Here is a 111,539-nt window from a genome sequence, read left to right as displayed (position 1 = left end):
CAGAAAATTTAAGGAAAAGTGAGGACGCAAATTGTGATTGGAGACAAATTTGACTATAAGAGCCAAATGACGTCACATTGTAGGCTCTACAGAGCCAAATGACGTCACATTGTAGGCTCTACAGAGACCAATGACGTCACATTGTAGGCTCTACAGAGCCAAATGACGTCACATTGTAGGCTCTACAGACGTCCTAAAGTCGCCTCTTCGGTGCTGCTGAAAATTTCTGACGAGCCGAAATCATTTGGGCACTACAGCGCCGAAACAGCAATAAAATAGGAGTATGAATCGGCCCTAACTGACCGCTCGTTACAGGCCTGAGTCGTGGTTGGGTGCGTTGTGGCCTACAAACTGTAGTGGCCGCTTCACTTGTTTCACAACAAGCAGAAAATAAAATAAAATGCACGTGCTCATGTACAGTACTCACGAGTCCAGGGATAGCCACTCTCCAGCAGGGCAGTGTGTCCCAATGGAACTGTGACGTGTCCTGAAGCAAATAAATCAGCTATAAGCAACAAGTCCATAATGTACTACATCATGAATACAAAGCCATGCAATGTTGTGAAAGTGCTAATTGCTATAGTGACAATATGCATACACATTAACTGTTACACTCCAACATTAAGTTACAGCACAGAAACATTACACAGGCATATATTTACCTTGTGCAGATCAATTAAGTTCACAACAAACTGGATAACATGGTCGTCAACCAAGGTTACAAACTTATTTTCTCTTCACACAGGATCAACTGAACAAACTGTGACTTCTTCTCCCTCTGCCTGTCTCTGTTAGAATGACCGATCAGAGGCTTTTAATTGGGCTGATTTAGAACACCTGTCCCCTAGCTGGCTCTGAGAACCCACCTCCACCTGAGACTGGACTCTTGATTGGCTGTCAATTAAGCATGAACAAATTAAAAAAAGAAAAGAAAACAAGATTGACACAAACTTCTTCTAACAAAATAGGTTGTGCTATAGCCAGGATGAGCTTCAGTTCATAATGCTAAATGTTTTATAAATCAACCGGATTATCACACGACAGACTGCACGCAACATGACGAAAACAGTTGCACTGAGCCATCTCGTTAAACCCAGCTGGCTGCCATGAATAACCTAATCATTAGGTTAAAAGAAATTGAAAATGAAATTCATTTTTTGTTTTACTGCCCATTATATGAAGAATTAAGACATATATTATTTTGTAAAATGACAACCATCTGTGCTGACTTTTTCTGGTTGGAGGACTATGAAAAACTGGAATTTTGTTTTAGGAAAGGTATTTTTGCTTTGGCAGACTTTTTATAACCTGACGCTGCCAGATCCAAAAAGCTTGCTACACAAATTTGTTTCACAGCTTATTTGGATCTGGGATCGCGGAAGCAAATTCGATGACGGGGCTGTTCCTTTTTTTCAAGATACATGGTAGATGATTGGATGGGAGCGTCTGTCTATCACCGTGTGGGCGTGCAAACACAACCAATCATATTAACGTGTCTATATACTGTCACATCCGCATCCCGCCTTTAGCTCACGCTGATTGGTTCGGTACGAAGCAGATCTGACTCAGGGCTCAACTCCGTCAGAGATCCCAGATGAGTGTTGTGTTGGGGAATATGTTTCCGCAATACCGCCCTCATCTGTCAGCGTCAGGTTAGACTTTTTATGCAGGGCGTGGGAAATAAGGCAGAATGTTTTGTTTGTGTAAAAAAAATGGAATATCAACAAAACAAATCTGTTTATTGTACACAATGCAATATTGAAGCAATGTTATGGTGTGTCCTGTAAGTCCATGTGGGCTGGGCGCCTTTGGTGCATGACACAAAAATAAAGAAATCTATCTATCTATCTATCTATCTATCTATCTATCTATCTATCTATCTATCTATCTATATCATTAGGCCTAATCAACGTCATATAGTCACCAACCGATCCATATCATTCTGTAGTGTATATGATGAGCACGCAATGTTACAGTCCACTGCAGGCTATTTGATTTACAAAATGATTAGTATTAATATTATAACCGCCGTCCCTCGGTGCGGCAGCGGCGCTCCTCGTTATATGTGCCCCATTTAAAATAACAGATCTCAAAGCTGTCGAGGTGCGTGGATTGTTTTGTAAACTTTGTAGGCTATGTTTGTTCTTTTGGACATAGCTTCACTTCAGAGGAAACTAAGGGGAGCTACTCCACCACCACTGGAAATGGAATCCATTAGAATGATATGGAAATGGTACATTGATTGATTGATTGAATACTTTATTGAAAATATATTTCAAAAGGATAAATTCACAAGAAAGCCGTTAGGCTTGTTTCCATTGTGGTCCTCTTGGGGAAAGGGGAAGGGGAGCAACAGACAATAAACGGTACAATACAGACAAAAACAGGAGGCAAAAAACAAACAAAACAAAAACACAAGAAACAGGAAGAAATGCATATAAACTGACCAATAAAACTGGATTTCTTTTCTTTTTTCCCCTTACTTTTTTTCTTTTTTCATTTATGCCATTTATCTATTCTACACTATATTTACACTATGTTTTAACAGTCTAACGTGAGCTACATAAACCCTTTATTTCGGCGATAAGTCCATTGAACTCCGTTCTCACTCTCACAGTCACAGACACACACTGAACCACTGACGGCGCGTGCTGCTGCGCTGGCCATGCATGCATCTTTTTGTCGGGCTTTATCGGGCTTCGGGCCTAACATTATGGTCATTTTTAGGGTCGGGCCGAGCTTCGGGCTGACCCAGTTAGGGCCGGGCCGGGCCGGGCCGCGCTTCAAATGTCGGGCCCGATGAGAACTCTAATTGCAAGGTTTCAACTCAAAGCACTGTGAATTAGTTTCACATTTTAATAACATGGCTTCTTTTAGACCACATGCATTCAGGTGCTTTTAGAATAATGTTTAAATGTTCTAAGTAGGGGAGTGCTATCAATCAGATTTCTGTTTAATTCATGGCTCTATAGTTGATTGACTTTGAGATGTTTCCTCAATGTGGACGTGGTGCAACTGGTGCAAGTTGCAACGACCTTTGCAGGAAACCATGGCATCGCATTTATTGCACTCTGCGATGAATGAATGAGTGAGTGAGTGGGGCGGATACCACTGTTCTGTGATGAGTGAGTGAGTGTGGCGGATACCACTGTTCTGTTCTGTGATGAGTGAGTGAGTGGGGCGGATACCACTGTTCTGTTCTGTGATGAGTGAGTGAGTGAGTGTGGCGGATACCACTGTTCTGTTCTGTGATGAATGAGTGAGTGAGTGTGGCGGATACACCACTGTTCTGTTCTGTGATGAATGAGTGAGTGAGTGGGGCGGATACCACTGTTCTGTTCTGTGATGAGTGAGTGAGTGAGTGGGGCGGATACCACTGTTCTGTTCTGTGATGAGTGAGTGAGTGAGTGGGGCGGATACCACTGTTCTGTTCTGTGCATTCAGCGAGCGGTCACCGTTGCAGAGCGAGTGTGGTTAGAGAGGGAAATGACTGAGCACGCAAAGTGCAATAAATGCGATGCCATGGTTTCCTGCAAAGGTCGTTGCAACTTGCACCACGTCCACATTGAGGAAACATCTCAAAGTCAATCAACTATAGAGCCATTAATTAAATCAAATTCAATTTGTCTGCACTTATTTTAACAACTTATAAGCAGCTCAACTGCTTTTGATTTGTCTCTAAATTAATCGCCCAACTGTTGAGAGCCCAGCCTTTAGCTGCATATATACCTCCATATATTGATTACTTTATAAACAGTTTGCAGAAAAAAGCACAGGAACTTAATTAGCCTACAGTTCAATACAAGGTCTGCTAAGAGGATTTTATAACCCAAGAAAGCACTATTTGTTTCCATTAGGGTAACAGGGGTCCTTCATATTAAATTAATCTGAACATTAAAGACAACATTTGTCACCACAACAATATCATTATTGCAATGTGTACTGTATATTTTATATATTTTCATTTCAACATTTCATGGACTGTTGTAGGTGATTTAAAAGAAATTGAAAATGAAATTCATCTTTTGTTTTACTGCCCATTATATGAAGAATTAAGACATGTATTATTTTGTAAAATGACAACCATCTGTGCTGACTTTTTCTGGTTGGAGGACGATGAAAAACTGGAATTTTGTTTTAGGAAAGGTACTTTTGCTTTGGCAGACTTTTTATGCAGGGCGTGGGAAATAAGGCAGAATGTTTTGTTTGTGTAAAAAGAAAAAAAGAAAAAAAAAAGGGAATATCAACAAAACATATCTGTTTATTGTACACAATGCAATATTGAATGCAATGATATGGTGTGTCCTGTAAGTCCATGTGGGCTGGGCGCCTTTGGTGCATGACACAGAAATAAATAAATCTATCTATCTATCTATCTATGTAGCTCTCAGTCTTTTCTCTTTTGCCAGTGTGAACCTTTCCTCTTTGGTCTATCCAAGCTTCTACTGTCTTAAATGTCCTGCAAGTGACATCCAGTTCGTTGTTCTAATTCTGTCCTTTTACTTTTAAAGCCATATCTGTCATTTCAAACATGCATCTTGATTTGTAGATACTTTCATACCTTATTATCACGTGACGTGTTCATGTCATTTAAAGCTTCTGAAAACATCCATACAGAGATTCCACTATGTTGTGTGTTTCATACAACATCCTGGTTCTGAGCAGCCAATCAAATGAAGTGCAGGATGAAGCTGCTGAGCCAATCAGACGAGCTGACAGGAACTCACACAATGACAATAGAGTCACCAGCAGCCAGTCACAGTGAAGCACACAGCAGTGACAGCAGTGAACCAAAGAAGGACAAGGATGGGATACTTTGTAGCGTTTCTTCTAATCTGCTCCTGTAAGTATTCACAGCAATAGAGTTGCATCTGTATGATTCCATATACACTACATGTATTAAAATGTAAGAGGATAGTTTTTAATGTATACTGAATATTTATGAGAGTTATAACTCACTTGTCTCGTACACATTTGTTATATGAAACTCGAGTTTGCAGAACAATACATTGTCCAAAATAACATTATCTCAAACCCCATACTGTAAATGTTTTTAACGTATGTCTTTGCATTGATGCTTGTGTTTCAGGTGTGGCTCAACAAGCGAATATCTCTCAGCCACTTCCAACTCTAGCAGTGCAGCTGGGCCAGGAAGTTACCCTTCAATGTCACATTGAAGTCTCGTATGGTACACATCATGTATGGTTCAAATTGACAGCAGCGAATACTTTAACTACACAATGTGTAATATGGAAATACAAACTACATCATCCTTGTGACGAAGAGGGTCGTGTTGTTGTAGAGAGAGACGACAAAGATAAACCAGCTCATCTTAAAATAAAGAATACGAAAGCAGAGGACACTGGAACGTACTACTGTGGAGTAATGGACACATCAGGTTCCCTTCGGATTGGACCAGGAACCTTCCTAGAGATAAAAGGCATGTTTTTTCTCTGTAGTGTAATTTAGGTTATTAATGTAATTCTATCAGAATAGAACAGTTAGTAATGATGATTATACCTTTCAAAGGAGAGGAGCTGCTGGGAGAGACCTCTGTGGGAGATACCTCTGGAATTGGATCAACACTGAATGGCCAAGGTAAATAAATGTACATACTTTACGGTGAATTGTGTTTAGGTAATAGTTTCTATAGGTTGTTTACAGAAGTAAGATGTGTAATGTTTGCAGCTGGAGTGTCAGTGGAAATGACGGTTGTTGTTTTTTTTATCTGAACTGGTGAACGTGCACCAGTAATGACTCATTTCAGGAGTGCACTGTTGTTTTTGGCTTTCTATTTTAGTTTTAGTCATAGCCTCTTGAATAGTTTTCACTTAGTTTTAGTCACATTTTAGTCACCCTGGAATGTTCTAGTGTTTAGTCTAGTTTTAGTTGACTAAATGTCATACGATTTTAGTCGACTAAATCTACAGTTGATTTAGTCGACTAAAATGTGTTTTGACAGGCCTTGATGTCGTTGTAATGACATATTTTACACTGAAAATAGCAGATTTTCAGCATGCAACCCAGCATAAAACTGGACCTCTTGTCCACTAGTCCCTTCCTAACATTTTAGCCGATCTACAAGCTCACAATGTGTCGTGTTGCGACGCATTGTAGGGCTTGTAGATCGGATATTTTCAAAAGATTTGAACTTGTGAAATAGGACATTCTGCAACATGGCTACTTGATGCCGATACTTTTGTACTTTTTACTTGTAACAGAGTAGTTCTACAATTTCAGTATTGGTACTTTTACTTAAGTAAAACAATTGAGTACTGTTTCCACCACTGCTGGTGAACGTGCACCAATGATGACTCATTTCAGAACGTGAACGTCCACATCTCCTCAATCCAACTACCGTCATTGTGTTGGTGGTTTTAATTGTCTCCCTGGGGATGTCCACTCTGCTGAGTCTGCTCCTTGGATGGATGCTCTACTGGTCATGGAGAAAAGATCACAGAGGTATGGATACACATGGTCATAAAGATCACAGAGGTATGAATACTCTACTGAATGTGTCCAGCTGGATATACCTTGATGAATACAGCCTGATAATCTTTATGTGTATTTGGTTTTTATAGGACAATCCCGTGGCTCCCCAGTGTCTCCTACAAACACAGTGGTAAGTTGTAATAATTCTTATCTAGTATTATTTTACCTTAATATCTTCCAAAGTTTTCCCCCCGGCCACAAAGTCCACACTGGGGTGTTGTTGCTCTGATCATGATTATCTTCTTCGTTTGTTTGTTTGTAGTATGCTGCTGTGAATCGCACCAACGTGGCTGTGTACAGTACAGGAGTTAGAGTTAGACAATAACATCACTGCTACTGTATGAAATTTACAATGTAATCATTTATCAGACGCTCTTAAAGGACCACTTCACCACTTTTCAACCTATCTTCATATAATAAGTACTCACTAATAATCATTTTTTTTCTACTCTGTCTGCGTCTCATATGAGGGCTGTGGGCAGTTCAGAAACCGTCCTCCAGTGACATCATCGATGGGGAATACAAGCTAATAGAAACTACAGGCTTTCTAGTTCTGAAAAGTTGCAATGTGAAAATGGAAGCCATCGTTCTCACGATAATGAAAATAAAAGAAAAAGTAAAAGAAAATGTTTAAAAAAATATCTGCCTAATGATGATTCTAAACTGCCCACAGCCCTCCTATGAGACACAGACTGAGTAGAAAAAAATCGTGCCATTTTATCATGATTATTAGTGCGGACCTATTATATGAAGATAGGTTGAAAAGTGGTGAAGTGGTCCTTTAATCCAGAGCGATTTACAATAAGCAAGAACATAAAAGCATGGCAATACATCACATACAATACATACATACAATACATCACATACAAAACATACATACCATACAATACATCACATACAATACATACATACAATACATCACATATGAAGTAGTTATCAATGAAACATGCAGAACGTACCTGTGGAATAATGAAACTGTACATGTTTACTTTAAAGTACTATCATGATGTCTACATGAAATGCTAAAAACTAAGTCTGTGTAAAATGCTCTCTAATAAGGGATGCAAGGGTTAATGTGTGAGGCTGCGGTGGTCGCAGTAACGCCCGGCAGGATGATTGAACACAGAGACCAAGTCCAGGTGTTTATTTTTTTTCTATAATATATTTTTTATCCCACAATTTTGTAACCCATTTTTCACCCCTGTGCCAATCATCTACTGTGATCCTGGGCTCTACACACCCTCCGCCAACCTGGGGAGAGCAACGGACTTAACTCATGCTCCCTTCATGCCTGAGTGTCCAAGTTGCTCCTTTACACCTGACAGGGGGGAGTTTCCCTGGTTGGACGTAGCGTGTGGAAGGAACACGTTATTCCAACCAGTTCCTTTCCCCTCCATCAGGCGCCCCGGCTGACCAGGGGGAGGCAGTTTAGAGACCAGGATTACTGCATGTTTTTGTGAGGGTACCTACCCTAGGGGACACGGGGATAACATGCAAACTCCACACAGAAAGGCCCAGGCCCAGGTGTTTATTTCAACCACCACCTCATGCATTATCCCACTAATTACACGGCTACTTAAACAAAACAAAGTATTTCCTTTTGGCAATGAAAGTATTCCATAAGCGTTGCTGATGATGATGATGATGATGAGACCAAATGCATAAAACAATCTGCTAATTGAATAAAGCCTGTTTGTACTTTGCTTAAAAACCACGTCTCTGCCTTGCTTCTTATCTGTACAACCAACCCCGTGGGCAGTTATCGTTATGATCAGGTGGTTTACTGTACGTTAGTTCACTATATAGATTTTCCCCCAAAACTATTTCCTAGGGCCTAATCCAGGGATATTCAATTGGCGGCCCGCGGGCCACATGTGGCCCGCGGAGCGCCTCCTTGTGGCCCCTGGAAGAATTTTGGAGGGAAAAAAAAAAAAAAAAAAAAAAAAAAAACATTTTTTTTTTTTTTTTTTTGAGAATAATAATAGGGCTAATAAAAGTTACAGTTATGTGTGTGCGATATTAATTGTGAGATTACCATAATGACAGTAATCATTAAAGGACCACTTTTCAACCTATCTTCATAATAGGTCCTCACTAATAATCATGATAAAATGACACGTTTTTTTCTACTCGGTCTGTGTCACATAGGAGGGCTGTGGGCAGTTCAGAAACCCACAGTGACATCAATGGAGAATCCAAGCTAATAGAAACTGCAGGCTTTCTAGTCCTGAAAAGTTGCGAAAATGGAAGCCATCATTCTCACAATAATAAACCCTGTTAGGGTCCATTTGGTTCCATTTGTACACTCTCAGAGTTACAAACCCATAAGGGTCCTTTTGATTCCAAACCATTTCCCTGGGGACCCCCTGGAACTGCCTCAAGGACCGTGGGGGTCCCCGAACCCCACTTTGGAATCACTGCTCTATGTAATGTTTGTGTGTGTGTGTGTGTCCGTCCAGCTGATGGTCGTTAATGTCAAAGCAATGCTGTTTATGCACTGTCAAATAGGTCTAGGCCTAAATCTATTCTAAGGTGGCATATACCTGTATAGACATATTACCCTGCTCATTACTGTGCGGAAATATACATAAATCTTCGTGTTTGAGCACAAAAAGCATTTTGAGAACCCACAAATTTCCGCGCTTCGCGCGCACACTGTGCGGCCCCCCACACACAATCATTCTACAGTTGTGGCCCCCGGCCTAATCTAATTGAATACCCCAATCCCTTCAGAGTCATTGTTGGCTATTCTAATTCATACCGCCATGCTACAATATATATATATATGTTTAATAAATGGCTACAAAAAACTATTGATTTCCAGGTTCTTTTGGTGGCTGGGTATAACGGGTGGGGGTGGGGGGGGGGCCCTTTATCTGATATCATTGATTTTGAGATCAGATATTCAATTATTTAACTATAGTTATAATCATTGTACTGAAGCATTCATTCAAGCTTGTTTACGTAAATGCATTCATAACTAGTGATTGTTTTACAAGCAGTGGAGGTTTTAAAATGTTCTTTACACCGTGCTGTCTCCAACACTTAGATGTGGTTCTGTGTGCAGTGAAGCACACAGCGCTGTCAGGCTGACCACATTGACACATTGTTAAACAAGGAAACTAAATGTCTCTCTACAAATGCCCAAACCACACGCTTATGCTATGCCCCGTGGAGCATGCACATGGCACGCACACACACACACACACACACACACACACACACACACACACACACACACACACACGCACACGCACACACACATAACACGGTAGAGTGTAGCTATAGTCAGTACAGCACAGCCAGCGTGACCACACCCCCTGCAGAATGTGTGATGAGTAGGCAGCTCGTCTAGGCCTGCGTGTGTGTGTGTGTGTGTGTGTGTGTGTGTGTGTGTGTGTGTGTGTGTGTGTGTGTGTGTGTGTGTCAGTGCACGCAGCACGCACGTATGAGGCTATGAGCTGTACAGCCTATAGAGCAAGGGGTGCCCACACTCTTTTGACTAGAGAACTACTTTTAAAATGGCTGCTCAACATGTTCTACGTCTACATGTTCTATGTTTAATTATACCTTCTTTAGGGCCATGTCATGTGGTCTTCTTTGTGATCTACTGGTAGGTAGATCTACCTTTTGGACACCTCTGGCCTACAGATAATTAACTACCTAGCATAGACAGGGGTATTTATCAACACCAAAAACAATGAATGTTTCTCAATGCAGAACGAAATAGAAAATGAAACAAAAAGGATTCAGAATGTGAATAATTGCAGAATGGTAAACAACAGATCACCTACAGTTATGGGCCCCACTCGCACGCACACACACACACACACACACACACACACACACACACACACACACACACACACACACACACACACACACACACACACACACACACACACACACACACACACACACACACCTGACTTTGCAACTTAAATGTTCTTTAGTGACCCCAAGGGCCGATTCATACTCCTATTTTAGAGCCGAATAGAGCCGGTTCGGCGCTGTAGAGCCTACAGTGTGACGTAATTTGGCTAGTACATATATATATATATATATATATATACATATATATATATATATATATAAGCACGCACCTTTCACTTGTTGAGTATTTGACCAGGACTCAGAAGTAGGCCTATCTATCCTTTGACTCAAAGCACTGGGGCTGTGCAGGTATCACTTGACATGCCCCTCAAACAATATAATCTAAATATAAAGAAACTGACACTTGATTTAAGGTGACTTCATTGATTGACACAAAAAGGACCTGTCAGCTCAAACCCATGCACAATGCAAAAGAGTGTTAGCATTTTAAAGTCTGTATACAAAAGAATCACACTCGTGTGAAGTGAGCGGCACTCTTATCATCGTACATCATCATGCAACTCTCATACTGCATGGCCAATCAGAATGCCTGTTGCCTGTGATTGGTTAGCTGATTTGCTCGTTTACATATGACGTACATTTTCCCTTCAATGTCAATGGCGTTTCATTTATGTCATATTTAGCGGAATTCTGACGTAATTTCTCCTTTCATTGTCAAATATTGAGACGTTTGGGGACAAGATCTAGCGGACATTTGACCTGCATGAGACAAATCTTGAGACGTGTGGGGACAAAAGCTGTTTTTAGAATGGCTACCAGAATGGCTACCTTAAAAAAACCCTCGATTTCCCATTCCCAGTGCGTTTTCCTATAAGCACCGCCAGCGTCGCACTTCCAAATTGAAAGTATAGCTCCCAAGTGAAAAAAAAAGGGTGAGTGCAGTGGGCACCCTTTATGGGTTAAATTATCATGTGACGCTGACTCTGACGTCACGCGTTGATGACACTGTGTGACATCATGCGCCGATAATGGATCCGTGTATAAGAACGGAGGTCGGCGTTCACACGGCGTTCTCGACGTGTGTAGCAAATGGACTCTGCCTGTATGCACGTCCTCATGACCCAGGAGCAGCTGCGATGTGCCATATGCCTGGACGTGTTCACCGAGCCGGTCACCATCCCGTGTGGACACAACTACTGCAAGACCTGCATCACGCACAACTGGGACACCACGCAGGAGCACAGCTGTCCGTACTGCAAGAAGGCGTTCGCTCGGAGGCCGCTCACCTGTGTCAACACTTTCATCTCCGAGATGGCCGCTCAGTTCAGGAAGTCGCAGCGGCCGCCAGCCACACCGGACGAGGTCTCCTGCGACGTCTGCGTGGACTTCAAGGCCAAGGCCGTGAAGTCCTGCCTGGTGTGCATGTGCTCCTATTGTGAGACTCACTTGGAGCCTCATGAGAGAGTCGCGGCGCTAAGACGACACAAACTAATTGACGCAGCAACGGACCTCATGGAAAACCTGTGTAAGGAACACGAAAGACATCTGGAGCTATTCTGTCAGACCCACCGCGCGTGTGTCTGTCGGTTATGCGCAGAGTCAGATTGCAGAACACACCAGACCATGTCTCTGGAGGAAGGGCTTAAGGCAATTAAGGCTGAAGTTCATAAGATGATCCAGGACAGACAAACAAGGATCCAGGAGACCAAACACTCCATAGCGCTCAACGAGAAAGACAAGGACAAAGGCATAGTGGACAGTGTGCAGTTCTTCACCACTCTGAGCCCAGCGCAGCTGGTGAAGATGGAGCATCTTCTCCGTCAAGAGGTGAGGAAGCTGCACAGCGCCGAGCTGACGAGGATGAAGAAATATGCGATCGCTGTCACCCTGGACATCGATACGGCAAATCCCTATCTCTGCCTTTACGACGATGGAAAACAAGTGAATGCTGGAATGCTGGAGAATGATCTCCCAAAAAGCAAAGAGAGATTCTCTTTGAGTCACGGCATCTTGGGAAAACAAAGCATCTCTTCTGGAAGGATTTACTACGAGGTGCAGGTTACCGGGAAGACTGACTGGGACTTGGGAGTGGCCAGAGAGTCCATCAAGATGACGGGAAGAATTAAACTGTGCCCCGATAATGGTTTCTGGGCTATATGGTTGAGGAGTGGAAAGCAGTACAAGGCTCTGGACACGTGTGGCGTCAACCTCACCGTAGAACACAAGCTACAGAAAGTGGGAGTGTTTGTGGATTATGAGGAGGGTCTGGTCTCCTTTTATGATGTGGAGGCCGGAGTTGATCTCTACACTTTCACTGGCTGCACCTTCACAGAGAAACTCTACCCATACTTCAACACGGGTATCAACAACGATAGAAACTCTGCTTCTCTGATTATCTCTCCTGTAGTGGCCAGCAAGAGAGACTTGGACAACGAGATAGCGGAAAAATGTGCGCAGGCCATCACTGATCTCACAAGCTGTCTTGAAAAGCACGAAATGACAAAGAACCAGGAACAGGGCTTACTCAAAGAGCTGGAGAAGCAAGTCGCTGAGCTAGAGAGGAGAAGCTCTGTGCTGACGTCGTCCTCGCGGACTGAAGACATCCAGATCCTCACGTCAGCCCAGGGCTGGGCCATGGCCGATCCGGCAACGCAGTCTCATCACGGGGGCACTGTGGGCGTACGTGCTCCCCAGCTGAAGAAGATACTGGATCAGGAGATCGAGAAAAGCAGGCTAAAGCTCAGCCGGTCAAAGAGATAAGATCAACCTTTATAGAATCAATAAGGTTATATTTGTCCCGTTCTCCATTGGTTCTCCGACTATTTTGCCCGGGTTCAATGCAAAGATACAGTCTACCATTAATTGTCAATGGAAGCCAGTGACATGGCGATGCAAAGATGCATCCGTCTGTAGCTGCGGCAAAAGCTACAAAGCTTAGTCTCAACTTCAGCTACAGCGATGCAAAGATACAAACATTCTGTGTAGCTTTGTATCTTTTGCATCATTCAGTGTGAACGCAGCATTTCGTGTCGAGGACCCGCCATGTTGATCTGTATTTAGTCGCAATGGTATACATAGGGTTTATACAGATTGTACAGTGCCTTTACAATCACTGGCAATACGCACAACAAACATATGCCACAGTGTCTAACATTGAATATTATCACATTCATAACTCACATAATGTAATAATATATTCCATAAAATAATTATTCTTATAAAAAATATATTAAAGTAGGCAAATTGAGTTAGGCTATACTCTTTATAATATTTCAATACACAATTACAAAAATCACACCTGTGTGAAGTGAGGAGCGCTCTTATCATCGTACAACATCATACATCATCTCATTCCGGCCAATCATAATTTGCGTCCTCACCTGAGTCTTCAGTGTTTGTGTTACGCAATGTTTGTGTTTACAAACATTCAAAATTGTCCATTCATTCTCAATTGCATTTAATGTTTGTGTTTACAAACATTCTCAATTGCATTTAATGTTTGTGTTTACAAACATTCAAACATTCTCAATTGCATTTAATGCTTGTGTAGGACAAAGTTTGTGTTAGCAGATACACCAAAAGCTGGACATAGGAGGGGCCATTGCCCCTCAAAAGAAAAAATCATACTTGTGTGAAGTGACGGGCACTCTTATCATTATACATCATCACATTCCGTGCTCAGCCAATCAAATCATCACATTCCATCCTACGGACACACAAAGCTGTGCATGGGGCTAGCACCCCTCAAAAACATTGCAATCCCCATATAAAGAGCAATACCACAATAATAGCAATACCATGTAGGCAAAATCTGTGAAAAATGTGGGAATTGTTAACAAAAGGAATTCCTAAAAAAAAAAATCTGAAATCAGTAATCAGCCAATCTCCCAAATAGTGCTCTGTACTGTACTGTGATTATTTTTGGAAGAAATCTTTGAGAATTATTGACCCCCAGGGGTTCCGGCGAGCCTTCCTGCGTCCGAAACGGCAGCGCTGTGCCGCCGCCATTGTTGAGGGGCGACTCAATGAAAATCACGAAACCATTTTTGATGAATTGAACAATGTGGACCCTGTTGTAAACAAGTGTAAGGCTTAATTGGGTGGTCCACTCACAGTTAACAGTCTTTGTATTGAGTTTGTGCTTGAAATGTACTGTAATTCTGCAAACTGTTAATAAAGATTTCAATCAATCAATCAATCAATTAATTGTTTGGGTGAAAATCACCCAATGCTAGTTATAGTTAGTTCTAGTGCATACATGGGGAACTGGCGGCTAGAGATGTCCCAAAACTGTATCGGTATCGGGAAAAGTATCGGTGAATATGCCAGTGTAACCACAGATCCGACACAGGGGTAAGGAAGGGGTTGACACTATGGCATGGTAAATAAAATGTTGGGACATGTGGAGTTTGCTTTGGAGCTGCCTCAAACTGCAAGTTGAGTGAGGAGTCTGCTATAAACACAACACCAGATATATAGCTAGATTGCTGTAAACACATGAGATCACGACACGAGATCACGAGATCACGACACTGGTATTCGGTATCGGCTAAGAAATTGTAGTATCGGGATCGGATCAGAAGCGAACATCCCTAATTTAGGCTGTTACAATTCCAAACATGTCCAATGTATACATTTGTATTTAGTTAATGAAGTCATAGTCATAGTGAAACAAACTGAACTAAATGCATTTGAAATTAAATAAAAAGCTTACTGTAATGTTGCCCGAATGGCCAAGCTAGGCTCCAAGAACAGTCAGAAATTGTAGTTAAGGGCTTTTATTTTCCCCAAACTCCTCCACCAAAAGTCCAGACAATTGTGCAGTGCAATAATTCTCAATAGCAAACTATATTACAGGCAACAAAATAAAGAAAGGACGAAAAGTAATAAATAAATAATTGTGCCCTGTAGCTCTCCCTCACGGATGTTATCTGTGTCAAAGCCCACATCCAACTAACTTGTCTGTCCCTGCAGCCTTCCTTACCGCCGGTAATATAAATAGGACTGTCTGGATCCAACCACAGGAAACAATCAATTAGAAACCCTTCTTCTCCATAAATACTTCCATAAATAACGACTTGCATAAAAGTAACCTATACATCCCTCTATAATGGGTTACAATTAAACAAGTATAAATCAGCATGCAACTTAATGACAATTACTCAAAGCATAAGAATTACCACCCCTCACCTGCACATAAGCACTTGGCCCATCCCTAATCAAGGGAATTTCCACCAGCAGTGGAGCTAGGAGAGACAATTAAGTAACAAATCAGTGAACACTGATCACAAAGACATTAAATTACCACGATTGTATTGTATAAGATTACACACGAACGCACGCACACATGCAGTGAGACATGCATCATTAGACAAAATGTTCTCATTAGCTTCAGACAAAACCGATTTGCCTAATAAGCCCATAAATACACGCATGCAAATGCACATACGCACACACACACACACACATGCACACACACACACGCACATGCACACGCACAATCGCACATGCACGCACACACACGCACGCACGCTGAACAATGTGACTTAGCTATATGCAATTAGGAGCGGGAGGCTCATCGTCATAATTTACTGTAGGCCGACATCACAGCGTGTGTTATTGTTACTGCCCCCTGTCGCTATGCTAGTAATCATCATTACTTTCACTGTGGTGGTTGGCGTATAGCATCATTAGCGTTTCTCAGCGCGGTGGGTGAGGAGTGGTTTGCGCTGTGGCTCATAACATCATCACTGTGTCTGTGGGCCAAAAGCTATCGTCATGGAAAGTTGGCCTACATTTACTCAGATAGGCCAATACTCTAATCAACGTGGGTCTCAAGTCAAGGACCGGGCCCAAATGTAGGCCTATATGTGTGTCGCCGTGGAGGCCTACCCCCAAACTGTTTAGTGGCAGGGACCCCCAGAGGAGAGGATTTGTGTAAAACATAGTTTTTTTACTTTATATTGTCGATGTAGTCTTTGGATCAGCTATTTTAGGATAGCCAACATTAAATGTGACACTATACTGCTTTTGCTGGCGACCCCCTGAACCCCCCCCAAGTACCCCTGGGTGTCCTCGCCCGGACCCCACACTGAGAACCAATGACTTAAATACATGTTTTGCAGTACATTAACTTTATTTGATTTATTTTGATTTCAATTCTTATGACAATTACAATTTAGGCATTTCGTAGATTGACACTCTTAATCCTGAGTGATTTACAGTAGGCTACAAGCAAGAACAAAACATAGGTATTTCATCAAATCCATAAAAATAGTCATCATGAACAGTGGAATATCTATATCATTAAACTATGAGGACAATGTGATGTGAATGCCCAGTAGGACAACTCCGTGATTGACTGAGTCTTGACAAGTACACTGCAGCATTCTTGTCTTTCTAATCTGAAATTGTATCATATTGTATCTAGTTATAGATTATTGTTCAAATAAACCGTACATTTTCTGTCAAACTGTGATCTTTCTATAGACTATAACGTGTACATAATTACATTCAAATAACCCCAAACAAAATATGGTATACCGGTAGTTCAAATTACATAGCATGCTGAATATGGATGCATTGCTGCCACCTGCTGGACGTTTTAACCAGAGTTTGAGCAATTACTTGTCAACTGTTGTAACAATTGCAGAAATGTCTTAACTAAAGTTGATCAAATATATACTTTTCAAAGACATTGCAGATTCATAATTTGGATGAATTGCAGTTTTGTCTAGCTTGTGTAGCTGACACAACAACCGGTTTCACCCACTTCTTTACAACCTGGTTATAAATTGGTTGAGCCAGGTTGCGTCTGCTTCCATCTATTTATGAACATAATCATGAGTGATCTCATAACACAATTTAGCTATACAAGTATTATTGCACCTTTTATAACGAAGCACTGAAAGCAGAACTGGGCCAAATGACCAAAAACAGGCCATCATAGGTGATAAAGACTGCAAATCCTGTAGGATAACATGTTTGCAGGAGCTGTCTTACAACTCGACTAGTGTGTTGGTATAGTGTAACAGTGCAGGGCATTCACTGATCGTTATCAGTGAATGCCCATGCGTCAGGGTTTCACGTTGTGACTCATTGTGGTTCACTGGCACAACGAGTAAAATACATTTCACTCAAATCTTTGCTGCGGCCACATAAATACATAATTGTGCGGTGCTGGACAAAGTTTGAGCTGACAACTGTTATAAAAGGCATTTGTAGAACGGGCCTTAGGTCTTAACCCATTCTGACCGGGAACCCGTTTTGGTGTTTAGCATCATGTCATGCTTTAGCTATTGAAAAATAGCAGATCTACAAGCTCATAGCGCGCCACCGAGTGGCGCGCTACGAGCTTGTAGGTCTGCTATTTTTGAAAAATCGAAGAACGACTGACATTTTTTAGAATCTGATCTCAGGTCAGAATGGGTTAATCAGACCAGTGTGTTGGCCAGTGGAAACCTCGTATGAATCTGATCTCAGGTCAGAATGGGTTAATGGTGGCGTGTGAATTGAGTGCATCTATTATACATGCATGTGACGTGTGTCACATGACAACATGACTTGTGTTAATAAACTGGTGAAACATTATGTTCAACCTCCTGGCCATGGCCCGGGGTGCGGGACACGATAGCACTGTCAAACAAGTTTATTTTTATGTTATTCATTTAACCTTTATTTAACCAGTAAACACCCCGTCGAGACTAAAGTCTCCTTTACAGGTGTGAACTGCATGACCAAGAGAAGAGGCAAAACAGGTTCGACACAGCTCTGCCAGTAACAACAGATAACAGGATAACATTTATATACAGAGTAGACAAAATCCATAAATCCATATACAATTTTAACCGTTTTGAGGTATAGTTCAGAATTTTGGCTACAGAAAGACTAATTTTCAAGATAGAAAGATTATCTTGACTTGGGCTCAAATTGAGGCTTAGGTTTTCTATATAGAAGTGAGGCTCAAGAATCCACCACTCCTGAATGAAGTTCTGGTGCTGGGAGTCTGGTGCAACGCACAGGTTCCTCGCTATACTCCTGGTGAGAGCAGGAGTGGACCTGGTGAGACGTAGGAGGGGCCCGGACAGGAGGCAACCCACCCTCCACATACCAGAATTGTACCTCTCAGTCCTGGCATAGTAGTTCCGGAGTGGTTCCAACAGATTGTGCAGCCCTGTCTTTCCCTATAGTGGTTCTGATCGAGGGTAGCTACTGGGACGTATAAGTCGGGACTCGATCACCCCGGCTGGGTCACCCGAGTGAGGGGTATGATGTTCGAGAGACCCGAAACCCGATGACCTTGGGATACATCACTGAGGATACGTCCCAGTTGCATCCAGGCGATGTATTTTCGCTCTGAGGCAGTGATATTCACTATAGTGTGCTGGGAAATAACCATCTTTGTTGTCAAGCGGACAGCGTGTGTTTGTGTTTCTGGGGATAATGTAGGTCATATTTGAAAATATAATGATAGCAAGCCCTATAATCATATTAATCTATTTACCCCTATGTGTGTCAGGATACTCCATGACCAATTTCAGACTATACCATGTCTATTTATGTCATTTTAGTGAATTCATATTTGCCTTTACACAATTTCGCCAGAGCCAATTAGAAAACACTGATTAGTATATTTCTGTGGGGTGCATGATACCCCCCTCCAGTGACTGTACTAAAAGGGATTGCATGACTTGTGAGCTCACGGTGACGACTGACGAGAAATTGAGTTTGGGACAATATTGGCGAATTTAACAAGAGTCATGACAATACATTACAATACAAAACAAGACAAACAAACAAACACTAACAACAAAGTTATTAACCCATTTTGACCTGAGATCAGATTCATACGAGGTTTCCACTGGACACACACTGGTCTGATTAACCCATTCTGACCTGAGATCAGATTCTAAAAATGTCAGTCGTTCTTCGATTCTTCAAAAATAGCAGACCTACAAGCTCATAGCGCGCCACTCGGTGGCGCGCTATGAGCTTGTAGGTCTGCTATTTTTAAATAGCTAAAGCATAACATGATGCCAACACCAAAACGGGTTCCCGATCAGAATGGGTTAATACAACATCAGAGCCAGGGGGGATTAGATTACTAACAGAAAATATTAAAGAGTGAACACAAAGCAACAGTTCTCTGCAGCTTTCTTATTTAGATTATATGTCTATGCTCGCCACCATTAAGACCTGAGACCGATTCTACAAATGTCTTTCATAACAGTTTTCTAAAAAAAACCTTTGTTTCTATTTCTGCTCAAACTTTGTCCAGCACTCCACACTTATATTTGTATTTATTTGGCCGCAGCAAAGATTTGAGTTTAATGTGTTATTTATATTTGTACATATTTCAAATTTGCACACATTTTCACGATAGAAAAATAAGAATAGCAGACCTACAAGTTCATAACGCGACACAACGTGACATACTATGAGCTTGTGTATCTACCACCAAAGTATAAAATGACACAAGATGTGCTTTTCCCGTATTTGCAGAAAGTGGTGGTGGGAAAATGTACTTGAGATGAAGTGCAAACGCTGCAGGGGGCTGAGTTAACACAAATATTGAGTTTGATATACTGTTTGAGCTCAAACAGTGTTATATCATTTAATGTAAACATTATTCCTGTTTTTACAGTATTTATTTATCACAATGAGTATAGCCTACACTATATAAAGAGCGTATTTGAAGCAGTAGGAATACATCAGTTGATCAGCTTTGATCTGACAAGATGACCAACCTCCGACTCCTGTGTGTCCTCAGCGGTGAGTATAATAGACTCTTCAAACTCTTCAAAACATACAGCAGGACCGGGCTACATTTTAACCCTTTGTTTTATACTTAAGCTTAGATAGTTTTGTCCTCAAATGTTGACATTCTGGTTGTTCCTTAGTAGGTCGTGCCTATACTGATCGATGACTATAGCTCAGTGGCCTTGTGGTTAGAGTGTCCGCCCTGAGACTGGGAGGTCGGGGTTCGATCCCCGGCCGGGTCATACCAAAGACTCTAAAAATGGGACCCAGTGCCTCCCTGCTTGACACTCAGCATCAAGGGTTGGATTGGGGGTCCCTGTGACATATTATAGTGTGATGTCCAGTGGGTGTACTTGTAAATCAAGCTGCCTCACGCTACAGAAACAGGAGATAGGCTCCTGCCCTATGGGCCCCAAGGCTCGGCAAGGCTACTTACTACTACATAATGATCGACGTAAGCAACGCAATTTGACGTGTAATCTGTGTTATTGTTTTGACACATTGTCGTGTCGTGTGTGTTTCAGTGCTGGCTGCTGTGTGCTGGGAGGCTAACAGCCAGTGTGAGTAAACCATCTCTCTTCAACTAGTTAATACGGGACATATAATGCTCTGCATCGCTTGCATTTAAATTACCTTAGAAACCAAGAAAACAAGCTGAAATGACGTGTATATTCAATTAGTAAACAAGTTGAAACTATATTCACTTCTAAATAATATGAAAAGTAAATTATTATATTGATTATATTGAAAATAAAAATAAATAAAAGGATGTGTGTGTGTGTGTGTGTGTGTGTGTGTGTGTGTGTGTGTGTGTGTGTGTGTGTGTGTGCGTGCGTGCGTGCGTGCGTGTGTGTGCGTGTGTGTGTGTGTGTGTGTGTGTGTGTGTGTGTGTGGGGCATGGGCATGCTTGCTCATCCAATAGACATGAAAACAACAACGTGCAGAAGCCCTGGTGCTGGTAACGTGCATCGCCTGACGTGTGGTAAGATGGAACTTTCTACTGCCATGTCAGCTTGAACTAGAGAGAGAGAGAGAGAGAGAGAGAGAGAGAGAGAGAGAGAGAGAGAGAGACCACCACCTTTTTCTGCAGAAAAAGGTGGTGTAAACATTATATATTTATATTGCATAATAAATTATATTATGCAACATATGGTGCATGATCAAAATCATTATGCATTACTATGTATTTTGGTTCACTTGCTATTTGGTGCGGATTGCATTAATTCTCAGTTTTTTTTGTTGGCATAATCTCATTTATTTGTTTGATCCGAAACATAATTGGAATGAGCCTTATTCACACATGCCCAGACGAAGTGCACAGTTTCCAACAATACCCGCCAGCATGCAGGATGTGTTTTAATCACAGTGAAACGTATAACTATAACTATAAGGTCTGTCTATATGTCACAAACAGCATACCAGCTGCTATACCTCATGCACCTTATTTCTAAACCGTGTGTACATAGATGTTTGTATGGTAAATTGTGCATTTGTATAGCAATGGTGCATTTATATACTGTATATTGTGCATTACATTCACCCACCCACACACACACACACGCCAGAGGAAACCATGCAAGGCACCAACCTGCACATCGGGAGCAATAGGGGTTTAGAGTCTTTCTCAAGTAATTTGACACTAACTATAGTAGCCTGGGCACCATTTCATTTCGGTATATGATCCCGCCTGGAGCCGGATGATATGCTTACGTCATGCTGTAGGCAATGGTTTGCCTACAACAAACAGGAAGCTGTTTGTTGCTTCCTGTTTGAATAAAAGCAATAAAAGCTCTCGTAAGCGAGAGCTTTTATTGAGAGGGAAAAGGAAGTTGTCGCCGCCTGTTCATCCTGTCTGGCGACTACAAAACAATACTACAACATGACGTAACCACATCATCCGGCCCCGGCTCGGATCATACGGACTTTTGAAACAGAGACCAGGCTTTCCTCCGAGGCGGTGGAAAGCCTGGTGAGGCGAGGTTACTAACTATGGGGGAGCCCGGGCTCGAACCGGGAACCTTTACTTGTGGTTTCCATCCGGCCACTCCACCCCGGATCCACCACCGCCCCCCTGTATGGATGTGCATGTGTAAATAGGCAATGTAGATACGCCTTGTTGTCTTCTCTTGACCCTTGACCCCCCCCCCCCTCCATTGCTAACCTGTGATATGACTGTGAGGCTGATTCCTCTCTTCAGAACAAGGGAAGGTCCTCATTATACTGATTCCTCTCTTCAGAACAAGGGAAGGTCCTCATTATACGCGGCATTTTCTACGGACGTAGACGCGGAGACTCTAGAACCTGCAGCAATACCTGGAGAAGCTCCAACAGCGAGGCCAAGACACGCTGTACCACCAAGGCTCTGGCGAGGTTGATAAGGACTACGTAAGAAACCACGCACGCACGCACGCATGTGCACGCACATGCACGCACGTAAGGACTGTATCTGTCAGGGGCCATCGCCACGTTGGCTTGTGGTGGACATTTTTGCCACATTCCATTTTTGCCACGGACGTACAAAATGAGAGCCCTGAATGACCATAACAGGTCTGTAACTCTGAGGGTGTTTAAATGGAACCAATTGGTTCCATTTGAAGACTCTCAGAGTTAAGGGGAGACTTTCTATGCAATTAAAACATTTGAGAATGAGAACCACTATAGTACTATAGCTGGACTCCTAATATTCCATATGTCGTAGAAAATATTTGTCATACATATTCTGAAGAAAGCCTGGAGACTGACATTCAATAAGTGGGTGATATGATCAAAATAAGAACATTATTGTGTGTAAAAAAAAAAAAGAGCTTGTAGACATCTGCTATTTTCAATAGATTTTGTACACAGTGTGAACTTGTGAAATGTGACATTCTGCAATATGAGTACTTTTACTTTTAGTACTTTAAATACATTTTGACGCCGATACTTTTGTACTTTTACTCAAATACATTTTCAATTCCGTACTTTTACTTGTAACGAAGCAGTTCTAAATTTTGGTGCTTTAGCTATTGAAAAATAGCAGATCTACAAGCTCATAGCGCATTTTAGAGCACATTGCCAAAAGGGCAGGGGGGTACTCTAGCACCCCCTAGTGTGTATCTGTGCACGCCACTGACCCCTGGTCTCTGTGCTTGTCTCCCAGGTGTATGTGGAACAGAGGCTGTGCGGTGCCCGTGAGCAAGTTGGCCGCCTTGAGCACATTGGGATGTAGGATGGTGGGTAGTAACTACTACGTGCAGACCCGTTACAGCTGCCTCAAGCTACGTAAGTGCAGGCCACGCACGCACGCGCCAACATACGTAATATAAGGACACAATCATACACACACACACACACACACACACACACACACACACACACACACACACACACACACACACTACACTTTATTTTATTCCTTATTATATTCAATATTTTTTTTTGCTTTGTTCCACTTTTGCTTTGACAATGTAAACGTATGTTTTCTCATGCTAATAAAGCTCTACACGCGCACGCCGCACGCACGCACGCATGTGCGTGCGTGTGTGTGAGAGAGAGAGAGAGAGAGAGAGAGAGAGAGAGAGAGAGAGATATAGAGTGAGAGGGAGAGAGGGAGAGGGAGAGGGAGAGAGAGCTCTCAATTCGTTGCTGTTTTTAATTTTCAGGGAATCCAACTTCACGAGGAATTAGAAAAAGAAGAGCCAGATATACGGTGTCAAGGATGAATTGTCGTAAGTAAAATGTCTCCCGTTCCTTGGAACCTTTCAGATAATAACACATTCATAGATGTGGTCATCTGGACATAGCAGTGAATAAAATATGTTTGGAGTCAGTTAACACAGGCTGATGTTTCTCTGCAGCTAAGAAAACTAGCGTGATCGTACACTTCAAGAAGGGGCAATCATACATGTATAGGTAAGTTTTTTTTAAAGGTTTCATGACATTCATTTTCATTTATTTCTATTTTTCTTTTAGGTTTTATGACCTCAATTACACCCAAAGACCCTACACTTTGAACATTTTTTCAGTGGATTGTCTGTGGGGTTTTTTTGGGGTTTGGAAGCCTTTTGACAGTGAAAACAGTGACATCTGCTGGCAAATCCCATTGATATAATGGGATGGGATTTGCAGGCTGTGACATCACAAACAGCAGGAAAATCAGAGCACTTGTTTGAGCCAGAAAACCCCAGACTACAGAAAAACTACTGAATGTTAAAAGTTCAGCTTTTTGGGGTGCAATTGAGCTCAGAAAACCTAAAAGAAATGTAGAACTTACACAATTAAATTACAAACTTGTTTTTTGTTATGTCACATTCCCGTTAAGACAACGGATGGGTTGTAAGCCCAATAAACCACGCCACTGGGTCAGGATGCAACAATACGGTTTTAGCGCTTGTCGCAGCGGGGTGATTGCGACTGCACTAAGCCATTACTATGTAACCCAGGCAGGTCTGTGTGTGTGTGTGTGTGTGTGTGTGTGTGGGTCCCTCCACCCGCCACCAGAGGGCGCAGCTTTATCACACACAAAAAACCTCACACACATGCGCAAACACACACACACACACACACACACACACACACACACACACACACACACAAAACTTAAAAATAAAAAGGTCTATAATTTATTCTAATGGTTGTTATTGCAATTTACGAGCTGCGTTCGCTTCCCGTGTCCGCGCGTTATTATGTATTTTTGCACGTCGGCACGCGTCGACGGAAGTCCACCCAAGTGATTCAATTGGTTCAATTCAACAGTTGCTTGCAACTACTTGCATCTACATGCGTCTGCATGTGCCAATCACAACCGTTTGGTTGCAAGGGGTTGCTTGGCAACCCATTGGTGTGGTTTGGGCTGTATACGTCATACAGTGGTTAGCGGTAAAAAGTAAACAAGTACATTTGCTTACAAGTACTGTAACATGTTGAGGTACTTTCACTTTACTGGAGAATGTCCAATACTTTTACTTCTACTCGTTTCATGTTTTCTTTGTGTTTTTATCATCTTTTTGACCTAGATTTAACAAAATCAACGGCCAACGAAGGGCGCCTGAAAGCCAAGGGCCCCTGGGGGCCACGGCCTCACCGGCCCAATGGTTAATTTGGATTAATTAATTAATTAATCTGCAATTATTTGAAAATTTTAGTTAGGCCTATAATTACTTACATTGACCACTTCAGCCCTGTACATATTTGGGTCATTTGAAAATAGATAGCTGTGATAAATAGATCATAGCTTACAAACATCGCCAAAAAAACAAAAAAAACATCGCAATTATCCAAAGGATGTTTATACATTTGAAAACTTGTGAAATGGGATAATGCATAAAGAGTACTTTTACTTTCTCTTGGCTACATGCCAAAGCGTCCTTGAGCAAGTCATGGAACAACGTCTCACAATGTTGTTGTGAGCTTGTAGATTGGCTATTTTCACAAAATCAGTGTCAAACAAAATGTTACGTCTCAACTCCTGACAGCTGCAGTGGTCGCTACACACACACTGCGCCGGGTACACCATGCACGCATATAAATACGTATACGTTTTGTCGTTTCACTTACAGGTCATGCCAAAGGAAACAGCAGTGTAGAGTATTCCTGCGTGGCCACCATGTCAGGCCTGCCCGATACGTATGTATGCCTCCAACCAAACGTGAGCATTCCTTCGATATTATTTTATCTACATAATGTCTACCTATAGCGCCATACATGAGCATTCACCTGACATTCTCTTGTACCTAAAACCACACATGAGCAGCATGATATTCATCTTATTTCATTTTCCATCACTTCCGAAGTTCCGAGGCATCTGATGTGTTATTTTTCACACAATCCAGTATGAAGATACAGGTATATGTGAGGAAACCTCAGAAAACCAAACAGACAGTCCATCGGGAGCTAGATGCTCTCTCAGCCCTATATAGCACGTTCCCTCAACTGTATGTGCCCCATCTTGCACACCGCCTGCCATGCTATGTCGAAGTAGATCAGCTTATAGTATAGTTGAACTATTTTTAAAATGTTTTCTTCTCCTTTTCCTTTCGGCATTTCCCTTCTCGGGTCACCAAACTCACCACAGCGTGTTTTCTGCCTCCATCTCACCCTGTCCTCTGCCTCCTCTTCTCTCACACCAAATAACTCCATGTTCTCTTTAACTACATCTTCTCTTTGGTGTGAGAGAAGAGGAGGCAGAGGACAGGGTGAGATGGAGGCAGAAAACACACTTCTACCGTTATGCTCACTATCCCTCCTCTCCAAAACATCTGACATGCACTCTGATGTACTCATTCCTGATCCTATCCTATCCATCTTAATTGTTACTCACAGAGAGAGCCACAACATGTTAGTCTCTGCCTCCACCCGTTTCGACTGTTATCAATCGACAAGACTTAGGATCAGCACGATTGTTTTCGACGAGTATATGGGCATGCTCTGCCGATTGATACAATGAAAACCCGGAAAACGACAGGATTAAGGTTGGCGAACATGCGTTAATATTAGGAACACGCTGCGACATGCAGTAGGTCGGGTCCGATCGGCTAGATAAGATCGGCGTAATAAGTAACCTACTGGTAATTATCGGTTGATTTTCGGTAGAAACGGCTCATACCTCCAGCTCTGCTAGCTCCTGTCTTTTCCTCAGTGCAACTGTCTTTAAACCTATATATTTAGCTTGTCTCTACATCTTCACCTTCCCTTGTATTCTTGCCGATACTTTCCTATCACACATCACACCTGACACTTTTCACACACTCACATTGAATGCATACAATAAATGTACTGCTAGACTGACGGATGTGTTCCTAAATAGTATTGCACTTTAACCTCAAATTAACCTCCACCTTGTTGTCATTCTATTCAGATGTTGCCGTGGCGTGTGAGGGAAAATCTCTTAAGCTATCCTGCAGCGCATGTAAGATACAACATTCATTCAGACAAAACATGTTCAGAAAGAAATCCTCCCCCAAAAGCATTTTTTGTTTTCATGAATACGAAACCAATTGAATGATTATTTTCAGTAATGTCATGAAGATAATAAAATGCAATAAACTAGAAAACAAATGAGTAGTGGAAAATATCCGACGCTCGTACCATGGATTCAGACTAGACTATATATTACATTGTACTTACTATATAGTACATTACCAGTAAGACGCGCAAACGCGGGAAGCGAACGCAGCTCGGACATATTTGGGTTTTTTTAAGATTTATTTTTAAGTTAAGTTTTTAACTTAGCCATAACCATATAAGGAGTCCCCGAAGCAGCTATACGTCCAAATATGGAGTGTGTTGCATCAATCCAATCCAATCCAATCCACTTTATTTATATAGCACGTTTCAAAACTCAGAGTTTACAAAGTGCTGTACAGGAGAAAATAAAAACAAATGCACTACAGCTACCACACAGAAAAACAACAGCGAGAAAACAAAGTACAAACAGTGAAAACAAATGAGACAATATACATTATATACAACATATACAAGGACCGAAGGAACTCAAGCGGGGTTAAAAGCCAAGGTATAGAGGTGGGTCTTTAGGCGAGATTTAAAAGTCTCGATGGAGGGGGCCGATTTGACGTGGGAGGGGAGTGCAATCACAAACAAATCACTCAGCTCCATATATGGGCACAAAGGGGACACACACACACACAGACAGACAGACAGACAGACAGACAGACAGACAGACAGACAGACAGACAGACAGACAGACAGACAGACAGACAGACAGACAGACAGACAGACAGGATCTGCTAGGTCTCATAGTAAGTGCTCACTGTGTTCGCAATCAACAACATGCAGAACTAATCCCATCACCGGCTCTCTTTACTTCTCAGCGAACATGACGGTCAAGGTTCTGTACGTGTTCTATGGGATATCCAGACGTCACCGTCAATGCACTCGGAGCCGGAGTCGGAGGAGGACATGCGGAACAAACAAGAGGAGAGCCAGATACGCCGCGAGAAGACAGTAAGATGCCGCGTATAGAGCGTCGCATGAGTCCCTCTCCCTTTCAGAACGTGGCAGAGGAAATTAATCCCAATACATTTTTCCCCATAGGCATTTCAAAACGTATTGATTTAAAGACCTTTTGAGCGTCGTACGAAGCCAACTCTTGTCGTGACAAATCATGACAACACACACAATATTTTAGACCAAACAAATAAGGCCCGAATAATTGTGTGTGTTGTCATGATTTGTCACGCCAAGAGTTGGCTTCGTACGACGCTTAAAAGGTCTTTAAATAAATAAGTGTTGAAATGCCTATGGGAAAAATGCATTGGGATTCATTTCCTGGGCCACTCGTTGTTCTGAAAGGGGGAGGGACTGCGACGCTCTATACAGTGCAATACTCTCTCTCTCTCTCTCTCTCTCTCTCTCTCTCTCTCTAAAAAAAAGACAAAAGACACGGTGCCCACTGCTTACATGGCTTCCACATTAGCAACATTATAATGTAATGGATTGTAATGGAAGGGTGTGTGTGTGTGTGTGTGTGTGTGTGTGTGTGTGTGTGTGTGTGTGCGTACCCGCGTGGACGGCAGGTGTGCGGGGAAACGCATGTGTGTGTTGAAGGCTGCCAACGGTGTCTTTAAGAACACCTGTCCCAGAGTGAAAGGGAATCCCCGGGTCTTATATGTGAAGTTCAAGTGTGTGTAGGCAGCAAGGTCTACACACACCTTGTGCAGGTATGTACGCACGCACACACACACACACACACACACACACACACACACACACACACACACACACACACACACACACACACACACACACACACACACACACACACACACACACACACACACACACACACACACACACACACACACTCAAACGATGTGTTTTCTTTGCAGAGGACAACGGACTGGAGAGGCGTGTCTCATCCAGCCATTCAGCACCATGTGGCCTCTAGCTGTTTCACTTCCACACCACTGTAACAGAACATTTCATTGTATCGTCTGGCACTACTGTGCCTTAAAATGTGAAAATAATCCTCAGAGAGTCGTCAGGTCATGTCTCATGTCTTGTCTGGAAAATGTAGACACACAGGGCTCTATTTACACATCCATGCTAAACCCCTTATCCCTAAACTATATACTTTTCCTTTTTTCACTATTTTGAAAAACATTTTTGAATAGTCATAATAGCCGATCTGCATCGACACGTTGTGAGCTTGTAGATTCAGATTGGCTATTTTAACTATTACATTTTTTTTTCTTCTTCAAAATAGTAGTATAGTTTAGGGATAAGGGGTTTAGAGGGGGTTAGTCTTCGTGACTCAGATGTCAAGCCGTGAGAGATGAGCTGATTTGCACTGGAAACGGAGCAAAAGATTGACTCAACGACCGAGTTGTCCATAATTGTCCCTTTTAAGCACTCTTTTAAGTCCCACTAGTGCCAGACTGAAATGAACACTCTGAAATGGATAGTATACGGTATTTGCAGTGTGGAAAATAAAAATAATGTTGGTGAAAACCACATATGTCTTTTCTTTGTCGTATGTCATTTCAACACACCCTTCAGGCTTCATGTGGATCACCACACATCGGACAAAACAGGAAAGGGCGCACAGTGCACACCAGTGTTAACCCATTCTGACCTGAGATCAGATTCATACGAGGTTTCCACCGGACACACATGACGGGTCTGATGAACCCATTCTGACCTGAGATCAGATTCTAAAAAATGTTTCGTTCTTCGATTTTTCAAAAATAGCAGACCTACAAGCTCATAGCGCGCCACTCGGTGGCGCGCTATGAGCTTACGGCACTCCATCTTTAACCCATTCCGACCGGCAACCCATTTTGGTGTTAGCATCATGTTATGCTTCATTGAAAAATAGAAGATCTACAAGCTCATAGCGAGTGGCGCGCTACGAGAAAGATGGCGACTTCCATTGCAAGGACTGACAGGCTTCATTTTACGTTCATGTTAGACCCGGGGAACGCTTTGTCCATATTTTATACAGTCTATGGTTTAAAGTAGTTTACAACCGTTTCCCAACATTCCACTGTCCAGCTTTCCCCTGCTGTTCTCTGGGATAGAAGCCTTATTTATATTCTGCAGCAAGACGGTGTCGCACGCCTAAAATTGCAGATCCACAAGCTCACAGCGGGGCATGGATGAGACGCGTTGTGAGCTTGTACATCTGCTATGTATTTATAACGTTAATAATACATGCAGGCCAGGGTCTTCAATGTTTTTCAGGTCAAGCCAAGGACCACTTAGCTGAGAGTGAGAGATCAAGCAGGGACCCCCACTATACATAGGCAATTATATTATAAAACTGTTGCAGATTAAACTAGAGATAGACTTGTTTGACAGCACTACAAGTGTGACCTGTAATTTTTGTTTTGTTTATTTGTTTATTTTCTATTTATATGTTGGTAACATTAATTGATGAACGATAGGCTATTACATTTTAATCTCTTGAAACCTCTATACTCAAAACCTCAAATTGACCTTTGAGATATAATAATTATACTATAGCCTATGATTATTAGTAATCTAACAATTCCACAATAACCAGCAGAGAGCAGACCCTTTGTTTACTTACAGAATTCTATAAGTTGGGTTGTTTGAGATGCAGAGCTATAATACTAACCTACAGTAAAACAATAAATTGCTTTGAATTTAAATGTAATGCATTTTTACATGTTTTGGGAAATGAATAGAGCTTTAATATACCGGTAAATCCTTTCTATTGTGATGAATCGCCATCAAATCGTATTGGTAGAGGGGTGAATCGCATCGTATCGCATTGATTTGAACTAAATGGTTATCGCATCGCATCGGGAAGAGGGAGAATCGTATCGCATCGTATCGCCAGAGGATTCCATGTATCTCTATTCTCTAATGTATCGTATCGCTGGCAGTGCATCGAGATGCGTATCGAATCGTGAGATGAGACGAGATTCACATGCCTAGTACATACCCTCCCCAGATGTAGGCGATATCTTCAATCAGGACGGCAGTGTAGCCAAAGCATTTTCCTCTCCCAGGTGTCACTCGGGGCAACTTCCTCCATCGCAGAGACACTGTGTCGAAGACGTACACATCGATCGGACCCATTTTCCGTGCACTAGAACCAGGACCTATACGAATGAGTACACCTCACACCTCACAGCTATGGCAACGTGTTCACCATCCTCCTTCAATGTTTCCCTCACCACAACTGTCCAGCGCAACATTTTGACTGTACAGCAACAACAACGAAAAACTACCAATAATGAGCACTCTTGCCTGAAACAGAATGGAGTGGCCCGAGACAGCACTTATATCAGAGGCCAGTCTATGACATCAGTCCTCTATGATGTCACTGCTGTGACATAAACACTAATAAACTATTTGTATAGCAAATGTATTCCAAGTAATCTGGTCATAGAAGCAGAATGCTGCTTCACCATGTTTTTTATAAGGCATTGCAGGCACATCAAGCAGGTCAGGGGTGGAGTGGACCCGGGTTTGGGACATCATAGGCAAGCATTAATATAGGAAGGTGCCAGACCATTGTAGAATAAAAATCGCACCCGTGTGAAGTGAGGGGCGCTAATCATCATCGTACATCATCATACATCATCATCAAGAATGGTGGTCCCTTATTGGCCAAGCGTTCCCACCGACATCTGATTGGTTAGCCGATTTGCTCGTCTACATATGGCGTATATTTTCCCTTCAATGTCGACGTTTTAATGTTTAATTTAGTCATATTTAGCTGAATTCTGGTGTCATTTCTCCGTTCATTGTCAATGGCACACCTTGAGACGTGTGAGGACAAAAGGTCTATATAGAGGAGGGGCTATAGCGCCCCTTTAAAATCACACTTGTGTGAAGTGAGGGGCGCTCTTATAATCATACATCATCAGACAGCACATTCCGTGCTCAGCCAATCAAATCATGTTGTGGAACAAACTGCTGCAAAAGCTGGACATAGGAGGGGCTAGTGCCACTATAAGAAAAAAATAAAAATAATAATAACATTGTTCAGTTTGTGACATATACAAACATGTGCACCAATGGTTCCACAGTCTAGAAGAGAACCAGTCCATTATGAGGTTCAGGTCCATGTGTATATGTTCCTAAATATATATACAAAATACAACATATAAATACAATGAAAAACATTGTCCTCCGAGCACTCTCAGTCTTAAGACAACAGACAAAAACGAAAACAACTACAGCACAAATGACAAGCAAATATAAGAAAAGGCACAGCATGCATGAAAGTATGACTATTACTGACTCAGATGCCCTACACATGAACCTGTACATGATGTTACGTAGCACGGCAGTGCAGGTGGGTACCATGACACAATCGGTCATGGCTTCCAATTCCCACCTGATGTTGTGTGGGAGTTCTGACTGCTCCAGATCATACTCAATAACTGCCAGCTTGCATAACGTCTTTAGACTAGGGCTCATGTCTAAGATGTACAGGCTATCACATTTCATATTATCCTCTTTAAAGAGGATAAGATCTCCCACAATGCAGCAGAAGCCAGAACACATGGTTGGCCATGGGCAATTCCCCTTGGGCTTAACCTCTTTCCAGGTGAAGGTCTTTAGATTGAATTTCCACAGATCATTTGAGTCCCTGTATCCTGAGCCCATGCCATGGCCCCCAAATATGTACAGCTCTCCTTTGTAGGCAAACGCTGAATGACCTGAGCGTCTTTTTGGACGAAGCTGTGCAGAAGGCGTTCTCAGCCAGTGGTCGGTCTCTGTGTCAAACACTCTGACGTTGTTGATCCTGCAGCCCCCAAATACAAAGATCTTTGTCCCGATGATGGTGGCAGAATGCTGTGATGAAACCGGTACTCGAGTGCCTCCGGTGTTAATCAAAGTCCAGACCGTCGCAGTGGTGTCCAACTTGTAGGTGTCATTACCACGTGATGACTGTCCTCCATGGATGTACATGGCCTTCTCCAGGACACAGGCTGAGTGTCCGGTCCTACCTTTTGGTACAGTCCCAGACACCTTGGGTTTGAACCATCTGTGGGTGTCCACGTCAAATGCATGAAGCCCTAAGTATCTTCCACCTACATACCCACCTACATACCCTCCCCAGATGTAGGCGATATCTTCTATCAGGACGGCAGTGTAGCCAAAGTACACATTGGGAACCTCGAGGGGGCATTTTCCTCTCCCAGGTGTCACTTGGGGCAACTTCCTCCATTGCAGAGACACTGTGTCGAAGACGTACACATCGATTGGACCCCTTTCACGTGCACTAGCACCAGGACCAACGAATGAGTACACCTCACACCCCACAGCTATGGCAACGTGTTGACCATCCTCCTTCAATGTTTCCCTCACCACAACTGTCCAGCGCAACATTTTGACTGTACAGCAACAACAACGACAAACTACCAATAATGAGCACTCTTGCCTTAAACAGAATCGAGTGGCCCGAGACAGCACTTATATCAGAGGCCAGTCTATGACATCAGTCCTCTATGATGTCACTGCTGTGACATAAACACTAATAAACTATTTGTATAGCAAATTCATTCCAAGCCATCAGGCCATAGAAGCAGAATTCTGCTTCACCATGTTTTTTATAAGCCATTGCAGGCACATCAAGCAGGTCAGCGGTGGAGAGGACCCGAGTCTGGGACATATCCAAGCCTTAGAGATATGTCTCTTCATAATGAATAGAGAGGCAAAATGGACATAGTGGCCAAATTTGGTATTGCAGTGTGGGCCCAAACACATGAACGCTCATGATGACATGTGGCCACTGTGAACGCACGTGTACTAAGAAGGTGCCAGACCATTGTAGAATAGAAATCACACCTGTGTGAAGTGAGGGGCGCTAATTATTATCGTACATCATCATACATCATCATCAAGAATGGTGGTCCCTTATTGGCCAAGAGTTCCCACCGACATCTGATTGGTTAGCCGATTTGCTCGACTACATATGACATTATTGTCCCTTCATTGTCAATGGTATTTAATGTATTGATGTTTAATTTACGTCATATTTGGCGGAAATTTGACCTAATTTCTCCTTTCATTGTCAATGGCAGAAAAAAGCTACTACGCCACTGTGCTGTTGTCATGGTCTGTCACTCCACAGACCATGTCTCCTCCCTGGCCACTCCCTCATTCCATTCCCTCACACTGCACACCTGTCTCCAACTCTCATCAGCCCTGCAGTGCTTCCCATTACACACCTGTGAACCCTTTGCCATTATCCTGCTACCTATAAATACTGGACTCTTTGCACACACAAACTGTCAGTACATACTTCCCTGTTCCAGTGTTCTGCCTTGGACTCCTCATGTGTGTTTTTGGGCTTCTAAGAGGTATTTGTGTTTTGCATAGCTTATAACTTTTGGACTTCTGGTTTATGCATTATGCTATTGAAAGTATTTTTCATTTTTTACTCCTTGCATTTCCCTATTTTTGTTGTAAACTATTTTCTGCCTTAATAAATAAGTTAATTTGATACATTTTCTGCTTTTGTCTCTGCAATTGGGTTCTGCATTCCTGGTACCGTAACAGAATGTACTGACCATAAATGAACCCAGCAGAGATAAAACTTTTTCATAGAAAAGTTGCAGAATTTGAAAATGTGGTTTCCCATCTCTTGGCCTCCCCACCTAAACTGCTTGCTGAACTCCAAGTGGAGATATCAGTACAGCAGCAGTGGTTCAAGGAGAGACCATGGGTAAGCCATTTTGTACCCCACCTGGATGTGGTCCTTGGGAGGCTCAAGAACTTTGAAAATGCCTCAATTCCCTATGCGTCCCAACCAGTTCCCTGCTCTCTCAGGCTTGGAGTGGTGAGTCTAGAATTAGCTAGCCCTGATAAGTTTGCTAGCCAGCAGAAGACTCAGTATATGGACTTGCGTGCCTATTTTTGCAGTAAGGCCCAAATTCAAAAAAAAAAAAAAAAACTTCACGCCCCAGATCCTCATCTGGGCACACGCCTGGCTCTGGGAGGTCCCCGTAGGGGCAACATCTCCCGGGATCGCCCAGCAACCAAGCCCACAAGGCCAGCCATCTCCAGTCTGCTGTCAGCCCCTACCCAGAGACCATCAGTGTCTGCAGCACCCCCTGCAGGCCTGCCTCCCATGTTGGCCGTTCCGCCTCCAGTGTCTGCAGATCTACCTGTGGTCCATTCTGCAGCATCCTCCGTATCTCCTGGGTGTGCAGCATCCTCCGTATCTCCTGGTTGTGCAGCATCCTCCGTATCTCCTGGGTGTGCAGCATCCTCCGTATCTCCTGGGTGTGCAGCATCCTCCGTATCTCCTGGGTGTGCAGCATCCTCCGTATCTCCTGGGTGTGCAGCATCCTCCGTATCTCCTGGGTGTGCAGCATCCTCCGTATCTCCTGGGTGTGCAGCATCCTCTATGTCTCCTCGGTGTGCAACTCCGCCTGCAGCCCCGCCTCCTGGGCCTGCAGCTCCGCCTGCAGCCCCACCTCCTGAGCCTGCGCCTCTGCCTACAGCACCTCCGGCTTCACCTGAGCCTGCAGCACCTCCGGCCTCAGCTCTGCCTGCAGCATCTCCGGCTTCGCCTGAGCCTGCAGCACCTCCGGCCTCAGCTCTGCCTGCAGCACCTCCGGCTTCGCCTGAGCCTGCAGCACCTCCGGCCTCAGCTCTGCCTGCAGCACCTCCGGCTTCGCCTGAGCCTGCAGCACCTCCGGCCTCAGCTCTGCCTGCAGCACCTCCGGCTTCGCCTGAGCCTGCAGCACCTCCGGCCTCAGCTCTGCCTGCAGCACCTCCGGCTTCGCCTGAGCCTGCAGCACCTCCGGCCTCAGCTCTGCCTGCAGCACCTCCGGCTTCGCCTGAGCCTGCAGCACCTCCGGCCTCGCCTGAGCCTGCGGCATCTCTGGCCCTGCCTCCGCCTGCGGCTTCCCTGGCGTCTCCTTCGGTGTCTTCGGTCTCGTCTCAGCCTCCGGGGCGACCGCCCGACGACTTCGTATCTGCCTCGTCACGGCCTCCGGGGCGACCGCCTGATGTCTCCGCCTTCGCCCTGTCTCGGCCTCCCGGCCGTCCACCTGACGACGCATCCTTCGTCTCGTCTCGTCCGCCCGACGACAACTTCACCGCCTCGTCTCGGCCTCCAGGTCGTCCACCCGACGACAACTTCACCGCCTCGTCTCGGCCTCCAGGTCGTCCGCCTGACGACAACTTCACCGCCTCGTCTCGGCCTCCCGGTCGTCCACCCGACGACAACTTTACCGCCTCGTCTCGGCCTCCAGGTCGTCCGCCCGACGACAACTTCACCGCCTCGTCTCGGCCTCCAGGTCGTCCACCCGACGACAACTTCACCGCCTCGTCTCGGCCTCCAGGTCGTCCACCCGACGACAACTTCACCGCCTTGTCTCGGCCTCCCGGTCGTCCGCCTGATGACTCCTCATCTGTCTCGTCCCAGCCCCCAGGCCGTCCGCCTGACCCCTCGTCCCAGCATCCTGGCCGCCCACCTGACATCATCTGCTCAGCATCAGTTCCCTTCCCCCAGACCCCCTCCTCCACCCACCCTGCTTTGTGTTCCGGGCCAGCATGGTGGGACGTCTGGAAGCCGTCCCTTAAGGGGGAGGTACTGTCATGGTCTGTCACTCCACAGACCATGTCTCCTCCCTGGCCACTCCCTCATTCCATTCCCTCACACTGCACACCTGTCTCCAACTCTCATCAGCCCTGCAGTGCTTCCCATTACACACCTGTGAACCCTTTGCCATTATCCTGCTACCTATAAATACTGGACTCTTTGCACACACAAACTGTCAGTACATACTTCCCTGTTCCAGTGTTCTGCCTTGGACTCCTCGTGTGTTTTTGGGCTTCTAAGAGGTATTTGTGTTTTGCATAGCTTATAACTTTTGGACTTCTGGTTTATGCATTATGCTATTGAAAGTATTTTTCATTTTTTAGCATTTTGTTCCTGAAGTTTTGCATTTTTTGGAATTCCTAGTTTACTCCTTGCATTTCCCTATTTTTGTTGTAAACTATTTTCTGCCTTAATAAATAAGTTAATTTGATACATTTTCTGCTTTTGTCTCTGCAATTGGGTTCTGCATTCCTGGTACCGTAACAGCTGTGGAACAGCCTGCCAAGGGATCTACGCTTCTCTGAAACACATCACCTTCTCTGAAACACATCACCTTCTCTGAAACACATCACCCACTTCTTTAAATGTGTAAACCAGTGAAGTCAAGAAGTTGATTCTGACGTTGTCTCATGATTTCTTTGATCTCATCCAACAGTCTGTCCTTGTTATTTATCACATTCTCCTTGGATTTTTGCTTCAGAGCCTTGATCTTTTTGGGATCGTACGCTAGATCGAATGTCTTGTAATTCTCTCTCCACTCCTCAATATCCTCTGCACAGTTGACCTTGTTGAATAGGGGCATGTGGATCACTGTCGGTTTTTTGCGGTCTCCTTTATATGCATAAAAGTCATTCGGCTCTGATCGGTCTTCAGAAGTTATTGTGGGATGTATTTTAGGGAAAGGTACTATTTCCTTCTCCTTCTCCTTCGCCATTTTTTCAGCTTGTTCAACCGTCATCATGGGGTCCCCCTCACTGAAGTCCAGAGAAATTACGAGGTCAACCTTTCTGTCTTCTCTCAGCACGGAAAAATACGGGGAATTTAATAGCAGGCCAGCGTCAATGTAGTCCCGTGTTTCTGTCGTCAGGAGGCTGGGGACTACTTGATCTACACTGGTGTTATCTTCCTTACTCCTGCCGTGAAGGAAGTTGTATGTGGTTCCCCACTTCCAGGTCGTCAAGCACGACACGGTGCTCGCCAATATCTTGGCCCAGGTCCACAAATCGACACGAACAACGTCGCTCTCACCACTCTCGCGGTCCTTCTCGTACCAGTCGGAAAAACGTTCGCAGAAGACCAGCGTGTAATGCTCGAGTTCCGCCTTGGTAGACTTTGGATCTAAAATCACACGCTTTCTACTCTGGTCCAGTTTGCCCGCAAGCAACTCGTTCATTCTTTGGACATGAGGAGAATAATCTTTGCCTTCCGAGGCCAGGCTGTTAATGTCGACGAGCGTCTCTAGGGCTAGATGCCAACTGGGACGTGATTGGCCGGAAAGAAACTGTTGAATTACTTCTTTTATCTTTCTCCACACTATCTGGCGGTCGGCCGTAGCACTTCCACACATGCCTTGCACGTACAGCATGTCCATCTCTGGCATTTGCTTTACAATTGAACCATTATTAAACATACTCCCAAACGCTTTCTGCTGAGCAGGGGGCCCGAAGAGTGAGTAGCGCGCCTCATGCGCTGTCAGTTCAAACCAGGGGCCCATCTTTGAGTCACTTCCTTCTAGCTGCTGCATGCAATTCTTGTCGATGACCGTATATATGGGATATGGGACCCTGCCGTTCACCTCCGTCTGCTTTGAAAGAAGAGTTGAGTCCAGGTCTTTTATCCACGTGGCAACAACAATCGCAGACCAGAAATGTGTCAAATTGTAGTGGTCTGTTTGTTTATAATATTCCTTCAGTCTTTCTCCACATTCGGCCCAGGACAGTTTTTCGCCACCAAGCCTGTCAATGATCACTTCCGTCACAGCCGCCTGGTCGGCGCACCAATCACGACCATTTTGGTACAACGATGCCATGCACCATGTGGAGCCAGATACACCGCTCAGATATGAGATAGAGTCAAGGAGATTTATTTCCCCAAATCCTTCCAGTGCTCCCAAAAGGGCTATCATGGCGCGTTTCCCACCTCCTGAACATATAAGACCTATTCTTGGGACAAATTCATGGCACTCAATGCCTTTCGCTGCCAAACAGTCTTTAACTATTTTAAGCCGTTTATCCACATACATTCTCTCGTCCTTGTTCATAGAAGGGCTGATATCCAGACCACCGGGTTCTCCTGGGACAAACGTATCTTCTTCTCCTAGACCACCGGCTTGTCCTGGGTAAAAGGCCTCTTCTTCGCCCAGACCAGAGCTCAAAATGCAGTTCTCCATTATGTGGGCTTGAATTATGTGGATTGATTGATTGATTGATTGCTTGATTGCTTGCTTGCTTGCTTGCTTGATTGATTGATTGATTGATTGACTGACTGACTGACTGACTGACTGACTGACTGACTATATATTGAGAATCGTGAAGCTGCCAGCAGTAGCGTGACATATGACTCCATATTTGGTATAGTGGTGGAAAAAGTACTCAATACAATCAATGTTATTATATCAACTAAAGAGCTATGACGAAAAATGTTTGTCGACTAACTTTTTTGAGGGGCGCTAGCAACTCCTATATTCCGCTATTAGTGTATAGAATTCCGTCCTACACAAACAATACATTTATTTTCACAATGAATGGATAATTTTACGTCATTGTGTCTGGGAAAATTTGGCTTAGTGTCTATTTTCGTCCTATACACAAACTTTTAAATTCCCATTGACAATGAATGGAGCATTTTATGTCAGCGTCTGTTTCACTTCATGTACGATGATAAGAGCGCCCCTCACTTCACACGGGTGTGGGTTTTTTTTACTGAAGAAAACTATTTGAAAACTAAGCTATGGTGATTAAAACTATGACTAAATATACTGATAATTCCGTCAACATTAAAAACTACACTTTAATGTTAAAGGAGAATTCCATGCTAGAAGGCTTTCTTACCTTTAATTAAAGTTGTTACGTCCCCACCAAAGAGGTCCAGGTGTATTTTTGTGCTAAAACTCCTTATTGGCTATTTCCCCTACCATAAGCCCTAAATGAATTGCATTGAATTTAATGGGGCTATGGGGTGTTGTGCTAATTCGCTTATTTCCATCGAAATTAGTAGTAAAGTGTGCCGCTTGGGATATTATTAACATTATGAAGAGAGGATATATTAAAAAAAACTACAAATAAAGGTAAGAAAGCCTTCTAGCATGGAATTCTCCTTTAAGGAGGGACTTGTGGAGAAGAAGTCATTGGAAGTCATGTTATGCTTGGGTGCATGTGTACGGGTGATACTCTCCAAAATAGAGGCACTAAGGCATTACGACGCCATTAGCGCCCGCCAAAAGCTTTAGTTAACAAAATCAACTGTAGATTTAGCTGATTAAAATCTCACAATATTTAGACCAAACTTTAAACTTCACATTAGTGAAGTTTAAAAGGAACCCTATATGGCTAATAACACAAATATGCCTTGAAACATTATACTTGCCCTCTACAACTAAAATAAAACAATAAAAACACCTAGCAGAAGTGCCCCTCTAGGGCCACAGCGAGGTCTCCACCAGGCCAGGTCAGGTTGTGGCCTCCCGGTGGCGCTATAATAGGCCAATGTGAAAAGGGTGCCATTTGTTCTTACACCACTGATGGAAATTAGATGATTTTCTAAGCATGTGTTTAGCAAAAAATCCACCTGTTGGTGGCGCTATAACAGGCCAATTTGAAAAGGGTGGGATATATTCCTCAGCCTGAAAGTCTGTGAAAGATTTCACGTAAATTGCACGCTGCGTTCATGATTTGAGGCTTGTTGTGTCAACAGGCCCAATCCTGCAAACTTTGTTAGCCAATTAGGATAGAATATGAAATATCGGACAGATCTGTCTTGAACACATGACTATAGAGATAGTGTGTAACGATTTGCGGGAATTCTGGTCAGAATCTGGAGGAGTAATATCCAAAACCCTAACCCAAACATGTGTTTTTTTTAAAGTCATCCAGGGAGTGTGTGTGCAAAATGTAGCATCGACCGGGTTAACAGGGCCGGAGATTAGCTGTTCACAGACGGACGGACGGACAGACGGACGGACGGCAAAACATACTCTCTCACCATGCCTTCGGCCTGGCGGAGACAATAATGTATTTATTTCATAAATAGAGAAACTTTCACTCAATAGGAACTGCTCCTGTCGCAAGTTGATGATGCCATTGTGTCCATATATATATGTAACATGTGTCCAGCCCTATGGAATAATGCACGGGCTAGACCACACATTGACACATTGCACCTTTGACGGGAGCAGTTCCCATTGTCTTTTTATGAAAGAAATACAATATTTAAGGTGTTTTCATTTTTTTAATTTTAGTTATAGAGGGCAAGTATAATGTTTTAAGGCATATTTTAGTCTTATTTATTAGCCATGCAGGGTTCATTTTAAAGTCTTCTGTCAATTACCATGATATGCATTTTAATAAATTATGTTTGCATTGAAATTTTAAATGTATTATTTTAAAAGGGTATGGTAATGCTATGCTACTGGTTCTAATCTAAACGGGTCTGTATAGTGCATATTTATTATTAAAGTCTCTCTCTCTCTCTCTCTCTCTCTCTCGTATAGAATACGTAATGCATACAGTAGGTCGCGGTAATGTACCACTAGGTTTGCCAACCGCCTTTAAACACCAGAGAAGAAGAAGAACAAGAAGACGCTATTCTAATATTTGCTAGACACTGCCGAGCTGAATATAACAACAACAACGGTGACCGTTTAACATTTCTAGAGTAGACAGCCACAGAGACATGGCGGACCAGCAGCAGGCTCCCGTACAGGGGGGGCAGGCAGCTCCCCTCACGGCCGCCCAGAGGCAGCTTCACCGCCGCAGAGAGGAGATAATTTACTGGAAGCAGAACATGGAAAAGGTCCGCAGACGCAACCTTTGGACCGGACTGGCCATCGGAGCGTTTGTGGTCGGAATCTGTATCCTTTTATACATGTAATAACAACAATGGATTGATAGGTGTGATTGCACGACAATGTGTCCCATATAAACAGTATGTGCTCATTTTAAGGACGTTGGCGTGTCTACTTTTATATTAGTGGTGTTGCTGACTGTGAATGTCAAACCGTCATGTTACTCATGTACAACTATGCATGTACACAGCATGTCAATTCGTTCTGCAGTTTGCTGATCCGGTTTGGCTCCAGAGCGGTAACGGAAACGATACGTGCATATTAAGTGTGAGCCTCGAATTACCGGATGCAGTAAGGCGGGTTCAGGACCGGATCACACGGGTTAAGTCGAAATAGAAACCAGAGGTTATGATGAAATGGAATGTTGTGATCTGTCTCTGTCTGTGGATCTCATGGAATAGTGGAGTGAACCAGCAGTTAATTACTGATTTGGGCTGCTAAATAATTAGAATGCAACTTTGTATGTGATGTGTATGGAATATCAGACACATTAACAACCTTATAAACAAAACATGCCACGGATATGTTATGGATTGTGTATAATTAGGAAATTAAACAAATTTAACCAATAAGTAGAATAAGTAGCCTACCTTTTAAAACTTAGATAAAGGTAATTGGAGTTGTTAAATACTCCCTCATGTTTCCTCTTTCTTTATTTGTGTCTGCCATGTTATGTAGTGGTCAACAGTAGTGGACTGTCGAGTTGCACCAGTCCAGAGGAGGGCGCTATTGTACTGTTTATAAGTTAGTGGGATCATGGATGTATTGTGTATGAAAGTGGTTAGATAGGCTACTAGTGTAGGCTATACGGTGCTGCGTTGCTACTTGGCTATCGTGTCATGACTCTTTAGTCGACTGGTTAACGTACGTGCCATTGGAATTGGGAACCCGGGTTCGCCTCCCGGCCGAGGCTACATTGGTGGCAGGCTGTGTTTGGGTAACCTCTACAAGTATGTTCCCAGGCGGCACAGACCTTAACCTGGGTAGTCGACAGCCCAAACAGTCTCACTCCCTGGGGCGGAGGTCTCCCCAGTCAGTCGAGCCTGGCTCCTGGCTGGTGCGCGTGGACGCGCTTCCAGTTGGGGGGGGGACGACTGTAGGCTATACGGTGCTGCGTTGCTACTTGGCTATCGTGTCATGACTCTTTAGTCGACTGGTTAACGTACGTGCCATTGGAATGGGGAACCCGGGTTCGCCTCCCGGGCGAGGCTACACTAGTACTCCTTGGTCTAAATATTACTCCGCTACAAGTGAAAGTGTACTTGAGTTAAAGCAGTGGAGCCCTTGGGGGTCCCCAGACCATACTTTGGGAACTAAAGTACCTGAGCATTTCTGTATTCAAAATAACATGCTTTAAAATAAACAATACTTATTTTAAAATGACACATTTTGCTATAATAATGCATTGCTGTATTGAAATGTAGACATTTCTTTCATTTTAAAATATATATTTTTCCTAAACTTAAAAAAAAATGATAATAGCCGATCTACATAGAACGTGATTGTTGTTATTTATACTTAACAGCAGTTCTCCAGTCAGTTACACCATCTTGTCGGTCAAACAAGAGAGGGTCCTGGACGAGATTGATGACGAGGCGAGGATTCACGTCATGCGGGGCCCTCGGACCGGGGCCAACTCCTAGAAGCAGTGTTTCTCAAACCTTTTTATTTATTTGTTTTAATTTCAAGGACACTCTTGAGACTGTAGTTTGGTTCCATTAGTATACACTCCGCTATGGAGGTCCCTTACAGCAGTGCTTCTCAAAGATTTTTGTTTTCATTGTTACTTTATAGAACCTTACCATATTTATGTCATATTGCGGTATGTAAATATGTAAAAATCCAAATATTATCAAAGTCTTCTGTGGCACCTCTTGACCTACGTCACAGCACCCACTTTGAGAACCACTGCCTTACAGACCCTATAAGGGTCTATTTGGAAACCCCCCACAAGGAACCCTGAGGGTCCCTGGACCCCACTCTGAGAGCTACCGTGCTCGACCCTCACACTGCTCACAGTCCCTGCACCCGGAGCCAACAGCTAGGAGGGTGTTGTTGGACTCTTATGGATCAATATGGACCTATTAGTCAAGTCACTGTTCACTGACTGAAGTTCCCCTGAGAAGTTTTTTTTTTTTTCCTTCAACTAATTGTGAGACGGTGACTGCTTTCTTTCAGTGCTGTGTACACAATCCACTTAGTTTTATTAAACACATTTCTTCCATGTAGCCCATGTTTTGTAATTGTGCTATTATGTCCATGGATATACACAGACTACAGAGTGAACTCAACAATTATAAATTAATATGATGATACCTTTTATATAATCACCAACATGAATGATGTTTGTTATTCTCAGCTAGGTAGAGTAGTGGGGCGAGATGGAAAAGGGGGCGACCGTACCCGTTACCAAAAAAAGGACCGGTGTCAGCCACATTTTGGGTAACTTTATCTAAGAAAAAAGAAAAAAAATGACATTGGTAAATATGTTCAGAATTAGCACAGGTTTACTGTAAAAGTAAAACCAGCTATAGTTGTGTAACACATGCTGAATAAAGGCTCTATCTTAACCCATTCTGACCTGAGATCAGATTCTAAAAATGTCTTCTACATCCTGACAGTTTTCATTCTGACCTGAGATCAGATTACATCTTTTTATCTATATGTCGGTCACTCTTCGATTTTTCAAAAAATAGCAGACCTACAAGCTTGTAGCGCACGCTATGTCGAAGTGTCCTTTGAGCAAGACACTGAATCCCTAATTGCTCCTGATGTGTTGCTTGGTGCCTTGCATGGTTTCCGCTGCCATCGGTGTATGAATGTGTGGCTATTTCTTCATTTTGTAGCCATTGTGTACCCTCCACATGAGTTTCTCCTTTGTTCCAACTTTGCCTCTAGTCTGTGCCAATGAAGATTGGCCAATGCATGCTGTGTTCATCAAGCAAAGAGGAACCTTCCATGTTCACCTCCTCAAAGACGCTGCACTTATGAGTGAGTACAGCTGTAGGTTCTTAACTGTCACGGTCAACTTTACCGTCCATGTGGGACGTTTGTCTTAGGTAATTTCCACCCCTGTTGCAGCCACAGAAACATTCACAGAACATGTGCGTGCAACAGAATCATCATAATTTGTCACGTCACAGTTTTAACAAGTTAAAAAGTGGGTGAAATTATTTTTTTGTGCATAGTTCTTGTTATTTTTTCCAAGAAGGGAAGAAGAGCTAGGGGCCAGGGAATGTCGGTCTACGGACAGTCGGACCAATAGTATGTCTAAACTAAAGCCTGTAGTGTAGGCCTATACCCAAGAAGAGGGTGGTTTCAGCAGGCTCTCTTTTTAAATCACATGAGGCAGAAACACATGACACTTCTCGTTCTGTCGGAGACACGCATCGTCATCGACATTACATAATGGTTCAACCACATGCACGTTGTGCTGTAGCATCCCTGCCGTACGGTGTCACCATAGACGAGCATTCAGCATAAACGGCCGAGCATTATGCAGAAGTAGCAGATTGCTGAAACACATCCTGAGCTTGTAGATCAGCTATTTCCGGTGAAGTGATTTTTAATGTAGGTTCTTAAGTTTGAGATTTGTACTAGTGTACGTGCCTCGATCGCATTGCAAGGCGTTGTGCATGAGCTTAGATATGCTTTGCCTAGATAAGCTATAATCACAATTTGTTTCATGGTATAGTTTGTTCATTACTTTTAACGAAGTAATGGTCTATTTTTTTAGGTTTGAAAAAGTCTTAAAAGTCCTTAAATTCTCACTTCACTATCGTATGGGGACCCCCCCCCCCCCTGAAATCATGTGGGATCCCAGCCAATTACTGTATGGTTTACTTAGTTAAATCACCTTGAACAAACACCTCTCACTCTGCACTTCAACATCATGTGTGGATCTGTTCTATATGCCAGTAAACAACCAAACCAGTATGACCAGTGCACTGTAAATAATCTATTTGACACGAGGAACAGTAAACAACCAAACCAGTACACTCATATAAGTGGATCTGACAAACAGTAAATGTAACATGATTCAATCTGTTATGATTAACAAGCCACATTTAAGTATGTTCGTTTACAAGAAAATGTCAAGTATTTCGATTATCATTTAAAAATACAAGAACGTGTGCATCTATTTATGCAATGGATTTATTCACTCAATTCTAACCAATATTGTTCTGTACCCACACACAATGGTCAAAATGCATTAAAATGTACGGGCAAATGGTTATTAGAAACAGTAAATATAACATGATTAAATATGTTATGATTAACAAGACACATTTACGTTTTTTGTGTACAAGAATATGTCACTTTTTTTCGAGAATCATCTCTTGTTAATAATACAAGAACGTGTGCATGTATTTCTCAAATGGACTCATTTACTTAATTCCAACCAATGTTGTTCTGTACCCACACAAAATGGTCAGAATCCAGTAAAATATACAGAATTAAGCCTTGGAAACCTGGACACGCCCCTTCAATAACTTTTCCCCCTTCAAGTAGTCCTCCTGTGTCCTCACATCAGACGCCATTTTCACAGCACCTGCACAAACTTTCAACTTGTCTTCACTTCACCATTTTTTCACGTTTAAGGTAAGAATTAATAATATTAGCCGAGCATTTGATTGAGGTTCAATTTAGCAAGTGTTTACATTATGTTTTGTTTAGTAGCAGCTGTAAAAAAAAAACGTACTGTTTGCTGCTTTACAACACACATCAAAGCAGACGCACGTGTGACGCCAGTGACGGTTTTATTTCCACATAAATGCACCGAGTGTGTGCGAGTGTGTGTGTGTGTGTGTGTGTGTGTGTGTGTGTGTGTGTGTGTGTGTGTGTGTGTGTGTGTGTGTGTGTGTGTGTGTGTGTGTGTGTGTGTGTGTGTGTGTGTGTGTGTGTGTGTGTGTGTGTGTGTGTGTGTGTGTGTGTGCGCGCGCGTGCGCGTGCGTGGGGGCAGTTCTGGTGGTGGGGTGTCAAAATTTGAAGTCGGTGGGGCAAACTGGTTGTTGAGGTGTGTGGATTACAGACGTGCGTGCGTGCGTGCGTGCGTGCCCAGAACTGCCCCAAAAAGGCCTCTGCCTGCATGGGCTCAGGACAGGCAAAGGGAAGTTACTATATTTACCCAGGGTAACTGGACTAAGCTCAAGAACTTGTTTACAGCCAGGCCCTGCTCATTTCATGGTAGGGGTTCAATGCCTTGTCCAAGGGCACTTCAGCGGTGGTAATTTTAACGTGCCGGTCCGGGGATACGAACTAGCGACCTTCCGATAATCATCGCTCCGCAAACCGTTCGGCCACCGCTGCCTCTTGGCAGAGAAACAAGAGTAGCAAATACAACTATTTACATGATGTCTTACGTTGCCATTTAGTGCCCTAAACAAAAAGAAAAAGAAAAGAAAGAAAGGACCTACATAGGGACATTCTTTGCCACCATGCCAGTCATGAACCAATACAGCCACCCTGTCACAACGACTCACAACGAACCTCAGTGACCACGCAACAACGTACATCAACTAATGTCAATCAGTCTTCTATTGAAAATTAACCATTGGAATTGATGGCTGTTATGTCAAAGCCCAAAAGCTCCATCTCCAACCAAATGGAAATAGCAAATTCACTCATGGGATTATTGAAGTGATCAAGAGCCACATACACACACACATACTGTTCCCTGGTACAACAACTGAACTCACATACTGTACAGCAGATACAACACAACAGACCAACTCTAGATTCACATGATGACTATAGCATTCAACCCCAGAGCCAGAACCAGTTCCATTGCCATTTGCCACCCGGTCAATGGGTCCCAAAATGACAGCATTAGCACACCAGCTTGAATCACACGCATTAAAAACACAAGCCGTAGCCAAGAAGCAAAAGACAAAGTTCATACCTTGAGCTGTCGACTCTTCCACTTGACTTCATAAGATAGTTGTAGTGATGCCAGGGGAAAACTGTGGCTCTCTCTCTCCAGTTCATGATGAGACCTCCAGCAGCTCCTCCAGACTCCAGTCATCTCATCTCCATCCTCCATACATCTGGCTGGCTAGCTGGCCATGCAGTACTTCTCCTCCCAGTATCAATGGCCCCCAACCAGCCTCATTATCCTGGCTGCCTGATCTTCTCACTCAGCCTTGGTCTGGATGTTTCGCACTACACAGCACATAGCAAGCATTCTGCTGTAGTGCCTTGGTCAGGGGTTTAGGGCATAGGCTCCATAGGGTCCAGCATTCAGGGGTTTAGGGCATAGGCTCTATACTGTCTATAGGCTCCATCATTCACAGCATGTCGTGGTCAGGGGTTTAGGGCATAGGCTCTATAGGGTCCAGCATTCAGGGGTTTAGGGCATAGGCTCTATACTGTCTATAGGGTCCAGCATTCACAGCATGCCGTGGTCAGGGGTTTAGGGCATAGGCTCTAGGGTCCAGCATTCAGGGGTTTAGGGCATAGGGTCCAGCATTCACAGCATGTCGTGGTCAGGGATTTAGGGCATAGGCTCTATAGGGTCCAGCATTCACAGCATGTCAGGGCTCTAGGGGTCCAGCATTCACAGCATGTCAGGGCTCTATAGGGTCCAGCATTCACAGCATGTCAGGGCTAAGAAGAAGCTGATCTTGGGGATCTGGGGTCGTCACCCTGGCCCGTGTACCTGTGGAGCAGGTTGAGAGAGAGACCATATAAGCTTTGAGTATAAGTATTGGCTATTTCCCCATATATAAGCCCACAATGGGGGTTGGATTTTTGTGCTAATTCGCTTATTTCCATCGAAATAAGTAGTAAAGTGTGCCGCTTGGGATACTATTTACATTATGATTTGAGCAATGGAAATAAGCAAATTAGCACAACACCCCAACGCCCTATTCAATTCAATTCAATTCATTGGGGGTTTATGGTAGGGGAAATAGCCAATAATGCGCTTTTGCAGAAAATAACACCTGGACCTCTTTGGTGGGGACGTAACAACTACAAAGAAAAGTAAGAAAGCCTTCTAGCATCGATTTATCCTACAGTACCATTTTGTGCGGGAACCCCTTTTGGTGATATAGCATTATGTTATGCTTTAGCTATTAAAAAATAGCAGATCTACAAGCTCTTAGCGGCGCGCTATGAGCTTGTAGGTCTGCTATTTTTGAAAAATCGAACAACGACTGACAGAAACATAGCTTTTTCAGAAAACTGTCAGGATTTAGAGGACATTTTTAGAATCTGAGGTCAGGTCAGAATGGGTTAAACCATCATTGGTAAACAGTTAAGAAGAATTCAGTTTTATACAAGGATTTGGTCCTGTGACACCCCAAACAAAACATTGTGTCTGTATATATGTATTCTATTTATGTATATATAGGACCCACATGCACACATACAGCACTTAATGCACCTTTGTTTTATATTTCAACACCCAGTCCCTCCCTCCCTCTCACACACACACACACACACACACACACACACACACACACACACACACACAGTATGCTTAGCATAGGTATAGCTAGCCCCTCTCGGAACCCTACATAAAGCTTTTATGAAATTTGATTGTCGCTTTGTAATCAAAGTGTCAGAAACTTTACTACATTTGAGTTCTGCTTGTGGGGCTAAGGTATAGCTAACTCAGGTTTGTGTGCAATTCAGGTAACACTTTACAGCACTTCAAGCACCTTTGTTTGTTCATTTAATTTCACCCCCCCTCTCCCTCTCTCTCACACACACACACACACACACGTGCGCGCGCACACACACACGCACGTTAATGCTCACTTAGCATTGGTAGCTAACTCACCTGCAGAATGAAAACAAACCCACCAGTTTGTTGTTATGAAGATAACTTCTCTTTCAAGCTGTCACACAGTGTTGTGACTGAGCAGTTTTCACTCCCTAACACGCCAGACTACTCCACTTCATGGAGTGCAAAGTTACATTATAAGTTGTTTATATTTTTCACTCTGTATAACAAACAAGTTTGCAGCCCGTGTGGGTGGGTGTGTGTGTGTGGAGAGGGAGGGGGCGTGGCTACCGGAGGGTTTTAAAGAGCGTGCTTGAAGCCTGGTTAGGGAGTGTCTGCCAATTCACTGGAGTGTCTACTTCAGCCATGTCAGACATACGGCCCCCCACTTGTAGAGCATAAATATACGAGTCTGTCCAACAAAAAAAAAAGTAAGTCTCTAGCACATTCCTGTCAAAAGTTATGATTTTTTTTAAAGAAATATAAACCAAATGCTCAATCCCAGTTATGAGTTTCCCTCCCTAACTAGTCTGATTTGCTGTCAGCTGTGCTCCAATGAATGGACTCGACGCATGCATAAAACCAAGGGTTGTGTATACATTTACACATTTCTGCTGAGACAGTATTTGAAATTTTAATATTCTATTTTCAAATGGTTTATTGGTGCTCCATAAATAAAAATAGCATCTCTCATGCAAATGGCTTCTATAGGCTACAGGTATAATACCTTACCAATTCACTGGAGCGACGCGTCTACTTTCTAGGGCAGTATTTTTCCCTAGCTGTACCACTTCCTCAAACATAATGCATGTTGTAATAATGTACTTGAATTTGAGCATGCAGAAACAATGCATTTAAACATTGCCAAATATGTGTCAGTATATAATAAAGACAGCTAGTTGAATAGGGGTAAAGTATATAATACAAATGTGTATATATATAAATATAATGTTAAGCTATTGTAACACACACACACACACACACACACACACACACACACACACACACACGTACAGTACAGCTCAGAGCAATCTCTCTCTCTCTCTCTCTCTCTCTCTCTCTCTCTCTCGCTCTCTCTCTCTCTCTCTCTCTCTCTCCCTCCCTTCCTCTCTCTCGTGGATGAGCTGTGGTGATATTTGGAACTGAAGTTCATCAGAGGAAATAAAAGATACAGTACCAGCACTTTACAGTACACTGGATTAAAGCAACCTACACTATTTAGAGAGGAGGTAAGTTATAGGTAATTGTTAAAAGTAATTATAGTAAACATTATAGTACATTAAATACGGTATCTATATATTCTTCTATAGTTGCTAGAGAGTGTTTGTTCAGTAACACGACTCTCTGTCTCTCCAGCTCATTAGTAAACAGGAACTACATTTTAGCTCAGACTCAGCATAGCAATTTCATCCATGGAGAGAGAACTCACACACAGCACAGGACACCAGATTAACAAGTGCAAACGTTTGGAATCGAAACACTGTACAATTGAAGCTCAGTAATTTCTCTACTGATGGTATGGAATCGGTGATCCACCTGGCAAAAATAATAATTCTGTGTATTTCTGTGTAGAAACGTCTCTGCTTTGCTTTTGCATGTGGCGTAACAGACAAAACAGTGCACTTTTAATTATATTTTTTTTCTGGGAAATGAAGATAGTTGAACTCTGCTTATCAACTGACCGGTTAATCGACCACCAATAACGTTATGAATTATCAATGGGTGAATTGATCGATGATTTGCATCCCTATACTAAAGAAGAAGGACCGTAGAGGAGAGGTGTCGCCACCACAGAGGACGGTGTCATCATGGGTCTGATCCTCTCTAAGAACTCCATCAAGCATCCTCCACAGGTGACCAGATCCACACTGGGATGGGGGCCTCCCATCCCCCCCATCGCACTTGTCCCACACAAGCAATACAGGGGTACGGGCCGGGTATAGTAACGTATTACTTGAGTTACTATTAACCCATTCTGACCTGAGATCAGATTCATACGAGGTTTCCACTGGACACACACTGGTCTGATTATAACCCATTCTGACCTGAGATCAGATTCTAAAAATGTCAGTCGCTCTTCGATTTTTCAAAAATAGCAGACCTACAAGCTCGTAGCGCGCCACTCGGTGGCGCGCTACGAGCTTGTAGATCTGCTATTTTTCAATAGCTAAAGCATAACATGATGCTAACACCAAAAGGGGTTCCCGTTCAGAATGGGTTAAATGCCTTGATGTCATATTTGACCATAGGCCTAATATTGGCTATCGTTTATGAACTCCTCTGGCGTCTCACATTTTGTTTTAAAATAATGCAAATTTTGGTCATGGGTGCATGGTATAGTAGACTTGGTAGGCCTTTAGTTTTTTTTAGGCCCTATAGGCCTAGGCCTAGGAGATATTTTCATGCTATTTTAACATCTTGCAGGAGAAGAGACAATGAGAGAGCTTTACAACAGAAAGAAAACATAGTTGTCTTCTGACCTGTGGACTACAGGTCAGAAGACAACTTAGTCACTCTGTGACATTAAATAACAAGAAATTAAAACCTTTTTTTTGTTTGTGAAGCTGAATGACCGGTCCATGTGGTCCCATGAATTGAATACACAGGACCACAATGGAAACAAGCCCTCTGGCCTTTTTTCTGTTATCCTTTTATCATTGTTTAATCGTCCCGCTGCACTTTACACAAACTTTATATAGTATGCAATAAATCAAAACATTGTGATGTTGCATGTTGGTATAAGATTCCATATCAAAATACAGACGTAAAATTACACACTTGGAAGGTTTGATAACATGTGACTTGACTTGATTAGATTAGATTACCGTATCAGTTTTGTGAGGAGGAACTCAGTGTTTCAACTTGACCCATGCTGATGGCTGCTCAGATGGTTATTATGAGCTCTGTGTCTTGAACCATTACATTACGAGATGCATGATTTTAATGCAACACTTCTAACACAAACTGTGTGTATGTGTATATATGGGTGCGTGTGCGCGCATGCACATGTACGCACGTGCGTTCAGGTCATCCTGATGGGTTTAGACTCGTCTGGGAAGTCCACCTTGCTGGCCCGACTGCTGACCGGGAAGGTGAGCAAGGCATTGATTGTGCTGGAGTTTGATTCCCAACGAGCACATGGCGTCAAATTTCCATAACTGAAATGAACCCAGCTGCAGTAATGAAATGAAATCCCGAATACACACATCACCAAAAGCTTCTGCTATATTACACGTGTGTGTGTGTGTGTGTGTGTGTGTGTGTGTGTGTGTGTGTGTGTGTGTGTGTGTGTGTGTGTGTGTGTGTGTGTGTGTGTGTGTGTGTGTGTGTGTGTGTGTGTGTGTGTGTGTGTGTGTGTGTGTGTGTGTGTGCAGGTTGTGGACACGTCTCCTACCATAGGGTTCAACGTAGGAACTCTGGACGTGGATAAGAAGACAGCTCTGACCATCTGGGATGTAGGAGGACAAGACCGGATGAGAGCCAACTGGAGGTACCAGAGAGAGAGAGAGAGAGAGAGAGAGAGAGAGAGAGAGAGAGAGAGAGAAATATTTACTGAACAAACACTCTAGCAATGACTAATATCATAATGTATTACACAGCTGCATGTCTAATCAAAGCCTCAGAGAACCTGGCTGTGCTGCTTGGATGTTATGCTGTGCAGCCATGCAAAAAAAAGCACACACACACATACACAAACACACAAAATGTCATTTACAATATAAACATTGCTTTCAAGAATCTTTTTCATTTAGCAAAAGGCCGATGCACACCTCAAAAGTGTAGTGACAGGTGCGTAGGGCAATAATGTTATTTTTTGTAAATTAATGCCCAAATTGAAAAGTGTCAAACAAAAGCAACAAAAGTATAGCAAGTCTGCAAGCTCGAAACGCAGAGCGAAATAAGCTGAAAAGCAACAGTTTTGATATGATGCTTGTCCATGCAGGTTCTACTTGGAAGGCTGTAAAGCTGTGGTGTTTGTGGTGGACAGCAGTGATGCGGGGAGGATGCCTGAAGCTCACAGAGCTCTGATGAAAATCCTGAACGATGACAACCTCACCAGAGTTCCTCTGATGGTGCTGGCCAACAAGAAGGACCTGCCCAACGCCATGAGCATACAAGAGGTAGAATTGAGTACATCTTAGCATTCAGGAGATTTCTGTGAACATTTTGATGTGTATAATTCAGTTGTGTACAATACTATATACCTGTGGACATAGACAAATGTCTACCCAGTACTCTTGTTATTGGAGTGGACTTTTAAAGCCTTGATAATAATTTAAATTTACTATAAATTAAATTCTCAATACTTCAAAGATGAGAAGCTATATCACCTAAAAGATCAAGCCCAGAAACAACTCGGTGTATAACAGAACACTAACGGCAGTCATGTTTTGATGTGTGTGTGTGTGCGAGGTGTCGAAGCACCTGGACCTGCCCAGCTATCTGGACCGAGCCTGGGAGATCCAAGCCTGCAGCGCCCTTCAGGGTCTTGGGCTACAGCAGGCCTTCCTGTCTGTCCACAGGCTCATCAAGAAGAGCTGAGGAAGAGGAGCATTCCATGGTCAAACTCAGTGGTTTATACACTCTATTAATGTGACCGTGGACCCCCATCTGGAAATGTTGTGCCAGGAGTCCCGGAGGGACCCCCATACAAGATGTGTGTTGTTAAAGTGCTGTGTTGTTTCTTATTGAACATAGCAGACCTATGTAAGCTAAGTATGCAAGACATACCTTGCAGTCAAGTCATGAAACTAACATGGCCATTAATCCAAAAACTACTGCAATACCTGAATTTGTTCATCAATAATATTCTTTTCTTAGACTCATTTGTTTTAATAATAGTATTCATTTATATTCTTACTTTATTCAGAAATCAATCAACTAATTAATCTAACTGATTTTTTTTTAAAGTTGTGAAACAACCCAACATTTTATGTTTTGTTAAATATTATAAATACCATTGATCTATCACAGTACAATAGCACAACCGTACATTTAAGCGCCACTTTTCTTATCCTCATTAATGTTCATAATAAAAATACCTCCATCAGTTTCTAGTCGGTCTGTGTCTCATTGCTGTGGGCTGTTTAGAAACCCAGTGACATCATTGTTAGGCAGATTTATATTAAACAAGATTTTACTATATATTTAGATTTATATCATGAGAATGATAGCTTCCATTTTTGCATTGCAACTTTGCAGGAATAGAAAAACTGCCGTTTCTATTAGCTTGGACTGCCTATCGATGATGTCAGTGGTGGACGGGTTTCTGAACTGCTTTTTTATTTGTGCTATTTTATCATGAACATTAGTGAGGACCAATTATATGAAGATACATTGAAAAGTGGTCCTAGTCTAGTTTTTAGATTAGATGAACTCTTGAACTTCTTAATTCTAAAGATACAACCTTGAGACTAACTGACTTTGAATTATAGCTGGGGCGGTGTATACAATGGCGTTGGCTAGTACAAACTGAACAACTGAAGTATTATAAACTATATGAAAATGGTGTTGTTGTTGACTGTTGACTGATATATTACTGATTTAGTTATGCCATGATATATTAAGTTTATTTGGCAAGTACATTTCTGAGATGAATGCAAAACAATAGTATTATATTGACTAGCAATATAATATTTACTGTAAAGTAAACTAACCTGACCAAAATGAACCAGGAGGTGTATAGGCTGGCTGCATAGCCTACTGTGCATACATAGGCTATATAATATTTGATTGTATTACATTATATTAGAGCGTGTGTGTGTGTGTGTGTGTGTGTGTGTGTGTGCGTGTGTGCGTGTGTGTGTGTTGTGGGGGGCGGAGTTAGCAACGCCCACGCAGCTAGCAGCCTCGCTCTGCCTGTCCTCCCTTACGTCCTCCGAACACACATAAAACAGCAAGTCTCTGAACTTTCAAATTACTCAGTTTTCTGAAGCCAACTACAGCTGAACTCAAAATGTCAGGCCGAGGAAAAGGAGGAAAGGGACTTGGAAAAGGAGGCGCTAAGCGCCATCGCAAGGTGCTTCGTGATAACATCCAGGGAATCACCAAGCCCGCTATCCGCCGTCTGGCTCGCCGTGGTGGAGTGAAGCGTATCTCCGGTCTGATCTACGAGGAGACCCGCGGTGTCCTCAAGGTGTTCCTGGAGAACGTGATCCGTGATGCCGTCACCTACACCGAGCACGCCAAGAGAAAGACCGTGACCGCCATGGATGTCGTCTATGCTCTGAAGAGACAGGGACGCACTCTGTACGGATTCGGAGGTTAATAACGCTGACTTGATCTACCAACAACCCAAAGGCTCTTTTAAGAGCCGCCCACATGCACCTTACAGAGTATTCCATTAAATTAGGCAATGTCTGCATATGAGCCATGATTCAAGGACTGACCGTATGTATAATTGTATATGCATGTAAAACTATTATGTACACATTGAAAGGTCATACTATACTGTATATATATCATGTCACAATAACTTCGTTATCTCCTTTAGCTGGCCTATTAGTTTGCATTGCTCAGTGCGCTATTTCCGAACGCGCCCATAGTTTCCCAATATGCCCTCAGTCCCCAGCGCCGGTGCACGGCAGGGTTGGAGCCGTTGGCCTTATGTGCCTTAACATTGTATCCTGCCAAAAGTCTAGGGTGTGCAATTTTTAGCACATTTTACTTGAGTAAGGTACGCGAATATGTAATATAACACGAATGTAAATTATGAGATAAAGATTCAAGATTAAGATATATATATATTTGTCTATAAAGGTTAATGCAGATTAAATTCACACCGATTTACCAGCATAAATTGATTCATTTTGGGATGAATTGAGTTGCAAATACCTATCGTCCCGCTACAAATTGTATATTGTAGCGGGACAATATTATACGAGGCATGCGGGACAACTATTTTAGCGGGACAATAAATCAGGCAGGCGGTGGACATTATGCCAGACAAGTCAACACTAACTCCATTGAGCGCCACCCTCTGTATACCACGTGAACAGTGGCAGCCGTTAGCCACTACGCAAAATTCATGTTTGATTTAAAAAGAGGGGGAGATCTCAACCATTGTAGTGTATCGTCGCGGATAATTATGCAATAATGTACATTTGCATAGTTAGTGGGAGAAGAGATCAGTGTCTGATATATTTTACTACAATCTAGTATAGTGACTACTCTCATTGCATTAATATAATTTACATTATATGTATATGATCACATTAAACATTTACATATGCCAATGTAATACCGTCTCTATCTTACTTCCAAGTAATTTGGTATGTATGCTATTGTAACTGTTTGTTACTTCTAATTTAGTTATTTATTCCTGTGTTGAATATTTCAATATAATTTTGGGGGCTTTTTGTTATTATAATATAAAATACGTGTCATATATTTCACAGTATTATATAATATAGTGTTTGAAAATCCCGGATTTATATGCACAAATTGTTTTTAATATATAACATGCACGAGGACGAGGAGGCATTTATGCCTTCTGTTGTTCCATTTGGACTATAGGTCACAAATTCCCCTTAGCATGTTTTTACGCGCTCCATAAAGTTTGATTATGGCTGTTGGGATTCATGCGCTCAATTGTAGGCTACCGTATATAATATGGATACCTCTGAGTCCCTTATGAAATAGAGTAGACTAACCGGAGATACTTGTATAATAAGCAACGGCTGATTTCGGTATGAAGTGATTTCATAAACACGCCCAGTAACATAGAGTAGCCTACTGCAGAATAATGGTGTTGAGCATTCGTTTCCCCGTAAGTAATCGCATTGTTTTGGCTAACTTTGTTTCCTACACTCATTCATTGACATGACAACTATATTAAATAAAGGAACATTCTTTAAATGAAGTTGTGGGGGGCTCTTAAAAGAGCCTTTGTGGGGTAACGGGCTGTGTTGTAGTTTACTTCTTCTTAGCGGCAGCCTTCTTGGGTTTCGCCGCCTTGGGCTTCGCTACCTTCTTTGCTGGTGCTTTCTTGACGGCAGCGGGCTTATTGACCTTCTTGGGACTCTTCGTCGCCTTCTTGGGACTCTTCTTGGCTGCTGGTTTCTTTGCAGCGACAGGCTTCTTTGCCTTCTTGGGAGATTTCTTAGCGGCTGCGGGCTTCTTGGCCACTGCCTTCTTCGGAGACTTCTTTGCCGCGGTGGGTTTTTTGGCTGCCGGCTTCTTGGGTTTGACTGCTTTCTTCACGAGTTTCTTTTCCTTCGGTGCCTCCTTGTTCATCTTGAAAGAGCCAGATGCTCCGGCACCTTTGGTCTGAACCAGGGTGCCTTTAGCGACCAGGCTCTTAACGGCGACCTTGACGCGGGCCTTGTTCTTCTCGACATCGTAGCCGCCGGCAGTCAGAGCTTTCTTGACGGCAGCCAGGGAGACACCTTTGCGCTCCTTGGAGGCCGAGACGGCCTTGACGACAAGTTCAGCGACGCTGGGGCCGATCTTCTTGGGTCGGGGTGCTGCCTTCTTCTTGGCGGCTTTAGCCGGGGCGGCTGCGGGAGCTGGAGCGACTTCTGCCATTCTGTAGTTTCAGATGCACCGAACTAAACTCCGAGTAGAGAATGTTGTAAGAGGAGGAGGGGGTGGAACTTAAAGGATGTGTGAGAACGATGTAGACTCAACCCACTAGGTCAGTACTCTGTGCTGCAGAATACTGAGACAGTTGTGTTTTCTCTACAACTAAAACTAAATCAAATACATACAAAGAAACAGATTAAAGTCATACAAAAAACTCGATCAGATAGCAGACGAGTTTAGCTTCATAATCAAACCATGTGGAGGTTTGAGGAGTCCTGTGTTTTGTAGGGACGTTTAAAACCTCACTTGTACACCCTTACATGTATCGTTGTTTGTCAACTTTCCTCTGTCATTTGTCTTTTAAAATAGTTTTACCATATGATACCCTGTTCCATTTTTGCTGCAGAGCAAGCAGAGATGTCTGGGTTTGGAATTAAAGTAAATCTAGCCGTTAGTGTTGAAGATGTTTGTTTTTAATATACAACTTTCCAGTGTCTGCAAACACAGCTGTTGGCCCTGTGGCATGGAGACTTATCAGAGGGCACTTTATCTCACTCTGCAAAACTCTTGTTTTGGGATGAGAAATCTGACATGTTTCAGTTCAGGTCATTTCACACTCAAATGTATAATTCAATAAAATCTAAAATAGATGAAACACCACACATTTGCAGGCAACTTATATAGCACAGTTATACTATATATATATATATATATATATATTTTTTTTTTTAACTATTATTACATACACAATACAAATACAACTAAAATGTCTTATTCCACAACAAGACCGGTTCTATTTTTATTTTCCCTCAAGAAACATTGTGCCAGTATGTATGTGTATACAATGTTACATTTAAATTGGAGCTACATTGCCAGTATGTTCAGCTCAGTTCAGTTTTATTTTGGTCAAAAAGCAAAAACATTACATTACAAGTATTTATTTATTTATTTTCTTTTTGGGTTTAGGTTGAGGCCAATGGCTTATTGTGCCTATCGGGCGGGGGGGGGGACGACATAAAACAGACAGAGAAACAAACAGAAGAGAGAGAAAACTAAAAAACAAAACATGAAAACAAAACAAAACAAAAAAACAAACAACCAAACACAAAAGAAAACACAAGGAAAACATAACACAGAAAGATACACAGGAGAAGACAGATTTTGATCACACAGAATCCAGAGTCACACATGAGAAGAATGTTCATAATCAATGTCATATGATTTTTTATTGAGCCGCACTTTTTCAGTTCATTGTCTAAGCCGTTCCATAGTTTCACACCTCTTACGCTTTGTGATGTGTATACAATCATGTTACATTTAAATTGGAGCGTGGAATAGCTATTAATTCTAATTACTTGCGCAAGCAGAGCGCGCAAGTAATCGTTTCGCTTGGTCTCTTCGAAGTGAAGACAAGTTTTCTTCAACGGTAAATCTGTGCCTGGTTTGCTGGGACTAGTTACAACATTACGTCATCCTTGAGAGAGTACATGGTGTGTATATGACGTAATGTTGTAACTTGTAACTTGTAACAACTTTTTGGAACCAAGTAACCACAGTATACTGCTAATCAAATTACAACTACATACTCTGTATGTAGTTGTAACTAGAACAACTACATACAGTCTGTGCCTGGTTTGCTGGGACTAGTTACAAGTTACAAGTTACAACATTACGTCATATACACACCATGTACTCTCTCAAGGATGACGTAATGTTGTAACTAGTCCCAGCAAACCAGGCACAGATTTACCGTTGAAGAAAACTTGTCTTCACTTTTTGGAACCAAGTAACCACAGTATACTGCTAATCAAATTACAACTACATACTCTGTATGTAGTTACTTGCGCAAGCAGAGCGCGCAAGTAATCATTTCGCTTGGTCTCTTCGAAGTGAAGCCAAGTTTTCTTCAACCGTAAGTCTGTGCCTGGTTTGCTGGGACCAGTTACAAGTTACAACATTACGTCATCCTTGAGAGAGTACATGGTGTGTATATGACGTAATGTTACAAGTTACAAGTTACAAGTTACAAGTTACAACATTACGTCATATACACACCATGTACTCTCTCAAGGATGACGTAATGTTGTAACTGGTCCCAGCAAACCAGGCACAGACTTACGGTTGAAAAAAACTTGGCTTCACTTTTTGGAACCAAGTAACCACAGTATACTGCTAATCAAATTACAACTACATACTCTGTATGTAGTTGTAATGTGATTTGTAATTTGTAAATCTGTGCCTGGTCTGCTGGGAACAGACTACACAGATGACCATATCTCTTACGTCATCACTGAGAGCTAGTCATACATATACACACACCATGTATCTGGTCCCAGTTCTCAACGATGACGTAATGTTGTAACTGGTCCCAGCAAACCAGGCACAGACTTACGGTTGAAAAAAACTTGGCTTCACTTTTTGGAACCAAGTAACCACGGTATACTGCTAATCAAATTACAACTACATACTCTGTATGTAGTTGTAATGTGATTTGTAATTTGTAAATCTGTGCCTGGTCTGCTGGGATGTATATTTCAACAAATTTGAAAGTATTATTACAGAAATTGAAGTTAGAGACACATATTACTCTGATCATGATTTAGTATTAATATCACTATAGTACAAAATGAAATACATTTAAAACAATTGACAATTTACAATAAGTAATAAAATAATTATACTGTATAATATATTTTAATTCAGTTTATATACCTTTTTTTTCATCACATATCAATGATTCATTTTTCTGTAAAAAAGTAGTTAGGTAGCAAATAGTTACACGTAATGATTATACATTTCAAACGTTCCTTCACAGAGATACTGAGATGTGATACTTTCCAGCGGTCGAAAGTACTTGCGCGCTCTGCTTGCGCACTAGTAGGCCATTTATGGCCTACTAGTGTGCAACAAGCAAGTATGCACTCGGCAGAGTGCAGTTCTAGTTGAAATATAGATTTACCCTAAATGTTTATTTATTATCATATTTCCCTATTCCCTATTCCAGCCAACCCGCCACTTTTGATGCGTATGCAAATAAAACAGCAAATTGTGCCTGATTTGCTGGGACCAGATTACATTCATGACCATATGTCTTACGTCATCATTGCTCATAAGGCATACGAAAATGTATTAATAAAAAGACATAAGGTGGTTATTATTCCAGTGCTCACGTGTGACCACGATGACCTAAAAATAGAAGTTAGGCTAGAGCTTTCTTGGCTGCTGTGGGCTTCTTAGCCACTTTCTTGGGCCTCTTGCTGGCCTTCTTCTGGCTTTTAGCAGCTACTTTATTGGCGGAAGGCTTGGCTTTCTTGGGTGAAAGCTGCAGGCTTTGCTGCTGCCGCCTTCTTTGGCTTCTTTGCTTTGACTGCTTTCTTAGCAGCAGGTTTCTTTACCTTCACCACATCTGCCTTGTTCATCTTGAAAGAGCCAGACGCGCTGGTGCCTTTGAGCATTAAAAGCAAATGGCCCATTGTTATTTTAGCTCCTTTATTGGTGTTAAATTTGTTTGATAATCGAGATGAATATTAAGAAAGAGAAAAGTTGTCCTAAAACCTGAACATCACTAGAAGTGGAAAATACATCCAACACATTTAACACACAATAATTAACCCCCCCCCCCCCATACTAGAAACGTGTTCAACCCCACCTCCACTTTGAGAAGCAAACACTGATAGACATGCAGATTATATTTACACCAAAGCTCTCCTCTCTACACTTGCTTTGTACAGAAGAGTCTCATTCCAGGACTATGAATAGCTGCTGGTTTTGGTGTGAAGCATAAAGTTGAGTTTCACACAATGGAACAATGCCTCCCCTCCCCACATGGGTGGAGCTGAATGTGAGTGATTGAGGTGATTCAAATCACACATTAAAGTCTAGTTAATTCAGTTATATGCATTATTATTACTGATTAGTAAATTAGATCAGTAAGACCAGATCCCAAAGCCTCATGAATACAATTCAGTTTCTACATAACTGGCACAATGCAACAGGTTGGCTGTTCAATGCAGCACTATGATGTAATACATGTAAAAAGATTGTATTAGACCTAACCACTCACAGTCTATGAATCATATAGCTCATATGCAAGCTTTAAGCACATGTTGCCTACTTGAATGGAATAAACTCTGTAAAGTGCATGTAGGTGGCTCTTAAAAGAGCCTTTGGGTTGTTGGTAGATCAATAAGCTCTACAAAGTGGTGTCCATCTTGGCATTGTATGCATCTAGCTGGGCATCAAGCTTCTCTGCAGAAAGCGGCTGTTTTTTGGCACCACCAGCACCGCGTCCGCCTCTCCCCCGGCCTCTGGCACCGCCTGCACCGCGGCCTCCACGTCCCCTCTGCTTGCCTCCAACGCCACCAACACGCCTATTCATACCTCCCCCTCGTTTCAGACCCTGCATGGGAGGCTGTCGCTGGTTATCAATCTGTGAAGTGACGAGCTGTATGTTCATGGGGCGCCCATCAAGTGGCATGCCGTTGTACTGTTTCATGGCCTTCAGGGCATCTGCCCTCCTTTCAAAGTGGACATCTGCAGTCCCCAAACCCCTTCCAGAGCGGTCATAATGGACAGCAGCCTTCTTCAGTGTACCAAACTCTGCAAAAAGTTCCTGGATATCTGCTTCAGAGACACCAAAGTCCAGGTTTGAGATAAGGATCTTCCCTCCAGTTTCCACACCAGCTCCTCCACCACCAGCATTGTCGAACATGTCAAGCTGTTTAGGCCTGCTGTACGGCGCAGGTCTGCCTCTACCTCGGTTGAGGTTGCTTCGGGTCCTCATGGGGCCGGAGCCGCCGGTGGCTCCCCCGGTGGCTCCTCCAAGACGGCCGACACCGCCGCCACGGCCACCACTGCGGCCTCTGCCTCCGCGGCCTCCTCCTCGGCCGGAGCCGCCGGTGGCTCCCCCGGTGGCTCCTCCAAGACGGCCGACACCGCCGCCACGGCCACGGCCACCACTGCGGCCTCTGCCTCCGCGGCCTCCTCCTCTCTGCGACCTTTTCTGTTTGATAATGTCGTCTAAGGACATATCAATATTATCTGCCATTATGCCCGAGCCTAATAACGCTAAACTTAGAATGAAATAGAAAATGGTAGTACAACTTGGTCCGAAACCCTGTCTCTCACTGAACGACCTGCCTGGAAAGAGTTGAAGGTACTAAAGTCAAGAAGTGAATGAATGATGAGCTCAGATCCTCCTCATTTTATGTGTGCTCTGAGGACCTAAGTGAGGACAGGCAGACTGCTCTGCAGTGCCAAACCTGTTTTGCTGTCTTTGTTCTCACCAATGGTCTGAAATCTACATGTTTTTAATTTGCACATTGAGCATGGTTGACTGGTTGTAGCTGAAACCTTTACTTTAATTATAGGTACTTTCAACCACATATAATTTAATCATGTTTATCATAGCGGGCCGGGGGGTCTCTTTTATTCTACAGTCCTATATGGTGTACTCTAGTGTTCGTGTTAGGACTCACTATCTATTTATACGTGTGTGCTGGTATTCAGGCAGTAGGCCTGGCCTACTTACTACAAAATGCAGTCATTAGTGCTACAACACAACGGTCCTTTTAGAACCACAACATGTATTCCTAGAAAAAGTTTATTAGCCTATTAAGGACTGCAATGTTATGTTGCTATATACTGTTGGCAACTAGAAGAGAACCCCAAATTGGGTTCCCGCCCTGAAGGCATATTTCCAACCACCACAGAGCCTGCTGCCACCTAAACCAGTTTGTCCTGCTGAATTTATTCAGACATGAATGTGATGCAACATGGTAAAATGGATATGTGATATTTAGTAAAATTGTGGAAATGGATAGACTATACTGTTGTATGACTACCTTGATAACACAATGGAGATGATTAAATTAATAGGCTACATAGTATAAAAGATTACTAAATTCTTCATTGTATCACCTAATGTTATGCTAAAACCAGTTAGTTAAACCTATATATTCTATGATAATATAATCTCATATTATCATTGCAATACAGAGCAGTGTAGGGCCGGTTTAGCTCACTATGCAATTACTTATTGCAGCTTAAATAAATACTGTAACTGAACTGCTGTTGCTGGTCAATTAGTTGACTGGAGAGAACTAGTCTTGCATTAATGTAAAGATCGGTGCAGTTAAATGGTGCTTATTTAGGCTACAACACAACAACCATAACTGTAGGCATGATTCATTGGAAATGACTCTTATGTGGAAACAGTGGGTGGCTCTTAAAAGAGCCTTTGTGGGGTTTGTTCAGTCGAATGAGACGGGTTTATTTCTTGGAGGCTTTCTCGGTCTTCTTGGGCAGCAGAACAGCCTGGATGTTGGGCAGCACACCGCCCTGAGCGATGGTCACTCCACCCAGGAGTTTGTTGAGCTCCTCGTCGTTGCGGACGGCCAGCTGGAGGTGACGGGGGATGATACGACTCTTCTTGTTGTCACGGGCAGCGTTTCCAGCCAACTCCAGGATCTCAGCGGTCAGATACTCGAGCACCGCAGCGAGGTACACTGGCGCTCCGGCGCCGACTCTCTGGCCATAGTTGCCTTTACGCAGCAGCCTGTGGACACGACCCACGGGGAACTGGAGCCCGGCACGGGATGAGCGGGTCTTAGCCTTCTGCCTGACCTTTCCTCCGGTTTTTCCTCGACCACTCATTTTGGTGTAGAATTATTTCTGGAATTGAATCTAGAAGAAATATGTGCTGGTGCCTGGTGGAGAGGCGCGCGAGACGTTTTATACATTCAACAACACAGAGAATAGTACTGTCTGTATGTGCGGGTGTGCGCCCCACCAATCATAGAAACTGATGAGAGCCTGGGCTGACTGTGTATGAGCTTCCAACCAATCAGTAGTAGTGGCATGAAGTGCGCCTCCCAAAGAAAGCAAGAGGAGCCAATGAGATAAAAGCAGCAGTTTTGCGCCCCTTTTGCTACAACTCCTATCTTAACTTGGCAGAGAGTGAAAAAATAGCAAGAATCTAACAGTTCCAGACCGCTCGTAAATATGATCGTATTATAAACTCTAAACTGACTGTCTTTGACTTTGTCTTGTAAGTAATATGTAATATGATAAGAAATCATATTACATGTTGACTACATTTAGTGTGAATGGATTCAAGTTCAATGAACATTTTAGTTCTAGTCCACAATCAACACTTCTGTGCAGCAAAGCACCAACATTTCCAAATATTGGAAGATTAACCAGATGAATATGCCGTGTGAATATATAATGTCTATTCGACATATTTTCCTTAAGATCTCTACTTTCATATACACAAGTATAAATAAAGTTTTATTTCATTTGAACTGTACATACATCCCTGTGTTGTATTTATTACTTGGCTATTACAGCAGCCCTGCCCCCAGTCAATGTGCAAATTAAATCCTTGTAGATTTCAGACCATTGGTGAGAACAAAGACAGCAAAACAGGTTTGGCACTGCAGAGCAGTCTGCCTGTCCTCACTTAGGTCCTCAGAGCACACATAAAATGAGGAGGATCTGAGCTCATCATTCATTCACTTCTTGACTTTAGTACCTTCAACTCTTTCCAGGCAGGTCGTTCAGTGAGAGACAGGGTTTCGGACCAAGTTGTACTACCATTTTCTATTTCATTCTAAGTTTAGCGTTATTAGCCTCGGGCATAATGGCAGATAATATTGATATGTCCTTAGACGACATTATCAAACAGAAAAGGTCGCAGAGAGGAGGAGGCCGCGGAGGCAGAGGCCGCAGTGGTGGTCGTGGCGGCGGTGTCGGCCGTCTTGGAGGAGCCACCAGGGGAGCCACCGGCGGAGGAGGAGGCCGCGGAGGCAGAGGCCGCAGTGGTGGCCGTGGCGGCGGTGTCGGCCGTCTTGGAGGAGCCACCGGGGGAGCCACCGGCGGCTCCGGCCCCATGAGGAGCCGAAGCAACCTCAACCGAGGTAGAGGCAGACCTGCGCCGTACAGCAGGCCTAAACAGCTCGACAATGCTGGTGGTGGAGGAGCTGGTGTGGAAACTGGAGGGAAGATCCTTATCTCAAACCTGGACATTGGTGTCTCTGAAGCAGATATCCAGGAACTTTTTGCAGAGTTTGGTACACTGAAGAAGGCTGCTGTCCATTATGACCGCTCTGGAAGGGGTTTGGGGACTGCAGATGTCCACTTTGAAAGGAGGGCAGATGCCCTGAAGGCCATGAAACAGTACAACGGCATGCCACTTGATGGGCGCCCCATGAACATACAGCTCCTCACCTCACAGATTGATAACCAGCGACAGCCTCCCATGCAGGGTCTGAAACGAGGGGGAGGTATGAATAGGCGTGTTGGTGGCGTTGGAGGCAAGCAGAGGGGACGTGGAGGCCGCGGCGCAGGCGGTGCCAGAGGCCGGGGGAGAGGCGGACGCGGTGCTGGTGGTGCCAAAAAACAGCCGCTTTCTGCAGAGAAGCTTGATGCCCAGCTAGATGCATACAATGCCAAGATGGACACCACTTTGTAGAGCTTATTGATCTACCAACAAACAACCCAAAGGCTCTTTTAAGAGCCACCTACATACACTTTACAGAGTTTATTCCATTCAAGTAGGCAACATGTGCTTAAAGTTTGCATAATGATATGAGCTATATGATTCATGGACTGACAGTGGTTAGGTCTAATACAATCTCTTTACATGTATTACACCATAGTGCTGCATTGAACAGCCAACTTGTTTCATTGTGTATATTCAGAGCATATCTATTCTATTTAACATATCCACAATAACCTAACCCACTACAATGACGCTTTTAGCCAGTTATGTAGAAACTGAATTTTATTCATTGCCATATAATATATGGAGGCTTTGGGATCTGGTCTTACTGATCTAATTTACTAATCAGTAATAATAATGCATCTAACTGAATTAACTAGATTTTAATGTGTGATTTAAATCACCTCAATCACTCAATCTTTAAAGGAGAATTCCATACTAAAAGGCTTTCTTACCTTTCTTTGTAGTTGTTACGTCCCCATCAAAGTGGTCCAGGTGTTTTTTTGTGCAAAAGCTCCTTATTGGCTATTTCCCCTACCATAAGCCCTCAATGAATTGAATGGGATGTATGGGGTGTTGTGCTAATTCGCTTATTTCCATCGCTCAAAATTATATATTTTTTGTATATATCCTCTCTTCTTAATGTAAATAATAACCCAAGCGGTACACTTTACTACTTATTTCGATGGAAATAAGCGAATTAGCACAACACCCTCTCATTCAATTCAATGCAATTCATTTAGAGCTTATGGTAGGGGAAATAGCCAATAAGGAGCTTTTGCACAAAATAACACCTGGACCTCTTTGATGGGGACGTAACAACTACAAAGACAGGTAAGAAAGCCTTTTAGTATGGAATTCTCCTTTAAGTTTAAGAATAAAGTAAAAATTGGGTGACTATTATTGGTTAAACAAGTTTACCTCTCAAGTTTACATGACAATGGGCCATTTGCTTTTAATAAAAAGTGTGACTCCCATTGGAGTCAATTCAATTCAAAGGGCTTTATTGGCATGAGAAAACATACGTTTACATTGCCAAAGCAGAAAGAACAATACAACAATACAGAAATATTGTATTGCTGTATTAAAACAAAAATGATGTACTTTGAAGGTCAGAATCTTCAATAGATAACTTCTATGTACCAACATCACTCGATGCAGGTATAGTGCAGGAATATACACAATGATTAGTCTTTAGGGTCGTTGTGTTTCATTTGATATCCTTCTCATATCACAGCAACTCACAAATCTTGCTTGTTGTACTTCGCCCAGCATATATGGGAGTTTTTTGTCATTGGTCATGTTTTCAAAATCTCTGTGTGTGGTTGTAATCTGTGGGAAGTATGTGTCTCTGATGTCTTGGTACAATGGACAGATGGTTAGGAAGTGTAGCTCGGTTTCCCCTGTGGGGAGGGGGAGACATTGTTCCATTGTGTGGAACTCAACATGATGCTTCACACCAAAACCAGCAGCTATTCATAGTCCTGGAATGAGACTCTTCTGTACAAAGCAAGTGTAGAGAGGAGAGCTTTGGTGTAAATATAATCTGCATGTCTATCAGCGTTTGCTTCTCAAAGTGGAGGTGGGGGTTGAGTATTGGGGGGGGGGGGGGTAATTTTAAATATTGTGTGTTAAATGTGTTGGATGTATTTTCCACTTCCAGTGATGTTCAGGTTTTAGGACTAATTTTCTCTTTCTTAATATTCATCTCAATTATCAAACAAATTTAACACCAATAAAGGGGCTAAAATAACTGAGTCTACAAGAGTCTGGTGTGTCATTGTTGCAATAGTGATTGAGTTAACATGTGACAGGTTTATCATGTGGATCAATGATCTGTCTCTGGGAGGAGAAACTAGAATAAAGTAAAAATTGGGTGACTATTATTGGTTAAACAAGTTTACCTCTCAAGTTTACATGACAATGGGCCATTTGCTTTTAATGAAAAGCATGTTCACCCAGGTTGGTGTTTTTCAATACTGTAGAAGAGTGATAAACACATCTTATAAAATGTCTTGTTTTGGGTGACATTGTGTGAACTGTGAAGACTATAATAGTTCAGTAAAACATAGTGTGTGTGGCCCAATGTTCTGCATCCTTTTTTTCTAAATAACACATAATTTCAACAAGGCAATTCCACGTGCTTTCACGAGCAATGGGAACTTTGTGAAATGGCAGGAAATATGCCAATATATTATTTATTTTATTTTATACAGAGCACACTGACGAGTTAATTGTGCTTTGCAGAATGACACTTCGTATGCCTACCTGAGAAGTGTCATCAAAACCAAATCAAATATACAGCATATACAGTTTATTGAAGATTTAAATGCTCTTAGTTTTCTGATCACAGTGACTTAACCACGTTTTCCAACAGCCTTCTGTTATTGGAAGTTGAGATCACCACCATGCTTCCTTGAACTGGAGTGTGTTTACTGCGATCAGGAAACATTATATTTATAGCAAAACTGCCTCTTCACACGTATCCAAACACCAATCAAGCAATGTTTGGTCGTTTTATTGTTATTTTGGGCCACCACAATGATTTTCCAATGGGAGTCACATGGGTTGACCAAACATGTGTGTTTGATTGGTGGTGGTGTTCTGCCCCTCCCCCCTCATCAAACACAACTGTTTGATCAAACCATGTGAATCCCAGGCACAAGTCATGTGGTTTGACCAAACACTTGTTTGATCAAAAATATGGACCCTTTCTAAAATATGTATTGCAAATATTATGTAGACTATTGCAAAAATATATGATTCTCTGATCCAGACTTTTCTCTGACTTGTCTCATATTTGTACAATAACTCATGTTGCTATGATTAGGTGTAATGATGATGTAAAACAAACGGTGACAAAACAAACATTGAACTAAAAACAAACGTGAATTATCCCTTCACTGTCAATACCGTTTTTAAAACAAACATTATAGGAAGGGGATCAAAACAACAACACAAAACAGTTTCTATTACTTCTGGTAAAGCTTGTACACTCTCTGGATGAATGAAATGTGGTGCCAATAAAGAACATGTTAATTAATGTAGTAGTTAATCCGGTTCCTGGTTTCAGGCCGGTTTCTGTCAGGTGGGACCTGAGGCCTTGACCATGAGACCCACTCAGTTTATCATTATCTTACGTTGCAATATTCAGAATGCAGTGTTTCCCTGTAGTTAGCTTAAGTTGTGCATGGTAAATGAATATTCAGATATAGATATACCATGGGGAAATGTGGGGGTCATAGCAGCAACAGCAGTCATAAAGGAGGATCAATACAAAACACAAAAAGGGGCTTTAAATTATACATTTACCATAAATATTAATAATGTATAAAGGGGCTGGTATATTTAGCCTTTCACAATGTTACATGGACAATAGAGCACACGAGCGGGAAAACATAATACAGAAAACAAAGACTCTTTGTGGCACGATCAGCCAGTCATATGCTAGGAGTCACACGCTTCATTTGCATTGGCTCTGTATAAATAGTGGTGCGACAACGCACTTTTACACATTCTTCATTCCATCTGAACTATTCTAGTGACTCAACCACGATGCCTGAAGTAGCGAAACCAGCGCCCAAGAAGGGCTCCAAGAAGGGCGCCGTCACCAAGACCGCCACGAAGGGCGGTAAGAAGCGCAGAAAGGGAAGGAAAGAGAGCTACGCCATCTACATATACAAGGTCCTGAAGCAGGTCCACCCCGACACCGGTGTCTCTTCCAAGGCCATGGGCATCATGAACTCCTTCGTCAACGACATCTTTGAGCGCATCGCCGGTGAAGCCTCCAAACTGGCTAACTACAACAAGCGCCGCACCATCTCATCCAGGGAGATCCAGACCGCCGTCCGCCTGCTGCTCCCCGGTGAGCTGGCCAAGCACGCCGTGTCTGAGGGCACCAAGGCTGTGACCAAGTACACCAGCTCCAAGTAAACTGTTCTGTCTGCTCTAAACACAACGGTCCTTTTAAGGACCACTCATCTTTTCCAAGAATGAGTTAATCCAAATGCTATAAGCAAATGTCCTTTAGGATAAACCAGTTGGTCCACGTCAGTTTTCTGACACTGTTCTGAATAACTGCTAATACTGCGCATTAATTTGAAGCAACACCATGATTTGGTTCCATTCGTACACTCTGAGTTACAGGCCTGTAATTGTCCATTTGGGTCCATATGTTACACTCTCAGTTACAGACCTGTAAGGGTCCATTTGGGTCCATGTGTTACACTCTCAGAGTTACAGACCTATAATGGGTCCATTTGGAACCCCCTCAAGGAACCATGAGGGTCCCTGGATCACACCTTTGAGAGCCACTGCTTTAAATAAATACAGAACTAACTAACTCATCTTGACAGCTTGTTTACAAATGTTTGTAAACAAATACCAAAATGTTTATAAACAAATCCCAAATGTTTGTAAACCACTACCAAAATGTTTATAAACAAATAACAAAATGTTTATAGACAAATCCCAAGTGTTTATAAACAAATAAGTGTCATGGGGGGGGTAGGACCACTACCAGTGGTACTACCAGATCAAATTTAGGAGCCAAACTTTGACAAATTGATTTAATTCAAACGCGCACGCGCGCATGTGTCCTCTTTTTGGTAATTCAGAATATGGTATGCCTAATTTAGGACCTCATGGAGAATAGAGCGGGAGTGTGGGTTCATTTCACTCAAACTGAAGAAATTAACAGACTGGATAAATAGAAAGTTAAGCTATAAAAGTGCGCATTTAGAATATTGGAAATCACTCTTATGCAGAAACAGTGGGTGGCTCTTAAAAGAGCCTTTGTGGGGGTTTGTTCAGTAGAGTTAAGTAGATTTATTTCTTTGCGGCTTTCTCGGTCTTCTTGGGCAGCAGAACAGCCTGGATGTTGGGCAGCACACCGCCCTGAGCGATGGTCACTCCACCCAGCAGTTTGTTGAGCTCCTCGTCGTTGCGAACGGCCAGCTGGAGGTGACGGGGGATGATACGACTCTTCTTGTTGTCACGGGCAGCGTTTCCAGCCAACTCCAGGATCTCAGCGGTCAGATACTCGAGGACAGCTGCCAGATAGACCGGAGCGCCGGCACCGACTCTCTGGGCATAGTTGCCTTTACGCAGCAGCCTGTGGACACGACCCACCGGGAACTGGAGCCCGGCACGGGATGAGCGGGTCTTAGCCTTCTGCCTGACCTTTCCTCCGGTTTTCCCTCGACCACTCATTTTCTAGTAGGATGGGTTTATTTCTAGAATATTAAGCACTCGAAGAAGTATGCTGGAGTAGAGGCGTGGGAGACCTTTTATATGTTCAACGTAGTACATTCTGTGTGTGCGGCTGTGCGCCCCACCAATCATAGAGACGGATGAGAGCGCGGGCTGAGTGTGTATGAGTTTCCCACCAATCACTGCTAGTGGTGTGATCGGTTCCTCCCAGTCTAAACTCTGACTCTTCCCAAAGACGGAGGTTGCATGTCTCTCAGAGCAAGTGGGATACAAAATATTATCCATGCAATATGACACTAAATGTAGTGTAGGCTAAATGTACATAAAGTATAAGTATGTATGTATGTACATACAATTTAATTGGCGTATAATTATGCTAATAAGATAGTCAGATTAGGGCGGCAGGCAGTCAGCTCCAAAGTTTGACCACATTAATATGTTGTGAGTGCTCATTATGTATTAGGACAAGATATGTCTATGTTTATTTTGTAACAAGTAGAAAATTTATTTGCGCCGTGTCATACATTTTATTTTTTCGGTATGCAGTGGAAACTACTATTCCATAGACCATAGTGTTTATTAGCTATTTAAGCAGCAACGTTTGTAAGAGTTCCCCTCCAATCGGTGCCAGTGATGCATGGTACCTCCCCAAACAAGGAGGTTCCAGAACACTGACTAATCAGAGGACGACGGCGTCTCCTCGGCGCTTATAAATAGCAGAAGTTTGCTCTGAGAAAATTATTCTACTACTCAGAGCATTGATAGAAGAAGCTATGGCAAGAACCAAGCAGACAGCGCGTAAATCCACCGGTGGCAAAGCGCCCAGGAAACAGCTCGCCACCAAGGCAGCTCGTAAGAGCGCACCAGCAACCGGTGGAGTGAAGAAACCTCACCGTTACCGTCCCGGTACAGTGGCTCTGAGGGAGATCCGTCGTTACCAGAAATCCACCGAGCTGCTGATCCGCAAGCTGCCCTTCCAGCGCCTGGTGAGGGAGATCGCACAGGACTTCAAGACTGATCTGCGCTTCCAGAGCTCCGCCGTCATGGCTCTGCAGGAGTCTGCCGAGGCTTATCTGGTCGGTCTGTTTGAAGACACCAACCTGTGCGCCATCCACGCCAAGAGGGTGACCATCATGCCCAAAGACATCCAGCTGGCCCGTCGTATCCGTGGAGAACGTGCTTAAACAAATCCGTCACTGTCACAACCCCCAAAACGGCTCTTTTAAGAGCCACCAAATGTGTTATTTAAAGAAATTATTCCCCTACATTTATGCAGTCCCGAGGCAGACTATTTTAGGCAATAAGTACACTGGCAGTTACACAACATATTCAGAATTAATTAATTCATTCCGAACAGATATTCTTACCCAACTGTTTACATGGAACCTGAATACAAGTATTCTTATCCTCAATTGTTTACATGACCAAAATCTTTCGGAATATAACTGGATTATAGAGATGGCCAACCCATAACCGTTATACCTTAAGAAATGAATAACCGATAAACACTAATGAGATCAGTGCAGATTGGCAAAAAAACATTTTCAGTCTTGGGATTGTTTTTGGCTTTAAGCCCTATATTCAAAGTCCATAATATTCGACATATTTTCCTTAAGATCTCTACTTTCATATACACAAGTATAAATAAAGTTTGATTTAATTTGAACTGTACATACATCCCTGTGTCATGTGTTATTTTGTCACAAATAGAAATGCTTAAGTATTTGCCCCATATCATACAAGATAGAGCAAAGTATTTTCTTTGTTCAGTTTGTTGTGTTTATTACTTGGCTATTACAGCAGCCCTGCCCCCAGTCCAGTGATGCATGGGACATTTAAATTAACGTTTAGCGTTATTAGGCTCGGGCATAATGGCAGATAAAATGTCCTTACGACATTATCAAACATATATATTCAAACAAAATATTTCACATATCCACAATAACCTAACCCACTACAATGACGCTTTTAGCCAGTTATGTAGAAACTGAATTTGGAGGCTTTGGGATCTGGTCTTACTGATCTAATTTACTAATCAGCAATAATATTGCATCTAACTGAATTAACTAGATTTGAATGTGTGATTTTATTTAAATCACCTCAATCACTCACTTTCAGCTCCACCCTGTGGAGAGGGGAGGCATTGTTCCATTGTGTGGAACTCAACATGGTGCTTCACACCAAAACCAGCAGCTATTCATAGTCCTGGAACGAGACTCTTCTGTACAAAGCAAGTGTAGAGAGGAGAGCTTTGGTGTAAATATAATCTGCATGTCTATCAGCGTTTGCTTCTCAAAGTGGAGGTGGGGGTTGAGCGTTGAACACGTTTCTAGTATTGGGGGGGGGTCATTTTAATTATTGTGTGTTAAATGTGTTGGATGTATTTTCGCTTTTTATACAGTACATACTAATATTGAAAAAATATTCAGGGTTTACAATTTATGCAAAATTACATATATACACTATACGTTACAGTAATATAAAAATGTAAATCAATGCATTTCAATACAAAAGTGTTTTTTTTCTTTCTTTTTTTACAATGTTTAATAGGTGCCATGGTGTCAGTTTATTTTTTTCGTGCGTCAAGAGTTCTTTGTCTTTTTAGTTCAGTTTGGATTTGTTTGAAGACCACCTCTCCCGAGATGGCCTCCTGGTGAATTACCATGGCACACCTGGTTATCCACAGTGCAAATAACAGTCCAGTAAAATTCCTGTTCTAGGGCAGACATTCTTTCCTCGAACACCCCATACATGGCAGCATTATAGTTAGCAGTCCACTAGCAGGTGTTCAATTGTCTAATCTGCACCACAATTTAAAATTGGGTATTTAACGGTTCTAACGAAGCAGCTCCATTTTACAACTGCTCGTACAGCTAGTCTCCTCACAGAGACCAGCCACATGACGTCTCTCTTCTTTTCAGAGATATTTTTACTACTATTATTTTTAATACACACCCGCTTTTGATTTTCATCCAGATATTTATAGTCATCACATATTTTAGCATAAATGCATTTACTTGACATATCAGTCCAGTCAATATTTAGATGAGCATAAATAGACACCAAATCACCATACATCACTTTAAAATAAGGCAAAGAGATTCTTGCCCGGCCCTTCTTTTTGGTCCAGCTCAGTGCCTCCCCTATCCACATAGCCCTCCTTTTAAAGCCAGCTGCTACATTTTTACAAAACGACATTTTCAGTTTAAGTCCTAAGTCCACAGCCCCAAGGCCTCCATTATTTCTACTCTTATATAATACGTTTCTCTTTGTAACTTTAGTGGTTCCCCATATGAAATTGGATGTATTTTCCACTTCCAGTGATGTTCAGGTTTTAGGACAAATTTTCTCTTTCTTAATATTCATTTCAATTATCAAACAAATTTAACACCAATAAGGAGCTAAACTAACTGAGTCTGGTACAAGAGTTTGGTGTGTGCAATAGTGGTTGAGTTAACATGTGCCAGGTTTATCATGTGGATTTTGTCAATGATCTGTCTCTGGGAGGAGAAACCAGAATAAAGTAAAAATTGGGTGACAATTATTGGTTAAACAAGTTTACCTCTCTAGTTTACATGACAATGGGGTGTGTGTGTGTGTGTGTGTGTGTGTGTGTGTGTGTGTGTGTGTGCGCGTGTGTGTGTGTGTGTGTGTGTGTGTGTGTGTGTGTGTGTGTGTGTGAGAGAGAGAGACAGAGAGGGGGGCGGGGTTAGTAAACTCCTCCCTTACGTCCTCCGAACACGCATAAAATAGCAAGTCTCTGAGCTTTCGAATCACTCCGTTTTCTCACTCCAACTACAGCTCAAGAATCCATCTTGAAGAGTGCTCTCCGATTGTGTGATCAGATTATAAAATAGAGGGACCATACTAGGTTTATAAAAATGTCCGACGCAGAGCAGCAGATCATGGAAACGTCGGAAAACGGCCACGAACTCGACGAGAATTTTAACGGAGGCGCCGCCGAGGAGGAACCGCAGCACGAGTTGGAGGAGGCAGAGCAGGAGGCGGCCATAGATGACGCGATCGACGGAGACGCAGAGGCCGAATCGGAACTGGTGGACGACGCCACAGAAACAGCAGTAGCGGCGGCAGCAGAAGCAGCAGGGCCCGAAGCCGAAGTAGAAGCAGAGTCCGCTCTGGACGACGGCGATGGTGGCGAAGAACAGGCGACGGAGGAGGGGGGAGTCGAGGCAGGAGACAAACTCGAAGCCCAGAACGGCGCCGGCGGAGCCTCGGAAGGCGGGCAGATCAACGCCAGTAAAGGGGAGGAGGACACGGGGAAGATGTTTGTCGGGGGTCTCAGCTGGGACACGAGTAAGAAGGATCTCAAAGATTACTTCTCTAAATTTGGTGAAGTGACAGACTGCACCATAAAAATGGACCAGCAGACCGGCCGGTCAAGAGGGTTCGGCTTTATTCTCTTTAAAGCAGCAGTTGCAGTAGATAAAGTCCTTGAACAGAAGGAACACAGGCTAGATGGTCGACAGATTGACCCTAAGAAGGCCACGGCTATGAAGAAGGAGGCGCCAGTGAAGAAGGAGCCAGTCAAGAAGATCTTTGTTGGAGGCCTCAACCCAGACACAGACAAAGATGTTATCCAGGAGTACTTTGGCACGTTTGGAGAGATCGAAACGATTGAGCTCCCGCTAGATCCAAACACGAAGAAGAGGAGGGCATTTGTTTTCATCACGTATAAGGAAGAGAATCCAGTCAAGAAAGTTTTGGAAAAGAAATTCCATAATGTCGGTGGGAACAAGTGTGAGGTTAAATTAGCCCAGCCCAAAGAGGTGTACCAGCAGCAGAATGGCAGTGGGGGCGGCGGTGGAAGAGGAGGGGGGCGTGGCAGAGGACGTGGGCAGAGCCAGAACTGGAACCAAGGATACAACAACTACTCGAACCAGGCCCAGGGCTATGGACAGGGCTACGGACAAGGATATGGCAGCTATGACAACTCTGCTGGATATTACGGCTATGGGGGTGGCTACGACTACAACCAGCAGAGCAATACAAGCTATGGGAAAACTCCAGGACGTGGAGGCCACCAGAGTAGCTACCAGCCATACTGATCACAAGTAGTGCAGGTCTAAAGTAAATAATAGAAGGAACCCATGGTCCAACCACATGCAGCCATCATGGGCTCTGGCTTTTCCTTTGGAGTTGGCAGAAATTTGGACTCCATATGTACATATCAACTTTTCCACTTTTTATTTTATATTGTTTTGTGTCCATTTACATTTCCAGCAATGGAAGTGTTATTTTTACTGTACTTTTTGGTACCTTTTTTTTAATCTAATGCATTGTATGGTTGTATTTTACATGTCTACTGGATTTACCAACAAGCAGAGCTTTTGAAGCACAAGAATAAAACATTTTTTTGCAAAAAAAAAAAAATCTCTTTGGTATTTGTAGATTTTCTTTCCTGAGTGTTTGATGCGAGCTGCATGGCTTCAGATGTGGGGTGAGGAAAGACGGATAAGGGATTTAACTAATCAAAGGATTAATTGTAAGTGTGTAAGTGCATGTTTGCAGTTGGTTAAGTAGACAAGGACAACCAGTTATTTTTCTTTATTTTATTTTTTGTTGCTTTGGCTTTTAAACTGAGATTATTTCCCATCATGTCTGCAATTTTAAGTGGCTTTACTAGTTTTATGATACAACCGAAAGCAAGCCCGTTTAAATGTAAGAGGGCACTCCCTCTCTCACTGGAAACTCATTCCTCTAGTGTCTTGGGCAAATTGGTAGAAAATAACTTTTGATTTATATGTCACCTGGGCACTAAGGCCCGGAAACAGAGCCAGACTAGGCCACTATGGGAATTTCACCCAGAGAAATTATGTACAATACAGGTTGCAAGCCCACTGGGCAAAGTGGGCTTGCAAAAAGACGTGTTCCAATTTAAATATATATATATTTTTATTGAATTGTTTAATACAATATGCTACATAAGTGACTTATCACAGGTCAATATCAAAAGGGATTACGAATATGACAGTTGGGGGCCTATATGCTATACAGTAGCAGGGGTTTTAAACGTCTTGACACAGGAGAGAGGCAGGGAGTGAGGGGAGAGAAGAGAAATGTCTAACCGCCACCAAAGAGCCCACACACGGCAAGACACGCGTCACTCTTCAATCACTGCAAGACAAGAAGTATTGTTAAACACTCGCAATAAAACTAGGAATAAGCAGGCAGACTATACTAAATCCCAAACACAGCCTACCACCCGTGACCATCCCACATGTCGGGCCGCTATCTGATACCTGCTATAATGGCACAGCTGGGCCAAATGTACACCGTTATGAGGAACTACTATTAAGTTAAATCATTAAAACAGCTGATTTGCACAAACAAAACAAATAACCAAAATAATAGGGACAAAAACAGCAGAGGTAAAGAGCTCCTCCTAATGAAACAAAAGGACAATATTAATAACAAATACTTATGTATTACAATTTAAAACATACAAATACAATAGGCAGCCCTTTACCTCAAATTAAGAGGGCCACACTAGGCCATGACGTCATGCTCTGGTCCATAAACGCTGCATGACACCGAACCGGAGCCGAAGGGCATGCAGTCGGCATACGAGGCCATGACTCGAGGCGCCATGCCACTGAACCATCAGCAGCTAATGGCAGACAAGGCCTTAAGCCTACGACATCTGGGATTCCCACTGTCAATGCCTGCCCTGCAAGTTAAGGAACATTCATATTTTGCTCAAAACATACATTTATCAAAACACATGACACATGTGGCTCCCCTTTATTCAGTCAGCAGCCAGGTGTCACAGCTGTCCTGAATATGGGTTAGTCTGGTACCCTCTGGCACCCCCGTGGCGCCGGGCCTGGGCCATACTGCCAAAAGTTCAGGGTGTAAAAACTCACTTTGCGCATTTAACCTCCCGGCAGCAAGCTACACAAATTCCAATTGAATGTGTAATAAAACACAAAAGCGATTGTTATACGATGCTTTATAGTCATATTAAGATAGAAGTCGAACCGTATCGTTCGGCTGTGATCAGCGTCCAAATTTCATTCACATGTCGAGGGTGGTTTAATCAACAGAGAATTCCATTTTCATCCATAGGGGCACTGCAAATGCAGAATATATAGAATAAATCCGCTATGTTTGCGATAGCGTACGTAGCCTACGTGCACTATAGCGAGACAGGACAATTCCCTCCCAATCAGTAATGTGATTTTTTGCATTGCATTACCCACACTGTACATCATTTAGTGTTCATATATTCAGAACGGGTAAGTATAACTGTTGAGGTGTACAATAGGCTACTGTGCAATAGCCTACTGTTTATTGTTGATGTGCAATATTGTGTTTGTGCCACAGTGATGCGCTAATGTGTCATCTCATCACCACGTCCTCCTATTATTATTACCTGTAATACATTTACTCAAGAGTGTGTGTGTGTGAGTGTGTGTGTGTGTGTGTGTGTGTGTGTGTGTGTGTGTGTGTGTGTGTGTGCGTGTGTGTGTGCGTGTGTGCGTGCGTGCGTGCGTGCGTGTGTGTGTGTGTTGCCATATCTGCTTATCCACAAAAACAAAAGTCTCCACCCCCCATCCTTGCCTGTTCACAGGGCTTGTTTTTTCATAGGCATGGTTGCTTATTTCTCTCAACAGCTGGCAACACTTGTGGCTAACTATGGATAGAAGGCAATTCCTAGCGTTCATTGCTAATGCTATGGTTATCAACTGTGCCGCGGACATTAAAGCGAAATCGGAGAGGATTAAAAATGGTGCTGGATGCAGCCAGAAGGTTCCTCAATGTGGTGGATGTAACAGGAGAATATCTGGACACGCAACGTTAAGGGAGGGCTTCGCGTCCACTCAGGCGAGTGGGCCAGGGGGAACTGAATGGAATAGGGGATGGGATGGGATCACAATGGTAGAAAGTTTAAGTTTGGCCCGTTATATGGGTCAGAAGGTGGCGGTAATGCACCAAATCTGGATGCCAACCGCCGTTAAACAAAAAGAAGAAGAACACTTGTAAGTTGTGGCTACATGATGACACACGTTGCAAAGGACCCCTCGCGGGAATGTTTTATGCTGGCTTGTAAAACTTGAATAGTTTATTATAGGGAATAAGTATTGTACACTTGCCCGTCTTTTAAGAAGTATTTTGTTATTGGAGGAGGTGTGGACGTCACGTATAATATGGTGTGAACTCAGCCTTGCAGCAGCGAGGTAGGCAGACATGCATGCCTGCTATGTTTAGGTTCAAATAACTGTCTGTGTAGTTACGTGTATTCTAGCGTCTGTGCGTGGCATTCTGAACGCCTGCTTATTGTGTATTTGAACAGCTTGGGTGATGATGTTGTCAGACCAAACCAGACGAAAAGCGGTGCCGTCTATTTCCTGGAGGCAGTGGATGGAAAACATCACCATAACAAAAGAACACAGCGTGGTCAGTTCTGTGTCCACACTGTTCATCAAATGATCAAAACATCTTCTGAGGAGCACCTGCACCGAAGCTTATATATCGCTACCATGTTGATGCCAGTGATCAAGTTACACAGAATAGCAGGTATGTGTAAAGTTTGATGCATGCATCCCTTCTCATGTGTACATATCATAATGTGGTTGTTCTCAACGTGTGGTCCCGGGACCCCTTGAGGCCAGGGGGTTCTCAGGGACGGTCCTTGATGTTGATAATGTTTGAGAACCACTGAATTATAAGCTGTTTTTGCCACTGTGCAATTATAATTAATAACTCCTAAGTAGGCCTACTCATTATCCCCATACACAAGCATGATTTATGATTCATAAAGGCCCTGTTTTTGTATAAATGTATCATAAATAACACTAATTACAGTTCAACGCACTTGCACATACTCATAATGGAATCACAACACATTACAATGCCTCTTATAATGACTCACACAGTTGGGTATCATAATAATTCATAAATGCTGGTCACTCACTGACTTTTTCTGATGGGACATAGTTGGGATATAGTTGGATATAGTTGTCGTATAGTTGTAATACATTCATAATAATTTTATAATTCATTGTAATCACTGTGTTATTTGTAGTGTGATTATAAATCACTATACATGGTCATTGGGTGCTTCACAAAGTTTCCATGTCAACGACCCCCAAATTAAGTATTTGGCCGCAGACCCCCATCTGAAAATATGTTATGCCATTGACAATATTTCAGTTTATTTATTTTTGACGGACGCTTGGCCCTGTAGTGTAGATTTCCGTCTTACACAAACATTAAATTCCAATTGACAATGAATGGAGAATTTACGTCATATGTGGACGAGCAAATCGGCTATTTTTGTCCTGCACATTGACAGTGAATGTATGATGATAAGATTGACCCTCACTTCACACAGGTGTGTTTTTGTTTTGTTTTTTGTTTTACTTTTTTTAAACGTGTATATACGTTTTTTATTGTTATTATTTATTAATTATAAAAGGATAACACAAAAATCCTTGAGGATGTGTTTCCATTGTGGTCTTGTGTATTCAATACATCAAGTCATACAATACTATAGAATAAATTATCAATACTAGGAGCAGTCAAAAAAAAGTATAGTAATACAAAAATAAAAAGGGGTTAAAGCGGTTAAACTGATTTCAGATCTATATTATGGCCACAATATAGATCGTACCAAAATCTCCTTGAGGGGGGCGTCAACATATGTGTCACGTGGTAGCGGCCGCCATACCTGTTGGCTTGTCTGGTTTGTTTACATTGAGCGACTATCCGGTGTGCTTGTACACGTTCTTTAAAAAAAGAAAAACTGACCTCAAAATGGTGCAGACTTGCACGTCGAGGGAATGAGCCAGAAAACAGAATTAGATTTTCAGCTTACAGATTGACGAGTTTACAAAAAGACATAGAATGGCTTGGATCTCGGCTGAATGGCGCACGGGCGCAGAGACATAGCGTTCAACAAAGTATCTAAGCAACAACATTTTCCTTGTCCTTGTAAGCCTATTCTGAGTGATGTGGGCTAGAGTTTAAAGCCCACAAGAATGGCGCTGCTAGCTTTTCAGACGCCGCCATCCTCTTGGTGACGTACACGTTTTTACACCCTATACAACCCAATTCACGTCCAAGTCTTTATTGTGTTCCTTCGTTCCAGCCCAGTGTGTGCAGTCCAGCCTGAAGGTGAAGAGTCCTCCAGAACCAGCCAGCGCCATTTCTATTAAACGGGAACCTGAAGACCTCATGGAAATCAGTACGTACCGTATATTAGTTTAATATTGTTAGTTTAGTTTAGGGCTTTTTATGCCTTTTGACAGGAAATGGGGGGAGAGAGATAGGGAGAGACACACAGCAAAGGTTGACGGGATTGGGATTTGAACCTGTGACACGCTGTTGGTAGCCTAAGTGCCCGGATGACTATGCCAGCCGTTCAGCCATGTAGTTGTTTCAAGCGCTCTATTATAGGAGCGTCCGTCTTATCTGGAGCTACTGAGGGGGACGGTCCCGTGGTTGGACCTTGCTGACGCGCGCAGCGCTGATGTTATAAGTTGTACTGTTGGCTGTGTGGTAGTGCTCCAATGATATAACACAGGCAGGTCCTCATGCTTTTTTATTGCTTCACCCCCGTTCAGTGTTCACCATACAGTACAGCATCTGCGTTTTAATAAACAACCACAGTTGGAAACAGACAAATTTCATTTAATTTAATTTCAGACAAACAAACATTTCACTCCACAGCGTTTGGACAACAGTGACGTACCTGCGGTCAAAAACCATTGCCCTTCCGGGTCAAGCCTCCCTACCCATGCCTGTGAACCTGGTGCTTATATAGACCCCATGGTTACACAAATTCATTTGACTTTTCTACTCATTTGGCTCTTACGCTCTTTCTTCTGTTATGAATGAATGTGTCATCCCACCTCGTGACACCTTTTGTCAGTAATAAATGTAATGATGGTGAGGTCCACTATATTTCCACTTTCACTCCAACACATTGTATGTAGGCTACCATCGGCCAGAAACCGCGTGTCTTCGCCATTCTATGTCACACGAAAGCAGCAAAAATAGCCGATCTACAAGTTAAAAACGCACCACAGAGCTTGTAGATCTGCTATTCTCTGCGGTTGCAGTCCTGGATTATTCTTTGCTATTTCTTAAATTTGAATCCTGAAAAGTAACATTTTGTTTTATTTAATTTCATTGTGAGCTTGTAGACTGAATATGTTTTAACCCATTTCTGCCTGATGGCTTGTCTATTATGACATGCCCAGGATAGAGATGCTAGGGGTTAATATCAGTGGTGTCGTTTAAGCTAAAGCTTAGGTATGGCAAGTTCACAGCGCACAGCGACCATGCATGCAAAAAATAATTGGCCTATTTTTCTAAAGTTTTTGCTTCATTGTATTATTTTATTCCCCCTTGGAACCAAGGTATGGCATCTGCCACCCTTTGTCAAGTCCCGCCGATGGTTGTGCACCCATTGGTTGCTATTTCGTGGTTGGACAAAAATCCTTTCTCTCCATCCACTGAAATAACGTGTTTTTCAGTTGCTTCGTATTGATATTCTGTGCGTTCAATTCTTATTTTAAACTTGGTGTCAGTAAAAAGGAACATCACAGGCGCAGCATGGTGACTAGGCGTATCATGTTTGTTTTTTTCCAAAAATGATGTTCTAGCAAATTCAACATAAACATGGCGGAACACGTCAGAAAGATCCTGCTGGTTAGGGACCAATCAGAAGTCTGACAACGCACCTGGTTATTATGGATAACATGCGACTTGTTTTGAAGTTAATATGATACCGAGATTGAAACTCCTCACCTTACGGTGAAGTTCAACATTCTGACCGAGATATGTTTTTTTTTAGGAGGGTGGGTTGACCAGATCAAGATTATCTTGGACTCCGCCGAAACGGCTGCCATGTTGAGAATCGGATGGGTGGGCTGTGCAAACCTTTGATCCAAGTGGGCCCTGAACCACTGCCTTCATTCTGTTCATTCCAGAACCTTCTATGGAGTCCAGCCTGCCGGTGAAGATGAGTTCAGCAGCACCAGAGTGCCAGGGACGGGGCCAGAGACGGAGACGACCGCCCCAGCACTTCCAGGACTTTGAGTTGGGTAATTGTGTTTTTTTTTTTAATTCCAATTAATTTTGACATCACACGTATGTGCAGGATGCCGTGATACAAGCGCGAGACCAACACAGAACTTTCTCTCTCTGTCACACATGCGCGCGCATGCACACACACACACACACACACACACACACACACACACACACACACACACACACACACACACACACACACACACACACGAAAATGTATCTTGAGTCACAGCCCTGTCTTTGAAAACATCCTTACACTCTCTGTTCCCTCTGTTTTACATTCAACCTTCATCTACAGCCCAGTGTGTGCAGTTCAGTCCTCCACCGCAAGCCAGCACCGTTTCTGTTAAACAGGAACGTGAAGACAACATGGACCTTGGTAAGTTTGATTTTCTGTCTTTCAGGCGCACATATCAGTGATCTGTTTTCGCCGGCACCCAACCCTCTAGACCAGAAATCACACTGGCTGGGGCAGGTTACTCATTAGCTGACAATATTAAGCTTACACTTATAATACCATGGATACATTTGCATAATAAACACAAGGCAGAGACCCAGAGCTTATGTGTTGCAAATGAAATGACTATATACATTTTATTTTACATATTTATAATTCATCCGTTATTGTCTTCTATTCTCAGATAACTCTCCGGCACCGCCCCCGGTGAAACCAAAACATCCCTCTCACGGTGCGCGCAGGAAGAGCTTCGGCGCATGCTCTGACCCGCAAAAGACCCAGAGAATTCACACCGGAGAGGAGAAGCCTTATTGCTGTGGCCAGTGTCCGAAGCGCTTCAAATACCTGCCTAGCCTCGAGGAACACCAGAACAAGGTACACAGTGGAGAGCTGCCTCACGGGTGTGATAAATGTGGGAAGCGGTTTATTGAGTTGTGTTCTTTAAAGCGCCACCAGCGCAGCCACACTGCAGACAAGCCTTTCTACTGTGATCGATGTGGGAAAAGTTTCTGTGAGTCCAGTCAATTAAAGACGCACCAGCGCGCCCATCTAACCAGGTCCTATAACTGTAAACAATGTGGGAAGAGTTTTGACGGACCGGTACAGCTAAAGATTCATAAACGCAGCCATACTGGAGCTTACAGCTGTGAACAATGTGGTAAAAGCTTCGCCTATAAGAATTATCTTGTGACGCACAACAGAATACACACGGGGGAGGAACCTTTTTCCTGTGACCAATGTGGTAAGAGTTTTCGTCAGATGTCAAATTTAAGGACTCATCAGCGCATGCATTCTGGAGTGAAGGCTTTCTGCTGTGGCCAGTGTGGTACGCGTTTTGCGGCCAAAAATACATTAAAGAGCCACCTGCTACTCCATGCTGGAGTGAAGCCTTACGTCTGTGATCAGTGCGGCAAAACCTTCCGTTGTTCGAGTAAATTATTGTTTCATAAGCGCACCCATACCGGAGAAAAGCCTTACAGCTGTAGCCAGTGTGAGAAAAGATTCAGCAAAAGGTCTCATCTTCATAGTCACGAGAGAGTACACTCTGCAATGAAGCCATACCACTGTAAGCAATGTGGCAAGGGTTTTCGTTCTGTACAGTCGATAAAGTATCATATGCTCATCCATGCTGGAGAAAAGCCCCACTGCTGTGAACGATGTGGGAAGAGATTCCGTGATTCACATCAATTAAAGGGTCATGAACGCACCCATACTGGAGAGAAGCCTTACTGCTGTGAACAATGTGGGAAGAGTTTTCACTATGCACAATCTTTAGCGTATCATCAACTCGCCCACACTGGAGAGAAGCCGCACTCGTGTGTTCACTGTGCGAAAAGCTTCGCAACCAAGTCTATCCTTAAAAGCCATCAGATAGCTCATACTGCAGAGAGGCCTTACGCATGTGACAAGTGTGATAAAAGCTTCAAAATAATGCCTCGCCTCAAAATACACCAGTTGGTTCATAGTACAGAGAAGCCGTACATCTGTGAACAATGTGGTAAGAGTTATAAGTGCTCAAATAATTTAAAGCGCCATATGTGCATCCATACTTGATACATTAATTCTTACTGCTGAGAAGACCAATGTGGCCAGAATTTGAATGATTCAGTAACAAGCCTTATGCTGTCTGCAGTGGCCATGTGGAAAATAACATTTTTTTCTGTGACCAATGAGTTTGCATTACTTCTAATCATTTGAAGTCCATGCGACCTGGTAGCTAAGTGGTCAGGGAGCATACCACATTGGTACAAAATGTTACGATAAGCAAGACCCCGTCTTTTTCCGTGTGCACAAGCAGAGCGAGCCATGAGGTGCGCTCACCACTGCTGGTACGACTGCGAAAGCTAAAGCTCTCTGCTGCTGTCTGGGTACGACTGCTGCTCTGAGTCCCTATAGAGCTGTCTATCTGGGTGCGACTGCTGCTCTGAGTCCCTATAGAGCTGTCTATCTGGGTGCGACTGCTGCTCTGAGTCCCTATAGAGCGTCGCAGTCCCGCCCCCTCGAGATAAATCCCCGTTAATTTTCCTTATAGACTTTTCAGAAATAATTTATTTAAAGACGTTTACGCCGCGGACAAAGCCAACTCTTGTCGTGACAAATCATGACAACAAACAATTTTTTTCGGGCTGCACAAATAATTAGAAAGAAGAAGAAAACGGCAGGTTACAACACTTTTTGTTGTTTTTCTTCTTTGTAATTATTTGTTTGGTCCAAAATATTGTGTTTGTTGTCATGATTTGTCACGACAAGAGTTGGCTCTGTACGACGCTTATAAGGTCTTTAAATAAATACGTTTTGAAATGTCTCTGGGAAAAATGCATTGGAAACTATTTCCTGGGCCTGGCGTTGTCATGAAAGGGGGCGGGACTGCGACGCTCTATAGAGCTCTCTGCTGTCTATCTGGGTGTGACTGCTGAACAGTGGTCCCTTATTGGCCGGTGGAGTATACCGACATACATACATACCCAGCCGATCGCAGTACTTGCACGCTCTGCTTGCACAAGTAATTAAGTAAATAACTTCCTAACTGTCCACCACGACTGACAATTTACATGAAATAAGGTATAATGGTTATTCTTCTATCAATGTATCATTTTTTAGGATTCTTCTTTCTTGAACATATTTCTGCTGCTGTCAAGATTCAAGATTGTATTTGTACATGCCTTACACAAGCATTCAAGAGTGAAATGATTTGCCTCCGGTCCCTCGACATTGTAGCAACAGGACTACTAAACAGTGTATGGGTGGCTCTGCATGAGTCAAGGAGGTGAATCTCTGCATATTATCAATGTGCCCACTAGGTGGCAGTATTAAACCACAAATGGCAATCTATGAGTAGATTGGGGTGTAAAATACAAATTTGATGTTCTTTGATGTTTTTTTTTTACATTGTGACTTATGTCAAATCAAACTTGATTAATTGTATTAAACTTGTGTCCTTTCAAGAACAGAAAACAGCACGTTTGACTGTTTAGGAATATTATTTTTGAGGGGCGCTAGCCCATCCTATGTCCAGCTTTTGAGGGTCACACATATGACTCGTTTTGAGTGTATTGTGTAAAATAAATAAGAATAAAATTGTGTAAACACAAACATTGAAGACAAAGGTCAGGACGCAAATTGTGATGCCATGTTTCTATGTCAGTCGTTCTCAAACATATTCATGTCAAGGACCCCCAGATATATTGACCGCCGACCCCCATCTGAAAATATGTAGTTCCAGGGACCCTCCCTCCCTCTCAGATTTGAGTTAAAACTCGCTCTGAAAGAATACATATTCAATGATTTCAGGCACATTTTCATGATTTTTCAAAAATAGCTAAAGCATAACATAATGCTTATAAAACACAAAGGAGTTCCCGCCCAAAATGGGTTAAACAGGTTCAATATGTTTGTCTTGTCTTCTAGACCAACATTAAAAATGCCATTGACAATGGACAGAGTTTAATGTTTGTTTTGTCACTAACACAAACATTAAATGCCATCAACAATGGACAGTACAAGCTACGAGCTTGTAGGTCTGCTATTTTTTTTTAATCGAAGAACGATTGACATAGAAACAGCTTTTTCAGAAAACTGTCAGGGTGTAGAAGACATTTTTAGAATCTGATCTCATGTCAAAATGGGTTAAAGGACAACTTTATAAAAAATATATATATATAATAACCAATTTCCTTTTCCACAAATGAGGGACGTCTTATAATCAGAATCGTCTTATATTCTGCATCTGCACAATAGTACTGTATTTTAATTTGACATGCAGCACTTTGTTCACCATTTAAAACACAACCTGTAAAGTATAAAACTTCTACCCAAGAATCCACTTTAGGCAAACCTATAAAGTAAAAAAAACGAAAGTACTGACTAACACCGTCTCAAGGTCAAGTTTAGTATCTCCCATACTGGGCAATTCATTTTGCATTGCACATCCCTGTTGGGTAAACTACTGTCAACCACCAGGGGGTGCTGAAGTACAACTGACCAAACAGTAGAGCCACTGTGTGACTAAAAGCATGTTTCACATTGAAATCACAGTAGGGGGTGAGGCCCAATATGTCAGTTTGACACATTCAGTAGATCCTGTGATCTTTTGTGGTCGGATGTAATTTCTTGGATTTTAGTAGGACTAGAGTAAATAATAAATAAATAAAATCGCTATAAAAAATACATATTTAGCCCCATGCTCGAATGCCCCCGCCCCCCCTGTCAAAAACCGCTAAAATCCCTAAAACAAAAGAAAGCAGCAAATGAAGAGAAAATAACACTCATCTTTTACTTTCTCTAATAACAACCTAAAACATGAACCATGGTTGAAAAAACTAAAGTTGTCCTTTTAAAGGCTTCATGTTCATCTGGGGACCCCAGATGAATTGAACGAATCCCCATTTCTTCGCCGGTGCGAAAGCTAATCTTCCTGGGGGTCCTATATAAAACGTATATGAACAACGTTCGGTTACTTTGTAACCTTTTGTTCACTGAGTGAAGAGACTATCTCTCCACCCAACATATGTCGTATAGTATGTATGTGGAATGACCCCATGCACCTCACTTGTGACGTGCATATCTAAAAAAGGCCCAGGTGTGCGTGATTACACTGGTTTTCTCGATCGACACCGCTTCTGAGTTACAACGTAACCGAACGATATTCTATATACCATGCGAGTGGCGACCATTACAACGGAATGCGGAAGCGCCCACTCTCTCTCTCTCGCAGCGCTCTGCGGCGAGACCAAAGCGTGTCGCGGCGTCGCCGACCTTCTTCCACGGCTCTGGGTTACCCTATTGGCTCCGTGACGTCACACGGGATTCCCTGTCACTGTTGTCGAAAAAAACGTTGTGGAACGTTTCCGCTTGATTTGGAGGATAAGCCAACTCTGTGGTTTTCCCCCCCCGATGCCCGGGTTCTACCACGCAGTCCACTCTACACCCGGGTGCGTGAACGACTTTCGCCGTAATACACCTTTAGTGAAGTGAACTCTCTCCCAAGCGAAGCAACACTGCACTATACAGGCAGACAATACGCCTGTAGTGTGCCGCGTTCAATGCTTATGCGTGGCAGGGCTGTTCTGTCGGTCTCACTGCATGCAGATCCACTCACTATAGAACCAACACCACGGGTGCGTGAGTTGGCTCTTCGCCAACAATACACCCGCATAGTGCGCTTGCTGCCTTTTTTGGGTTTTGACCGAAGCCACAATGTGCTGTCTGTGCCCCTGGAGGAACCAGATGGACAGACGGGCGCTGCACCGCAGGACGCGTAAGCCGACTCACCGTCAACGATACACCTGAACAGTGTTTGACTTTGGCCAGTTACCCTTGTCTTGGCTGGTGGTGATAAAAAAAGTATGTGTAATCACGCACACCTGGGCCTTATATTCCAGTAAAACTGGTGTGTCTTAAAGAGATATCCACGTCACAAGTGAGGTGCATGGGGTCATTCCCCCATACATACATATGAAATATGTTGGGTGGAGACTAGAGATAGTCTCGATACGATAGAGAAAGTAAAGTACAACATAAGATTAAGATATGTGCAATACAGAGTGTTCCTGCTCTGATCCAGAGATTTCCCAGCTCTCGGTAAACTGCAAACCGTACCCATAGTCTTGAACCCTTGCAGACCTGTCTCCAGACTCTCAACCTATACGTTCTGTATGACACCCTTTTCCAAGCTCTGAAGCAGAAATGGCCTTTCTCTTAAAACGGTGTAGAATCATAAACCATTTATTATCATGAACCCCAAAATCATGAGGGGACCCCACAGGTCGGCTACAACGTGTGTTTGACAGCAGTCCAAACTTAAGCAATTCATCTTATTTTCATAATTTGTTGCGTGGAATATTTCACATGAAAAAAAAACACAAAGGCAGAAGTTTTGTTTGAATTTATTTAGTTTCAACACACTACAGAATATCAGAAATTATAGAGATAATAATAATATGAATAATCATCTTATCTCCATGTCACTCCTTTGTCCCATCTATAACCTTCACACTTGTTTAACATTACACTGCATCCTACAATTTGAAAACCTTTGCATTTGCATGCTTATATAACGCACATTATAAAACGATGACAGACTCAATGAAAATAACATATCTAATCATTCATCATTATCAATTTTGGCATAAGTGGTTTGACATTTAGTAAGGGATTGGTCCATAGTAGGCAGTGTAGGCAGCGATGATTCCTTCTGTATCCATCATATCCTCACAACCCAGGTTAGCCTCACACACCTCTCTCAGACTGAGAGAGAGAGAGACAGAGACAGAGAGAGAGAGAAGCAAAGAGAGAAAAGCAAAAGTAAATGGTGCATTTATATAGCGCCTTTATCCAAGGCCCTTTACATAGTGCATTACATTCACCCATTCACACACGCATTCATACACCAATTGTGGCAGAAGCCATGCACGTTACCAACCAGCACATTGTGAGCAATTTGGGGTTCAATGTCTTGCCCAATGACACTTCAACATGTAGACAGGAGGAGCATCATAAGATTTTAGTCGACCAAAATCTACAGTTGATTTGGTCGACTAAAATGTATTTTGGCGGGCCTTGATGCCGTCGTAATGGCTGATTTTACACGTGTTGAAATTAAATAGCATAACTACAAGCTCACAACGCGTCGTGCTGGATGTTAACCTATACTGATAACCAGTGGCGTGCACAAATAGATACTTGGTGGTGATCTTTTTAATACAGTGTACACTGTACAGTATGTGGACCATGGTGACGTGATCATTTATTCATGATGAAGCTTATATAATATAGTATTTATGCCCCAACATTTAAACATCTCACACTATTAAGGCAACCGGACGGTTCCACGCGCTGCACAAGGTGCCCTTTTTTTCAACTTGAGCACCTAGTTGCCCCTCTAAATGTCTGTGCACGCCACTGATGATAACGGACTGTATCGTCACAGGAGGATCTAATGAGAATAATTTCCAGATAATCTTGATAGCAATAGTGAGGTTGTAATATTGTCTTTCACTGAAATATTCTCTCTATGAATGTAGTGTATCAACCTGAAATTCTGTCCTAATATTTGGAGTTCTCTCATGCAGAACCATGACTATAGAAAGCAACACGACGACAAATCTCTGCCGTCGACAAGAAACCACCTATCGCCAAAATGTACTGAAAAATGTATATAAATTTTTTTCTGGAAAGAAAACCTTATATATTGAAAACACAGCAAGTTTGGTGTTGTTGACTTTATATATTGTCAATTAGACAATATATTCATGAGAGCTATAGGAGAGAGGTGGTGGAGTTAGCTGCATTGCAGACGGTTTGAGGGTCCAATGGAGTTGAAAAACAAAAAATCAACAAGCTCAAATGGAGTTAGGTGGTTTCCTCCAGACAGCAATGATAACGGGTTATTATTGGTTATTATTGCATTTAATTCCAATATGCTTCTGTAATGAGAAAGCCATGTTATAGTGTTTATTACTCTATCATTTTTATCCCACGATTTTGCAACCCATTTTCTTCACCCAGTGTCAATTATCGAAGCGGGGGGGGCAGCGGACTGACCTCATGCTTCCTTCTATGCATGAGGAGTCCAAGCTGCTTCTTTTCACCCGTCAGGGGGGAATTTCCCCGGCCGGACGTAGCGCATGAAAGGAACACGTTCTTCCGAACCAGTTCCTTTCCCCTCCATCAGGCTCGCCGGCTGGCCAGGGGGAGGTATAGTTTAGAGACCAGGATTACTGCATGTGTTCGTGAGGGTACCTACCCTAGGGGACACGGGGAGAACATGTGAGGGTACCTACCCTAGGGGACACGGGGAGAACATGTGAGCGTACCTATACCCTAGGGGACACGGGGAGAACATGCAAACTCCACACAGAAAGGCCCTTTCGCAAACCGTGTTCAAACAGTCCAGCATAAATGTACAGCAGGTCAGGTCACCTTTCCAGCTGGGTCAGTGACAAGTCTCCAGGAGCGGTTCCAGCTCTCTTCTGTCGCACCACTGTAGCGGCCTCTCCCCTCTCCACAAACACTCCTGGGTGTACATGTATCATCATTTATCATCTGCATTCATACAATGGCTCTCTGTAGTTTTGATTGGTACCATATTTACATAAAGTGATCATTGATAGAAACTATTTCATAGAATCAGTGTTGATTTTGTCGACTAAAACTAAGACGAAAAATGTTCGTCCACTACCTTTTTTCACTGACGAAAACTAAATGGAAACTGAATGAAAACTAAGCTATGATTACTAATACTAAGACTAAATATACTGACAATTTTGTCAACAAATAAAAACTAAAATGTTAGGAAGGGACTAGTGGACAAGAGATCCAGTATAAGTCCTTTTACACTTGGTTGCATGCTGAAAATAGCCGATCTAGTGTAAAATCAGTAATTATACGACGGCATCAAGGCCCGCCAAAACACACTTTAGTCGACTGAATCAACTGTAGATTTAGTCGACAAAAATATTGTGATATTTAGTCGACTAAAACTAGACTAACGCTAAAACATTCCAGGTGACTAAAATGTGACTAAAACTAGATTAAAACAATTCAAGAGACTAATGACTAAAACTAAAATCTAAATGTGCTGCCAAAAACAACACTGCACAGAATTGCATAATGTTGCATTCTTTTGTGATGTACAATTCAAGAACATTCACAGAAGAATTAACGCACATCCTCCGTTTTTTTTGGTGCTGCCAAATTATAAAAACAGAATCATCACAACTCATATTTAAATGATCCATTTGTATTCACACTGTGAACTGCTACCTGGTGTGAATAAGCATCGAAGCATTCAATAGTGAGTTTGTTGCAGTATTCAGTTCGTTTAGGTTTGACCCAAACTTAAGTCATACTGATATGATATTCTGCATATCAATATGTACAGAAAACAGAAGTTATATGAAATGATCTTTATCTTACCATCCTGAACAGGGTTGTCACCCGCAGGCTGTGAGCCGGTGGAGGTAGAGGAATCTGGTGAATACAGGACAATATTAATAATATATTAGATCACAATCATGTACTTTACTCTGTGGAGAGGTAAGCCAAATTATTTAATCCACTCATGCCAAAATGACTGTAAATGATGTTTAAGTTTCTTTTGAAATCTGAATGAATTGAGCAGCATTCATTCAATCTTGTTGGTTGAGTTCCTTTTGAAATCTGAATGAATTGAGCAGCATTCATTCAATCTTGTTGGTTAACCCAATACTGCCGCAACCATTCCACTGGGATCTAAATCTAAAATGCCTATTAATTAGACGACATTACCTAACCACGGCGGGTTTGTTACACATTGGTTAAAATAACATTGTAGGCCTATTGATTAAATTAAGTTCCAGATTGCAGCTTTAAATGTGTTGTTTTAAAAAGCATACTGTAGGTATAATGACCCATATGATTCAAATCTAGTGTTAAAGCAGCCTTTTCAACCCGTTTGCCTGTACTTCCTCAGTGTTCATTTATCTATGTGTTACATTTGTGTACTCTGAGTTTTAAAGGTAGTGATAATTTTTGGTTAAAACAAAAAGTGTTTTTGTTAAAAGGTTTAAATCACTATAATCCTGACAGTAATCATGGCTATAGAGTGTTTGTTCAATAACTGTCTCTCCAGCTCTTTATTAAACAGAATTAACCACACAACTATCCTTAAATTAATTACTAAAATCTCTCTAAAGTTATCAAGCCTCTCGATATGTCTGTAGGCCTATATGTATATATTGTGTATTGCATTGTATACTTTTCATAGTGTACTTTTTATGAATCTGAGCTCCATACCATGTGATCATGGTTGTGAGTTAAATAAAATGATGGTGGTGAGAAAATACTTTTTCAGGTAGGTGACAACATTTCTGCTAATCAGGAGAAATCAGCTTAAAGTGTGTAGTGTTCCAGTTCTGTATGCTCGTCTGTTTGTGTCATATCACATACAACTCCACTTGGTTAATTTGTATCCTGACTGCATGCGTTCTCTATCCTGATTGGGTAAAATTGGTCGACCTGAAAATGTCCCGAAACCCGAAAAAGGTTACTGAGCAAACACTATATAGCAATGAGTACTCTCACAATATAGAGCTTTTTATCACTTATACTTTAATCACTTACCCTATACATTTAAGTTGTCACTGTGATGATTTGACTGTGTACTGTATAGAGGATATATTATACAGTAGGCTATAGTGATATAAATATGTTTTCAATGTAATAAGTCCTGGGATGCAGGCATGGTCTTTTAGACGAGTCCCAGGGACATTTTATTAGTCCCACCTCAACGACGTTGGGAGTCATATTTTGCCATTTTTACAAATTGCAGCATTTAACTCCAATATAACTAAAGCTAGCAAAATAAACTACCGCAATTTATTTTTGAGATTTTATTTTGACGTGGATTATTATTTTTACTGTACATGCTGAGTACAGTAGTGCATCCCGTGGATTGTTTTATTGCGTCCCTTAACCCATTCTGACCGGGAACCCATTTTGGTGTTAGCATCATCTTATGCTTTAGCTATTGAAAAATAGCAGACCTACAAGCTCATAGCGCGCCACCGAGTGGCGCGCTACGAGCTTGTAGGTCTGCTATTTTTGAAAAATCGAAGAACGACTGACATTTTTTTAATCTGATCTCAGGTCAGAATGGGTTCATCAGACCAGTGTGTGTCCAGCGGAAACCTTGTACGAAATCTGATCTCAGGTCAGAATGGGTTAACTATAAACTGCGTTTTGGGATGCAAAATGCACCCTATTTTAGTGTCTGCATCTGTGTTCTTACCTGAGGTCAGACACACTGCTGCCAGGCCGCAGAGAACCAGGATGCTCAAGGTCTTCATCGTTCCGGGCTTCTTTCTTCACTGTCTTCACGACGAGGACTGGAGACCTAATGCACTTGGCTCTTTCTTTTTTGTGTCACACGCAGACACACACTGCTGGGTTTATAGATGTAGGCCCTCACCGTGGCTCCAGGATTTGATTGGTTAGGGCATCGCGTATCATACACCCACAAAAGATGCAGAAATACACACATCCATTAAAAAAAAATCCATGTGGCCATCCTTGTATGCAAGCAATTAACCCATTCTGACCTGAGATCAGATTCATACGAGGTTTCCACTGGACACACACTGGTCTGATGTACCCATTCTGACCTGAGATCAGATTCTAAAAAATGTCAGTAGTTTCTTCGATTTTTCAAAAATAGCAGACCTACAAGCTCGTAGCGCGCCACTCGGTGGCGCGCTACGAGCTTGTAGATCTGCTATTTTTCAATAGCTAAAGCATGACATGATGCTAACACCAAAATGGGTTCCCGTTCAGAATGGGTTAAGGACACGCATACGCATACTGGCCCTTAGTGGTGACCTTACTGTAGGAATCGAACAGATGCAACAACCAGATGTCAAGTAGGTGTCATTAGATGGCCATTGACTATTCACAACAGTATAGCCAGACAGAGAGAAAGCCTTTGTTAACCCATTTAGACCTGAGATCAGAACTATATTTTTCTATAACAGTGGTTCTCAAACTATATTTCATGTCCAGGAGCCCCAGAATTATATGTATTTGGCCACTGACCCCCATCTGAAAATATGTTGTTCCAGGAACCCCGCGGAAGCAAAGATTTGAGTTAAAAACCTTTAGCTCTGAAATAATGTATAACATTTTCACACCTGAATTTTCACCTCAGCCCAGGGCTGGACTGGGTCACCAGACCGACCCACCACTAACTGGGTATGAAATTATATATATATATATATTTTTTTTTACGTGTCTCCACTTTTGCTGTGTCCATCGGACAGCACAGGCCCCTTCTCAATTTTATTTTTAACCCCTAACCCTCATCCCTTTTGCTTACCCCTTTCCCCTACTCGTCGTCAATGGATAGGGGGATAGATCATCCCCCTAGGAATTGGAACGTCGCTTGAAAATATTGATATGACGTTATATTGATAATGTCCTGAATGCCCTGAATAGGTTAAGTATGAGAGTGTGACATGCTCAGCATATAGGCAATGATCACTTGTCAAATGTAATTTACGGTGTAACATCTTCTCTCAGATTTCCCAATGCCTTTCAGAGGATAAGAAGTTGAATTAAATGGTTTTGTGTGTGTGTGTGTGTGTGCGTGCAATACTTGCAGCCAACCTGGAGAGGTCAGCGTTTCACAGTGTGCCAACACACGCCACTCCATCCTGGCCACAAAATACATGTTGGGGGAAAACCCATATGATGCTAATTGAACAAGAGGCGAAACCACACAGTCCCACATTATGTGACAAGGTTTTAATAAGAGGCTCTTGTAGTTTATTACAAACCGCAGTGAATTCCTACTAGCTTTAACGAAAGAGAAAGCAACATTTAAGAACAAACGAAGGAGTTGTGGTTATATAGGCCGGGCCATAATAAATACTTTAGGCATCAAAACTTATATTGGGAATGGCACCTATATGCTGAATGTGACCAGTGTACTTATAACGGTGTATGTCATTTAAATCCCAGTCAGAACAGCCAGTTTCCACAAATTAACTTTACTTTTGTGATTTGGTTTAATTCAAGGGGGACATTTAGCACAATATAGTGAACCACTTTGGAAGCTATACTTTTTGAAATAGAATTATGATTTTCCTGCTTCTCATTGCTGTTGGGAGGAAACCACCTAACTCAATATTTTTTTATTTTTTTATTATTATTTTTAGATTAGATTTAATTTATTGTCACTGCACATAGTATACAAATACTTTGACAATGAAATGAAGAGTGGCGTCTAGCCAGAGTGCAATACAGTAATGCAGTAAATGAGAGAATAATGCAGAAAATGTACAGTGATGTATACAGAATAATGTATAATAAATCAGTTATTTTGAAGTGTTTGAACCAATGCAAAGTAGTAAAATGCACTTGGACAAAACCTATTAACTCCATTGGACCCTCAAACTATCTGCTAAAACAGCTAACTCCACCACCCCTCTCATGGAAGTAATTTATTGACAATACATAAAGTCACAACACCAACTTTGATGAGGCTGTATTCAATTTGTTTTCAATACAAGGTTTTCTTCATTTCCTGTTTATTTATTTTTTTCCTGAAAAATGAACATTTTGGAGTTGGGTGGTTTCTTCCGCACAGCAACGATATATAAAATGTAAGGTCATTCATGTTTTGTTTGTGTCTCCGCCGGCCGTCTGTCCTTGGTGTCTCTGTGGACTGGACACCAACATGTTGGATTGGTCTTTATTCCATTTTGGGCGGGAACCCGTTTTGGTGTTAGCATCATGTTATGCTTTAGCTATTGAAAAATAGCAGATCTACAAGCTCATAGCGCGCCACCGAGTGGCGCGCTACGAGCTTGTAGGTCTGCTATTTATGAAAAATCGAAGAACGACTGACATATAGAAACACAGCTTTTTCAGAAAACTGTCAGGATGTAGAAGACATTTTTAGAATCTGATCTCGGGTCAGAATGGGTTATTGCGTGGGGTGTAATTTCACAGTCTGGGTCACTATAGCTGCTGGTGCCGCGTCTCGGTCCGTAGGACAGACTTCAAGAATTCATTCCAGGACAACTTTAACTGGGCACAGTTTTGGTCTTGTGGTCATATTTAAAAACAAAAAAAGAGCTACATTCAACACGACTGGCCCTTCTGTGACCGTGCAAAGATCAGTGGTGGAAAAAGTACTCCATTGTTTTACTTAAGTAAAAGTACCGATACTGCAATTTAGAACTACTTTGTAAGTAAGTAAATGTACGGAATTGAAAATGTACTTGAGTAAAAGTACAAAAGTATCGGCATCAAAATGTACCTAAAGTACTAAAAGTAAAAGTACTCGTATTGCAGAATGTCCCATTTCACAAGGTCAAAATGTGTACAAAATCTATTGAAAATAGCCGGTCTACAAGCTCGCAACGCGACGCATTGTGAGCTTGTAGATCATCTTTTTTCAAATGGCCGAAATAGGGTTAATGTATGTGGTTAATGTATGTTTTCTAATCAAAATCTGGCGGTCAGTCGTAGCTCGGAGGCCTCCCTGAGGGTGGAGGCCCGTTTCAACCTCTCTCTCTAGGTCGTCCTCAGACGAGCCCTCCATCGTCGTTTCCAGTCATCTCGGTTCTCCATACATCCGGCCAGTTCGTTGGTACTTTGCACTCCTGCATCGCTCTTGAGTACATCCACGTATGTTAGCACGGGGCGTCCTCGTGATCGATGGCCGTGTGTTGGTTCCCAGAGCACCAGTTTGCTGGCTGGCAGTTCTTGATGTCTTTGGCAGTGTCCTGCTAGTCTCATTCTCCTGGCTGCTATTTTCTGGCTCACCCTCGGTAGTCCCTCATACAGAGTCATGTTAGTGACATGTACAGTCTTGCTGATGTTAAGTACTGCACGCAGCATTCTGGTGTAGCACCCGTCAAGGGACTTCTCCAGGGTTGGCTTCAGGGTCCAGCATTCACTGCCGTATAGGAGAACAGACTCCACTGTTGCGTAGAAGAAGCTGAGTTTGATTTGTCGGGGGAGATTGGAGTTCCAAACACTGTTCATGCCATTTAGGGACCTCCATGCAAGTGCCTTCCTCACTTTCAGATCTTGCTCGGTTGAGTTGACCCATGAGCCCAGGTACTTGAAGTCTTTGACTTCCTTCAGCACCGTGCCTCCTGCTGTTGTGAGAGGTGGATGTTCCGGTGAGATGTTGTAGGTGATAACCTCAGTTTTCTTGGCATTTAGCCTAAGGCCAACTTTGGCACACTCCAGCTCCACACTGTTCAGGAGTTCCTGAGCTTGTGAAACTGGTGAAACATAGCAAAGGCCTCCTATGAGTAGAAGTACTGGAAATTGTAAAGAAGTGCAAATACCTCAAAATTGTACTTACCAAAGTACAGTACCAAATGTGCCATTTTGTACAGATGATGTCTGTGTAAACACAGATTGGTGTTCTGAGTGCTGACCACACAGTCATATTCCTATTAGCAAGCTCTGTAGTACTAGTACCCGTTGTCTTTTCATGAATGCAGGCTATATATTTAATATGTCTCCTTAAGTTGTCCCTATATATTTTATTCAAATCATTTAATTGTCCATTCAAAGATGTTTGAAACCTTTATCACATGACTAATATATAGGAATGTCAGATTCAAAGTATAACAAACATTGAAGAAATAAGATAGTATGCATGACTTGTTGTCGTGTCATGTCATGTCTGTGTTTTACATACATACTGTACATTTGTCACTGTTGGTATAGCGTATAGCCGCTACTGTTCCAGGTCGTAGGAACTTGACATTCGATGCTGGATATAATCAAAACAACTGGAGAGCCCTGTTGGAATCGAGTGAACTATAATATAAACATTCTGGAATACTTGATCCCCTGCAGTCAACCAGTGTTGTTTTTGGCTGCAAATTTCTATTTTAGTTTAGTCATATAGTCTTTGGACTGAAACTTCATTTAGTTTTAGTCACATTTTAGTCACCTGGAATGTCTTAGTGTTAGTCTAGTTTTAGTCGACTAAATCTACAGTTGATTTAGTCGACTAAAATGTATTTTGGCGGGTCTTGATGCCGTCGTAATGAGTGTTTTTACACTTGCTGAAATCTACAAGCTTGCCGATCTTAGATCAGCTATTTTCAGCATGCAACCAAGTGTAAAATGACTTGTACTGCATGGATCTCTTGTCCACTAGTCCCTTCCTAACATTTTAGTCTAGTTTTTATTTGTCGACGAAATTGTCAGTATATGTAGTCTTAGTTTTAGTCACCGTGGCTTAGTTTTCATTTAGTTTCCATTTGTTTTTGTCAGTAAAAATAGGTAGTCGACGAACATTTTTCGTCTTAGTTTCAGTCGACGAAACCAACCCATTGGGGAACTTCTACAAACAACAATAGAATGCATTGTCTTCTCAAAGCACATGTTGGAGATACACAAAGCAAATTAGTGTTGGAGAAGTTAACGAGAGATATACCATACAACAGATGAATAGCGCAGTGTGAGAAACAGTTATCTTTATTCACACATATCACACAAAGCTTATAAATACTGCAAAGATTAATAATAGTGGAAAAGTGTCACTACAGAGGTTACACATAAGAAATGAGGCATACGGTATATTTCTACATTAGATGCATGAGTGATGTGGCACAGTGCTTCGATATTTGTGAAATGATTAAATTGCATTTGTCTTTATAGTAGGCCTATGTGTACCACGCACACTTTATTATGTTTAACCCATTCTGACCTGAGATCAGATTCATACGAAGTTTCCACTGGACACACACTGGTCTGATTAAAACCTTCAGCCTAAACGCAGTACCTTAGAAAAAAAAGCTTCCTCAGGCGCTGTCACATTGTATCTAGGTATAAAGCAGTGGTGGAAAAGTAACAAAGTACTTTTACTTAAGTACAATTGTGAGGTATCTGTACTTTACTTGAGTATTTCCGATACTTATACTTCTACTCCACTACATCTCAGAGCCAAAAATGTGTACTGTTACTCCACTACAATTATTTGAAAACTTTAATTACTAGTTACTTTGGAGATTTACATTTTGACTAGAAAACATACTTACTTGTAACGAAGTAGTTCTATAATATATTGCAGTATTGGTACTTTTACTTAAGTAAAAACAATTGAGCACTTTTCCCACCACTGGGTATGAAGGCCATCAAAGCAAAACATAAATTACGCCGCGGTGTGCGTTGAGTTGAACGAGCGCGAGATAATCATCACGTTTGCAGCACGGGGGCAGACGTTGTTTATACGCGGCGGGCCACATGTGGGTTCTGGTGAACGACTGGAACCTGGGCCGCTCCGTAGAACCTCTGGTAGGCCTGCTGGTAACCGTGGCGATAAGCATAGTGGCGGCAGGGAACGTAGTCTTCGCATGTCTCCGCACGCCTCTCAGCTGGAGACTTCACTGGCCTGGATGGAAAGAGGGGTGTAATAACAGTCAGAAGAGTAGAGGTGGTATAGAGAAATACAGTTTGTTGCATTTCTTTGGTTTTCATCACTATTCTCAACTGATGTTGCGTGTGTGTGTGTGTGTGTGTGTGTGTGTGTGTGTGTGTGTGTGTGTGTGTGTGTGTGTGTGTGTGTGCATGCGTGCGTGTACAGATTGTGCCCACATCTGTGTTCATATACGTATCTTTTAGGCTAACGCATGTATAGTCTGAATGTAGGGGTTTGTATGCACGTGCGTGCGTGCGTGTCTGTGTCTTACTTTGCGAAGGTGAACCTGCTGTAGAAGTTCCCTCTGGGTGGTACTGGGTTGTATACTGGGTTGTATACTGGGTTGTATGCACTGCCCCTTTGTGGTGCGATGAAGGAGTTTGCTTGGTGTGGACTCACAAACACATCTGTGGCCACATGAAACACGTTTTAATGGATTTAAATAGACACATACAGTATACCTGTCTAGCACACCAACATGACTCATAAAATTAATGTTAATGTTAAGCTAGGTTGAAGTTAAATGAATGGTTGGAATACAATAGTATATCTGATATACTATATATATATTGCGTTATGAGTTATATGCCTGCAGGGTTTTTAGCCAGGATGCCATGTTTTTTCCATGAATGAGAAGTTGCACTTCAATCACCTTCAGCGGATTCTGAGCTTTCGTTTGAATCTATATGGGAAAAACATGAAATGGGGTTAGGGTTATATAAGCATGAATGAAGCATGAGTGGCTTGTCAATCTATAGGACTTATATATTGCGGCTTTTTAGTTAGGGGGAAAATTATCACTGAAATGTTGGAACTGGTCGGGAGGTGGGAGGAATGCGAGAGGAACTGTACCATAGCAAACGCAGAGAGAGACAAAGGCACAGAGGGCCACACACTGCAGGAGATTCCTCATCTTTGGCACTCGTCCGTCAGTCCGTCGCCGTCTGCAAAAAAAAGACAAGGAGAGAGGTAATATAATTTGGCGAGCCAATAGTGAAACCTGCAGGTGTCAACCTGGTGACACAGCGACTGTGAATCTCCCTGATAAAGTCTCAAATCCTATGAAACCAGAGAAGGGAGAAAGGATTACATTTAATGAGAAAAAGACAGAGGGAGCTTTAGAGCCAGAGAGAGAGAGAGAGAGAGAGCCAGAAAGACAGAGAAGAGAGAGAGTATTTGGGGCAGCCAGCCACAGAGAGAGGTCTGATTATGAGTCTGTGGGCAGACAGGAAAGAGCCACGACTAGAGATAGAAGTTTAGAAGTGGCAGCGTTTCTATATGTGTGTGTCTGTGGTCACCATGCACATTGCAGCACCAGTCGCACAAGTTCAGTCACACATTAGTTATCACCACTGAACATACATCACTGTCCAGGCCAGCACTGCACATCCATACATCCCGAAAGCCATATGGGGGATATACTGAGATATTTCTAGATGGGACGGCAAACACACCACCTAGGGCAACTTTCTATTTAAAACTGAACGTATCCTGCATGTGGTAGACATGTGGCGCACACGTTGTGTTGCAGCTGGTATAATATGGTTAAGTGTGCAGATATGCATCCATACGTGCACAAGTACACAAACTCATCATTCATGCCTGTTCGGACACATACACCGCAGAAAAGCTGTCGTGCCAATCCTCTGACTTCAGGTGTAAGACACTTGTCCAAACAGCAGTCCCAGATGTCTACAGGAGATCAATCAGTACGCACACTCATGTGCACATGCGCGCACGCACACACAAAAGCATGCACGCACGCATTCACACACACACACACACACACACACACATTTGTGTGCCATCACCACAGAAAAGCTGCCACGCCAAACCCTCTGTTTGTAGGATTTGGATGGGATTCTGTTTCAGCAGGCCTCCTTCTCTCCACAGTCAATAGCACCTTTCATCAAAGAACACACATGTGCGCGCACACGCACCAGTGCACTCAGGAAGCCCATAACTCCAGCGCTGCCTTCAGGCACGACTTGGCAGCAGTGGCAGACACACACTCAGCACTCTGCTCGGCACAGAGACATTAGGCCTACAGTCTAATAAGGCCCAGGGTGCAAGGTTTCTCACCGCTAAAAGGTCTTCCATATTGGGTTTACAAAGAACAAAAGGAAATCTGTGTTAGTGAAGAGATTGAGCAAATGAGAGGGTGATAAAGTAGCTTGTGTGTTAATTCCGGTTGGATGCTGACGACAGTGTCTAGAGTTTAATGTCCCGTCTGAGCCTTAGTAGGGGTCCCAGGTTCACGACAGGTTCAACAGCCCCCCTCCTCCTCCTCCCCAGCATCTCCATACCAAAATGTGCCCACCTCACTGGAAAAAGCCCCAGCAGGAAGCATTAGTCTTAGTCAGCCTGAAACTAAACTTGAACTTTTTTTTGTCAGTAACAAAAAGCAATACTAGTGTACAGTAGAAAATGTTAAACAAGGACTTTTCATGCGAGTTGGAGTTGGATTCTGCTACTGTAAAAAAGCAGATTGGGTTGTTTCTGTATTGTCGTTTCTTTTGACGCCCAGACTTCAATGTCTCTTTTGGCAGTTTTGATGGAGACTGAAATGTGGAATAACTATGATCATCATAATGGACTAGATCGAGACCACGTCCTATAGTCTAAACATTTGTCAGTTTATAAACATATAAAGAATATAGTATACGTTGGAATGTACTTACCCCAAAAGAGGATGATTACAGTGTGAAGAGTCGTGGAAATATCTCTCTGTGTATTTTCTCCCAGGGAATATCTCTTAATTCCTCACTGCAAGGCTTTTATATACTCACCTCTCTCCCCCCCACCCCACCACCCCCACCCACCCATTTTCCCCCCAACTCTCTCTGTCATCCTCCGCCCTCGCCCACTCTCCTCCCTCCTTTTGCTATCAGCCATTTCCACCCATTCAATCTGACCAAACTATTAGCTCACTCTCTCCCCAACCCTTCTGCACGTGTGCACGCACGCACACACACGCGCGCACACACACACACACACACACACACACACACACACACACACACCTAGACACGCTCTATGAAAAACAGACGAGGGGAAGAGACGGGAACGGAGAATAACAGGCAGGGGGTAAACAGAGAGAGAGAGACAGAGAAGAATGGGGCATATGCGCCGAACACTAATGCGTATATACCTGCACCTGCATAACAACTACATGACAGATGTGTTGCTTGCCTGACGAGCAAATGGCAGCACACATGTAGGGCTTAAAGTTCTCAGTCCTGGGGACTGATTTCAGTCCTGAGGATTTCATATAGGGGTCATTTAATGGCATCTGTGTAGATTTGCAAAAAAGCATTTTCAGTCTTTATTGGGATTCTTTTTGGCTCTGGAGTACAGTATGAGTGTCTTACATGTTTCCCCATAACCCCCCCCCCCCCCCCTGTATTATCATTGCTTTTCACTTGGCTATTTTTTTAAACATCATTTTGAACTGTACTAACCTCAGGGTTCCTTGAGGGAGTTCCAGGGGGTCCCCATCTAAATGGACTGTAACTCTGAGAGAGTATACAAATGGAACCAAATTGACCCCGTGCACTCTCAGAGTTAAATTAACATTGATTTTACAATATAAATTGGGGGTCCCAGAGATAGAAATGTCATTAAATGGGGGGTCTGTAGACTAATGCATGTCAAACTGGGGGTCCAGTTCTTCAAAGGCAACAATACAGTTTTAAGTTTCGGTGTGGAGACCTTCATCAGGTTATCTCAGATAAGGAAAAAAAACCCTGCACACTGCCTTCAAATGCAAAAAGAAAGTTTTAATGGCAAACACGACGTAAGATAATACGAAGTTCTCTGGACCGAAACATTGTGTTTCCTATTAAAACGTATTATTTATTTACTTTCTTCCATGCACTGATCTGTCTTGGGTCTTCTCTGGTCGTTTTGTAGCAGGTGCGCAAATGTCTGTCTTGTTTGTGCACTGTTCTTTGTTGATTGGTGGAAGGGATACTTTATCCCTTCCACCAATCTGTTGTGCATAATATTTTGGAGTAATTTATATATTATCTATCCATACTACATTGCTAAAGATATTTCACTACACTTCTTATGTCATTTGTTTGTATACACCACAGTAACTTTGATAGGTAATATGCAGAACAGCACCTCAGAGGGTTTAATAACAAATCTGTAATAGAGCGTCGCAGTCCCGCCCCCCACCAGGGCCCAGGAGATTATTCCCCGTTCATTTTCCCCCATAGACATTTCAAAAAGTATTTATTTAAAGACCTTTTGAGCCTTGTAGAAAGCCAACTCTTGTCCTGACAAATCATGACAACAAACACAATTTTTCGGGCCGAATAAATTATTCGAAAGAAGAAGAAAACAGCAGGTTACAACACTTTTTATTGTTGTTGTTTTTCTTCTTTGTAACTATATTTGTTCGGTCCAAAATGTCATGATTTGTCACAACTCGAGTTGGCTTTGTCCGCGGCGTAAACGTCTTTAAATAAATACTTTTTGAAAAGCCTATGGAGAGAAAATGAACGGGGAATTCACTTCTGGGTCTCACGTCGTCATGGAAGGGGGCAGGACTGCGACGCTCTATTAATTGTGGTCTGGGCGCATGCCAACAGGGTCCGGCCTGACAACGCGCTATGTGTTCGAGTCCTGTTCTTGACAGTCGTTGCTGCATGTCTGCCCCCGTCTCTCTCTCTCTCTCTCCCTCTTTCCTGTCAATCTCCATGTATATCTATCAATAAAAGCACAAAAGCCAAAAACAAATCTAAAACCAAATCTAAAATCAAAAATGTCACCTTTTACAAGGCATGTTTTCTATCTTATGTTATATGTTTTATAAGTGTGTATTTGGCAAAGTCTGCGTGATGTTGTATAACACCTGAAGTGTGTTAAGCCATACAAACTTGGTTTATAGTGTGATGACTGTACAAGCTATACTGTATATATCCCCAGCACCTTTTATAGCACGCTTCCCCTGCAGTGTTACGCAATAATATATGCAACATCAGATTGCTTTCAACCAGAACCTGTGAATAGCTGTGTGGGACCAGAGCCTAGCCAAACAGTAAATAAACCAGAATAGGAGGGCCCGGGAGTCAGACAGACGGATAAACACACTGACAGAGACATAACTATGAAGATAAACCCAGCAGGTAGATAAGAATAGGGGGAATTCATGGAGAGAGAGAGAGAGAGAGAGAGAGAGAGAGAGAGAGAGAGGGAGAGAGAGAGAGGGGTGTAGAGCGCCACTCAAAATACAGATGGAGGCAAGAAGAGAGAAGGCACATGTTGCCAGCCTCTCTTAGAAGTCTGGCAGTGGGGAGGCAGAAGTATAGGCAGTGAATGATGTGGTCACACGTCAGGCTTTTCCACAGCTCACTCACGCTGCCATTGAACAGCGGGCCGGTTCTCCAACACGCAGATATTAAATGTCCTATATCCACAAATGAACACCAACGCAAACGGAGAAGGACTGACGAGGAAAGATGAGAGAGAAAAGGGGGAACATGAGGGAAGGAATGCGAGCGTGTGCGCGCACGTGTGTGTGTGTGTGTGTGTGTGTGTGTGTGTGTGGGGGGGGGGTATACAAAAGTTTTTTGCCTAGGCTCTGCAGTTGTTTATTTTGACTGAGGATGTTTGGGAGTCGACTCAGACGACAGCCTCCATGGGTTGCCAAGAAAAGAAAAGAGAAGCTGATGGACTCTAAATTGGGCTGCGTATAGATCAGAGGATGAGGAGAAAGTCCGGGGAAAGGAAGGAAGGTATAGAGAGAGAAGTTGGAAACAGTGATGGCTGTGGAAATAATGACTAGTATATGTGTCTGTTTTCATTCCTTTTCTGTTTCTCGTCTCTCATTCACCGTGATATGTTTTGCAGCCCGCCGTGCATTCACCCTTTTCTCACTTTATTACCCTCTCTCAGTATTTTTCCTATTTCGTTCCGTCTGCCACGGTTGCCACTTGCTCTTATGTAATTGCCTACTCTCAAAGCATTCTAACCTAACCCAGGGGAGAAATGTTTCCCCGGAACGAATTTCAGAGCTCCAGATCGCATGTCTAGCGAGGGAATAAATTGAGCCAAAAAGGCTGAAGATGAATGATAAATAAAAACAGGATGAGAGCGAGTCAGTATACAACAAGCAGTTGGCACTAACAGAGTGCACCTGCATGTCTGAACTTGAGACAGACGCATCATGACACACAAGTACTACATTGAGCAGAAAAGGAAAGGGTGATGGAAGGGAAGGGCCATGAATAAAGATTGATTGATAGATTGGAGAATTACAGTACATTTCACAGCACAACTCGATACAAAACTGTTAACTGTGGACGACACCATAAAGCATTACACTTGTTTTAGACACAACCATAATTAATGCACAGGCGATGATGGACATAAGTGGGAGATCGAGAACTGTGTGAAATGAATAGAATGATGGGTTCTATCGGCTATACATCGCTATTCACAATGTTTGTCACTGAAGGACAAAACGTGCAAGGGGCACTGAATCTTGAGGCCAAGTGTGGCCTCAGAAAGACATTCTGCACCTGTGTGGATTTTACCATGTGTGTTGAGCGCACACAAAATGTATACTGTGACCCCCTTTCCACCGGTTGGTTCCCAATGGGAACCGGTTCAGTTCTTTTTGGTTCTTAGTCCATGAGCCAGAGCTCCAAAATTGGTGAGGAAAAAATAGACCTATATTAAATTGTTTATATGATCAATACAAGCAAATTAATACATGACAATCCTTCCACATTTCATGTTTTCGATACTTTTGCATATTTTCCTTCATAATGCCTCATTTGCATATTAAAAGAAAGTCTTCGTGTAAGTACTCAATTGGGGGAAGTTTCATGGTGATAACGATCTAATATAGGTATGGTTTTGAACACTCAATTCATAATTAACGTTACAATTTTGGAGCTCTGGCTCATGGACTACTGAGAACCAAAAAGAACTGAACCGGTTCCCATTGGGAAACAACCGGTGGGAAATGGGCCTGTGTGTTTTTCGGGGGCACACATACTTCATAAATCGTTCTGGAACTGTGGATATTACGCTGTAACGAACACTTATTTTCTTTTGCATCTGTTTTGTTTTCCCAGAAGGAGTTTATTTCCATCTGTCATCACGTGACTGAGGGACATTGTGTCGAACCAAGGCTCTATAAGGTACGATGTGAGAATGTGAAGGTCAAATATTCTCTTAGCCTATACCGGCTTTTTATGGTAAAGTCTGGACAAATATGGCAGTTAGTCGCTTTTCACGGATGGAGTATTGCATTCAGCACCACTACAGTTGACTTTTTAGGGACAACATCTATGATTTGACTGCATGGACATTTTATCTCATATTGCCAAATGGACACATATATCGAAGGAAAAAAATGCCTTACAGCTCAAAATAGCATCATTATATCTAAGGGTATTTAATACAGCGATGTAATCTGAATGTCAGGTTTTCACCACATGTGACACGAGTGTAGTATTTTACGGGGCCTTTTAAGTGGACGAGTTAACCCGAGCACATTACCAGAACATACCGGAACAAAATTAACCCCTGTTTTAACCATTTGTGTCTGTGCATGGTATGAATGCATGGCAACATATCATCACTGTGTGTTGACATGTGTTCTCCGCGGCTGCGACTCACAATGGCTCCTCACCCACCACCCAAAGGGATTCTATGGAGACTTCTAGAGGCCTTATCGAGATGGTCGTCCTTTTTATCATTACAGCCGGGAGTAGAGAAAAGTGAACAACAGAGTGCTTGTTCATGCATCCTGCAGTGTTGGCAAGCAAGTAGTGTTGCTAACTTATGTTGTGTTGTTAGCGTGATGTCTGTTTGTCTTCACATTTTTGGGGACACTACGATTTGAAAGTATAGCTCGCAAAATCTGGCATGTTTAGACTTATACACTCATGTGTATGTATTACACCTTTTAACATATGCACTGTCCGCTCCCAATAAATACATAAAGTAAGTACAGTACAGAGAGAAACAGATCGAGGGAAGGATTGGACATTTTTGTTAGAGGGAAATGTGAGAGTGAGGTCAAATCTGGAGATAATCTAACTTACATTGATACTATATGGACTTCAAAGTGAAGACAGGGTGAAGGTAATGAAGGACAAGACAGTGCGAGAGAATGTAACTCTATAATGTTGTGTGACCATAAGCCTGGAAAAGATCCTCAGCCTCTGCACACACACAGTGGTCGAAAGTAACTAAGTACCTTTACTTAAGTACTGTACTTGAGTACAAATATGAGGTATTTGTACTTTGCTTGAATATTTCCAATTTCCAAGACTTTTAATTCTACTCCACTACATCTCAGAGGCAAATATTGTACTTCTACTCCACTACAATTATGTGAACACTTTCGCTACTAGTTACTTTGTAGATAGATTATTATTACAAAACATACATTAACCACTTTAGCCCTATACACATTCCGTCCATTTGAAAATAGCCGATCTACAAGTTCACAATGCGTCGTGAGTTGCGACACATTGTGAGCTTGTAGATCAGCTATTTTCAAAATATTTGTAATACATTATTTTGATAGCTTGACATAGGACATTCTGCCCAATAAGTATACTTTTTACTTTTGGTACTTTAACCCATTTTGGGCGGGGACCCCTTTTGGTATTAGCATTATGCTTCAGCTATTGAAAAATAGAAGATCTACAAGCTCATGGTGGCGCGCTACGAGCTTGTAGGTCTGCTATTTTTGAAAAATCGAAGAACGACTGACATAGAAACATAGCTTTTTCAGAAAACTGTCAGGATGTAGACAGTAGAAGACATTTTTAGAATCTGATCTCAGGAATCTGGTCTACTTCATTCCGCGTCTGACTGCATTCCTCCCTGCATGGCCATCTGAAATCTGACCCTGGCTCCACACACTGATGATGGCGTACTAACATCACCTTCACATCTGCTACTCGCAAACCAGACCCCCCCCCCCCCCCCACATCCCACCCATATTTGTCACATTAAGTATACATTTTGACGCGTTATTTCACTCAAAGTACATTTTGAATGGACTTTCACTTGTAGTGAAGTATTTCTATAATGCAGTATTGATACTTTTACTTAAGTAAAGAATGAGTATACACTTTTCCCACTGCCTGCAAATAACATGGTCACATTCTAACCTGTTTTGAGCAGGCTTGCTTTGTTTTCAGCCACTGGTGGTCAGGTCAGACAGGTGCACCAGAGGCTGCTCTGTGGCTTAGTCGGTCAGAGAAAACATAATCCAGACAAATTGCTGTCCAACAACAACTCATAACGTTACCCCCCGGGCCCCACGCTACCTCCACAGTCCACACCGAGGTGCGACCGCTTGAAACCCAGTGTGCCTATTCTGGGGCCAACATTTTGGCAAAGACAGCAGATCGACAAGCTCACAAAAAGTCTCTTTGCGGTGCATTGCGAGCTTGTAGATCAGATATTTTCAGCAAAAATATTTAGCGTAGAGCAAAAACAGGAGAGGGCTACTATAAAGCCCAGTGGGATTTTTTTTTTTTTTTTACTGGCTGTGGCTAGCCCAGATATTATTCCTGCTATTTTTAAGGCATAGTTTCATCATTCATAATAGTAGTCGACATGAATCATTTTTTATGAGGTCTATTTTGCAAACACAGTGGACACACTAAGGATTGTGCGGGCCCATTTTGTGAGTGACTCAGATGATTCAAGTGAAAACATTCAATGATGTAAGTCAAGGTCATTTTGTTTGGCCGCGCCAAAACTGTGGGCTTATGGAGGTGGGCGTCTGAACCAGACTGGCTGAGGGATAGGCAGACATTACTCAAGGCTGGCCCTGCTTTCTTCTAAAGAATCTGGTGGCTCTGTCGTCCTGTGCACATGATTCTGCCCGAGACAAGTGACTGTGAATTTTGTTATTTGAACGTCAACAAATCTAGACGGCAGATCTAGATTTATGGCTGTTGCATAACGTCAGTGTCCCGTAGAAACCTTGTGTCTGTTTGTGATTGCTTTGGAAAACAAACTAAAATACACACACGTAGGGAATTTGGAGGGGGACGCTTTATTCATATTCATGGAGATTTGGGATTGCTGGCAGCTGTGGTCAAAGGATGTGCTTTTTATTCCTGGATGTTTTATAACGTTTTTGGCAGCTGGCATTGTTTCTTTCAAATATTAGAAAATATCTTTATGGCCCAAGTCGGACATGACTGAGCAATCTCTCGAGCGAGTATTTCTTTCCACATATGCTTGAAACAAGGTATTTGGATTACTGATATTATGATGTTCGGGAAGCTCTGTGACTCACTGTTTGGAGATGCGTCTTACATGTTGGAACCGCAAGCGAGTCAAAGCTATGTATTCACTCCCTCGTCTCAACAATCTCTAAACTATTCTCATAACAAATGCTGCATCTAAAGCCTAGCAGTTTCTTTAAAAAACAACAAAATGATGTCCAACTTGTCACG

General features: G+C 42.6%; 16 protein-coding genes across 16 annotated transcripts; 9 read left to right on the top strand and 7 right to left on the bottom strand.

Annotated features, from left to right (window-relative positions):
* Positions 1–11,415: 11,415 nt before the first annotated feature.
* LOC308324432 (E3 ubiquitin-protein ligase TRIM21-like) lies at positions 11,416–13,086 on the top strand (the record flags this gene model as incomplete). Its single annotated transcript, XM_080776479.1, has 2 exons — positions 11,416–12,561; positions 12,616–13,086. 2 exons carry the CDS (start codon positions 11,416–11,418, stop codon positions 13,084–13,086), a joined length of 1,617 nt encoding a protein of 538 aa, XP_080632605.1.
* A 24,113-nt stretch (positions 13,087–37,199) lies between these two features.
* On the bottom strand, positions 37,200–39,008 carry LOC308324431 (cytosolic phospholipase A2 gamma-like; the record flags this gene model as incomplete). Its single annotated transcript, XM_080776478.1, has 1 exon — positions 37,200–39,008. The coding sequence occupies one exon, from the start codon at positions 39,006–39,008 to the stop codon at positions 37,200–37,202; it is 1,809 nt and encodes a 602-aa protein (XP_080632604.1).
* A 2,394-nt stretch (positions 39,009–41,402) lies between these two features.
* Positions 41,403–43,909, top strand: coa3b (cytochrome C oxidase assembly factor 3b). The gene is made up of 2 exons (XM_080776533.1): positions 41,403–41,687; positions 43,218–43,909. The coding sequence occupies exons 1-2, from the start codon at positions 41,510–41,512 to the stop codon at positions 43,322–43,324; spliced, it is 285 nt and encodes a 94-aa protein (XP_080632659.1). The 5' UTR covers positions 41,403–41,509; the 3' UTR covers positions 43,325–43,909.
* Positions 43,910–50,546: 6,637 nt separating this feature from the next.
* LOC308324488 (ADP-ribosylation factor-like protein 11) lies at positions 50,547–54,064 on the top strand. Its single transcript, XM_080776530.1, has 6 exons — positions 50,547–50,639; positions 51,169–51,263; positions 52,437–52,502; positions 52,785–52,900; positions 53,354–53,531; positions 53,824–54,064. The coding sequence occupies exons 2-6, from the start codon at positions 51,219–51,221 to the stop codon at positions 53,950–53,952; spliced, it is 534 nt and encodes a 177-aa protein (XP_080632656.1). The 5' UTR covers positions 50,547–50,639; positions 51,169–51,218; the 3' UTR covers positions 53,953–54,064.
* Positions 54,065–55,360: 1,296 nt separating this feature from the next.
* Positions 55,361–55,866, top strand: LOC308324490 (histone H4). Its single transcript, XM_080776532.1, has one exon. The coding sequence runs from the start codon at positions 55,367–55,369 to the stop codon at positions 55,676–55,678; it is 312 nt and encodes a 103-aa protein (XP_080632658.1). The 5' UTR covers positions 55,361–55,366; the 3' UTR covers positions 55,679–55,866.
* Positions 55,867–57,324: 1,458 nt separating this feature from the next.
* On the bottom strand, positions 57,325–57,936 carry LOC308324487 (histone H1-like; the record flags this gene model as incomplete). The annotated part of the gene is made up of 1 exon (XM_080776529.1): positions 57,325–57,936. The coding sequence occupies one exon, from the start codon at positions 57,934–57,936 to the stop codon at positions 57,325–57,327; it is 612 nt and encodes a 203-aa protein (XP_080632655.1).
* Positions 57,937–62,125: 4,189 nt separating this feature from the next.
* LOC308324430 (THO complex subunit 4-like) lies at positions 62,126–62,980 on the bottom strand (the record flags this gene model as incomplete). Its single annotated transcript, XM_080776477.1, has 1 exon — positions 62,126–62,980. One exon carries the CDS (start codon positions 62,978–62,980, stop codon positions 62,126–62,128), a length of 855 nt encoding a protein of 284 aa, XP_080632603.1.
* Positions 62,981–64,203: 1,223 nt separating this feature from the next.
* On the bottom strand, positions 64,204–64,587 carry LOC308324330 (histone H2A-like; the record flags this gene model as incomplete). The annotated part of the gene is made up of 1 exon (XM_080776372.1): positions 64,204–64,587. The coding sequence occupies one exon, from the start codon at positions 64,585–64,587 to the stop codon at positions 64,204–64,206; it is 384 nt and encodes a 127-aa protein (XP_080632498.1).
* Positions 64,588–65,575: 988 nt separating this feature from the next.
* Positions 65,576–66,406, top strand: LOC308324429 (THO complex subunit 4-like; the record flags this gene model as incomplete). The annotated part of the gene is made up of 1 exon (XM_080776476.1): positions 65,576–66,406. One exon carries the CDS (start codon positions 65,576–65,578, stop codon positions 66,404–66,406), a length of 831 nt encoding a protein of 276 aa, XP_080632602.1.
* A 3,585-nt stretch (positions 66,407–69,991) lies between these two features.
* Positions 69,992–70,369, top strand: LOC308323980 (histone H2B 1/2-like; the record flags this gene model as incomplete). The annotated part of the gene is made up of 1 exon (XM_080775874.1): positions 69,992–70,369. One exon carries the CDS (start codon positions 69,992–69,994, stop codon positions 70,367–70,369), a length of 378 nt encoding a protein of 125 aa, XP_080632000.1.
* Positions 70,370–71,263: 894 nt separating this feature from the next.
* On the bottom strand, positions 71,264–71,647 carry LOC308324428 (histone H2A-like; the record flags this gene model as incomplete). The annotated part of the gene is made up of 1 exon (XM_080776475.1): positions 71,264–71,647. The coding sequence occupies one exon, from the start codon at positions 71,645–71,647 to the stop codon at positions 71,264–71,266; it is 384 nt and encodes a 127-aa protein (XP_080632601.1).
* Positions 71,648–72,420: 773 nt separating this feature from the next.
* Positions 72,421–72,831, top strand: LOC308323683 (histone H3.2; the record flags this gene model as incomplete). The annotated part of the gene is made up of 1 exon (XM_080775465.1): positions 72,421–72,831. One exon carries the CDS (start codon positions 72,421–72,423, stop codon positions 72,829–72,831), a length of 411 nt encoding a protein of 136 aa, XP_080631591.1.
* A 2,606-nt stretch (positions 72,832–75,437) lies between these two features.
* LOC308323805 (heterogeneous nuclear ribonucleoprotein A/B-like) lies at positions 75,438–77,026 on the top strand. The gene has a single exon (XM_080775646.1). It carries the CDS (start codon positions 75,529–75,531, stop codon positions 76,711–76,713), a length of 1,185 nt encoding a protein of 394 aa, XP_080631772.1. The 5' UTR covers positions 75,438–75,528; the 3' UTR covers positions 76,714–77,026.
* A 2,779-nt stretch (positions 77,027–79,805) lies between these two features.
* LOC308324426 (uncharacterized protein) lies at positions 79,806–89,425 on the top strand (the record flags this gene model as incomplete). The annotated part of the gene is made up of 7 exons (XM_080776472.1): positions 79,806–79,845; positions 79,962–80,185; positions 81,759–81,854; positions 83,605–83,718; positions 84,006–84,086; positions 84,349–85,662; positions 89,322–89,425. The coding sequence occupies exons 2-7, from the start codon at positions 80,095–80,097 to the stop codon at positions 89,423–89,425; spliced, it is 1,800 nt and encodes a 599-aa protein (XP_080632598.1). The 5' UTR covers positions 79,806–79,845; positions 79,962–80,094.
* A 607-nt stretch (positions 89,426–90,032) lies between these two features.
* On the bottom strand, positions 90,033–95,092 carry bglap (bone gamma-carboxyglutamate (gla) protein). Its single transcript, XM_080776194.1, has 4 exons — positions 94,933–95,092; positions 93,081–93,134; positions 92,085–92,178; positions 90,033–90,410 (listed from the first exon to the last, which is right to left on the bottom strand). Exons 1-4 carry the CDS (start codon positions 94,988–94,990, stop codon positions 90,308–90,310), a joined length of 309 nt encoding a protein of 102 aa, XP_080632320.1. The 5' UTR covers positions 94,991–95,092; the 3' UTR covers positions 90,033–90,307.
* A 5,040-nt stretch (positions 95,093–100,132) lies between these two features.
* mgp (matrix Gla protein) lies at positions 100,133–103,873 on the bottom strand. Its single transcript, XM_080775401.1, has 5 exons — positions 103,773–103,873; positions 101,944–102,035; positions 101,744–101,773; positions 101,363–101,498; positions 100,133–101,064 (listed from the first exon to the last, which is right to left on the bottom strand). The coding sequence occupies exons 2-5, from the start codon at positions 102,002–102,004 to the stop codon at positions 100,899–100,901; spliced, it is 393 nt and encodes a 130-aa protein (XP_080631527.1). The 5' UTR covers positions 102,005–102,035; positions 103,773–103,873; the 3' UTR covers positions 100,133–100,898.
* Positions 103,874–111,539: the final 7,666 nt, after the last annotated feature.

Source organism: Protomyctophum bolini, assembly GCF_963924005.1.
Source record: "Protomyctophum bolini genome assembly, chromosome: 11".
In the NCBI taxonomy this organism is placed as follows: Eukaryota; Metazoa; Chordata; class Actinopteri; order Myctophiformes; family Myctophidae; genus Protomyctophum; species Protomyctophum bolini.
This window is presented reverse-complemented; position numbering and strand designations above follow the sequence as displayed.

What these genes read in the sequence shown, in the direction of transcription:
- coa3b (XM_080776533.1), top strand. Translation starts at nt 41,510, where the DNA reads ATGGCGGACCAGCAGCAGGCTCCCGTACAGGGGGGGCAGGCAGCTCCC. An exon ending in AGCGTTTGTGGTCGGAATCT is followed by an intron (nt 41,688 to 43,217) that starts GTATCCTTTTAT and finishes GCAGTTCTCCAG; the next exon opens with TCAGTTACACCATCTTGTCG.
- LOC308324488 (XM_080776530.1), top strand. Translation starts at nt 51,219, where the DNA reads ATGGGTCTGATCCTCTCTAAGAACTCCATCAAGCATCCTCCACAG. An exon ending in CCCGACTGCTGACCGGGAAG is followed by an intron (nt 52,503 to 52,784) that starts GTGAGCAAGGCA and finishes GTGTGTGTGCAG; the next exon opens with GTTGTGGACACGTCTCCTAC. An exon ending in ACGCCATGAGCATACAAGAG is followed by an intron (nt 53,532 to 53,823) that starts GTAGAATTGAGT and finishes TGTGTGTGCGAG; the next exon opens with GTGTCGAAGCACCTGGACCT.
- LOC308324490 (XM_080776532.1), top strand. Translation starts at nt 55,367, where the DNA reads ATGTCAGGCCGAGGAAAAGGAGGAAAGGGACTTGGAAAAGGAGGCGCT.
- LOC308323805 (XM_080775646.1), top strand. Translation starts at nt 75,529, where the DNA reads ATGTCCGACGCAGAGCAGCAGATCATGGAAACGTCGGAAAACGGCCAC.
- bglap (XM_080776194.1), bottom strand. Translation starts at nt 94,990, where the DNA reads ATGAAGACCTTGAGCATCCTGGTTCTCTGCGGCCTGGCAGCAGTGTGT. An exon ending in AGCAGTGTGTCTGACCTCAG is followed by an intron (nt 93,135 to 94,932) that starts GTAAGAACACAG and finishes TGTATTCACCAG; the next exon opens with ATTCCTCTACCTCCACCGGC. An exon ending in TCACTGACCCAGCTGGAAAG is followed by an intron (nt 90,411 to 92,084) that starts GTGACCTGACCT and finishes TCTCTCTCTCAG; the next exon opens with TCTGAGAGAGGTGTGTGAGG.
- mgp (XM_080775401.1), bottom strand. Translation starts at nt 102,004, where the DNA reads ATGAGGAATCTCCTGCAGTGTGTGGCCCTCTGTGCCTTTGTCTCTCTC. An exon ending in AAGCTCAGAATCCGCTGAAG is followed by an intron (nt 101,499 to 101,743) that starts GTGATTGAAGTG and finishes ATGTGGCCACAG; the next exon opens with ATGTGTTTGTGAGTCCACAC. An exon ending in AGCAGGTTCACCTTCGCAAA is followed by an intron (nt 101,065 to 101,362) that starts GTAAGACACAGA and finishes CTTTCCATCCAG; the next exon opens with GCCAGTGAAGTCTCCAGCTG.